Raw genomic sequence first — 121,418 nt, 5'->3', positions numbered from 1 at the left:
TTAATTAATTAAATAAATGGATTGAGTCATTAAGTCGAACACTTTATATACTACACCTGCTTCCTCAATCTCCTGCAAGAAATCCTGGAGGAAATTAATAATCCTCCTCTCACTTCTTTCCTTGTTTGTCCCCTTTTCACTGAACTGTGGCTCGCAGTTCATCATCATAAAATCAGCATCAGGCTATAAAAACATTAAATAAATATTTTCACAATGACAATGAAAAAAGACAATATTCTATTTATTAAAACATTAAAAATTGACTACATTTACTTACTTTGGTTATCTTTCCAGGAACAAACAGTGAGTGGCAAGCTTTAGGGTTTGCAACCATCTGACCAACCAAGCCATACAATTCCAAGCCCTTCTTAAGCTGCTGCAGTATTGGAATTAGCCGTGTTGTAGAATGTAGGACAATTGCTCTTTGAATAACACAAAAACATTGATAGGTTTGATAGATTGATTGGTTTTGAGATAGACATTTTTTTTTAATTTACTGTAAATGTTTTTTTTTAATGAAAAGTTTAATACCTAATGATGTTTTCTTTGCTGTCCAAGTTTATGTTGCTGGTGTATCCACAGCTCACAATCTCATCAGCATAGTCCAACAAGGTCTGATCTGTTGAACCTCTGACCTGTGTAATGCATTACTAAATTAGATATTGTGTATTCAATATTACATTTACAAACCTAGTTCAATACCTTTCTAATGAGAAGACGGGATTCAAGATCTGCCACATCCTGCTCAGACAGAGAATGGTAGTCTACTGCTCCTGTGCAGAGGGAGTTGTAGCACCATTCCTTCATAAAAGCAGGAGGTGGGCCACCTTGTGCCAGGCTGACAGCCATTATCTCACCAATAGTTCTGTGTGCAATGTACAATAAAAATCAAGTTAAAAAGGATATGCTTGGATTGAAAAAAATGGTTTAGTTTTGATCAAATAATAAACAACCAAGATGGCTCATCTGTAAAGTAATAACCACCAACCTGAAATTGTCATTATCAATGTCGGTCAAAGAGTATTTGGGATTTTTACCCTGGTTCCCGTCACCTTCAAAGAACCTCTTTTCAATACCTGAAATCATTTCTGTGGGAAATAGCAACATTGTTCCTGATCTATTGGGTTTGTTTTAAGTCAGAATAAAATGGTATGTACAACTAACCAGTCAAAAACTCTTTCCTAAGTGCTCCTGTATCAATGCCAGCCTCTCCAATAAAAACTACTTTCAGAGCACTTGTTGGAGATGCATTTTTTTTCCTTTTCCACTGGAGAATGCCCCTGTCAGGAAGTTCTTCTCTGTCGACACACAGTTGGAATTCTTTTATATTGTCCACCTGTTGTTCCAGGAAGTCCAATACATCTTCCACACTTAAACAAGAGGACAAACGGAGTACAAGATCAGCCAACACTGCCTTATGCAATTTGTAAAGTAAAAAAGAGTTAAATAAAATAAATAATAAAATATAGAATAAACTCATGAAAACAAACCTATTTGGCGTGGATACTGTAGTGTTGGCTTCTGTACTTGGACTTCTGAAATTTGGTACAGTGCTGTAGATAAAACAATATGAAGTTTTAAAAACATACATTACTAGATTATGCATACTATGAATTCACCTCTCTCCACACAGGCTAGCATGGACTGTGATGTCATCAATTGAGAATTATTTGGTGCAAATTGGGCAAAGCACCTGAAATTTTAAATGAACTGTAAATAAATGATTCAGTGTTGAAAAAATGTAAATCAATATGCTGCTTTCATTAATTTGCACCGCATTACTAAGCTTAGAGATAAAATAAATAAGGCCTGGACTCAAGATGGTTTTGACACTGAATAAACAGTGAACAGGTTGGAAGAAGGATGTTAGAAGTGGAAGCCTCCATTTGTTTATGTGCAATATTTACCTTTAACGTATTCTCCACAATACGCAAGTCATCAGAGGACTGCAAATATGAGAAACAGTAATGTTAGTAATGTATATGTTGAGCATCATTTTAATAAAGAAAATGTATATACTCTGTTCTCACATCATCAGTAGTCTCATCAGACTGTTTTCCTTTGCATCTTTTAATGTGCACTGCGAGCATCTGCAAAGGCATCACTTCATTGCACTGATGGCAGGTCTTCTTGGGCATTTTAGAAAAGTGCTTTGAGTCAGCAGGTAGAGGAGAGGTGTCCAATGATTCTTGTAGTGGAACTATATAAAACGTGGCTTTGCCACCAGCTGTGGCTCGCAACGCTCTGACATTATATCCCTCAGCTTCTGGTGGAATGACTGTGAGCTTTCGCCGTCCACTGCCACCTTATTTGTGTTACAAGAGAAAACAGCAAGTACTTTGAAATCAGGTTTTCTGGATTTTTCTATTCATATTCATGTTATACATATTTAGAGCATGACCAAAGACTAAACCAAAACAGTTGGAGACTAAAGAATGAAGTTAAAGTTGTATTAATCAAATAATCAATCAAACAAACCTGTAGCCTTGTGCAAGAGCCACCCTCCAGTCAAACCCTCCATTTTAAAAAACGTCTCTGTTAAAAGCACTGAAATCTTGACAGATGACAAAGAGAAGAGAGGGACAGCGACTGTGTCAGATGAAAAAGGCTTGAATTTGAATGGCAGTTAAAGCACTGTACCTCTGCATGGCCACCATTTTCAGGAAGCATCACTGTTTGTCTCCCCATTCCAGCCTGAAAAAGCTCAAGCTCCTCTGTTGGAAAAGGTGTGTGTGAAGTGTTTTTTGGTAGTAGAAAAAAATTGAAAGGGGTTTCCTTATTATTAATTTTTATCTGATGCTTGGTGGCAGTCAAACACCTTCTTTTGCCCCTGTTGGCACCGGATCTGAAATATCCAGGAAACGATCTATGAAAAGAAAAGAAGATGAGTGAAAAAAAATGTGCGCATTAAACTTTAAACTAGAGAAGAAGTATGTTTACCCACAACAAGATTGTCTGACAGTCATTCATCATATTGTCTTGAAAATACATGTGTGGCATATCTTACAAACCTTGCCATTTCTTGGGGCACTGTTACATTTCTGGGGGCCGGGTGCTCCGTCTCTGGGGGCCTTAAAGAGCTAGAAGCTAAAGTGCCCAGAAGAAAGGACACCAGGTTTCTGGCAGCTGTCTCAACTGCACCTTGACCCTAAATAAATTCAGAATGTAACATTTAAACTTCCTGTAATACAGGCTAGTATCCATGATTCAACTCAATAGAGCTTCATAACAGAATAATAACAAATGAGATGAAAGACATTGTGTGCAATGCAATCATTAGACCTTGTTTTTGTTAAACTTCTACTAAATAAATGTTTTGTTTTTGTTATCCTCGAAGTTAGGTGCCAAATGCTGGGTTCGCTACGTTAGCTTCTGTGATTCGCTGCTCCATCTTTTGTACGTAGAGCAAGTGCATTTTAGTAAGATAGTAATAGTTATTTGTAGGAGCGAAAAGTCTAATTTCAAATAAGCTAGTGTTAGCAACATACGTTATCGGCTAGCCACTGGTTAGCGTGGTAAATATAGTACTTAAACGTCAGGGATTATGAGGGGTTATTAAGTCCTTGACGCAGCATAAAGACCACATAAAAGTCATAAAACAACTTACCTGTGGCTCTGCCTGTTGTTCAGTCGACATTTTTAATTTTTTCGTCTTTTTCCGTCGGTCCGAAGTGAACTGTTAAATGTTCAGAAACACTTGAATGCAACACTTTTCCCGGCACCTCGCTGCCGTTGGTAACCAAACAGCCAATCAGAAACAAGCTTTCTCCGGTCTCTGTGATTGGTCGACTCATTGGCACAAATGAAACGCTGTGTAGAAGTTGAGCGATCGCAAAAAGAAAATCCGAGCGCCCGCAGGAAGATGAAGTTGAGCACTCGTAAAGCAGAAAAAGCGTGCGCAAAGTGAGATTTATTGCATGTAAAATAATTTTTTCTTTGCTCAAACCACTTTATTTTTCGCGCGAGTAAAAATAAAATGCAAACTATCACTTACATACGCGCAAAACATTTTCTAAGATGCTCAAAATGTCTTTCTGCACGCTCAACATAGAGGCACAAATGAAACGCCATAATAATAGCCATTTAAACGTAATGCTATTTTGCTCTGACTCTATTAAACAGATGATGAAACCTTGTTAAGCATACTAGAAATGAGCCCACCGCTCTACTATTTGACTCAGCCAATCAAAATAAGGCAATAAAACACTCGCCAGATTTTACAATATAGTAATCTAGTGTAAGGATCCCCGAGTCGCTATGTTTTATTTTGAAAAGTTAACAGAATATCTTCTCGCATCTGGGTCACGTGATGTTAGCGGTGTTATGGTGAGTAAAACATGCACTTTATACCCGTTTCATGGTGCGTCGGTATTTTACCTGTATCATTTTATTTTGAAGGTATGTTTACACGTTACCATAGGGACCAGAGAACATGCCATGATAAAGACGACAGAGGGGCCGGAGTGGATGTTACTTTCTGTTATGTTTTTGGCGTGATTTTACGAGTACGCTGTGAATGAAGTTGTAAAAGAGTTCACAGTGGGTTCAGGTGTATTGTTATTATATTGAACATACAATAAACAGATTTACGCTGGTCATATCGTTTCTGTATTTATCCGCCACACGCTGCTCCAGTCGCACCGACATTTTCCAGCTCACTATTTTGGTCCGGACATTTCCTACGTGGTGACGTCACACGTTGCAAACGTCAATGTCTTTAAAAAAAAAAAGCGTTTGATTAGTGAAAATAACTTCAATTGTGCGATTGAAGGACACTTTCTACAACATATTTAACATTTCGCCCGGACTGAAATGGTACCTGCACCGTTCCGCGAAATCCTATCTGACATGAAATACTAATAACTGTACTTCTTTAGTTAAGCCACTATGTGGCGTTTGAAGCTCAAGTCAGAGCATTGAGTGCAGTTATTAATCAAAATGTTCCACTTTTGAGAACAGCTCCAGCCCAGATATCAGAGCGACAAACTTTTAATCTGCTGACATGTTGACGGTCAATCTGTAGAGTTAGGTTTTCAATAACTTCTGAATCAGATGCGGTTCTAAAATGAAAACGGAAAGGGTATTGTTAAATGAAAGCATATACATTTAACAACAATAAACCCCACTGTGGTAGTGTGGAAATGTTCTACCTTGGCATTATTTTGAATATCAGTATTATAATCACAAATATCCATTTCTTCTTCATTCTAAATCATAAGTGAATACAACTCTGAATATTTTTAGATGAAAAAACACAATTTTCATAGTTAGTGTTTTCAAATTAATAATACTTTGAAACTGTTATTTGAGAAGTTACAATATCTATAACTCATAGTTTTCATTCATTTTCTGTTGTTCCTCCTCCCACAGTTTGCAAGATGGAAAGTAAGTTCTTATTTACGAACCTTAAAACACATGTGACATGTTAGTACATTTTAAATATGTATTTGAAGTGTATATTACTAACATAATGTTCAAGCTTTAATATATTCTATTGAACATAGAATGCACTAATCTTGTTTAAAAAAAATGAATCATGACAGTTGGGTGCCGTTTCTGACCACATACAATGTTATGGAGACAAATGAAAGAGTCCAGAAATCAATACACGTATGTTCATGAAATATAATGTTACTATCCTAATGTACAGTTTCCCATGCCTTTAACAGGAATGGTCATTTCAAAATTGTTGAATTGATGCGAATACTTTTCGGTCTTAAATGTCACTGTAATCAGGAAAAGAGCTTCACCTTAACTTTTTTTCCCCACTACATGGTTCTCTGGGTGAAATGTAGACAACTTGATATATATTTAATGTGTATTGTTCAAATGCAACCAATGTATAGCATGAAAGCATCTTGTACTTACCAGTGTTGTATGTAATTCTGAACTTCTGCTTGTGATGATGATCACATTTCACCCTGAAGAAGTCTCCACAACTGTGAAAATCTATCGATATCAGAACACACTTCTAAGTTAGAAATTCATCTTATATAGGCAAGTTCCAGAGTACAAAGATACAAAATATGCGTTGATACGCCTCCCCCACTGCTTCTTTACAATAAAGAGAATGGAAAGTTTGTGTCTGTAATATTTAGAATCTTTGGAACATCAGGTATGGCAGAAGGGGGGAGGGGGGTTTTTGATAGAGACCTACAATTCTGGCTGCACTGTACACTAATTTATAATCTAGCCCTTGCTTGTTTAAAAGAAAGAGGGAGTACTTTACTCTCACAGGTGTCAGGACACCATCTTTCATCTGCATGAGGTCGACTGAGATCTACGTGGAAACACAGAAGACTTATTGTTTAGTGTTAATCGTGTTCATCTTTGATGCTGTTTTATAGATGATTAAAACATTCATACATTTTTCCATTATTTTTACTGTACGTCCTTTATGTGGAAACCCCCGAAATCAAGATTACCAATGCATTAGTAAAACATGAGGTTTTTTTTCTAGTGTTTTCACGTTTGTATTGTCTTTAGGATTTGATTAAAACATAATTGAGTGAATGGTTTCCTGTTAAATAAGTTGTTTCTCTTTTCAAAACGGCTGTGAACACAGAGCACTGATGAAAGCAGTGATTTACTGTAAACGTTAGTGGGAGGGGTCGTAAAAAAAAGGTTCTTTCCCTGGATGAAGGAAATTCTTGTGGACGAAGTAGAAATGAGACTTGAGTCTTGAATCAGTGATATTAGTGTATTGAAGAAAAAGTAGATTACAAGAATCTCTGGTACAACAATCGCTGCAGAGAGATCTCTTTCGCCTCATGGGGGCACGTTATCTATAAGAGGAGACATTAAAAAGGAGTGTTCTGTCCTTCACTTATTCTTCCGAGGATAACTGTAACTCTATAGTTGCATATATATGAGAGTTTCCTTAAGGGATGCGTTTTGTTCCTCCTGTGAACCTTTAGCTTTGCACAAATTATTATTAGTAGAGTATCTTAAGAAAATATATAAAAAATATAAGATATTATAGGGTAACGATTTATGGTGGAAGTTCAGTCTAGTTTTTTGTGGTTCTTTTTTTTTACATTTTCAATACAGACAGACACTTTATTAATACCTGAAGGAGAAATTCTATTGTCCACCAGCAATGACACAAATCATATATACAAACCATAAATACATACAAAGCATACAAAACACATGCATACATAATTAAAAGGTCGCCAATATGAACATACAGAACATAGATACACAACTGTATATTCATGTTGTACTTCTCAAAACTGTAAACCTATTTCTTAATTTCCTTTCGTGAATAGACTGAACACATGGCCATTGAGCCGAAATGCAGTGACTTACTGTAAATGGGTGAGGGAGGGAGGGAGGGAGGGAGGGAGGCGCGTGCGTAATACTTTCACTTTCGACTGTGAGGTCCGCAAAACGGTGTGCTATATATATTGAGCAACTCGTCCTCCTCATCAAACTTCATAACCTTCTCAACGTGACAACATGGACCCTCTGAGCGGCAGACAGGAGATCGCACAGGAGCTGGGTGAGTCTGAACTTCATTACCAGCTTCAGATGTTCGACACACGTTTGGTTTTAACGGAGGAAGAGTGAGTTTTGACTTCGAAAAGCACAGTCAATTATTTTGGCCATTTCATTTTTTTTTTTATTCAAACTCAAACATCACCTCACTTTACTTCTGTTACAGGAATTACAGCGGAGCAGCTGAGGGCTCTGCAGGAACACGAGAACGACGGTAAATAATATTTTTTTAGTCGCACAAATCATCTACACAATAAAAAAAAATGTATAAACTGTTTTTTTCAGATTAGAAATGACTATATGTCTGACATCGAGCTGGGATACAATGATATTTAAAAACTCCAAACACACAAATTCAGTCATGAAACTGTTAAAAAAAAAAATCCTCTGCTGCCTGTTTAGAAAGATTGTTCAACGAGCTGTTTCTCATTTTTGCAATTCCTAATCTGACAGGAGAGGTGTCATATTTTACATATGGTAATACTTGTTATTATTCAATTTATAACGTTTTTGTGATATCTTATTATGTTAAAGTGATAGTTCACCCACAAAAAAAATTAACGAGTCTGTATTTTAAGCTTGTTTGTGGCAGAAGTTTAAAGATCAACCAGCTATATGGACCGGAAATACTCTGGTTAAATATCGTTTGTGCTAGACAGTAGACAATTCCTCTTTTGAAGGTTTTGTCAGGAGAGAGAGCAGATCAAGAGAGATTGAATCCAAGTTCAAATGGAGCTTGAGAGAATGGAATACACAGACGAGCAGTATATTTTTGATGTTTTTAAGTGTCTTTTTGGAGGAAGATAAAGATGAAGTGTCATTCATCTCATTCAAATAGATAGAATACATTTTTACAATTTTAACATGCGCGCACGCACGCACACACACACACATACACACTCTCTCTGGCCGCTTTCCTAGTCTAACATTTTCTCTCAGGCTCATGGAGCTTGTGATGGTCGACTGACTGTTCTTGTTGGTTCCACAGAGACTTTTGAGACCAACGAGCAGGTGACGAGGATCGTGCTGGTGGGGAAGACTGGCAACGGGAAGAGCACGACCGGAAATGTCATCTTGGGTGGGAACTACTTCCAGGCCAAGTTCAGCCCAATATCGTTGACCGTCAACTGCTCCAAGGCCAAAGCTGTGGTGGACGGACAAATGGTGGCCATCATCGACACCCCGGGGCTCTTTGACACCAGGTACGGTCTTGGCCAGACCACCCAGGACATCCGTCAGTGCATTGGCTACTCCTCTCCTGGACCGCACATCTTCCTCGTGGTCATCAGGCTGGGGAGGTTCACCGATGAAGAGCGTCAGTCAGTGCAGAAGATTCAAGAAATCTTCGGCCCAGCAGCCAACAAGTATAGCATGGTGCTGTTCACTCATGGTGACCAGCTTGAAGGAAGCTTCGAAGATTTCTTCAGGGAGAGCAAAGAGCTTCAGGACCTGGTGTCCAGGTGCAACGGGCAGTACCAGGTGTTCAACAACAAATCAAAAGATAGATCCCAAGTCACCGAGCTGCTCCAGAAGATCCGTACAATTGTGTTGAGAAACGGTGGGCACCACTACACCAACAGAATGTACCAGGAAGCAGAGAAAGCCATCGAAATGCAAAAGCAGAAGATCCTGGCAGCGAAGGCAGAGAAGATCCGCCAGGAGAGAGAGCAGATCAAGAGAGAGATTGAATCCCAGTTCAAAATGGAGCTTGAGAGAATGGATGCCCAGATGAAAGCAGAGCAGGAGCGTGAGAGGAAAAGGATGAATGATGAGATGAACAAGGAGAAGGCTATGGTGCAGGAGATGAGAGAGGAGCAGGATAGACAGAGAGCGCTGGACCTGAAGAAGATGGAGGAGGCTAGGAAGATGCTGGAGGAGCAGATGAACAAAGAAATGAGCGAGAAGATGCAGGAGCTTGCGAAGCAGTACGAGGAGCAAGCCAGGAACGAAGCGGAGAGCTGCAACTTCGTCTTTGTCAAACTTATTGAGGCGATCAAAAGGATTTTTCTGAGGTGAAATAATGTTTAAATTTTTAAACAACCATAGTGAAGGTCCAAATACTAAATGATCTTCCTGTTATCTGACCCACTTATACTTTTTAAATCTCTTACAATAAATATTCTTCTTCTGATGTTTGTGCGTTATTTCATCGTTCATGGCTGACGGTAAAGAATAGAGTACGTGGTTGTGGTAAACGGGTTTCTGGGGTCTTGACAAGGTGAACAGGAAGTGGATGTTTCCTGTCTACAGAAAAATCTTCAACTCTCTTGTTGAGATAAACAGAAAAATGTTCTTCATAGCCTCCCAGTTCTAATGTTGCAACCCTCGAGACATTTTCTATCGTATCCATAACTTTTGAGTATTTTAGACTTAAACCATGATAAATAAAACCCTTTTTTGATGTCTGTCTATCTAAATATATTTGTTTCTCACTCATTCAACCCCCCCCCTTGTTATTTTATTCCATTCATATTTCTCTCATCGTGACAAATAACAGCATGACTAGATGAAGGCCTGGTGGAGACTTGCTGTGATGCATTAATTAAAATACTCTCTATGTTGGCTCTCTCTCACTCCAAAGTGTCTTTGTGGGAACGTGATACCATCAAATGCAAAATTAAGACAATATATTATGTATACTGTGAAAAATATGTGAGTGCGTGTTTGTGAGTGTGGAGACAGTAGAGTTACTTTTACTTGTGATTATTTCGAACCATTAGTGATTATATTGCAGCGACCCCCACAGTTCACGAGTGGTTACCGCACTCAATATATAGTTTTTTAATTATCTACATTTTTAAAGTGTGAATTTAATATGGAAGAGTTGGGGTTTTTCTAGTTACAAATTCATTCTTGTTATTGTAATTGTAGTATGGTTGTAAATATCTAACTTTATTATTGCCTGTGTTGTGTCTAAAACGCTGGTAATAAAAGTTTCTGATTCTGAGTATAGCACAATTTTATTTACTTTAGACTAATGGATTTAGTTAAACAAAGAGTCCACTAGATGGGAGAATAAAAACAAGAAACAAGAACAAAATATGATTGTTGAGAAATCTTAATATTTTGTGCAACACTAAATGCTACTTTATTTGTATTTTGCGATTTCTAAAGACTTGTTTTTGTCATACAGTTAACCAAAGTCACTGTTTGGAGTCTACTATTCTCTGTTATAATTTGTTAAAAAAAAGAAGATCATAAGGTATTCACTTATTGTGAATTGTCTCGACATTGTCCTGCCACTGGGCCAAGGTGGTCTTCGACAAAGTGTGCAACTCCTCCACGCTATAATCCAAGTCTTTTTCGTGCAAGTCGCTTTGTCATCCATTTATTTGTTTGTATGTTGTCCCCTATTCAAGAACCTATGGCGATGGGCGAGCGCGAAGCGGCAGGTCTGGGTATCTGAGCAGCCCTTTTTAGGATAGCAGTCCAACAAAAAATACATAGCCACATTTCAAACACTCATATAACAACACAAAAGACAGATTATTCTAATAGCAGCCATCTTTGGAACAGACTTGTTTGCTTGTTGTGTTGTATTAAGAGACTTAAATCAATGAGCACAAGACCAAAAATATTTTACACTAAAATGTTTTTTTCTCAGACCTCAAACGTGAGCTGGACTTTGGTGACTAAATATTTTAAAGACCTTCAATTTTTGTCACGACAAAAATCACACTAAAGTATAAGACTGTGAAACCGCTGATTGTAGGTTGACATGTATTAAATATTTCCAAAACATATAACACAAGTTTGATTCAGTGGAAAGTGAATCTACATTGATCAATTGAGTTTCGTTCCCAGTAATAAATAATACAAATTTAAGTGGTACTTTTTCCAAGTAATCATAAAATGCTTTCTTCTTAAGTTAAGTTATAAAATCTATAGTAAAACACACAAATTTAACACCGAATTCTAAAAACTTAAAATACACCATAGTCTACACACACTAATGTCCATTGTCCTTTATCTTTTAAGTTTTGTTAAAATTTGTATAAAGGTAATTTCAAGATTCAAAGCGTTTATTGTCATAGATACTACATACCATGAAATTCTTCCTTTGTACTCCCAACAAAAGTGCACAGTATAAAAAGAGTTTTTCAGTCTCGTTCTTCTGCACTTCACACTCCTGTACCTGCGACCTGAGGGCAGGAGTGTGAACAGTCCGTGCAGGGGGTGGGTGAATCACCATCATGCAACGTGTTCTCCAAAGTTTACAAACGACAATACAAATGATGAACCAATACAAGTGTTTTTGTTCTTGTGGCATGTTCGAAAAGACTCAAAAATATACATTTCAACAAAACAAAAAGGTATTTATGATTGAAATTCTTAATTTGTAATTTGTGATTTTATTATTCAATTCAAATCAATTATCCCATTTTCTAAGTTCTTCTATGACCTCTTTTTCTTTTTTGTTCCAGTTCTTCTCGTAGTTACATACATTAGAATACGTGATTCCAAAAATACAAAAGTTAATTTTGGTTTTTTATATTATTTTTTGGTTTATTTATTTATTTCACCAAACCACACACTCTCGGTTTTGTTTTGGTTGAATTTAGCTTCAGAGGCTTTTCCGTAATTACATAGATGTTCATTTATAATGTCCAATTCTGTTTGGTTATTCACGACTACAACAATGTCATGTGCGTACGCCATTATTACTACTCTCTCTCCGTTAGTTGTGGTGGTTCCTTTTAACCTTAGGTCTTCTATAATTCGTCTCAAGAGAGGGTTAATAGCAAGGACGTACAATGCTGCAGAGGGGGCACCACTCTGATGGTGTGTTATCCTGACAGGTAGCCAAGACCCTGGAACAGGTCACTGTAGTTTTTCATCATCTCATCATAGTCGAGGTCATCATCAGTTTCCACCACTAGCACTCTCTTAACCAGGTTCAGTCTCTCACATGCCTTTAAACCTAGTATGGGCTGCACATTCTTTGACACTACGATGAATGTTCTTTGTCTTTGTGCATCACTTTAACCACGCATTTTCCTTTCCAAGTGTTTGTGCTCCTGAGTAGCCACTTTCACTTTAGTTTCATGTATTTTCGGTCTGGGTCTGATTTTCTTGAACTCTGCTTCTGAAATGATGTTCGGTGGGCACCAGTATCCAATTTAACCTCCACGTACGTGTCATTTACTTTGAGTTTCATCATTCAATCCTTTTTTTCCATTTTGTTTTCTGTCACAGCATCTACATAGAATTCCTCTGTGTCATCTTCATCCACTGTCTGGTCTTTGCTTTGTTTTGGGGTTGGATTTCTGCAACGCCGAGCATAATGTTTATTTTTGTTACAGTTGTTGCATGTTTTACCATAAGCTGGGCATTTTTTAGGAGGATATTGCATGCCACACCGACTACAGGTCCTTTCTTTACTGTATCCTCATGATTTCGATTTCTGTTTATTTTCTGAGACAGCACTTTTCCCTCTCTGTGTTTTTATTTACAGCATCTACTTTGCAGCCATCCCTTAACAGTGATTTTGCTTGAACTTTCACTACTTCTGCTGCTCTGCATAGTTTCATTGCTTTTTACAGGTCTTGATTTTCTTCTCTCAATGGACGTTCTCTTAAACCATTATCAGGAATCCCACACACCAGTCTGTCTTTTATCAAAGAGTCAGTCAATTCTCTGACTCACATGTTTTGCTTTCATTACATAGTTCTGTCACATACTGATCAATTGTCTCTCTGTGCGCATGTGAAGAATCTTTGCCTCTCAAATATCACATTTGTATGTAAACAAGCAGTCCCGCGTGTACAACTCGACTTGCTCTGGTCACGGTCTCTCGACGCCCCCTTGTGTCCGGAGTTATAAGAAAAAGAAAACATCAGTTACTTAAACCAGGCAAACCTATATATGCTGTTATCGTTACAGCTGGCTGAGTCGTTCGCTGACGCCGAGGGTTCAGTGAGTCTTAGAATCCCTCCCACCGGTGTAGGTACAAATTTAGTCCCCCCGACAAATGTAGTCCCCCCACTTCCTACCTGATGACGTCACACACGGCATATGCCAACGTCTCTTTAAAATATTTTTTATGGGTTAAAGAAACGTCAACAGAACGTTTACATTATACTTTTTACCACACATAAAACATTTATATTGACAAAAAGACGATCTTCGTCAACATAATCACTTTCCGTTCTTTCATTTCGAGTGCTGTGTCTCAAATCGCATACTAATCTTAGTATGCTAGAAGTTAGTATGCATCAGTTTAGTATGCATACTAACTAGTACGCAAATTCTCCGCAGATAGTATGTCTCAAATCAAACCCTGAAGCTAAACACTAACCGGAAATCACATGACAGCTTCTTCTTCTACTTCTATTTAACGATGTTTCAAGCAGCTGTTTGAACGCTTTCGCCGACACCTGCTGGCAGCACGTATTGCAACTTTGGAAAAAGAAATAAAGAAAAAATATGAAAATCTAAATAATCGTGAGATATTTAAGCTGGTATCAGCAGCGAAGACGTGTTTATCCTCCTACTGCTGCTGAAAATACACATTTAAGTATATGCATATATATGCATTTATATATGACGTAACTTCCGTTTAAAACGTCACTAAAATGGCGGCTGTTTAGTATGGTTAGTGTCCATCGAACCATGCTAGTTTTGTGGGCGTGTTAGTATGCCAATTTAGTATGCATGGCGCACTAAATTTCGCATACTAAGAATTGAGACGCACTAACGTACTAAAAATACTAACTTTTAGTACGCTAGTATGCGATTTGAGACACAGCACTGGTCTGACGACACACGTGACTTTGAGACCAACAGAAGGGTCCACGCTACATGTGACGAAGCCGCTGATTGGCTGAAGCTGTTTTACTAATAATAAAGCACAACTGTACAATGAAATAAAAATCATTCGAGTTCCGAAATAATTCGCTTTTCAAATAAAAAAAATGTTAGAATATTCCCCTTTCAATAACTTGTCTGTAGTTCGGATCATAAACACCTCAGTAATTATTTAGGTTTCGATTTTTTTAAAATCAATTAAATCAATTATTAAATGTACATATGCCCACTTTATTGAACGAGTCATTTTTTTTAATTGTCATATTTGTATAACGTATGCACTACAAAAAAAGAATCGCGTTTTTTTAACACTACCGGTAATAAACATTTTTCTAATTTTCATACCATTGAGATTTGTTCTCTAAACATAATACTGTTGGAATATACCCTCCTATATTGCTTTTTGTTCTCAATTGTAAACGGGCTTGTAGAACAATGGGGAAACATGTTTAGGCTGATTATTCCAGTTGCATAATACGTACAATTCTAACAGATAAGTCTGTTTATTTACACTGCAACACAAACAAATGACAGAAACAATGATAAAATGACAACAACATTTAATAATTACGTTTTTCAATAATATGACAACAAATCTCAATAGTATGGAAATTAGAAAATGTTTATTGCCAGTGGTGTTAAAAAAACACGATTCTTTTTTGTAGTGCATACATTATACAAATATGACAATTAAAAGAAATGACTCGTTTAATAAAGTGGGCATATGTACATTTAATAATTGATTTAATTGATTTTAAAAAAATCGAAACCTAAATAATTACTGAGGTGTTTATGATCCGAACTACAGACAAGTTATTGAAAGGGGAATATTCTAACATTTTTTTTATTTGAAAAGCGAATTATTTCGGAACTCGAATGATTTTTATTTCATTGTACAGTTGTGCTTTATTATTAGTAAAACAGCATCAGCCAATCAGCGGCTTCGTCACATGTAGCGCGGACCCTTCCGTTGGTCTCAAAGTCACGTGTGTCGTCAGACCAGGAAATGAAAGAACGGAAAGTGATTATGTTGACGAAGATCATCTTTTTGTCAATATAAATGTATTATGTGTGGTAAAAAGTATCATGTAAACGTTCTGTTGACGTTTCTTTAACCCATAAAAAATATTTTAAAGAGACGTTGGCATATGCCGTGTGTGACGTCATCACGTAGGAAGTGGGGGGACTAAATTTGTATGGGGGACTAAATTTGTACCTACACCGGCACCGGTCGCGGCTGAGCTCAACCGAACTGAGAAAGGAACGAATTAGTTCATGCAATGATTTGGTTCAGTACATTCAATCAAAAGATCGTCCACTCGATAAATAAATCGTTCGCGAGTGACAAAACAGGGTAATAAAAAAGCACTGACCGACGAATACAAAAGTAAATACAATAAACAACTGTAACTATAATGCGTTGATTTGCATGAGGAAGGAGATCCACTATTACCATAACTGATGTTTAAAATTATATTTAAAATAGATGAACCTAATCATGTGTTCACCTGCCCTTTTGGAAATTATTCCCCTTGTCCGGACATTTCCATATAAAAGCAGATCCAGTAAAAAGAGCGATAAAAATAAAAAACTCTTTTGTGTATTCATACACGCTCATGAAATATAAATAATAATTTGACCATGTTACATAAATTGAACCTAATTGGACCGTTAAGACATAAACTATACACAAAGCCCCTCTAACTATTGAGAAGCAAATCAGCCCACCACTTTTTGAAGCAGCCAATCAGGATAAGGAAACCACACACTCGCCGGTGCAGCAGCACGTATATAAGAATGTCCGCTGAGCTGAAGCCAGTCACTCGGTATCGACCCTCGTCATCATGCCTGATCCAGCCAAGCCCGCGCCCAAGAAGGGCTCCAAGAAAGCCGTCACCAAGACCGCCACCAAAAGCGGCAAAAAGAGGAGGAAGTCCAGGAAGGAGAGTTACGCCATCTACGTGTACAAGGTGTTGAAGCAGGTCCACCCCGACACCGGCATCTCCTCCAAGGCCATGGGCATCATGAACTCGTTCGTCAACGACATCTTTGAGCGCATCGCCGGAGAAGCGTCTCGCTTGGCTCACTACAACAAGCGCTCCACCATCTCTTCCCGGGAGATCCAGACCGCTGTGCGTCTGCTGCTGCCCGGTGAGCTGGCCAAGCACGCCGTGTCTGAAGGCACCAAAGCTGTCACCAAGCTACACCAGCTCCAAGTAAACCTCGCTCCTACAACCCAACGGCTCTTTTCAGAGCCACTCACTCCATCTCCTGAGCTTTCGTCGTTTGTGTTAACAATGTAGCCAACAATGTAATTAAGTGTAATTATGGTTGGTATAGGTTATGGATTATCTATAAATTTACCAGATTAATTTTCTCTTGAGTATGCCAGTAGAGCCTCATGGGCTGAAATGTTGTAAGTAGTGATGGGCACGGCAGTTCTTTTGAGTGTACTGAATCACTAGAATCAGTTCATTAAAATGATTCGTTCAAAAGATTTGTTCAGTTCGTTCATTCACCAAATCAATAACTGTGCTTATGGAGCCCTGACTGCAATTTCTTCTACTTCCTGAACGCAGCCAAACAATCCGTTACTAGTTTTAATGATTCAGACCCGAGGTTCACTGCACTTCAGGGACAATGCAACAACAACAAAAAAAAGACGCCCGGTGCGTTCACGGACAAGGACGAGTGACATTCGAATTAGCAAATAGAGAAGATCTTGAGGTGTGTTCACAGCCGAACTTGAATCCTCGTTCACTGACCGAATCCCTGACGCGCGAATCACCGGTAGAGAATCCTTTTCACTGAACGAATCTTTTGAGAATCCCCAGATGAGACACCTCGTTCACTCACTGACCGAATCTTTTGAGAATCCCCGGATGAGACACCTCGTTCACTCACTGACCGAATCTTTTGAGAATCCCCGGATGAGAAACCTCGTTCAGTCACACTGAATCTTTTGAGAATCCCCGGATGAGACCTCGTTCAGTCACTGACCGAATCTTTTGAGAATCCCCGGATGAGACACCTCGTTCAGTCACACTGAATCTTTTGAGAATCCCCGGATGAGACCTTGTTCAGTCACTGACCGAATCTTTTGAGAATCCCCGGATGAGAATCACCGGATGAGAATCCTCGTTCAGTCAAAATAAAACAAAAATAATAATAATAATTAAATGTAATATAAACTTAAATGCAATCAACAATAAATTAAAAAGTAAAAACAAATATTAAAATAAGAAATCCTTTAAAACTAAATGTTCTGTAGCGGAGTCCCTCTCTCCCTCCTCAGTCCCTCCCTCCCCGCACCCACGAGTAGCTGCGTCGTTCGCTGACGCCGAGGATTCAGCGAGTCATAGAATCATAGAATCATCATCATCATATGGTCTGAAGAAGCTGAGGAAGCTCTGAGGGTCTGCTTTGAGACCACGGACTGGAGCATCTTCAGTGAGTCCCACAAGGAGGATATTGACGGTCTAACCACATGTGTCACGGACTACATCAACTACTGGGTGGAGAGCATTGTGCCAACCAGAACTGTACGATGCTTCTCCAACAAAAAACCCTGGATTAATCCTGATATAAAGGCTCTCTTAAAGGAGAAGAAGAGAGTCTTTAGGTCAGGAAACAAAGAGGATCTGAGGGCAGTTCAGAAGGAGCTCAGAAGAAAGATCAGGGAGGGAAAGGAGAGGTACAGGAGGAAGATGGAAGAGAGTCTGGCCAATAACAACACCAGAGATGTCTGGAGAGGTTTGAAATCCATATCCGTACATCAGACCAGGCTCTCTGTAGCGGCGGGGGATCAAAATTGGGCTGACAACTTAAACAGTTTTACCTGCTCCTCCCCCCGAGCTTGTATTGTTTCAGCCCCCCCGCTGACTCCACAGGGGACAATGCCCCCCCACCCCAGCCTGTCCCTCACACCTCTCCAGGTGAGAAATCTGCTCAAGAGAACCAGGACAACAAAGGCCCCTGGACCAGACGGCATCGGTGGCAAAGTACTCAGGACGTGCTCTGACCAGTTATGGGAAATTGTTGGACTTCTGTTCAACATGAGCTTGACCCTGGGAAGAGTTCCACTACTGTGGAAGACGTCCTGTGTGGTACAGGTGGCGAAGACTCAGCACCCTAAGGATCCCAGCTGCTACAGACCTGTGGCCTTGACATCCCACCTTATGAAGGCTCTGGAGCGGCTGGTCCTTGGTTACCTGAGTCCTCTGGTGCGCTCCTCCATGGATCCGTTGCAGTTTGCCTACCAACCTGACATCGGCGTGGAGGCGCCATCATCTTCCTTCTCCACCGAGCACTTTCTCACCTGGAGTCGCCTTGAAGCACTGTGAGGATCCTTTTCCTGGATCTAAGCAGTGCTTTCAATACCATCAGGTCAGACATCCTGAGGGACAAGCTGGAGCTGTCTGGAGCGGACACTCACCTCACCAACCGTCCACAGTTCGTGAGGACCCGGGATGTTGTTTTGAAGACTCTACTGTGCAGTGTAGGGGTCCCCCAGGGAACAGTGTTGGCACCGGTCTCCCACCAGTCACCTGCAAAAGTTCTCGGACGACTCCGCCATCGTCGGCCTCATTAAGGACGGGGATGACGGGTCGTACCGGGGACTTGTCCAGGACTTTGCTGACTGGTGCCTGGAAAACCACCTCCAGATCAACTCCAGCAAAACTAAGGAGTTGATTGTGGATTTCCGGCGGTGTCCCTCCATCTCCCCCTCACCACTGAACATCCGGGGACAGGACATTGAGATTGTCACGTCTTACAAGTTCCTGGGTGTTCACCTCAACAACCGCCTGGACTGGGTGGATAACACTGCTGCTCTTTATAAAAAAGGGCGGAGTAGACTCTACCTGCTCCGGAGGTTGAGGTCGTTTGGTGTCCGGGGGCCACTCCTGAAGTCATTCTATGACTCAGTAGTGGCCTCTACCATCTTCAACGGTGTGGTCTGCTGGGGGAGCAGCATGACAGCAAAGGATAGGGCTAAACTGGACAGCCTTATTAAGAGGGCCGGTTACGTCCTAGGGCGCCCCCTGGATCCTGTGGAGGAAGTGTCTGGGAGGAGGATACAGTGCAAGCTGGCCTCCATGAGGAAGAACTTATCTCACCCTCTCCAGCACACACTGAGGGCATTGAGGAGCTCCATCAGTGATAGGATGCTCCATCCCCGGTGTGTGAGGGAGAGGTACCGCAGGTCCTTCCTCCCTGCTGCCATCAGACTCCACAACAAGAACACACGAAGACTGCACCTTTCTTGTTATTTTTGTAAATATGATTGTGTATATATAATATAGTGCAGATTTATTTTCTATTTTATTTGGATTTTCTTTTTCTTTTTATTATTTTATTTCTGGGTGTTTTATTTTTATTAATTTATTTTTATTAATTAATTAATTAATTAATTAATTTTTTTTTGGTATATTGCTCTTGCTGTTGTTAAACCGAATTTCCCCTCGCGGGACAAATAAAGGTTTCTGATTCTGATATCATGATAATCATCATCATAGAATCCTCCCACCGGCACGATCGCGGCTGAGTGACTTCAACTGAACTGAGAAAGGGACGAATCACTTCATGAAGTGATTCGGTTCAGTACGTTCACTCAAAAGATTCGTTCTTTCGAACGAATCGTTCGCGAACAACACAACACTAGTTGTAAGCGCTTTGTGACCCTGGTCTGGAAAAGCGCTTTATATATTACTTGGACAAAAGTAGTTTGATATGAAATAATTGATATGCAACTAGTTATGTCCCAAATTAAATGAGTGATCACGGCCTGTTGAACTTTCAACGGTCTCTATGACACTTATTTTAACATGATTAACCCTTCACAACAAACAAAATACAATTGCATTAGATTCAACTCAGCTTTCACTTTTCTAAAACACGTAGCCAATAATTTTTTTTTGAAAATCTCTAGTTATGCCATTTATTTTGGTTCATTAAGGTTTCAATTAAAAAGGTCAAATTAAAACTGAATGGATGGTAGTTCATAATAGGGTAATATCTAATGTTAATGGTGTTTTAAACTGATTATAATAACACTTATGGTAAGTGGTGTCCTTTTTACGTTCAAGAAGTTAATTTTTATATCATAGACGTATACTCTATAGTTGATAAGAATGTGAATTAAATGATTCCACTTCTACAAAAAAATGTGAGCCTGGCGTTGATAATGTAAAACCTTTTTAAAAACGGTCATCTTAACGGTTGAATTGATGCCCGAAACAAGTGACGTCATTACATTTTTCCTTCCTTTTTTTTTAACTACTCCCCCTGTCTTCGAAAACGTCCGCCCAGTTGAAATAAATAAAGCGGCTTCACTGTCGCAGATCATTCGCAGTTTGACCACTCGAACTACTACAATGTCTGGACGAGGGAAGGGCGGCAAAGGACTTGGGAAAGGAGGCGCCAAGCGCCATCGCAAGGTTCTCCGCGACAACATCCAGGGAATCACCAAACCCGCTATCCGCCGTCTGGCTCGCCGTGGTGGAGTGAAGCGTATCTCCGGCCTGATCTACGAAGAGACTCGTGGTGTGTTGAAGGTGTTCCTGGAGAATGTCATCCGTGACGCCGTCACCTACACTGAGCACGCCAAGAGGAAGACCGTGACCGCCATGGACGTGGTCTACGCTCTGAAGAGACAAGGACGCACACTGTACGGCTTTGGAGGTTAAATATGAACGACAACGAAATGACACAAAGGCTCTTTTAAGAGCCACACACTCCCTTTAAAGAGATGAATCCTTGTTCACTAGTTCCACTGCTTTCTCGATCTAATTTTAATGGATTAAATGCAAATGAAAACTTGGTAATTAGCGATAAGTCAAATGGGATGAGATGAACAAACTGTAAAAGGGTTTCATATTTATAAAACATGTTATTCAATCGCACGAACTCGGATCATGAGTTGTGACCATAACAGAAATGTTTCAAAAACTGAAACGGACTCCTGTTTGTAACCTGATCCAGACTTTATTTAATTTTGTAATTATTTATTCTGCTGCAAAAATGGAATACAGACTATATACAGTATACCCCCGTTACGTTCCATCTATAACAATGACATTTAATTATTTATCCAAGTTAATTGTAACAATACTGACAAAAACTAATTGAAGTTAAAAGAAAGTCTATTTTCCGTGTGTTAAATTCTTGTGTGTAAATATATTTGTTTTTTCAGTAATAAACTGGTAAATATAAAATATGTGTCTATGTTGTATTTACTGATATTGAAAATATCTTCAAACTAATGTAAAGAATTATTATTTCAAATCTGATTCCTCCAATCAGTAGCGACGTTATGTTCGTGTAGGCGGCAGGCGTGCACAAGTGACCAATCAGGCGGGGGAGAAGAACAATGCGTCTAGGTGACGCGCGTGCGCCTGACGGTTTAAAAGAGGAGCCAACGCTGCTCTCGCTCACACTTCTCTGTTGAAGACAACTCTACTACAATGGCAAGAACCAAACAGACCGCTCGTAAGTCCACCGGAGGAAAAGCTCCCAGGAAGCAGCTGGCCACCAAGGCAGCGCGTAAAAGCGCCCCGGCCACCGGCGGCGTCAAGAAACCTCACCGTTACAGGCCCGGCACCGTCGCCCTGAGAGAGATCCGTCGCTACCAGAAGTCCACCGAGCTACTGATCCGCAAGCTTCCTTTCCAGCGTCTGGTCCGTGAGATCGCTCAGGACTTCAAGACCGACCTGCGCTTCCAGAGCTCCGCCGTCATGGCTCTGCAGGAGTCCAGCGAGGCCTACCTGGTGGGTCTGTTCGAGGACACCAACCTGTGCGCCATCCACGCCAAGAGAGTCACCATCATGCCCAAAGACATCCAGCTGGCTCGTCGCATCCGCGGAGAGAGAGCTTGAAGCAGCCCCTCCATCACAACGGCTCTTTTCAGAGCCACACACCTCCAATAACGAGCTCATGGTTTAACACACATTTCTCAGTGTGTGTGTGAACAAAGGTTAGCACTGAAGGCTTCAAGAAATATCAAACATCTTGAATCAGACTTTCATTTCATGTGAGAAACACATTTTTATCTTTGTATTTTCTTGACTATAACAACTATAGTGACGTTAACATTTGTTTTCAGTGGACTGATCACATTGGAGTTTTTTTTGGGAACATTTAACTATCAAAATAAAAGTGACAAAACAACTTCAGGCACCATAGAATGGCTGCCTTGGTGCTTCTTGGTTCTGTATTTCTGTTTGTTTTATTTTGGCTGTTTTATTCTGTACTGACGAGAAAAACAATTCCTTATGTTTACAACACTGGAAATAAAAGTTCCTCTTTGAACTTTTGTTGGATTAATTGAAGTTCAAACCACAAGTCCTTCCAGTGATGACATTAAGTGTTTTTTGTGTTTTCTTGCGGGCACTATAGATAGATGAACCTTATAAATCTAGTCAAAAGAAGTTATAGGACAAAACGGGCGTATATTTTGAACAATCAATAGATCCTCAAAGAAGTCTGGATGATTACACAAAATGTGGAATATATTTGATGCTCCATTCCTGGTCAACAGAACAGTTAGATTTCACCTTCAGTTTCATATCAGAATCTATGTTTATTAACTTGAATATAAACTACAAGAAGTCGCCTGTGTTCATTGATCTTATATTTGAGGTATTTTATAGTCTGTTAAAATCAAACTTCCAGACTATCAGCATCAGAGTGGAAGTTAAGATTGTTAAATGTGCAAGAGAGAATATATACTGTATATGAAAATAAAAGCGGCATGAAACGATGTTGAATTATAGACAGTTCTCTTTCTATTTTATATTTAGAAAACATGTGTCGTGTAATCGAGCAGCAAGTAAGTCAAGTGACATCAAGCGGCGCCTGTAAGTGTGTGTTTGCTACTTGAATCAAACGTCAAAAAGTTTTCAACACACGTCAAGAAAAGTCACATTAAAGATATTTAGATGTGAGACAAGAAGAGGCTTCTACCTTAACAACATGGTTTGAAGATGTTTTTATTCATTTTACAACTTTTATAGGAGAAAAACGAGGAAGAAATCAGCGAGTACGAGCGCTGACGACAGCAAAGAGGTGAAGTTATGACGATTCACAGCAAATATTGCGAATCTAATTAAAGTGTTTGTTTGTTAAACGGGAAAATAAACATGTCCGCTTTCACACATGTTCAGTAAAATATAGATTTTTTTGACCCATGTTGTTGTTTTTCGGTGCAGTGAGACGCTGCTCGCTGGAGCTGCAGCCGCCTTCACTCTCCACGGTTCTCATGGTGAGTTTAAATCCATCCCACTCCCCGCGCATGTCAGTCTAGTCTGACCCGCGTTAGATTGAGAATCTGAGATCATGGCAGAAGTCGCTCCAGCTCCCGCCGCCGCTCCGGCCAAAGCCGCCAAGAAGAAGAAGACGACGAGCAAGGCCGCCAAGTCTGGCCCCAGCGTCAGCGAGCTGGTCGTCAATGCTGTGTCCGCCTCCCAGGAGCGCAGCGGAGTCTCTCTGGCCGCCATCAAGAAGGCTCTCGCCGCCGCTGGATACGATGTGGAGAAGAACAACGTTCGCGTCAAGACCGCTGTTAAGAAGCTGGTCGTCGCAGGAACTCTCGTCCAGACCAAGGGCACCGGAGCTTCCGGCTCCTTCAAGCTGAGCAAGAAAGAAGCTCCTAAGGTCAAGAAAGCTGCACCTAAAGCCAAGAAACCCGCAGCAGTCAAGAAACCAGCAGCGGCCAAGAAGGCCAAGACCGCCGTGAAGAAGACAGCAGCCGCCAAGAAGTCCCAGAAGAAGGCGGTAAAGAAGCCAGCAGCGAAGAAAGCAGCAGCCAAGAGTCCCAAGAAGGCCGCAAAGAAGGTGGTAGCCAAGAGCCCCAAGAAGGTGGCTGCGAAGAAGAAGCCAACAGTGAAGAAATCTCCTGCCAAGAAGGTCGTTAAACCCAAGGTCAAGAAAGCAGCTCCCAAGAAGAAGTAGATGCTGAAATCTCTCCTTCCATTAAAGGCTCTTTTCAGAGCCACCCAACTCCTCTACAGAGCAACTGTCACTGCAACATGTCACATGCTGTCAATAACACTCATTCAAGTACATGTGACATGACATTAGTTTAGACCCATGTTCACCTGTATAGTTTATTTTCACCTTATATTGAACTGTGTACAGGTCATTCAATATCAAATTCAACCATATATATATATATATATATATATATATATATATATATATATACAGGTATATATATATACATAACACTTATTGTATATACATACATAAAGGAAATGAACCATGTAACCATGTATTTTGTTTGCACATTGTTTCAATGTGTTTGTGTATATAGTAAAACAAACATGACAACAGTATAACTAAAACATATTTAAAAGTTAATAAAACAATAAGTGCATAAACTGCAACATCAAGTTAATTATAACAGGTTATTGTTTTCTGTATAGTTTGTTTTCACCTTTATTGACCTGAATACATTGATAATAAATATCAAATCATTAAAAAAAAAAGTTTTAATTCATAATTATGTATTTACATATACAGTACATCAGCTAAATGGTGGAATTATTTATTTAAAAAACATATTTAAAAGTAAAAAACAATAACATATAGTTAAGAAATCAAACCTATGTATATTGCTTAGGTTTAAACAAAATGTGTTCATTGTGATACTGGAGGAAAGTTTAGTCAAAGTTAACAACAGGAGATTCATTTATATAAAGTACAAAACTAAAACCTATATAAAAAAAACAAAAAAAAAACACTTTATGTATAGACTATCGCAACATCAAGTTAAATATAACATGTTAGTGTTTTGTGAATAGTTTGATCCATTTTAATGGATACATTTATCAGAATATCCTAAAGAAGTCTAAGACACGATCATTGATGTCAAGATCCGTCAAAATTGTTTCTCATCTTCCTATTAAGAACCGCATAACTTTTCCATTTAAGGCATCTCTTTGGATTTATCAGTTTATACAAGTATGTGATCAATAAAAACGGTGTTGTGTTTACCTTTTAAGGATATATTTTATTTACTATTGTTTTGATAGTTGAAGAGCTTTGTGATCCTTGTCTGGAAAAGCGCTCTACAAATATAAAGTGACTTACTTACGAACGTTCAGTTTAAGCTCATATGTGGCCACGCCTCTGAAGGCGACTCCTTCGCAAACTCTGCCTTTCATTGGAGGAAAGCTTTAAGCGCGAGCGCTTGCTGTGAGCAAGAAAGAACCGCCCTCTATTCACGGAACTATAAAGACACTGTCCGATAGACATGATCATCAACATTTTCTACAACCATGAGTGGCAGAGGCAAAACTGGAGGCAAGTCCCGCGCTAAGGCCAAGTCGCGTTCTTCCAGAGCTGGACTTCAGTTCCCAGTCGGTCGTGTCCACAGACTGCTGAGGAAGGGAAACTACGCTAAGCGTGTCGGCGCTGGTGCTCCCGTCTACATGGCAGCTGTGCTGGAGTATCTGACCGCTGAGATCCTGGAGTTGGCTGGAAACGCTGCCCGCGACAACAAGAAAAGCAGAATCATCCCGCGTCACCTGCAGCTGGCTGTCCGCAACGACGAGGAGCTCAACAAGCTGCTCGGAGGAGTGACCATCGCTCAGGGTGGAGTGTTGCCCAACATCCAGGCAGTCCTGCTGCCCAAGAAGACCGAGAAGGCGGCCAAGAAATAAGACGCACGAACAACATCCTTGAAACTCAACGGCTCTTTTCAGAGCCACACACATCAGCTATAGAACTCAGTCATTGTTCTCATGAATCCACTTGCGTGGATTGTGGAAAACCAACAATCACATGTGATTAGTTCTTCGTGATAACTTCATTATTTGCGCATTTATCTCAATGAAATCAGTTTTCTTAAAGATATATTTAAACATTATTACTGTATTGTTGACATCCTTCATCTTATGTCGGCAACATGAACATTGATCTACTTTTTTGAATTGAATTCTGTGCCACTAGCTACTATAGCACTAACTAGTTTGGATTGCACCATTTTTACAATCTTTCACTTGAGAGCCATATGGGTGGTGCCAATCTAAACGCGTTCATGAAAAATTATTTGACGGGCTTCATAAAATGACTGTGGGCCACATTTGAGTTGGACTCGATTGTACACAGAAGGAAGTTTAAAATGTAGCGTCACATCAGTTGTTGCCGCAGAACGGAAAATGACATTTACGTTCATCAATCGAGGCTGCAGCGGTGGTGGGAGCTCGGTTTACACAAGTAACGTGGACTTGTAAGTCTTTGTCGACAGTCAACGTCTGCCTCGTCACTCTTTCTAATAGACAATCAAAATGAAACAATTGTATTCATAATTGTCTGATAAATTCTGAGAATATAACAAACTAAATGTTTAAAAATATATATCTTAATTCGATATCAAAAAAAGTTATTCCCCTGCATGTACATGAATTATTCACATTGGCCTAAAGTTTCCTGATATAAGCATTTATATATAACCGGATGGTTATTTTATTAAAAAAGCGAGTAAACAAATCGGTACTTATTTACAAAGTATTGTACGATTTTTCATTGAACATACTAACAAAACTAACGTGCGCCGTTAAAACAACACATGAACTCAAACAATCAACCTCCATTGATAAACAAATAAGCCCGCCACTTTTTAAAACAGCCAATCAGAATAAGGAAACCACACACTCGCCAGAGCAGCAGCACGATTATAAGAATGTCCGCTGAGCTGAAGTTACTCATTCGGTATCGAGCCTCGTCATCATGCCTGATCCAGCCAAGCCTGCGCCCAAGAAGGGCTCCAAGAAAGCCGTCACCAAGACCGCCGCCAAAAGCGGCAAAAAGAGGAGGAAGTCCAGGAAGGAGAGTTACGCCATCTACGTGTACAAGGTGCTGAAGCAGGTCCACCCAGACACCGGCATCTCCTCCAAGGCCATGGGCATCATGAACTCGTTCGTCAACGACATCTTTGAGCGCATCGCCGGAGAAGCGTCTCGCTTGGCTCACTACAACAAGCGCTCCACCATCTCTTCCCGGGAGATCCAGACCGCTGTGCGTCTGTTGCTGCCCGGTGAGCTGGCCAAGCACGCCGTGTCTGAAGGCACCAAAGCCGTCACCAAGTACACCAGTTCCAAGTAAACCTCGCTCCTACAACCCAACGGCTCTTTTCAGAGCCACTCACTCCATCTCATGAGCTTTCGTCGTGTGTCCAAATATTAATTGTATGGTTTCAGATTGCCACGTTAATTCTAACAATCAGTATGGGATCATGACGGTACATCATAACATGCCTTCCCCCCTCTTCTCGTATCGATTATTTTGTTTGTCTGAGATGTGCGGCTTGTTTGAGGTGAGCTTTCGTGGGTGTTTGCTTGAAGCCGCTGATATCTATTCTCCGCAGTGATGTGTGACCGTATGAATCACACGTTTACAACACTGCCATTAAAAGTTTGGGATTCTGATTACGACATCCTTGCAAATACTTGATTAGCCCCACCTGCTGGGTCAAAAACGTATTTTAATCGGTATATGTTCTTTCCAGTGTTACAAATTAAACTCGTTTTATGCACTGATGATAAATAAATTAACAGCCATACACTAGTCATTGATTAAGTAGCTCTAATCTTGTGAGATACTGATAAAATGTGCTCCCAAGCAGGTCAAAAGTGCACCAAAGACACTGTTTTAGAATCTATCATATTGCGCTTTGTAATGCGTACACTGCAAATGCATTAAAAAAAAGTTGACATGAGTTTTAAAATCCAAATTAGGTTCATGATTGTGAATTATCTATTTAGATTCCACATTCTTTCTACATGGTGAATGTTTATTTTAAAACAAAATGATATATACATATACAATATTATAACATACACCTATAGACTTATAATAGGCTAAAATGTCAACATATTGAAACAATATTCAAGTATATTTCCTGACAGTGAGGTTTCCTCACTAATGTTCTCATCAGCTGGTGATATTTTGGACTGTGAGATCACTCCTGTTACTCAAATCTTTCTTATGTGCAAGATTAACGGACCTCCATAAAGTGAGTTTGATATGGAATATTTGCACCGCAACCTGTCCTCGTCTGTTATGTCCGAAACTAAATCAATGATCACGGCAAGTCTAATTTCCAAAATTCTCTTGAGCTACAGCGTTTTGTCTGTTGGGATCTGATGAGATCTTATTTTGATGTCTTGCTGAAATGAAAGTTATTTTAGGATGATTAACAACATCTGTCACTTCCCTACACCCTACTGTCCTGTCACAACCAAGAGAAGAAAATAAAATATATATTCAACTCAGCTCTCACTTTTGGAATTGATCAAATACACACGTGTATCAGATCCCATTGTTTCAGCTTCCTTCATTCATACAGAGTTGTTTTCTCTTGGCAGAGAGCTTTATGTGAAAATCTGTATGTATGCCTCATCAACATGTTCAGGGAACATTCCATCTGATAAACAAGAGAACCCATCATGTGATAACTCGTTAGAAAAAATTATTTTCTCAGATTTCAAAATTTAATTTCCAGTGCATGTCAAGGCCATATTAAAATCATTTAATTTAAAATAATACAAGTACATTACTATTGTTAATCATGTTCACAATCATTGAATCTTAACACAACTGGTTGATTAATGACACAAAAAGCACATTTCAACTTAACCTTGAACAGGTAGTTGATTGAAGTAAAACCGAAACTAAGCGGATCTAACTCAAGTATGTGAGCATGACCCGAACCTTTATTTAAAATGACCACTAAAAACCAATAACTAAAGTTATTCGGAACTCCCGCAAGAATAGAATAGAGACATGTTTTGTTTGTATATTTATATATTCAGATTCCATCCACCACAATGGCATTGCATTCTTTGATATATTTCTTACAATTACAAAACTTTGACAAAAAACAAAGTAGAATTATAGTATTTGAACCTTTTAGAAGTTGTCACTTGGTTTTTAGTGCGTTATAATCTTGTGTGTAAATATATCTGGCTTAATGGTGGTTTTTTTCAACTAATAAACTAGTAAATATGTTCAGTTTTGTGAATATGTTTCAATGTTCTTTTTTTTATTTTTTTTTTTTATAATTTCCCACAATTTCATTAAGAAAAAGTACATTCTGTTCTCGATTTGAATTAATACAAAAAAAATATGGAATTATGAATGTAATATCACAAAATCATGCTATTGGTCAAAAATCACCAAAACTCACAGGGAGTTGATTCCAATAAAAGTGAAACTAAGCGGATCTAACTGTCAAGTATGTGCTTGTAACCTGACCCAAACCTTTATTTAAAATGAACAATAACTAACACACACGTTATGTTGCAAAGATTGAAGATACAGTTTTCTTTGTTGTATCAGTGCATTCACATTCTATGACCTTAATTACCTATATTTTTAAAAAGTGGTATTAGATTAGATTACTAACAATGACTAACTTAGTTTTTTACAATTACCAAGCTTTGACAAAAACAAATGTAGAAATTCAAAGACCTGACATTTTTAAGAGTTTAATGTCTTCTGTTTTTTAACATCTTATCTGATATTAAATTCACTCGAAAATAATTAAAAAGAATAAATGCATTTCAAATCTGATTCCTCCAATCAGTAGCGACGTTATGTTCCTGTAGGTGGCAGGCGTGCACAAGTGACCAATCAGGCGGGGGAGAAGAACAAGGCGTCTCAGTGACGCGCGCGCGCCTGACGGTTTAAAAGAGGAGCCAACGCTGCTCTCGCTCACAATTCTCTGTTGAAGAAGACAACTCTACTACAATGGCAAGAACCAAACAGACCGCTCGTAAGTCCACCGGAGGAAAAGCTCCCAGGAAGCAGCTGGCCACCAAGGCAGCGCGTAAAAGCGCCCCGGCCACCGGCGGCGTCAAGAAACCTCACCGTTACAGGCCCGGCACCGTCGCCCTGAGAGAGATCCGTCGCTACCAGAAGTCCACCGAGCTACTGATCCGCAAGCTTCCTTTCCAGCGTCTGGTCCGTGAGATCGCTCAGGACTTCAAGACCGACCTGCGCTTCCAGAGCTCCGCCGTCATGGCTCTGCAGGAGTCCAGCGAGGCTTACCTGGTGGGTCTGTTCGAGGACACCAACCTGTGCGCCATCCACGCCAAGAGAGTCACCATCATGCCCAAAGACATCCAGCTGGCTCGTCGCATCCGCGGAGAGAGAGCTTGAAGCAGCCCCTCCATCACAACGGCTCTTTTCAGAGCCACACACATCCAATAACGAGCTCATGTTTCAACACGCGTTACTCAGGAAGTTCATTTAAAATCAAAACTTGATTCATCTTTGTAAAATATCTAATTGGTGTAGATCGTGGGATCTGAACACCAAAGCACAATCAATATTTGTGGTTAAATCTGTTCATTTCGAATAATGGTCTTAATTGACTGAACCTGCAGTAGGTGAATTCAAATTAATGACTTGAGCAGAATTCATGTCTCAACAGTTGTAGATGATGCTTCAAAATGCCAGTATAAAGTCAAATATTTAAAACTTTTCAAAGTTAGTGAAATGATCCAAGACAGAGCTTCAAACATCAACTTTTGTTTAGTCTTGTTTAAGGTAAAGTCTAACTCATGCAGCTCTGCATTGGCAAGGACCCGGCATGTGTCCTGCAACATTCTCACAAATGTTCTTTGTCTGTGTGAACAAAGGTCGGCACTGAAGGCTTCAAGAAATATCAAACGCCTTGAATCAAACTTCCATTTCATGTGAGAAACACATTTTTTATCTTATTTGTATTTTCTTGACTATCATAACTATAGTGAAGTTAAACCTTGCCTCAGTGGTCTAAGATCACATTGGAGGTTTTTTGAGAACATTTAACTATCAAAATAAGTGACAAAACGACCTCAGGCACCGTAGAATGGCTGCCTTGGTGCTTGGTTCTGTTTTTCTGTTTGTTAATTTTGTGTGTTTTCTTGTTTCAGTGTTTTATTCTGTACTGACGAGAAAAGCAATTCCTTATGTTCACAACACTGGAAATAAAAGTTCCTCTTTGTTGAACTATTATTGGATTAATTGAAGTTCAAACCACAAGTCCTTCCAGTGATGACATTAAGCATTTTTTGTGTTTTCTTGCTGTCACTATAGATAGATGAACCTTATAAAACTAGTCAAAAGAAGTTATAGGACAAAATAAGTGACATTTTAAACAATCAATAGATCCTCAAAGAAGGATGATTACACAAACTTATGTGGAATATATTTGATCCTCCATTCCTGGTCATCAGAACAAAGTTAGATTTCAATTTCATAACAGAATCTTTGGTTATTTAATAACCTACAAATTAATGTTCATTTACTTGAATATAAAATACAAGAAGTCGCCTGTGTTCAGTGATCTTATATCACATTTGAGGTTTTATTTTATTGCCTGTTAAAATCAATCTTCCAGACTATCAGCGAAAGAGTGGAAATTAAGATTGTTAAATGTCCAAGAGAGAATATATACTGTATATGGAAATAAAAGCGGCATGAAACAATGTTGAATTATTGACACAATTCTCTATTTGTATTTAGAAAACATGTGTCGTGTAGTCGAGCAGCAAGTAAATCAAGTGACATCAAGCGGTGCCTGTAAGTGTGTGTTTGCTACTTGAATCAAACGTCAAATGTCTCCACATAGGTGAAGAAAAGTCACATTAAAGATATTTAGATGTGAGACAAGAAGAGGCTTCTACCTTAACAACATGGTTTGAAGATGTTTTTATTCATTTTACAACTTTTATAGGAGAAAAACGAGGAAGAAATCTGCGAGTACGAGCGCTGACAACAGCAAAGAGGTGAAGTTATGACGATTCACAGCAAATATTGCGAATCTAGTTAAAGTGTTTGTTTGTTAAACGGGAAAATAAACATGTCCGCTTTCACACATGTTCAGTAAAATAATGATTTATTTGACCCATGTTGTTGTTTTTCGGTTTGAAAGACGAAGAGAAAACACGAGAGGAGCAGTGAGACGCTGCTCGCTGGAGCTGCAGCCGCCTTCACTCTCCACGGTTCTCATGGTAAGTTTAAATCCATCCCACTCCCCGCGCATGACAGTCTAGTCTGACCCGCGTTAGATTGAGAATCTGAAATCATGGCAGAAGTCGCTCCAGCTCCCGCCGCCGCTCCGGCCAAAGCCGCCAAGAAGAAGAAGACGACGAGCAAGGCCGCCAAGTCTGGCCCCAGCGTCAGCGAGCTGGTCGTCAATGCTGTGTCCGCCTCCCAGGAGCGCAGCGGAGTCTCTCTGGCCGCCATCAAGAAGGCTCTCGCCGCCGCTGGATACGATGTGGAGAAGAACAACGTTCGCGTCAAGACCGCTGTTAAGAAGCTGGTCGTCGCAGGAACTCTCGTCCAGACCAAGGGCACCGGAGCTTCCGGCTCCTTCAAGCTGAGCAAGAAAGAAGCTCCTAAGGTCAAGAAAGCTGCACCTAAAGCCAAGAAACCCGCAGCAGTCAAGAAACCAGCAGCGGCCAAGAAGGCCAAGACCGCCGTGAAGAAGACAGCAGCTGCCAAGAAGTCCCCGAAGAAGGCGGTAAAGAAGCCAGCAGCGAAGAAAGCAGCAGCCAAGAGTCCCAAGAAGGCTGCAAAGAAGGTGGTAGCCAAGAGCCCCAAGAAGGTGGCTACAAAGAAGAAGCCATCAGTGAAGAAATCTCCTGCCAAGAAGGTCGTTAAACCCAAGGTCAAGAAAGCAGCTCCTAAGAAGAAGTAGACGCTGAAATCTCTGCTTCCATTAAAGGCTCTTTTCAGAGCCACCCAACTCCTCTACAGAGCAACTGTCACTCAACATGTCACATGCTGTCAACACTCATTATTCAAGTACATGTGTGAAGACATGAGCCAAGTTCACCTGAAAAGTCGGTCTATTTTGACCTATAATGAAGATACAACTAAAAACACGGATCATTAAATATGAAATAAACAATTTATATGTTATAAAATAACATTTATACATATATAATGTTTTAAGAAATCAAACCTATGTATATTTGCACATTCATATGTTTCAAAAACTTGTTTGTTGAGATACAGTAGAAGGTTTGGTCAGTGTCAACATCAGGAGATTCATTTTTGGTAAAATAAACATGACATAAGTGTAACTAAAACCTATTAAAAAAGATAACAAACAACAATGCATAAACTGCCACAGTTAAATAAAGTAATTTTTATTGAATAGTTTAATCTTTTATTCTACTTTAATGGCTAGATTAATCATAATATCCTCATAAGACGATAATTGACTTCTAGATTTTATACAAGCAGCTGGTGCTTGAAAAAATGTTCATCTTACTTTTGTGAACCAAAAAACTTTTACATTCTGTGAAACTTTAACACTGCATGTGATCAATAAAAACATACTAACGTTCAGTTCCAGCTTATATGTGACCACGCCTCTGAAAGCGACCCCTCCACAAACTCAACTTTTCATTGGAGGAAACATTTAAGAGCGAGCGCTCGCTGTCATTGAGAAAGAACCTCCCTCTACTCACGGATATATAAAGACACTGTCCGTTAGGCGCTATTATTCATTGAACGTTCCTCGACATTTTCTACAACCATGAGTGGCAGAGGCAAAACCGGAGGCAAGTCCCGCGCTAAGGCCAAGTCCCGTTCTTCCAGAGCTGGACTCCAGTTCCCAGTCGGTCGTGTCCACAGACTGCTGAGGAAGGGAAACTACGCTCAGCGTGTCGGCGCTGGTGCTCCCGTCTACCTGGCAGCTGTGCTGGAGTATCTGACCGCTGAGATCCTGGAGTTGGCTGGAAACGCTGCCCGCGACAACAAGAAGACCAGAATCATCCCGCGTCACCTGCAGCTGGCTGTCCGCAACGACGAGGAGCTCAACAAGCTGCTCGGAGGAGTGACCATCGCTCAGGGTGGAGTGTTGCCCAACATCCAGGCAGTCCTGCTGCCCAAGAAGACCGAGAAGGCGGCCAAGAAATAAGAAAGTGAAACGACATCCTTGAAACTCAACGGCTCTTTTCAGAGCCACACACATCCAACTATAGAGATCAGTCATTGATTAAATTCGTAACCTATTGTTTTATTTGGTGTATTAACGCACTTCATGTTCAAAGAAAAATATTCCTATTTAATCCATTATTGATAAACCGCTAGACCAGTGTTGAGCAACAGTTGTGTTTAGGACACGAATAAAAACGCAGCAGCAAAATCTCGTCAACTAACGCAGTTAATGGGTGTTAATCAGAAACATCGTGTTCTCACTTATTCCCTATATATAAGTTTTATTTAAACTGTTCAAAAACAAAGTATATTTTGGGCACATTTTAAATGAGAAAAGCAGAGCTCGCTGTATCAATGAATTATTAATTAGTAAAATTGATAATTATGTTTGTCTTCATATAATTGCATTTTTCCTAATATGTTGAAACCAGGAAGTAGAATACTGATTATCTTGTTTGCGACTCAATTTATCTCAGTTTTCTCTGTCTTCCTTCACCAATCATTTATAAGTTATAAATAAAGCACTGACCGAAAAATACAAAATAAACAATAATAACTATGGTGCGTTGATTTGCATGATCTGAGGCTGTAAAGGAGATGAATTATTGCCATAAATTATATTTAAAAAATAGATGAATCTAACCTGCCCTTTGGTCAATTATTCCCATTGTCCGGACATTTCCTGATACAAGCAGATAATAGTGAGCCAACAAATAATAATTTATGTATTCATACACGCTTGTGAAATATAAAAAATAATTTGACCACGTTACTTAAATTCAACCTAATTCAACTGTTAAGACATAAAATGTACACAAACAATTGAGAAGCAAATCAGCCCGCCACTTTTTAAAACAGCCAATCAGAGTAGGGCAACCAGGCACTGGCCAGAGCAGCAGCACGACTATAAGAATGTCCGCTGAGCGGAAATCGGTCAATGCATCTTCTATGTTTTAACAGATAATTCTAATATACAAATAACGATGACCAATAAAACATACAATATGAAGACAATAACAAAAACTATGTATATAAAACAACACAGTGCACTAGACACACCTAACGGCCAGTAAAAAATACTTGAAGACATGGTTTAACTAACTTAAAAGTTAGGAGCTACTGAAGTGAACTATATAGATCAGGCCTGACTTGTTAGTTATGCTAACTTTATTATGCTGACTTGTTAGTTATGCTAACTAGTCAGTCCTGAATATATTGTTCTTTGAACAGCATAACAAATCCTTTGTTGTATTTACAAAACTGGCAATAAACGTCTCTCTCTGAGAATGAATCATCGCAAACTAATGTCACATGCAAAACACGATAAAACGACAGTGATTCAGTATCTGATCTTTTCACAGTATAAATATTTAAGATAAACATTTGTTAAGTTCTGGTTCGTAGCGTGTCTGGTCGTGTGAGTGGGGAACTGTGAACTATAACTAACAGTTATTAGTGGTGAATATTTATCGCTACCACGCAGTTTTTTGATCGATAAAATGAATATTTTGACTCGAACATCGAAACTTTGAAACTAATTAGTTGTCCAGCAAGAACTGATCAGAGCATCATCAGTCGTGAATCGTTCTAATCTGACCTCAAGCCAGCGAGCAAAAGCCGGTGACGAGCCTTGACCGTCCTTTCATCCGATAAGATTCTCTTTTTTTTTCTTTATCTCTACAGACAATTTTTTTCTTTCTTTGGCCCAGGTTCAGCCATAGCAGCGCAACGGCGGGTCTCTCGCTTGTTTCAATGCTTAGCCCTCGGTATAAGATAGGTGATAATGAGGTGATGTAAAGAAGTATGTTGTTTACATTTTTTGTGGAGCATGTTCCTATCATTCCCAAGAACTTTTAAAGTGAAAATAAAAAACACACAAAACACCTCAAGTCACGGTATATGAGTCATGAGTCAAGGTACCAAAAACTATCCATTGCTGCTTTAATATCAATGTGAGTAAAATGATTAATCTTGTGTAAGAAGACTTGAGCCTGAAGTTAATGTATAATGTAAAACCATCTTTAAAACGTCTACACATTTTTTTTTTTTTAAATCACTGCACCTGTCTTCGAAAACGTCCGCTCGGTTTAAATAAATAAAGTGGCTTAAATGTCACGCAACACTTGCAGTTTGAATACTCGAACTACGATGCCTAGCAGAGGAAAGGGCGGCAATTAAGTAGTATCTTTGGAAAGTGACAAACAAAGTAAATCAAGCATCATATCAACACGCTTTTCAAAAAAAAGTAAGTGCGGATCTTTACTTGTGAACGAACACTGTGCAAAGACAGTCGCCTGGGACATGGCGTCCTATGGCTCACGTTTCACCCAGAATTGGGTGAGGCTTAAATATACGGGAGAAGGAGGACCTCCGTCCTGTGAATATGTGTGAAAGGGGTCTTATTTAAATCTGGCTGGATAAATGCCAAGGATATTTATTCCTTCATACCACTTCCGAACAGGAGAGAGTTCGAGCTCTGTTTTTACCAAGAACCCGAATTGAGGAAATTCTTAGAAAAGTACACGAACAACATAAAAGACAGCAGATGGAAAGTGTGGCAGATCGACTCGTCTGTCACAATCGACATCATCAACATAGTTGTGAAATTTTGGACAGGCAGAGTTTCTGATCAGGACGTGGCTACTTTCCTGGGCAGATTCTGCACAATCCTCGAAGAGCCTTATAAACCTTTGGATGAGTTTGGAATCTGGTATGGCATCCGCAAATATAGGGTTAAATTAAACAACACCAACTCTGGAGCCGCACGGATTCCAATGGCCCTTACAGCGGAAGAATATTCTACCCCGGTCAAGCTACAAGGTGTTTTGTATGTGACAGCACGGAGCACCAGGTGAAAGACTGTGTTGAAATAAAGTGCTGGAAATGTGCGGGCCTTGGCCACAAAGCCAAGCTTGCATGTAGCCTGTGTGGGGGGTCGCATACCTTTTTCCAGTGCCCCAAAGCATACAATAACATCGATAAAAGCCAGAAACGATCTAATCCAGTTGCCTCTACTGGGACCACCAAGTCAAACCATCCAACAGAGGGCGCTAAAATACCATCTAATACCCCTCTGACTGTCGAGTCCCGGAGACAGGAGGCACAGAAGACCCTCAACGTTCCGGTAGGAAGAGGCAGAGGAAGAGGAAGAGGATTTTCCCATCGACTCTCCCAGGAAGCAACTCCAGGAAGCGCGGCGGAGGAACAAGTGGTCGACAGGAGAGGAGGACCAGCGGAGGCAGCGATTCCACGGCGCAGCCCACCAGTCCATGCAGCAGAGGTCCAGCTTCCTGTGACGAGTGAAGACAGCAGCAGCAGGAGCAGCAGCAGCGAGGGTCGTGGAGACGAGTCGGAAAGTGGTGATTCAGATTCCTTTCGAAGTGAGGAATCTGTCACTGACGAGGGATCTGGTGAAGACGAGGAGCAGCCAGACGCCGCGTCGAAAGTTCCCACGGGTCACGTGAGTTGTAAACGAAACCGAGTATCCCCGAGTGAGTGTGTTAATGTCTGTGAGAAAAAAGTTCGCAAATTGTAATTCATCGATATTAATATGGGCGTCATCTCCGTGGCAACATGCAACTTGCGAGGCATTAAATCTAAAGGAAACAGAGACGCAAAAATCAACACTCTTATCCACACACACTATGACATTATATGCGCACAAGAACTGAGACTCACGACGAGGAAAGATGTAGAACACGTGACTCAACTCTGGACAAAAGGATCATCCGCGATCTCCATAGGTTGTGATAAGGCTGACGGTGTTGCAATATTTTTTAAGAACAAAATTGATATTTTTAAAACAAGGGAAATAATCCCAGGACGAATTCTATTAGTTGATTGTTTTTATATGGGCACTAAATTAAGAGTCATAAATGTATACACTCCTCCAGACGCTGCCACCAAAGTAAGGATTTTTAAAAAAGTACAAGAATTGTTGACTGCCGGGTATAATACTGTATTGTGTGGTGATTTCAACGCATACACAGACGAAAAAGACCCCTGAAACTGCCGAGAGAGGGGAAAGCACTGAAGGAGTTGAGTGAAAGTTGTGACATGAGAGATGTTTTTAGAGTTTTGTACCCACACAAAATAGATTTTGATCAATTCCGATCATTTAACAGTTGAGACGGGATTACTTCTAGGAGACTGCGAACAAAGAGGTTATTGGAAGTTAAATATTGATGTACTACAAGAAAAAGACGTCATAGAGGAACTAATCGCTGAAATGCATCTAATCAAGAACCTAGAGGTATTTTTTCACTCTAAGCGTTAACTCTGGGAGTATATGAAGGAAAGATTAAAAATGTTCTTCAAATACAAATGTAAAGTTTTGAATAAACAAAAAAACCAAAGGTACAAAGAACTCATGATGGCGTACATAACTAAGAAAACAAAACTCAATATAACGATGGAAGAAGAAGAAGAGATGAAGAACATTCAATCGGAATTGACCAAAATGAATGATGTGTCACAACATTTACGAATACAGACCGGGATAAAAGATAAAGACGTGTGCAATATAAACCAATTAATTAAAAAGTACAGAACTAATCTAAGTAATAAATACATTTCAACAATAAATAATGAAAATGGTGAACAGGTCACAGAAGAAAAATTAAAAAGGGAAACGATCAAAGCACTTTGTGAAGAAATGTATAAAGAAATCGAAATATCAGAAGCACAAATGAAATATTTTATAAATGACAAAGAAATACCAAACCTTCAATACAACAACTCTGAAATCGCTATACATGAAGTAAAAGAAGCCATTTTGCAGTTAAATCGAGGGAAAGCTCCAGGTCCGGATGGACTTCCTTGTGAGTTTTATCAGTTTTGTGTTGAAGAAATTTCTCCGTTACTTACTGTAGTTTTTAATGAAGGAATAACATCAGGGATCCTCCACCCCTCCTTTTACAAAGGTGTGATGGCACTTGTTTTAAAAAAAGGAGACTGCAAAGACCTCAACAACTGGAGGCAAATAGCTATGACCAACATTGATTACAAAATATTAGCAAATATCATAATGAACCGACTGAACCCGATTTTGGGAAAAATTATTGCACAAGAGCAAACCTGTGCAATAAAGGGGAGGTTAATGTGGGACAATCTTGCAACTGTCAGAAATATAATGGAAAATAAACAAAACTTTTACATTCTAACACTAGATCAAAGGAAAGCTTTTGACTATGTATCCAGAGATTACTTGTGGCATGTTTTAAAGAGTTATGGTTTTAAACAAAGTTTTATTGATAAAATCCAACTGTTGTATGCTGATTCCACTGTGCAAGTTAATGTAAATGGAACTTTAACTGAACAGTTCTGCATAAAAAGAGGCGTCAAACAAGGCTGCCCTCTGTCTGCAGCATTGTACGTCCTCGCTATTAACCCTCTCTTGAGAAGGATTAAAGAAGACCTAAGGTTAAAAGGAACCGACACAACTGATGGAGAGAGGGTCGTAATAATGGCGTATGCAGATGACATTGTTGTAGTCGTAAATAATCAAACAGAGTTGGACATTATAAACGAACATCTATGTAATTATGGAAAAGCCTCTGGAGCTAAATTGAACCAAAACAAAACCGAGAGTGTGTGGTTTGGTGAAATAAATAACAAACCAAAGATTAATATAAAAGACCAAAATGAAGTTTGTATTCTTGGAATCATGTTTTCTAATGTATGTAGCTACGAGGAGAACTGGAAGAAAAAAGAAAAAGAGGTCATAGAAGAACTTGGAAAATGGGACAATAAAACCACAAATTACAAACTAAGAATTTCAATCATAAAGACCTTTGTGTTGTCGAAATTAATTTTCTTAGCAAATATCTTCCCTCCAAAAGCCCATACGATGAAGAACATAAATAAACAGGTAGTCAATTTTATTTGGGGAACCACCAGAGAAGTCACGACACGTAAACTACTCTATATAGACCGTATATACGGGGGACTCGGAGCAATGGATTTGCAAATAAAATTAAACATCGCTTTTTGTAGGAATATTACTTCAGCTATCAGTCGAAAAACAATTTGGATCGGTCTTAAATCAAGATGGGAAAAGAAGAAGGGAAGAGCAAGAAGTGGTTTCCCATATTACCATCTTATATATAGTGACTTTGTAACGAAATATGAACAATTGAAAATTAACTGGATCAATGACTCAAGTAAAAAGATTTACAAGTTAATTTCAGACATGTGCCACGGTGGTTTCCATGAATACAAGCAGCTGCAAACGTGCCACTTCAAAACGTGTGTTAAAAAGGTTTTCTCTAAGGATATATCTGAGAACACTGGGGACGTGATGTGGCAGGTTTCGGTCGGTAGACTCGCAGTCCGCGCAGTTGTCAAATGGAGTTGCTTCGTTAAAACTAAACAGTGTCCCGTCGATCAATGTCGGCAGGATGAGACCCTAGATCATCTTCTTTTGGATTGTCAAAGGACAAAAAGCATCTGGGCAAGATTAAAAAGTATTGGCCTGGACATTGAAATAAAAAGGAGCACAGTAATGTATGGAGTGTTGGAGAATATGCCACAAGAACAAAAAGAGTTATATTGGTTCATAATTTGTATTGTTGTTTGTAAACTCTGGAGGACACGGTGCATACTGCTTATTCACAATAAGGTCATATCAATTGAAGTCACTTTTAAAAATTTTTTAACAGAACTCAAAAGACAAAGGACAATGGACATGAATGGAAAAAAGTGTAGACAGTGGAGTATTTTAACCTTTTAGAATTAGATGTTAAATTTGTGTTTTAGAAATGTATTCACTGAAGTGTAAACATTTTTTTTTTTTTTGGCTCTTGTGTGTTTTGGACATGATGAATACGTACAGTTTTATGACCTTGTTATGTTTGTTATGACTATGTAATATTCAATAAAGTCATTTAAAAAGCGAAAGGGCTGCAAGGGAACCACCAGAGAAGTCACGACACGTAAACTACTCTATAAAGACCGTAGATACGGGGGACTCGGAGCAATGGATTTGCAAATAAAATTAAACATCGCTTTTTGTAGGAATATTGCTTCAGCTATCAGTCGAAAAACAATATGGATCGGTCTTAAATCAAGATGGGAAAAGAAGAAGGGAAGAGCAAGAAGTGGTTTCCCATATTACCATCTTATATATAGTGACTTTGTAACGAAATATGAACAATTGAAAATTAACTGGATCAATGACTCAAGTAAAAAGATTTACAAGTTAATTTCAGACATGTGCCACGGTGGTTTCCACGAATACAAGCAGCTGCAAACGTGCCACTTCAAAACGTGTGTTAAAAATGTTTTCTCTAAGGATATATCTGAGAACACTAGGGACGTGATGTGGCTGGTTTCGGTCGGTAGACTCGCAGTCCGCGCAGTTGTAAAATGGAGTTGCTTCGTCAAAACTAAACAGTGTCCCGTCGATCAATGTCGGCAGGATGAGACCCTAGATCATCTTCTTTTGGATTGTCAAAGGACAAAAAGCATCTGGGCAAGATTAAAAAGTATTGGCCTGGACATTGAATTAAAAAGGAGCACAGTAATGTATGGAGTCTTGGAGAATATGCCACAAGAACAAAAAGAGTTATATTGGTTCATAATTTGTATTGTTGTTTGTAAACTCTGGAGGACATGATGCATACTGGTTATTCACAATAAGGTCATATCAATTGAAGTCACTTTTAAACAAATTTTTAACAGAACTAAAAAGACAAAGGACAATGGACATGAATGATATAAAGTGTAGACAGTGGAGTATTTTAACTTTTTAGAATTGGATGTTAAATTAGTGTGTTTTAGAAATTTATTCACTGAAGTGTAAACATTTTTTTTGGCTCTTGTGTGTTTTGGACATGATGAATACGTACAGTTGTATGACCTTGTTATGTTTGTTATGACTATGTAATATTCAATAAAGTAATTTAAGAAGCAAGGGCTGCAATTAAGTTGTGTCTTTGGAAAGTGACAAACACAGTAAAACAAGCAAATATATCAACAAGCTTTTCAAAAAAAGGGAAGTGCAGATTTTTACTTGTGAACGAACACTGTACAAAAACAGTTAGTAGCCGGGGACATGGCGTCCAATGTCTCAGGTTCCACCCAGAATTGGGTGAGGCTTAAATATACGGGAGAAGGAGGACCTCTGTCCTGTGAATATGTGGAAAAAGAGCTCTTATTTAAATCTGGCTGGATAAGTGCCAAGGACATTTATTCTTTCATAGCACTTCCAAACAGGAGAGAGTTCGAGCTCTGTTTTCATCAAGAATCCAAATTGAGGAAATTCTTGGAAAAGTACACAAACAACATAAAAGACACCAGATGGAAAGTGTGCCAGATTGACTGCCTGTCCAACATATCACAACTATGTTGATGATGTCGATTGTGACAGACGAGAGTTTCTGATCAGGATGTGGCTACTTTCCTGGTCAGATTCTGTACAATCCTTGAAGAGCCTTACAAACCTTTGGATGAGTTTGGAATCTGGTATGACATCCGCAAATATAGAGTTAAATAAATAAAATAAAAAAACTCAGGAGACGTACTGATTCAAAATGCAGTCTCCCTTGGCCCTTACAGCGGAAGAATGTTCTATCACTGTGTTGAAATAAAGTAATGGAAATGTGCAGGCCTTGGCCACAAAGCCAAGGAGTGCACACAAGCATCTGCATGTAGCCTGTGTGGGGATCACATACCTTTTTCCAGTGTCCCAAATCATACAATAACGTCGTAAAAAGCCAGAAACTATCTAATCCAGTGGCCACTACTGGGATCACCAAGTCAATCCATCCAAAAGAGGGCGCTAATGCACCATCTAATGCCCCTCTGACTGGTGAGACCCAGAGAACGGAGACACAAAAGACCCTCAATGTTCCGGTAGGAAGAGGCAGAGGATTTTCCCCTCGACCCCCACCAGGAAGGAACACCCAGACAGCGCGTCGAAAGTTCCCATGGGTCACTTGAGTTGTAAACGAAACAGAGTATCCCCGAGTGAGTTTGTAAATGTCTGTGAGAAAAAAGTTCCCAAACTGTAATCCCCCGCTATTAATAAGGGCCTATGTGGTAACTTGTAACTTGCGGGGCATTACATCTAAAGGAAACAGAGACTCAAAAATAAACTTTCGTATCCGCAGAATTTAGAGGAAAATGAAAAAAAACAACTAATGAGTGTAGTAACTTAATATGAAGGTACTCCATAAGTGACATGGATTTGGTGACCATCAGAGTTGTAATTACAAAGCTATTGCAAAATGTATGTGAAATATTGCACAAAAATAGTGATATAAAAGAATATAGAGGAAAATTAAAAAAAACAACTAATGAATGTAGTAACTTGATATGAAGGTCCTCCATAAGTGACAAGAATGTGGTGACCATCAGAGTTGTAATTATAAAGTTATTACAAAAAACATGTGAAATATTGCACAGAAATAGTGATATAAAACAATTTAGAGGCCAATTTGAAAAACTAATGAGTGTAGTAACTTGATATGAAGGTCATATGTGAGGGAATGGTTTCCTGTTAAACAAGTTGTTTCTCTTTTCAAAACGACTGTGAACACAGAGCACTGATGATTTCCTGTAAACATTAGTGGGAGGGGTTGTAAACAAAAAAGGTTCTTTCTCTGAATGAAGGAATTTCTTGTGGACCAAGTAAAAATGAGACTTAAGTCTGGAATCAGCGATATTAGTGTATTGAAGAAAAAGTAGATTACAAGAATCTCTGCTACAATAATCGCTGCAGAGAGATCTCTTTCACCTCATGGGGGCACGTTATTTATAAGAGGAGACATTAAAAAGGAGTGTTCTGTCCTTCACTTATTCTTCCGAGGACAACTGTAACTCTATAGTTGCAAATATCTGATAGTTTCCATAAGGGATGCGTTTTGTCCCTCCTGTGAACCTTCAGCTTTGCACAAATTATTATTAGTAGAGTATCTTAAGAAAATATATATAAAAATATAAGATATTATAGGGTAACGATTTATGGTGGAAGTTCAGTCTAGTTTTTTGTGGTTATTTTTTTTACATTTACAATACAGACAGACACTTTATTAATACCTGAAGGAGAAATTCTATTGTCCAGCAGCAATGACACAAATCATATATACAAACCATAAATACATACAAAGCATACAAAACATATTACATACATAATTAAAAGGTTGCCAACATGAACATACAGAACATAGATACACAACTGTATATTCATGTTGTACTTCTCAAACCTGTAAACCTATTTCTTAATTTCCTTTCGTGAATAGACTGAACACATGGCCATTGAGCCGAAATGCAGTGACTTACTGTAAATGGGTGAGGGAGGGAGGCCCGTGCGTAATACTTTCACTTTCGACTGTAAAACGGATAAAACCGGAGTCCAGTATAGTGTAGAATAATTTCCAATCTAACAACTGTGAGGTCCGCAAAACGGTGTGCTATATATATTGAGCAACTCGTCCTCCTCATCGAACTTCATAACCTTCTCAACGTGACAACATGGACCCTCTGAGCAGCAGACAGGAGATCGCGCAGGAGCTGGGTGAGTCTGAACTTCATTACCAGCTTCAGATGTTCGACACACGTTTGGTTTTAACGGAGGAAGAGTGAGTTTTGACTTCGAAAAGTGGATTATTTTGGGCATTTCATTTAATTTTTTTTATTTTTATTTTTTAACTCAAACATCACCTCACTTTACTTCTGTTACAGGAATTACAGCGGAGCAGCTGAGGGCTCTGCAGGAACACGAGAACGACGGTAAATAATTATTTTTTAGTCGCACAAATCATGTACACAATAAAAAAAAGCACGCAGCGCACGCGCGCGCACACACACACGCGAAGCGGCAGGTGTGGGTGCACTGGAAGCCGTAGCAGACCTATACACGGTCGGCCCAGGCTGGATGGTTGCTTCTTGCAGAACAGCAGCAGATGTGGAATTTGGCAGCCGTCTGGGTATCTGAGCAGCCCTTTTTAGGATAGCAGTCCAACAAATAATACATAGCCACATTTCAAAGACTCATATAACAACACACAAGACAGATTATTATAATAGCAGCCATCTTTGGAGCCAGACTTGTTTGCTTGTTGTGTTATATTAAGAGACGGAAATCAATGAGCACAAGACCAAAAATATTTTACACTAAAATGTTTTTTTCTCAAACCTTAGACGTGAGCTGGACTTTGGTGACTAAATATTTTAAAGACCTTACATTTTTGTCATGACAAAAATCACACTAAAGTACAAGACTGTGAAACTGTGATTGTGGGTTGACATGTATTAAATATTAAATACTAAAACATATAACACAAGTTTGATTCAGTGGAACGTGAATCTACATTGATCAATTGAGTTTCGTGCCCAGTAATACATAATACAATTTTAAGTGGTACTTTTATGATTGAAATTCTTAATTTGTCGTTTTATTATCCCATTTTCTAAGTTCTTCTATGACTTCTTTTTCTTTTTTGTTCCAGTTCTTATCGTAGTTACATACATTAAAAAACGTGATTCCAAAAATACAAACTTCATTTTGGTCTTTTATACTATGTTTTGGTTTATTTATTTATTTCACCAAACCACACACTCTCGGTTTTGTTTTTGTTGAATTTAGCTTCAGAGGCTTTTCCGTAATTACATAGATTTTCATTTATAATGTCCAATTCTGTTTGGTTATTCACGACTACAACAATGTCATGTGCGTACGCCATCATTTCTACTCTCTCTCCGTTAGTTGTGGTGATTCCTTTTAAACTTAGGTCTTCTATAATTAGTCTCAAGAGAGGGTTAATAGCGAGGACGTACAATGCTGCAGAGGGGGCACCACTCTGATGGTGTGTTCTCCTGACAGGTAGCCAAGACCCTGGAACAGGTCACTGTAGTTTTTCATCATCTCATCATATTCGAGGTCATCCTCAGTTTCCACCACTAGCACTCTCTTAACCAGGTTCTTTAAACCTAGTATGGGCTGCACATTCTTCTGGCACTACGATAGATGTTCTTTGTCTTTGTGCGTCACTTTAACCACGCATTTTCCTTTCCAAGTGTTTGTGCTCCTGAGTAGCTACTAACTTTCACTTCAGTTTCATGTATTTTCGGTCTGGGTCTGATTTTCTTGAACTCTGCTTCTGAAATGATGTTCGGTGGGCACCAGTATCCAATTTAACCTCCACGTACGTGTCATTTACTTTGAGTTTCATCATCCAATCCTTGTGCAGTATATTTGTAAGTGTTCTATCATTATATCCAGCGTCATTTCGTATCCATTATCAAATATGAAGTTGTTATATACTTCCAAGGCATCCTCACCGACCACGTGTAGAAACAGGCAGTCCAGCCTGTACAATTCGACTTGCTCTGGTCCCGGTCTCTCAGTGCCCCCTTGTGTCCGGACTTATAAACAACATGAACATCAGTTACTTAAACCAGGCAAACGTATATATGCTGTTATCGTTACAGATGACTGAGTCGTTCGCTGACGCCGAGGGTTCAGTGAGTCAGAGAATCCCTCCCACAGCCACCGGTCGCGGCTGAGCTCAACATAACTGAGAAAGGAACGAATTAGCACTGACCGACTAATACAAAAATAAATAAAATAAACAATTGTAAGTATAATGCGTTGATTTGCACGAGGAAGGAGATCCACTATTACCTTAACTGATGTTGAAAATGATATTTAAAAAATAGATGAACTTAATCATGTGTTTACCAGCCCTTTTGGCAATTATTCCCATTGTCCGGACATTTGCAGATATAAGCAGATCCAGTAAAAATAGCGATAAAAAATTAGTAATTTGTGTATTCATACACTCTCGTGAAATATAAATAATAATTTGACCATGTTACATAAATTTAACCTAATTGGACCGTTAAGACATAAACTATACACAAAGCCCCTCAAACTATTGCGAAGCAAATCAGCCCGCCACTTTTTGAAGCAGCCAATCAGAATAAGGAAACCACACACTCGCCGGAGCAGCAGTACGAATATAAGAATGTCCAGTGAGCTGAATCCAGTCACTCGGTATCGACTCACGTCATCATGCCTGATCCAGCCAAGCCCGCGCCCAAGAAGGGCTCCAAGAAAGCCGTCACCAAGACCGCCGCCAAAAGCGGCAAAAAGAGGAGGAAGTCCAGGAAGGAGAGTTACGCCATCTACGTGTACAAGGTGCTGAAGCAGGTCCACCCCGACACCGGCATCTCCTCCAAGGCCATGGGCATCATGAACTCGTTCGTCAACGACATCTTTGAGCGCATCGCCGGAGAAGCGTCTCGCTTGGCTCACTACAACAAGCGCTCCACCATCTCTTCCCGGGAGATCCAGACCGCTGTGCGTCTGTTGCTGCCCGGCGAGCTGGCCAAACACGCCGTGTCTGAAGGCACCAAAGCCGTCACCAAGTACACCAGTTCCAAGTAAACCTCGCTCCTACAACCCAACGGCTCTTTTCAGAGCCACTCACTTAATCTCCTGAGCTTTCGTATTGGGTCCAAATATTATCAAACTATATGATTACAATTGTATTTTAATTTTTACCAGTAACAACCAGAGTAATTATTTAGAATTTAAAGTACAGTATATTACGAGGCTAAAATGTTGTCAAAAAGGCTTGTATCACTGACATCACTTATGCATTTTCTTTGCAATATTAACCGACATGAAGTTAGTTTGAAATGTTTGATCCACAACCAGTCAAGTCCTCGTCAGTTATGTCTCAAATTAAATTAATGTTCACGGCCAGTCAAACATCCAAAAATATCTTTAGCTACATCGTATGCCTGATACGACATTTATTTGAACACTAATGACCACAATGTCATGTATGACAAAGATGGTTATAGGAATAGAATGCATTATTTTTACCCTTCTGTAACGAACAGAATACAATTTTATATAAATTCTACTCGGCTCTCTTTTTTAAAACACGTAGTAGCAGAGACATTTATTTGAAAATCTGTAGATATGCCTCAACATCCAAACCATTTATTTTGGTTCATTATGGTTTCAATTAAAAGAAGATGCATGATGGTAATTCATAATAGGGTAATCTCTTATGTAATTTTTAAACGGATTATAACAGCACTTATAGTAAGTCATGTGTGTTCTTTTTACTTTTATGAAGTTAATTTTCATTTAGACGTATAATCTATAATTGATATGAATTTGAATTAAAATATTCCACTTCTACTAAAAAATGTGAGCCTGACGTTGATGTAAAACCATCTTAAAAACGAGCATTGTTACTGTTGAGCTGAGGCCTGAAACTGAGTGACGTCATTACAGCTTTGCTCATATTCTTTTAAACCACGCCCCCTGTTTTCGAAAACGTCCGCCCAGTTGGAATAAATAAAGCGGCTTCAGTGACGCTGATCACACGAAGTTTGACCACTCGAACTACTACAATGTCTGGACGAGGGAAGGGCGGCAAAGGACTTGGGAAAGGAGGCGCCAAGCGTCATCGCAAGGTTCTCCGCGACAACATCCAGGGAATCACCAAACCCGCTATCCGCCGTCTGGCTCGCCGTGGTGGAGTGAAGCGTATCTCCGGCCTGATCTACGAAGAGACTCGTGGTGTGTTGAAGGTGTTCCTGGAGAATGTCATCCGTGACGCCGTCACCTACACCGAGCACGCTAAGAGGAAGACCGTGACCGCCATGGACGTGGTCTACGCTCTGAAGAGACAAGGTCGCACACTGTACGGCTTTGGAGGTTAAACATGAACGACAACGAAATGACACAAAGGCTCTTTTAAGAGCCACACACTCCCTTTTAAAGAGATGAGTCCGTGTTCACTAGTTTCACTGCTTTACCGATCTTATTTCAAATGAACAAACTTGGATACTAATAATTAAGTCTCATTTCTGTTTAAATCCGTGACGGATATTCTATCTTTAACCGTCGGATGAAATTAACAAACTATAAAAGGGATGCATATTTATTGATGTTATTGAATCGCACTAACTGACAACGCTCATTTCAACTCAACCTCGAACAGTGAGTTGAATAAAACTGAACCAGACTCGTATGTTTGTAACCCTTAATTTTGTAATTGAATTATTTATTCTGCTGCAAAAACAGAATAAACTATAATATATATACATAAATACATACACCCCCCTTTACGTTCCATCAATGACATTGCATTATTTATCCGAGTTAATTGTTTAAAATAAAAGTGACAAAAACTAATTGAAGTTTAAAGAAAATGTATTTTTCGTGTTCAATTCTTGTGTGTAAATATATTTATTTTTTGAGTAATAAACTTGTATATATTTTATATATGTGTCTCTATGTTGTATTTACTGTTATTGAAAATATCTTCAAACTAATGTAAAGAATGAATATTGCTAATCTGATTCCTCCAATCAGTAGCGACGTTATGTTCCTGTAGGCAGCAGGCGTGCACAAGTGACCAATCAGGCGGGAGAGAAGAACAAGCCGTCTCGGTGACGCGCGTGCGCCTGACGGTTTAAAACAGGAGCCAACGCTGCTCTCGCTCACACTTCTCTGTTGAAGAAGACAACTCTACCACAATGGCAAGAACCAAACAGACCGCTCGTAAGTCCACCGGAGGAAAAGCTCCCAGGAAGCAGCTGGCCACCAAGGCAGCGCGTAAAAGCGCCCCGGCCACCGGCGGCGTCAAGAAGCCTCACCGTTACAGGCCCGGCACCGTCGCACTGAGAGAGATCCGTCGCTACCAGAAGTCCACCGAGCTGCTGATCCGCAAGCTTCCTTTCCAGCGTCTGGTCCGTGAGATCGCTCAGGACTTCAAGACCGACCTGCGCTTCCAGAGCTCCGCCGTCATGGCTCTGCAGGAGTCCAGCGAGGCTTACCTGGTGGGTCTGTTCGAGGACACCAACCTGTGCGCCATCCACGCCAAGAGAGTCACCATCATGCCCAAAGACATCCAACTGGCTCGTCGCATCCGCGGAGAGAGAGCTTGAAGCAGCCCCTCCATCACAACGGCTCTTTTCAGAGCCACACACATCCAATAACGAGCTCATGGTTTAACACATTTCTCAGGAAGTTCATTTAAAATCAAAACTTGATTCATATTTGTAGTTATGTAGATCGAGGGGTCTCAAAGCACAATCAATATTTGTAGTTAAATCTGTTCCTTTCAAGTAAAAGTATTCATTTGACTGAGCCTGCAGTGTGGATTCAAATTACTGACTTGAGCAGAATTTATGTCGCATCAGTAGAACATGAACATTTAATCACACTTGTAGATGACGCTTCAAAACGCCAGTATAAAGTCAAATATTTAAAACTTTCCAAAGGTTTGTTAAATGATCCAAGACCAAGCTTCAAACATAGACTTTTGTTTATTCTTGTTCAAGGTAAAGTCTATAGCTCTGCATTGGCAAGCACCTAGCATGTGTCCTGCAACATTCTTACAAAATATGTTCTGTCTTTGAACAAAGTTCAGCACTGAAGGCTTCAAGGAATGTCAAACATCTTGAATCATACTTTCATTTCATGTGAGAAACACATTTTTTTTATCTTTTTATTTTCTTGACTATAACATGTGAAGTTAACATTTGTTTTCAGTGGTCTAAGATCACAACGGTGGTTTTTGAGAACAATTAACTATCAAAATAAAAGTGAGAAAACAACTTCAGGCACCATAGAATAGCTGCCTTGGTGCTTGGCTCTGTTTATTTTGTGTTTTCTTGTTTCATTGTTTTATTCTGTACTGACGTGAAAAACAATTGTTATTTTTACAACACTGGAAATAAAAGTTACTCTTTGTTTAACTTTTGTTGGATTAATTGAAGTTTAAACCACAAGTCCTTCCAGTGATGACATTTAGTATTTTTTGTGTCTTTTTGTGTTTTCTTGCTGTCACTATAGATAGACCAACATTGTAAATCTAGTCAAAAGAATTAATAGGACAAAACGAGCGTACATTTTAAACAATCAATACATGCTCAAAGAAGTCAGGATGATTACAAAAATGTGGAATATATTTGATGATTCATTCCTAGTGAACAGAACAAAGTTAGATTTCACCCTCAGTTTCATATCAGAATCTTTGGTTATTGAATAATTTACAAATTAATGTTTATTTACTTGAATATTTAATACAAAAAGTCGCCTGTGTTCATTGATCTTATCACATTTGAAGTTTTATTTTATTGTCTGTTAAAATCAAACTTCCAGACTATCAGCGTCAGAGTGGAAGTTAAGATTGTTAAATGTCATAGAGAGAATATAAACTGTACATGAAAATAAAAGCGGCATGAAACGATGTTGAATTATTGACACGGTTCTCTATTTCTATTTTATATTTAGAAAACATGTGTCGTGTAATCGAGAAGCAAGTAAGTCAAGTGACATCAAGCGGCGCCTGTAAGTGTGTGTTTGCTACTTGAACCAAACGTCAAATGTTTTTAACAAACGTCGAGAAAAGTCACATTAAAGACATTAAGATGTGAGACAAGAAGACGCTTCTACCTTAACAACGTGGTTTGAAGATGTTTTTATTTATTTTACAATGTTTATAGGAGAAAAGCGAGGAAGAAATCTGCGAGTACGAGCGCTGAGGACAGCAAAGAGGTGAAGTTATGACGATTCACAGCAAATATTGCGAATCTAGTTTAAGTGTTTGTGTTTTAAACGGGCAAATAAACATGTCCGCTTTCACAAATTGTCAGTAAAATAATCTTTTATTTGACCCATGTGGTTGTTTTTCAGCTTGAAAGACGAAGAGAAAACACAAGAGAGGAGCAGTGAGACGCTGCTCGCTGGAGCTGCAGCCGCCTTCACTCTCCACGGTTCTCATGGTGAGTTTAAATCCATCCCACTCCCCGCGCATTACAGTCTAGTCTGACCCGCGTTAGATTGAGAATCTGAGATCATGGCAGAAGTCGCTCCAGCTCCCGCCGCCTCTCCGGCCAAAGCCGCCAAGAAGAAGAAGACGACGAGCAAGGCCGCCAAGTCTGGCCCCAGCGTCAGCGAGCTGGTCGTCAATGCTGTGTCCGCCTCCCAGGAGCGCAGCGGAGTCTCTCTGGCCGCCATCAAGAAGGCTCTCGCCGCCACTGGATACGATGTGGAGAAGAACAACGTTCGCGTCAAGACCGCTGTTAAGAAGCTGGTCGTCGCAGGAACTCTCGTCCAGACCAAGGGCACCGGAGCTTCCGGCTCCTTCAAGCTGAGCAAGAAAGAAGCTCCTAAGGTCAAGAAAGCTGCACCTAAAGCCAAGAAACCCGCAGCAGCCAAGAAACCCGCAGCGGCCAAGAAGGTCAAGACTGCCGTGAAGAAGACAGCAGCCGCCAAGAAGTCCCCGAAGAAGGCGGCAAAGAAGCCAGCAGCGAAGAAAGCAGCAGCCAAGAGTCCCAAGAAGGTTGCAAAGAAGGTGGTAGCCAAGAGCCCCAAGAAGGTGGCGGCGAAGAAGAAGCCAGCAGTGAAGAAATCTCCTGCCAAGAAGGTCGTTAAACCCAAGGTCAAGAAAGCAGCTCCTAAGAAGAAGTAGACGCTGAAATCTCTGCTTCCATTAAAGGCTCTTTTCAGAGCCACCCAACTCCTCTACAGAGCAACTGTCACTCAACATGTCACATGCTGTCAATAACACTCATTATTCAAGTACATGTGACATGACATTAGTTCAGACCCATGTTCACCTGTATAGTATATTTTCACCTTATATTGAACTGTTTACATTGGTCATTCAATATCAAATTCAACCAAAAAATACATGTTTAAATAATATATATATATATATATGTATATATATATACATAACACATATTGTATATGTACATAGATAAAGGAAATGAACCATGTAACCATGTATTTTGTTTGCACATTGTTTTAATGTGTTTATGTGTAGATAGTAAAACAAACATGACAACAGTTTAACTAAAACATATTTAAAAGATAATAAAAAAAGCACTAAGTGCATAAACTGCAACATTGAGTTAATTACAATAGGTTTTTGTTTTCTGTATAGTTTATTTTCACCTTTTCTGATCTGAATACATTGATAATAAATATCAAATCATAAAAAATCAAATCATAATTATGTATTTACATATACAGTATATCAGCTAAATGGTGGATTAGAACATATTTAAAAGTTAAAAAATGAATAACATATAGTTAAGAAATCAAACCTCTGTATATTGCTTAGGTTTAAACAAAATGTGTTTATTGTGATACTGGAGGAAAGTTTAGTCAAAGTTAACGACAGGAGATTCATTTATATCAGGTGGTAAAATAAACATCACAAAAGTACAAAACTAAAACATATAGTGTATAAAGAAACACTTTATGTATAAACTATCGGAACATCAAGTTAAATATAACATGTTAGTGTTTTGTGAATAGTTTGATCCATTTTAATGGATACATTTATCAGAATATTCTAAAGAAGTCTAAAACACGATCATTGATGTCAAGATCCGTCAAAATTGTTTCTCATCTTCCTATTAAGAACCGCATAACTTTTCCATTTAAGGCATCTCTTTGGATTTATCAGTTTTTACAAGTATGTGATCAATAAAAATGGTGCTGTGTTTACCTTTTAAGCATATATTTTATTTACTATTGTTTTGATAGTTGAAGAGCTTTGTGATCCTTGTCTGGAAAAGCGCTCTACAAATATAAAGTGACTCACTTACAAACGTTCAGTTGCAGCTGATATGTGACCACGCCTCTGATAGCGACCCCACCACAAACTCTGCCTTTCATTGGAGGAAAGCTTTAAGAGCGAGAAAGAACCGCCCACTACTCACGGATATATAAAGACACTGTCCGATAGTCACGATCATCAACACTTTCTACAACCATGAGCGGCAGAGGCAAAACCGGAGGCAAGTCCCGCGCTAAGGCCAAGTCCCGTTCTTCCAGAGCTGGACTCCAGTTCCCAGTCGGTCGTGTCCACAGACTGCTGAGGAAGGGAAACTACGCTAAACGTGTCGGCGCTGGTGCTCCAGTCTACATGGCAGCTGTGCTGGAGTATCTGACCGCTGAGATCCTGGAGTTGGCTGGAAACGCCGCCCGCGACAACAAGAAGAGCAGAATCATCCCGCGTCACCTGCAGCTGGCTGTCCGCAACGACGAGGAGCTCAACAAGCTGCTCGGAGGAGTGACCATCGCTCAGGGTGGAGTGTTGCCCAACATCCAGGCAGTCCTGCTGCCCAAGAAGACCGAGAAGGCGGCGAAATCCAAGTAAACGACTTATCATAACAAACTCAACGGTTCTTTTAAGAGCCACCCACCTCAATCCAGAGAGCAAGATCCTGTAACAATTTAAATTATTGAATTATATTCAATTAGAGCTAAGAACCAAACGTGTCCGCTTTTCTCGTTTAATATAGTCCAACTTAAGCATTAGAGTTTATTTTAAGGCGAAGCGCTTTCACGAAAAATTGATTGAATCTGAATTGTTTGACGGGCTTCATGTGTTTGCGGGCCACATTTGAGTTGGACTCGTGTACACGGAAGCAAGTTTAAAGTGTAGCATCACATCAGTTGTTGCTGTGGCTCGCAGAACGGAAAATGACATTTACGTTCATCAATCGAGGCTGCAGCAGGGCTGGGAGCTCGGTGATCAAAATGGAACAATTGTATTCATAATTGTCTGATACATTCTGAGAATATAACTGAAACTAGACTACGTGTTTAAAAATGTATATCTTAATTCGATATAAAAACAATGGTTCCCCTGCATGTACATTCCCCTGAATTATTCACATTGGCCTAAAGTTTCCTGTTATATACATGTATAATTAAAGAGTAAACAAATATTTATTTACAAACTATATTACGATTTTTCATTGAACATACAGTACTAACAAAACTAACGTGCGCCGTTAAAACAACACATGAACTCAAACAATCAACTAGATTGATGAACAAATCAGCCCGCCACTTTTTAAAACAGCCAATCAGAATAAGGAAACCACACACTGGCCAGAGCAGCAGCACGACTATAAGAATGTCTGCTGAGCTGAAGCCAGTCACTCGGTATTGACTCTCGTCATCATGCCTGATCAAGCCAAGCCTGCGCCCAAGAAAGGCTCCAAGAAAGCCGTCACCAAGACCGCCGCCAAAAGCGGCAAAAAGAGGAGGAAGTCCAGAAAGGAGAGTTACGCCATCTACGTGTACAAGGTGCTGAAGCAGGTCCACCCAGACACCGGTATCTCCTCCAAGGCCATGGGCATCATGAACTCGTTCGTCAACGACATATTTGAGCGCATCGCCGGAGAAGCGTCTCGCTTGGCTCACTACAACAAGCGCTCCACCATCTCTTCCCGGGAGATCCAGACCGCTGTGCGTCTGCTGCTGCCCGGTGAGCTGGCCAAGCACGCAGTGTCTGAAGGCACCAAAGCCGTCACCAAGTACACCAGCTCCAAGTAAACCTCGCTCCTATAACGGCTCTTTTCAGAGCCACTCACTTAATCTCATGACCTTTCGTCGTGTGTCCAAATATTAATTGTATGGTTTCAGATTGCTAGGTTAATTCTAACCGTCCGTGTGGGATCATGGCAGTACATCATAACACCCCCCACCCCTCTCTTTTCGTATCTCGATTATTTTGTTTGTCTGAGATGTGGTGCGGCTTGTTTGAGGTGAGCTTTCGTGGGTGTTTGCTTGAAGCCGCTGATATCTATTCTTCCGCAGTGATGTGTGACCGTATGAATCACACGTTTACAACACTGCCATTAAAAGTTTGGGATTCTGATAAACGACATCCTTGCAAATATTTGATTAGCCCCACCTGCTGGGTCAAAAACGTATTTTAATCGGTATATGTCCTTTCCAGTGTTATAAATTAAACTTGTTTTATGCACTGATAATAAATAAATAAAAATTAACAGCCATACACTAGTTATTGATCAATGATTAAGTAGCTCTAATCTTGTGTGAGACACTGATAAAATTTGCTCCCAAGCATGTTCGTGTCGGGTCAAAAGTGCACCAAAGACTGTTTTAAAATCTATCATATTGCGCTTTGTAATGCGTACACTGCAAATGCATTTAAAAAAAAGCGTAATTGGACATAAAAAATAGTTGACATTATCAGTTTTAAAATCCAAATTAGGTTCATGATTGTGAATTATCTATTTATATTCCACATTCTTTCTACATGGTGAATGTTTATTTTAAAACATTATATATACAATATTATAACATACGCCTATAGACTTATAATTTCATTCAGGAAAAAAAACATTCTCCATTTTTAAATAATGCATGTACATCACCATTGTGACTCATGTTCAGAATCATCATAGAATCTAAACACATTAACTGGTTAACGACACAAAAAACTTAACCTTGAAAAGGGAGTTGGTTGAAACAAAACTTCTAATCTAATCAGATATAACTCTCAAGCATGTGCTTGTAACATGACCCAGATCTTTATTTAAAATAGACTAACACTAAAAACCAATAACTAAAGTTATTCAGAACTCCCGCAAGAATAGAATACAGACATGTTATGTTTGTATATTTATATATTCAGATTCCATCCACCACAATGGCATTGGATTGTTTTTGATATATATTTTTTATTGACAAACTTACCTTCTTACAATTATAAAACTTTGACAAAAAACAAAGAAGAATTGTAGTACTTGAACCTTTTAGAAGTTAATGTCACTTGGTTTTTAGTGCGTTATAATCTTGTATGTAAATATATCTGGCTTTTTTTCCCTCTAATAAACTAGTAAATATGTTCAGTTTTGTGAATATGTTTCAATGTTCTTGTTTTTTTTAAAAACATTTCCCACAATTTCATTAAGAAAAAGTACATTCTGTTCTCGTTTTGAATTAATACAAAAGAAATGTGAAATTCTGAATGTGATTCACAAATATCACGAAATCTACTATTGGTCAAAAATCACCGAAAACTCACACAGTTGAAATAAAAGTGAAACTGAGCGGATCTAACTGTCAAGTATGTGCTTGTAATATGATCCAAAAATGTATTTAATATGAACAATAACTAACACATCTGCTATTTTTTCAACCAATATCTTAAAATATTATAAGTTACAAACAAAGACTAATTGAACTTTATACACACAGCAAGTACCTTTAATGGTAGATGAACGAACACAGTGACAAGTGACAATTCTCTTCCCTCTTCAACAGCATAAGCGTAATAAACCTGCAAATGTTCTCAATGTGAATAGCATCTGGAAGGAAAAGCAATTTATCACAGATTAAAAAAAACAAAAAAACAAATCGCTTCAAGATCAAACAAACCAAAAAATAATCATCAACAAAAAAGTGCAGTTATGTTCATTGCAGATGAGGCCTCTGGAGTCAGATTTACAATTGTAAGAAGTGAAAAGAGATTCTTATTTAAATATTTATCCAACAAAATGCTATCGGTTATGCTTAATGTTCCAATTCACTTCAGTATTCCTCTTTTGATGACACTTAGACCAACACAAAACATAGAAAATAAACATTTGTCCTATAAAGAATGTTTATTTTATGTGAATGGATAGACCACCTTTCTTTTTTCCAATCCATATTTGCTGTAAACAAATTAAATAAAAGAGATGTTCTTCATCCTCACTTTAACTCTGACTGCCTTTGGACATCCAACATTACAACAAGCAGGGGCGTTGTTAGGATCATGAGACATCGGGGGCTTAGCCCAGGGGCGAACATTGATTAAGGGAGGTCCGGGGGGGTTGTCCCCTCCGGAGAAAATTTTGCACGTCAGTTAGTTAAATGCATCAATCTGGTGCAGTAGAACAGTTAAAATTAAAATGTCAGTCCTCAAATGCCTGCTGATTGGATGCAGACCATTGGGTGTGGGTGAGTACATATACAGGGTACAGGCTGTGCCAACTATTCTCCCCTTATTGTGATAAACTGTGTTTAAAAATATATATATATATATATATATATTGGCAGCTTTATCGAACAGTTTGTCTTTAATAAACATCCAAGAGACAAAAGGTACATTGAAATAGAACGTTAAATGCAGTCTACATATTTGTGTTATCTCGTATATGCCTATGAAAAACAATGATTCAATTAACTGATTGATTCTCAAAGTCCTGCCTGACACTCAACATCAGTAAAACAACATGCATGTACTTTTAAAATAGAACAAATGGAAATCAGCCTGATATCAGTCCTAGCTTATCTTGCCTTACCTGGCTTGGTTTGTTATAGCATCAGATACAGTATGGTATTTCACCGAAAATTAGCATACAACTTTCACAGCTTTCCTCACTTAGAGATGGTTGCTATGCCAACGCAATGTGGATATGCTGCCCGTTCTATGGCCAGGGGAGAAACTGGAGCAATTCATCTAAATTTTCTAAAACATACATGACTGCTTTGGAAAAACGTTTGCTTTATAATCAGTGAATGTTATCGCGGGGCTATAATTTTTTAACAAAAAAAATAAATACAATTTTTTTTTTTTTTTAAATCCGAAATTGATCCGGGGCTATTCCTAAAACCCCCGGACGCCCAGGGCTAATGACGCCACTGACAACCAGCCTCAGAGGGCCCCGTATAAAATAACTAATTGAAAACAACATCAACATCTTATTAACATTTTAAACTAATGTAAGTAAGTAAGTAATTTGAATTTATATAGTGCTTTTCTATACCAGGGTCACAAAGCGCTTAAACAATCAAAACAATACTCAATAAAATATATACTTTAAAGGTCAACATAATACTGAGAAAAACACAGGAGTTCCAGAAAATCAACAAATAAAAATGTCTTAAGATGTTTCTTGAAGTAGTCAATAGATCCATCAAATACAGAGGGAGAGGAAGATCATTCCAAAGCTTAGGGGCAACAGCCTGAAAAGATTTCTCTCCTCTGGTCCTGAACCGTGTTCAGGAACCATCAGTAGATTCTGATCCACAGACCTCAGAGCCCGAGCTGGGGTGTAAAGCTGGATCAGATGAGTGATGTAAGGAGGAGCTTGACCATGAATAGATCTGAAAGTAAGGACTTGAATTTTAAGTAAGATACTCCAATTTAAATTTTTAAAGTCAACACTATCTCTAATCATAATTTCTTGTTCTTGTAATTTCTATATTTTACTATTTCACCAGAGTAAGACTAAGTCCACAGAGTAGCTTTGGTGCTTATTGTCTTGAATTCACAAAAAGGTCAAATTGTATTCATCATGTCTGTCCGTAGGTGAATTTATAATCTGCTAGTGAAGTTTCTTTTGGCTTTACACATGTTGGCTCACGTTTCTTGTTCACCTTCTAACAAGGAGATTATATGATATCTGCAGTGGACAGTGGCTTCTTATTTCTCCCTCTCTGGAGGGCTTCTCAACCCCACCTAACAGGATGAGAATGATCAGAAGTTCTGAGAAGGTCAGTTATGAATCTATTCAGGTAGTGATGAGGAGGTTGTGTGTGTGTCATGAGTTGTGTACTTCAAACTTTGTATGTCTGTTAATGTTTTTCCTGTGTTTTATTTAAATAAATCTTAACAGAGTGCTCAAATTATTAGTTTGTTTTAACTTCATGCAGCAGAGCAAGGCACAGGTGGGATTTGGGGAATATTTCACTTTCACACATACAAGGCTGGGGGGACGTGGGGGAGCTTCTGCTGAACTCAGAAATTGTAGCAATTACACTTTTCATATCATTCAATTTTAAATTTATGACATCATGTGTTTGTTTGTTTGTTGCTAAGCTCTGTGTTTTGTTGGTAAAATCTGTGTGGATGTCTGAGAGTGTCTTTCAACAGTATGGTGTTCAAATGTGTTTTCTGAATGTAATTGTTGATTTGATCAGGTGTCGGTCAGACTTCGACGCAATAGGTCGTCACCTCTGCCACTTTGTAAGGTCCATCCACCTGAGAGTACTCCAGTATTTTATGTTTATGTTTGTTTTCTCGAGAGTTGATCAACCTGTGCACATGTCTAAGGTACCAGTTGGAAGTTTCCAATAATATTTCTGTTAATTTGACATTTAAGATGACTTTAAACCATTTGTTTCATTTATCCACCCACAACAGAAATATCCCTCTTATTTTACCTTTTGGTATTTCAGATGCTGCAGTTGTGGGTTTTTTTTAGGTTCAGGTGGGGGTGACTCAGAGTCTTTTTAATCTTTTCCTGGATTCGCTTCGTTTTATCTAATTTGTTAACATTTTTTGCTTGGACCATCTTACAGTATTTAAATCTTAATTTTGACCATGTTTTAAACCTCTATTTTCACAATATTACTTTTATCCCACAACAACACGACTACAATTTTACTTTCTCTTCTAATGAACATTTTATATTAAATCTAATTATATATTTTTCTATTTTCAAATTATTCCATTTTCAAAACACCTTCTAAAAGAGAGCTGTTAAAAATGATTAAAATGCTGAGCTCAACTGTGTTAAAACATTCTTTAAAAATTTAGTGGGAATAAAATCAAGAGCACATGAGGTAGTTTTTACACATTTCTTTGGATACATGTAGACTTTTTCCAGTTTCTTTCATTTATATGACATTCTTTGAGTAGTTGATTTGTAATTTCATTTAGCCAGGGTTGTGGGGGCCAGATATGTTTTTTTTTAATTTGAAGGGTACAAAAGATTAAAAGCAGTTAAAGGAGGATGTAGAGTTGTAGACTGAGGGTTCAAAGACGTCAAGAAATAAATCATTAAATTTGTTTAAATACGAATTTAGGATTCTAAAATCTATATGACAAAAATAGTCAAAAATAGTAATTGACATTAATACACTCAGCAGGGTAGGCTACAATCTTGGACACATGTGCAATGGTCCCTCCTGATTTGCCGTTGTAAGTAGCATTTTGGTCCGGGTACTTCCAACATGAGGACGTCACACGAGTGATCAGAAATCAAACTTAGCGATTTACGGCCATTTTGTTGTTTCGAAACATTAAACATTTATGTTAACAAATAGACCATCATTGTCAATCGTATCATTTTTCCAAGCATGTGTCCGTCTGTCACTTCCTGGTCTGACAATGCAAGTGACTTTCACCCTAGTGCAATGTGTCTGGGCTACATGTGAGGACGCTGTCGATTTGCAGAACCACATTTCCTCTCACTGTCTTCCTCCATCCTCATCTCAGCAACTTCCACCATCATTTACCACACCATCCACAAGGAGGGAAACAAGCAAGAGGTTAGATGTGCTCTGAACTGTTTTTTTTTTCAGTGATGTTCCTGCTTAATAAATCTTTGTGTGTTTTTTCCTCTTTATTTATTTTTGTAGAAAGCTGTAAATATTAAAAAAAAAAAAGTTCTTCATTTTTGAAAAGTCCTTGAAATGCGAGTTGTGAATGTAAGTATACAAGTAAAAGAATGTAACAGAATATGCCCCAGTAATAATGTCATTTTAATTATTTATTCTGGTCATTATTTTAGGGTAATAGGAAGAAGCAAAAATCCAGTGGGCCAGGTGGTAAGTTCTTGTGATCTATTTTGACGAGGAGCTTCATGAACAGTTCACTTGTCCACTTTACAATACCAACTTTCCTCGATTATATTGTGAAATTATTTGATGTTATTATCATATAATGGATTTAGAACATACATTCACTAACCTCTCAGGGTCAAGGTGATCCAGTGCCCAATAACAAATGTTTGTAGTATCCCTTGTGTTGTCTCTGGATTAAGGTAAACGACATCCACCACTGCATATGCATTTCTGGAAGCCAGGGAGGACGTTGACTTGATCTAGGGCAGGGGTGGGCAACCTGGTCCTCAAAGAGCTGCAGTAGGTGCAGGTTTTTGTTCCAACTAGTGGTTAACAGGGACTGCAAATTGAACTCAAGTAAGCTTGAGTAAATAAAACGTTGTATAATTATGATTGGTAAACGAGATGACGCATCAGGTGATCAGACTGAATGTAAAGCTGAACAAATTCACTTATTGCTCAAAATTCCGGTAATCTTATATCTGAAAATGATACAAGTGATATTAAAGTTATATGAAAGTTTTATCATTGTAGTGAACAATTTGTTTATTCACATTCCATCCCACATTTAAAACCAATAAACGCAGAGAGAAACGAGGAAACATGGACTCATCTCTTTTTAAAGCTAGTGTGTGGCTCTTAAAAGAGCCTTTGTGTTTTTTCTGCCTTTGTGTTTTTCGGTGTAGGTCAGGCTTGTCCAGAGTCCGGCCCGGGGGCCAATCACGGCTCGCGGTAAGATTTCATACGGCCCGCAACTTCGGTCTTATAATATATTATTTATGGCCCGCTAGCACTATCTAACAGAATAAATAGATCACAAATCTTTAAAAGGTAATTCCTCCTTTCACCACATGGTGGCAGCGCCACTAATTAATGCTATCTTGCTTGTTTCTGTTGAAGGTCTGAAACTACCATGGAGTAAAGTTTCTGGGATCATTACCGATGGTGCGCCTGCCATGGCTGGTGAGCGAAGTGGATTGTTCACACTGATCTGCAATAAAGTCAGCGAAGAAGATGGTAACACTATCAAACTTCACTGTATAATTCACCAGCAGGCTCTCTGCGCCAAACATCTAAAATTTGATCATAGTATGAAACCAGTGGTAAAGACAATTAATTATGTTCACTCTAAAGCTCTACATCACCGACAGTTTCAGCAGTTCTTGCTTGACATTCAGGCTGAATATGGAGACGTAATATATCACAACGATGTGAGGTGGCTAAGTCGGGGGTCCGCAATGCAGCGATTTTTCACTCTCAGAGAGGAAATTTGGACGTTTTTTACGTGAAAAGAGGCAACCAATGGGAGAACTGTCCGATCTAGTATGGCTGGCAGATTTGGCTTTTTTGGTTGACATAACGAAGCATCTGAATGCGCTGAATGTTAATCTGCAAGGACAAGATGCAGTGGTGAGCCAGCTTTACGCTCACATCAAGCCATTTAGAACCAAGCTGCAACTTTTCCAAACACAAATGTCCCAAACAGAACCCTGCACTGCGCACTTCCCAGCTTTGAAAGCTGTCATCGACAGTTTCCCACAGGACAACATCGGTGCGCAAATGCCGAGTTATGCAACAGCTATCTCTTTTTATGGAATTTAACAAATGCTTTCAGGATTTTGCAGTTATTGAAAAGGAAATGTTGTTTTTCTCTTCTCCCTTCTCCTTGGACCCTGACGATGCTCCTCCACAGCTGCAGCTGGAGCTCATTGAGCTGCAGTGTGATGATGAGCAGCGCGGTAAACACCAGAAGCTTTCTCTTGTTGACTTTTATAGGCAGATGGATAAAGGCAGGTTTCCAGAAATGTTGCTTAGAAAATGCTGAGCTTATTCGGCTCCACATATTTGTGTGAGCAGACATTCTCTGTCATGAACTTAAACAAGAACCGACTGAGGTCAAGACTAAGTAACCCCTACTTGCGTGACATTTTACACATTTCAACCACTTCCCTCAAACCAGACCTGGCCTTGTTACTGAAATCCAGATCTTAGTATCACCCTTCTCATTGGTGACAGCAAGTTATTGGTTTCTTGATCAATCTGAAATTGAATGTTTTGAATCTGTCACTATTAACAGTGAAAAGGAAAAAGTATACTTATGCACTTGGATTTATGGCACTTTTTAATTTTATTAAACATCTTGAATAAGATCTGGTTATAACTGTTGATGTTGTGTACCTGTAGATTTGTACTCTCTGAAAGATCTTGTAAAAGACGAGCAAAATTAACCTGTTTTTAAACTTTTTCATTACATATAAGTAAAATACAGTTCAATGTTCATTTAAAAAATAAAGTTGTTTTATAATAGTGAACATTTGCACGTGACTTTTGTTGTTAAAAAAAACATCAGAAGGAACTACTGGCCCCCGGGCATCTTTACTTAATCAAATCTGGCCCTCTTTGCAAAAAGTTTGGACACCCATGGTGTAGGTGATGGCGTCACGGATGACATTCTCCAGGAACACCTTCAACACACTAAGAGTCTCTTCGTAGATCAGGCCGGAGATACGCTTCACTCCACCACGGCGAGCCAGACGGCGGATAGCGGGTTTGGTGATTCCCTGGATGTTGTCGCGGAGAACCTTGCAATGAAGCCTGGCGCCTCCTTTTCCGAGTCCTTTGCCACCCTTGCCTCTCAACACTCGCAGTTTGAATACTCAGAAACACTCTGATCCGACGCACGTTTATTTGATAGATTCCAAAAGTGAGAGCTGAGCTGAATATATATTATTATTTTCTTCTGTTGGTTGTGACAGGACAGTAAAGTATATCCATAGAGAATTTTGGAAGTTGACTTGCCGCGATCATTGGTTTAATTTGGGACATAACGGATGGACTGGTTGCGTTGCAAATATTCCATATCAAACTCACTTCATTGTCCTTTAATCATGCAAAAAAGAAAGACTTCAGTCACAAGAGGAGTGATTTCAAAGTACAAAATATCACCTTCTGATGAGAACATTGAGAAAACCTCTCAACGCCGGAACGTCAGATTATGTAAATATGTATTTCCTGACAATTAACAGTAGATAGTAGGGGTCGGGAACCTATGGCTCGCGAGCCGGCTGGGGTTATTTTGATGATTGCATCTGGCTCGCAGATTTCGGCTTTTCAGATAAAAAATAAAATGTTATCACTTGTTTTAATCCATCCATCGATTTTCCAATGCTCATGTCTACTTTTGCTGGATCTTTAGCAATAGTGAGGAACGGAAAACCATTCACAGATGGTGAGTATGGTAAAACGTTCATGCTTGATAAGATAATCAAACGGATACAAGACATGCCTCTGTCGGCAAGAACTGTACATGATCGTACCATCATGATGTCAAACCAAGTGGAAGAAACTCAAGTGAAGGACACAAATGCAGCGCCGTTCTTTTCCCTGGCTTTGGACGAGTCAACAGACGAAGGCCACTTGTCGCAGTTCAGTGCATCATATCATTGCAAGATATGCTGCTTGTGACACACTGTGTGAAACAAGTCTTGCTGTTCTGCCAATAAAAGGGTCCACAAGAGGTGAAGACTTATCCAAGTCTTGCATGGAGTTCACTCATGAAAACAATCTGCCTATGGATAAACTTCTCAGAGTGTACTGATGGTGCTCCATGTATGGTGGGGATTTGTGGCGCTTCTCCATGAACACGAAAATAGACCCAGCCTTAGTTTCCATTGCATTCTACACCAGTAGGCACTTTGTGCTCAGATGTGTGACGGGCAGCTTGGCGAAGTGATGTCGCTGGTCATTCATGTGATCAACTTTATTGTTGCCCGAGCCTTAAATGATCGCCAGTTTAAAACACTGCTGGATGAAGTTGGAAATAACTATCATGGTCTGGTTTTGCACAGCAATGTGCATTGGTTGTCAAGAGGGAAGGTTCTCAGCCATTTTGCGGCTTGCCTTAAAGAAATCCGGACTTTCCTTGAAATGAAAGGCATCGAGCATCCTGAGCTAGCCGAAACTGAGTGGCTCCTCGAGTTTTACTATCTCGTGGATATGACTAAACATCTGAACCAGCTCAAGGTGAAAATGCAATGGTCGAAATACAGTGTTATCCCTTCAAAATGCCCTGTTTGCTTTTGAAAACAAGCTGGAGCTCTTTATCATGGATCTTGAAACAGGTCGTTTACTACATTTAAAAAAAAAACTGAGTCAATTTAAAGATGCATGCACAGCAAGTGAGCCCACTCAAAACTTTGGATGTGAAACCAGCTTGCTGGTGGAGATCAGTCTCCTACAGTCGGTCAAAGCACGCTTTGGAGAATTTTGTGAGCACACTCGTCTTTTTAAGTTCATCACCCATCCAAATGAGTGTTCACTGAACACAGCCAACCTGAGTTACATTCCTGATGTCTCCTTCAGAGTGAGCAGTCATTTTCACATCTCAAAAACATCAAGTCCAAGCTACGATCACATTTAACGGATGAAAGCCTCAACGCCTGCATGAAGCTTAACCTCACCAAGAACCAACCAGACTTTTTGACCCTGGTCTGGAAAAGCGCTATATAAATACAAATTAGTTACTTACTTACTTACTATAAAGCCATCAGCAAATCCAAGTAGCATTAATGGTGAGTATTAAAAAGCATTATTTAAAAGAATAAATTCAGAGGCTTATTATACTCACATTTAGTTGAATTCAGTCTTAAAATATATTATATGGCTCTCACTGAAATAAAATTTCCAAATAATTTGCTTTCATGGCTCTGGGTCAGAATGTTTATTGCCTAAGAGGAGCAGTACGTCAGCTGTGTGGAGTTTTTTGGCTTTAAAAAAGATTTTGAGCAAAGAAAAGTTTTTTGCAGAACTTGCTACGCTCCCATTGCCACCTCACGGGGTAAGCATTGTTTAAAAGCTGTAAAGGAAAAAAGCCAAGTGCCTCAATGTCGTCATAGCCAATTACGAGCCGCCAAAAGTAATTAAATGAACTATTTTGAAGCGTTGCCCCTTACGACACAAAGTCAAAACAACACACGGAATAACCACAGCAATAGCGGAGTTTATAGCAAAAGACATGTTGCCAATTAATGTAGTTACAAAACCTGGGTTTTTGGCTTTAATTTATACTCAGGATAAGTGGTACAGAGTGCCGTCCCACACACACTTTAGCCATGTTGCCATACCTGATTTGTATAAAAAAAGCAGACAGAAAATTGCAGCAGAGCTTAAAACAGTGGGGTTTTTTTGCAACCACAATGGATCTTTGGTCAAGCTGCAACTTTGAGCCATACATGAGCCTCACAATGCATTACATTGAGGACGACAAATCTCAAAGCCGGACAACCCTGCAAACATGGTGATGGCTGCACAGCTTAATGAATGGACCAGGCTTCAGTGTTTTGGGCACCTCTTACATCTTGTAATCGGTATGTAAATTAGTAATAGTGTATGTGTATGTAATGCAAAGTTTATTAAGTTGAACCTTCACGCAAGTCAGATTGTATGAATAAACTATATTATTTTATGTTACAGGACATTCACTGAAGGATGATAGAGTGGCAAGGGCAATAGGTCTTTGCAAAAAGGTTGTGGGACACTCCCACAGCTGGAAAAAGAAGGCTGCCATGCTTGATGCACAGAGAGAGCTTAACCTTCATAACCTTATCACTGAATGTCCAACAAGATGGGGACCATAGAACTGAAGATTTCCCGGCTGCTAGAGCATCTGAAAGCTGTAACAGAGACTTGTATACTAATACTAATACTTGCTTTGTTTATCATCTTTTACAGGAACTCTGGGTAGTTTTGGTACCTTAATATTCTCATAAAACTTGTGATGATCAACTTAAAACTAGTCTGATGTAGTCCGCCTGCGTCCCTCGAAAATAATGCCCGGGAACACAAAGAGACTTTCGGCAAAAGTGTACGTTCTGCGCATGTGCAAGGCATAATTCCACCCCATAACAGCGGGTGGCACTACAGCGGCGCTCATTTGTGTTGACGCCACAAAAAAGTGAAAACCGGAAATGCTTTGAGACTAGGGCAGTGTTTTCACCAATTGAACGAAAGATAAAATAAAAATACGATAGACACAACACCAATATGAAGCAAATGGCATTGTCAGCCCTTGGTCTTCTTGTTGTGGAAGAAGGGAAAAGGGCTTTTCCGTATTTGTGTTAAGCAAGATATAGGGAAATCATTTTGATTTTCTAGAATGATAATTAAAGTCATGTCAACAATATTGTACTTCTGTATCATTACCAAAAAATGACCATGAATCAGACAAGGTGATAATGTACAAATGTTGAGATTAAGGTGACTCACATGAAAGTTTGCATGTGAATAGGACAACAATTCAAGACATAAACGTAAATTTGTTCCAATGTTATGATAGTCGTCCGACTAGGACGCCAACTCCAGACTGAGGGAACCACACCACAGGGACTCAGAATCAACTTTCACACAACTCTGCAACATTGCACACAAATATCTGTGTCCCCCCGCCACAACTGCTCCCTCAGAGTGTCTTTTTAGTACAAATGGGAATATAGTGACTTGCACCTGCTCTTCACTAAAACCAGCAGAAGTTAACATGTTATTCCTTTCCAAATAAAATGTACAAGTTAAAATGAGGATGGAACTGCAAGGCAGAATCATTCTTCTGTACAGTTTAGCAGCTTTTGTGTGCACTTTAGCATTTCTGGTTTTATTGACTGAAAAGCAGATATATTTTTTATATTTATATTTTATTTTTTTATTTATAGACTGTCAATTTAAGTGTAGACCTTGTTTAATAAGTTCAGTCTGTATGTTTATATAGTTTCTGTTTTTTTCAATGTTTGTTTGCACATTTGTCTGCACTACTCAGGTTTGCATCATTGTTGTTATTGTGTGATTTTTAAACTTTTGTACACCCTTTTTGAAGGATTAAAAAAAAAAAAAGAGTCTTTACTGTCCCTCATCCCTAAAACAGAGTATCCCCCGCTATTAATATGGGCCTCATCTCTGTGGCAACCTGTAACTTGCGAGGAATTAAATCTAAAGCAAACACACTCAAAAATAAGCACCCTTATTCATGTATACTATGATATCATATGTGCACAAGAATTGAGACTCACTACGAGGGAAGATTTGGAACAAGTCACTGAACTTTGGATAAAAAGATCATCCACAATCTCCATAGGTTGTGATAAGGCAGACAGTGTTGCAATATTTAAGAATGAAATTTATATTTTAAAGACAAGGGAAATAATCCCAGGACAAATTTTATTAGTTGTTTTTTATATGGGCACAAAATTACGAGTCATAAATGTATACACTTTTCCCCAGACGCTGTCACCAAAGTAAGGATTTTGTGGGGTGATTTTTACGCGTATACAGATGAAAAAGAGTATCTGTGAAACCCCTGAATTTGATTTGTCAAGAGAGGGGAAAGCACTGAAAGTGTTGACTGAAAATTGTGACATGAGAGATGTTTTTAGAGTTTTGTACCCGCAAAAAATAGATTTGACCCGCTTCGACGTGGATATTAAGAGGTACACACCGAGTTGACCATCGGCGCAAGGCTTTGGCTGTTCTGACAAGAGATTATCGCTGCATTGTAATTCAGTTCCAGAAGTGTCAGAGCTGCAGAAAGATGTACCAACAGCAGATCGTGCTAAGATACGTGGATATGCCAAACTCATGACATCTCACCATTTTGTCCTCATACATGGATCTGGTGGAAGATTTGGCAGAGCTATTCACGTCACTCCAGGATGAACAACTTCAACATTGGCACGAACTGCTGAAATTGGAAGTTGCACAGGCCAGCCTCATTTCAATGAAGGATCGCCCAGGGGTCAAACTGCTAAAAGCCTTGTGTGAAACCAGAGCAGATGATGACGACGTGGTGAAGTATCAAGGGATTGAGTTGGTTAGTTCTGAGTGCGAAATCACATCTTTCATTCAAATAAAAAAAATCCAAACCAGCCGGAAGCTCTAGCCACTTCTTAGCTGTCTCTCAAATCGAATACTTCTTAGTATACTGGAAGTTAGTATGCATCAGGAGAGTGTATTTACTAACTAGTAACAAATCCTCAACAGATAGTACGTCTCAAATCAAACACTGCTGCTATGCACTAAACGTAAATGACGTGACAGCTTCTTCTTCTACTACTATTTAACGATGATTGCAACCAGCTGTTTGACCGCTATCACCGACACCTGCTGGCAGCACGTTTTGCAAGTTTGGAAGAAGAAATAAAGAAAAAATGAGAAACGAAATAGTCGCGAGATATTTACGCCGGTATCATCTTTCTACTGCTGGCTAAAAAACACGTAACTTGTGTTTAAAACGTCACTTAGATGGTGGCCGTTAAGGGTAGATAGTCTCCATCGAACCATACTCAGTTTTGTATGCGAAATTTAGTGCGCCATGCATAAAGATTTGAGACGCACTTATGCACTGAAAATACTAACTTTGAGTACGCAAGAATGCAATTTGAGACAAAGCTATGGTGTTCATGAAATCAATGTGCTCATTCAACATTTAGATACCCTTTTAGCACAGAAGGGGTGCAACACGTATGAGATTGAACTTGAGTGGTCGAATGTGAAATACGACATTTCACGGAATTATAACACATGACATTTATAAGCGTTTCACAAAATTAACATAGTTCATATTCAGTGATTAACTATCATTACTTATTTTACTTTAACATATAATCCAGTCATTTATTATCGTGTTCTTGTAATATTTGTTGTAGGTCAAATAAATGAAAGTAAAATGACAACTTAAGTATACATTTTCATTATCGATTCCACAGTGCAAGTTAATGTAAATGGAATTTGAACTAAACAGAGTTGGACATTATAAATGAACATCTATATAAATACGGGAAAGCCTCTGGAGTGAAATTGAACCAAAACAAAGTGCTGGTACGGTGAAATAAATAGTAAAACAAAAATGTATTAAATTAGTTAAATTCAAGACCAAATTGAAGTTTGTATTCTTGGAATCTTTTTTTTCTAACGTATGTTGCTACAAGGACAACTGTAACAAAGAAGAGGTCATAGAAGAACTAAGAAAGTGCGATAAAAAAAAATGAAAAAAATAACCCGACAACCTATAGATTAAGAATTTCAATCATCAAGACCTTTGTCTTTTTGACAAATATTTCCCCTCCCAAAAAATTAACTAGTAGTCTATTTTATTTGGGGAACCATCAGAAAAGTCACAAAACGCAGACTACTGTTTAAAGACCATAAATATGGGGGGCTCGCAGCAATGGATTTACAATTTAAATTAAACATCGCTCTTTGTAGAAGCATTGCTTCAGCCCTCAGTCGGAATACAAAATGGGTCGTTCTTAAATCAAGATGGAAAAATAAGAAGGGAAGGGCAAGGAGTAGTCTCCCATATATATATATATATATATATATATATATATATATGACGTAACAAAATGTGAACAGTAAAAAATTAACTGGATCAGTAATTTTTAGAAATTTACAAGTGCTATGCTGGTTTTCATAAATACAAAGCGCTACAGTCATGCCACTACAAAACATGTGTTGAAAATGCATTCTCTAAAAATGTATCAGAGCACTAGAGATAGATACACTTTATTGATGTGGCTAGAATCAGTCAGTAGACTCGCGGTCCGTAATGTCGTAAAATTGAGTCGTTGTGTCAAAACTGTGTCCTGTTGATCAGGCAGGACGAGACCATAGATTATCTTCTTTTGGAGCAGGGGTGTCAAACTGGTTCAGAGAAGGGCCGAGACAGTGCAGGTTTTTGTTACAACCAGTGAAGTGCATATTCATTAATGAGTCAGGTGTTGGCTTAAACAAGCAGCACCTGACTGACAATTAACTGATTAATGTCTTCAGACACCTGAGTGGTTGGATCCAGAACATCAGCATCTCAACCCTTCTCTGGACCAGTTTGAGACCTGTGTTTTAGAGTGATTAAGAGGAATTGGACTGAAATTTGACCTGAAGAGAAGCACCATAACGTATTGAATCTTTGAAGGTATACCACAACAAAACAATTTATTTTGGTTCATCATCTGTATGTATGTCTTAGTCTGAAGAGACTTTGTCAAAAGACTGAGCGTCTCTGGAAGTCCACTAAATTTGAGGTGCACAGAATTCACCTTAGAGATCTGATGTCGTCTTAAAATAAGATGGCGGAAACTGCTAGATCTAATTACATCAAAAAACTGGTAGCAGCAAATAAGGAAAAACCCCAAAGTGTTGTTTGACACGATTAATTCTCTTGTGTCTCCTGCTCCTCAAATCACGCCTGTCTTCTGTGAAGCTGACAGCAATGCATTGTTAAGATTTTTCATTGACAAAAATTAAATTGATCAAAGAGAAAATCTCTCCCCCTTTGTTTGGAGCCCCTACGGTCTCTGAGCCCCTCTCCTCCTCTTGGTCATTTTTCAGTGCTGTATCTCTGGGTGATATTTCGGCACTAGTGAACAAGATGAAACCCTCCTCTTGCTCAGATGACGTCCTTCTTTGTAGGCTTTTTATCAAAGTATTTGATGTAATTGGGCCCTGGGTTACCAATATGGTGAACCTCTCCCTTTCCACAGGGGTTTTTCCCAATTAATTTAAACATGCGCTTGTGGAGCCTTTGCTCAAAAAGCCAGGCTTAGACTCAACTGACCTCAGTAATTTCAGGCCTATTTCTAAGCTCCCTTTCTTGTCCAAGATCTTGGAGAAGGTGGTGTCTGAGCAGCTGTCTTTGTTCCTGGATCAGAGCGACATTCATGAGAAGTTTCAGTCTGGCTTCCGTAAACATCACTCTACGGAGACAGCCTTACTGAGAGTGTCCAGTGACATCATGATGTCAGCTGACTCAGGTCAATTCACTGTCCTGGTTCTCTTGGATCTAAAACGGTTGGAACTGGAGTTTGTTTCCGTCGCTCCAACACGACGTCACGTCTGGGTCTTAATACTTTGCTTTATGGAGAAAAATGTAAATTCAGAGTGTAACGGGTCATTTATTCGCCGCTTCAAGTCAAACAAAGACACAAGCTTTTACGATTGATCGATCGCGCTCTTTGCCGGCAGTTCTACAGGTCAATAGCTTCGGGATAGACAGTCCAGAACTGTAGAGCATCGCTATATTTAAGGGAAAGTTTTCTGTCCAGGGGGTCGTCTCTTCTGGGGCAGATGGTTCTTTCAAGTTTGTCCATGTCTCGATAACCTGGAGAGAAACTTCCTTGCTTCCCTGTTGCGTGGGTGGTTGCCTTTGTCTTCCAGCCCCCCTTTCCTGGGTGTGTTCCGCTTCGCTCTTTGTTTCACGCCCCCAGGTGTGAAAAAGGGCAGATGTCTAAGTAACCGCTGTCATGACTCTACGTCTGTTCCAAGCTTTCCTTGGGACAGTGTGTCAGTCTGAGTGAAATGTTGATTGTGAATGTGTATTCAAACGAGTAAGCTCTTAGATGAAGCTAGTAATTTATACTTTATATTTTGAATATCTTTTATCACTAATTTAAGTATGGCGTATAGTGTATAATCATTTTTAATCTAACAGATCTGTCCTCAGCCTTTGACACAGTTGATCAACAGATCCTGCTGAGAAGACTGCGGGATGAAGTGGGGCTGTCTGGGTCTATGTTACAGTGGTTCTCATCATACCTTTCTGGGCGCAGTTTTAGTGTATCTGCAGATCAAATGAGGCCTGAATTGGAAGATCTATTGTGTGGAGTCCCTCAAGGTTCTGTTCTGGGTCCTTTATTGTTTTTGCTGTACTTGTTTTTGATTCCCCTGGGTAAAATCATTCAGAGATTTCTTGATGTTTCTTATCACATTTTTGCTAATGACATCCAGCTCTACTGCTCTTTTGATCCAACTGAGCCTCAGAGGCTGAACAGCTTAGTCAATTGTTTGCTAGAAATCAAACAATGGCTGAGTGAAAACACTTTACAGCTAAATGTGGACAAAACTGAAACTCTGGTGATTGCTCCTGATGATAAGGTTCCAGGGTTGAGTTAGTACTTGGGTGACTTGGGTCAGTCTGTCAAACTGAGCCTGAGACACCTGGGTGTTGTATTTGATAAAGACCTGTCTCTTGTTCAACACTGCAGAAAACTGACCAAAAATCTCTAAACTTAGGAAAATGTTGTCACAACATGATCTGGAGCTTGTAATCCATGCATTTGTGTCTTCTCGCCTGGACTATTGCAACAGTTTGTTTTCATTTCTTAACAAGAAGGAGCTGTCTCGCCTGCAGTTGATTCAGAACTCTGCAGCGAGAATTCTGACCCGCTCAAGTAGAAGAACTCACATTTCTCCGATCCTTAAAACTCTTCACTGGCTTCCAGTTTCTTTCAGGATCGACTTTAAAATTCTGTTTTTTACTTTCAGAGCTATTCATGGTCAAGCTCCTCCTTACATAACTGATCTGATCCAGCCTTACACCCCAGCTCGCGCTCTGGGGTCGGTGGATCAGAATCTACTGATGGTTCCAAGCACACGGTTCAGGACTAGAGGAGAGAAATCCTTCCAGGCGGTTGCTCCTAAGCTTTGTAACGATCTTTCTCTCTCTTTGCGCTTGATGGAGTCTTCTGACTCTTTCAAGAAACATCCTAAGACGTTTTTATTTGTTCAGGCTTTTTCTTTGATTTTCTGGAACTCCTGTGTTGTTCTCAGTGTTATCTTGACCTTTAAAGTATATACTTTATTGAATATTGTTTTGATTGTTTATATAGCCCTTCTCCAGACCAGGGTCACAAAGTACTTAAATACAAATTACTTACTTAGTTTTGAGAAGAACAGAACTTATAATACAAAGGACAATAGATATAAACAGAAACAAGTGTAGACAGTGGCTTGATTCATCATTTATAATTGGGTGCTACGTAAGTTTAAGAAATATATTCACTGATTTGTAAATGGTTCTGGACATGTGTACATTTGTAATTTTATGACTCAATGTTATCTAAAATGAAATAAAGTAAGTTAAAAAAGTGAGCGCCGTTGTGTTAGTGTGGTTAACTTGGTGACGGCTTTGGTGCCTTCAGACAGGGTGTGCTTGGCCAGCTCACCGGGCAGCAGCAGACGCACAGCGGTCTGGATCTCCCGGGAAGAGATGGTGGAGCGCTTGTTGTAGTGAGCCAAGCGAGACGCTTCTCCGGCGATGCGCTCAAAGATGTCGTTGACGAACGAGTTCATGATGCCCATGGCCTTGGAGGAGATGTTGGTGTCGGGGTGGACCTGCTTCAGCACCTTGTACACGTAGATGGCGTAACTCTCCTTCCTCTACCTCTTACCCTCTTCGCCGTTTGGAAGGCGGTCGATGGTCGATACTTATTGACTGACTTTAGCTCAGCGGACATTCTTATAGTCGTGCTGCTGCTCTGGCAAGTGTGTGGTTTCCTTATTATGATTGGCTGCTTTAAAAAGTGGCGGGCTTATCTTTTTTTTATCAATGTAGGTTGATTGTTTAACACGTTGTGTTGTCTTAACAATGCACGTTGGTTTTGTTTAAACGAGGGACGTTCGATGTGTGATCGTGACTATCGGACAGTGTCTTTATATATCCGTGAGTAGAGGTTCTTCCTCGCTCTTAAAGCTTTCCTCCAATGAAAGGCAGAGTTTACGGAGGGGTCGCTTTCAGAGGCGTGGTCACATATGAGCTGGAACTGAACGTTTGTATGTTTTTATTGATCACACACTTGTATAAACAGATCAATCCGAAGATATGCCCTAAATGTAAATGACAACATGTTTAGAGTTGAAGTTTCACGGAATCTAAAAGTTTTGGTGTTTCACAAGAGGAAGATGAGGAACATTTTTTCGAGCACCGGCTGCTTGTATACAATCTAGATGTCAATTATCGTGCTACGAGGATATTATGATTAATCTAGCAATTAAAATAGAATAAAAGATTAAACAAAAATAACTTGTAGTATTTAACTATTGCAGTTTATGCACAGTGTAGTTTTTCGTTATCTTTTCAAATAGGTTTTAGTTAAACTTATGTCATGTTTATTTTACCAAATATAAATTAATATCCCGATGTTAACATTGATCAAACTTTCTACTGTATCTCAACAAACACGTTTTTGAAACATATGAATGTGCGAACAATATACATGATTTGATTTCCTAACACATTATATATATATATAGAGATAGATAGATAGATATACAGTATATATAGATATATATATATAGATATGTGTTGTATTATAACATGTATATTGCTTATGATTTCATTATTAATGATCCGTGTTTTTAGTTGTATCTTCATTATAGGTCAAAATACTTGACTCATGTCTTCACACATGTAGTCCAGTGACAGTTGCTCTGTAGAGAAGTTGTGTGGCTCTGAAAAGAGCCTTTAATGGAAGCAGAGATTTCAGCGTCTACTTCTTCTTGGGAGCTGCTTTCTTGACCTTGGGTTTAACGACCTTCTTGGCAGGAGATTTCTTCACTGCTGGCTTCTTCTTCGCCGCCACCTTCTTGGGGCTCTTGGCTACCACCTTCTTTGCGGCCTTCTTGGGACTCTTGGCTGCTGCTTTCTTTACCGCCTTCTTCGGTGACTTCTTGGTGGCTGCAGTCTTCTTCACGGCGGTTTTGGCCTTCTTGGCTGCTGCTGGTTTCTTGGCTTTAGGTGCAGCTTTCTTGACCTTAGGAGCTTCTTTTTTTGCTAATCTTGAAGGAGCCGGAAGCTCTGGTGCCCTTGGTCTGGACAAGAGTTCATGCGACGACCAGCTTCTTAACAGCAGTCGTTGTTCTTCTCCACATCATATGGACATTCAATTGAATGTCCTTCATCTCTTCTTCTTCTTCCATCGTTATATTGAGTTTTGTTTTCTTAGTTATATACGCCATCATGAGTTCTTTGTACCTTTGGTTTTTCTGTTTATTCAAAACTTTACTTTTGTATTTGAAGAACCTTTTTATTCTTTCCTTCATATACTACCAGAGCTTAGATTGAAAAAATACCTCTAGGTTCTTGTTGTATTAGATGTATTTCAGCGATTAGTTCCTCAATGACATCTTTTTCTTGTAGTACATCAATTTTTAACTTCCAATATCCTCTTGCTTCGCAGTCAAAAGTAATCCCGTCTCAACTGTTTAATGATCGGAATTGATCAAAAGTTTTGTTTTATAATACACCGGTTTTATACTCTTTAGATACATTTACTCGGTCTATCCTTGTCTTAACATTCATGTCAAAGTGGGTAAAATCTATTTTGTGCAGGTATAAAACTCTAAAAACATCTCATGTCACAACTTTCACTCAACTCCTTCAGTGCTTTCGCTTTTTAAATTACTTTATTGAATTTAATATTACATAGTCATAACAAACAGAGCAAGGTCATAAAACTGTACATATTCAACATGTCCAAAACACACCAAAGAGCCAAAAAGCGTTTACAATTCAGTGAATACATTTCTAAAAACACACAAATGTAACACCCAATTCTAAAAAGTTAAAATACTCCACTGTCTACACTTGTTTCCACTCATGTCCATTGTCCTTTGTCTTTTGAGTTCTCTTAAAATTTGTTTAAAGTGATGTCAATTGATACTACCTTATTGTGAATCACCATCATGCAACGTGTTCTCCAAAGTTTGCACACAACAATACAAATTATGAACTAATACAAATATTTTTGTTCTTGTGGCATGTTCTGAAAGACTCCGTACATTACAGTGTTCCTTTTTATGTCAATTTCCAGGCCAATACTTTTTAATCTTGTCCAGATGCATTTGCCCTTTGACACTCCAAAAGGAGATGATCTATGGTATCATCCTGCCGACATTGATTGACAGGACACTGTTTAGTTTTGACGAAGCAACTCCATCTGACAACTGCGCCGACTGCGAGTCTACCGACCGAAACCAGCCACATCACGTCTCTAGTGTTCTCAGATAGATCCTTAGAGAAAACATTTTTAACATGTTTTGAAGTGGCACGTTTGCAGCTGCTTGTATTCGTGGAAACCACCGTGGCACATGTCTGAAATTAACTTGTAAATCTTTTTACTTGAGTCATTGATCCAGTTAATTTTCAATTTTTCATATTTCGTTACATAGTCACTATATATAAGATGGTAATATGGGAAACCACTTCTTGCTCTTCCCTTCTTCTTTTCCAATCTTGATTTAAGACCGATCCATATTGTTTTTCGACTGATAGCTGAAGCAATAGTCCTACAACCGTATCTACGGTCTTTACAGAGTAGTTTACGTGTCGTGACTTCTCTGGTGGTTCCCTAAATAAAATTGACTACCTGTTTATTTATGTTCTTCATCGTATGGGCTTTTGGAGGGAAGATATTTGCTAAGAATATTAATTTCGACAACACAAAGGCCTTTATGATTGAAATTCTTAGTTTGTAATTTGTGGTTTTATTGTCCCATTTTCCAAGTTCTTCTATGACCTCTTTTTCTTTTTTCTTCCAGTTCTCCTCGTAGCTACATACATTAGAAAACATGATTCCAAGAATACAAACTTCATTTTGGTCTTTTATATTAATCTTTGGTTTGTTATTTATTTCACCAAACCACAGACTCTCGGTTTTGTTTTGGTTCAATTTAGCTTCAGAGGCTTTTCCGTAATTATATAGATGTTTGTTTATAATTTCCAACTCTGTTTGATTATTTACGACTACAGCAATGTCATCTGCATACGCCATTATTACCACCCTCTCTCCATCAGTTGTGTCGGTTCCTTTTAACCTTAGGTCTTCTTTAATTCGTCTCAAGAGAGGGTTAATAGCGAGGACGTACAATGCCGCAGACAGAGGGCAGCCCTGTTTGACGCCTTTTTTTTATTCAGAACTGTTCAGTTAAAGTGCCATTTACATTAACTTGCACGGTGGAATCAGCATACAACAGTTTGATTTTATCAATAAAAGTTTGTTTAAAACTATAGCTCTTTAAAACGTGCCACAAGTAATCTCTGGATACATAGTCAAAAGCTTTCTAGTGTTAGAATCTAAATTTTTTGTTTGTTTTCTGTTATATTTCTGAGAGTTCCAAGATTTTCTCACATTAACCTCCCCTTTATTGCACAGGTTTGTTCTTGTGCAATAATCCTCCCAAAATCGGGTTCAGTCGGTTCATTATGATATTTGCTAATATTTTGTAATCAATGTTATAGTTATTTGCCTCCAGTTGTTGAGGTCTTTGCAGTCTCCTTTTTAAAAAACAAGTGACATCACACCTTTATAAAAAGAGGGGTGAAGGATCCCTGATGTTATTCCTTCATAAAAAACTACAGTAAGTAACGGAGAAATTTCTTCAACACAAAACTGATAAAACTCACAAGGAAGTCCATCCGGACCTGGAGCTTTCCCTCGATTTAACTGCAAAATGGCTTCTTTTACTTCATGTATAGCGATTTTAGAGTTGTTGTATTGAAGGTTTGGTATTCCTTTGTCATTTATAAAATATTTAATTTGTGCTTCTGATATTTCGATTTCTTTATACATTTCTTCACAAAGTGCTTTGATCGCTTCCCTTTTTAATTTTTCTTCTGTGATCAGTTCACCATTTTCATTATTTATTGTTGAAATGTATTTATTACTTTCTGTACTTTTTAATTAATTGGTTTGTATTGCACACATCTTTATCTTTTATCCCGGCCTGTATTCGTAAATGGTGTGACACATCATTCTTTTGGTCAATTCCGATTTAATGTCCTTCATCTCTTCTTCTTCTACTATCGTTATATTGAGTTTTGTTTTCTTAGTTATATACGCCATCATGAGTTCTTTGTACCTTTGGTTTTTTTGTTTATTCAAAACTTTACATTTGTATTTAAAGAACCCTTTTAATCTTTCCTTCATATACTCCCAGAGTTAACGCTTAGAGTGAAAAAATACCTCTAGGTTCTTGATTAGATGTATTTCAGCGATTAGTTCCCGATGACGTCTTTTTCTTGTAGTACATCAATATTTAACTTCCAATAACCTCTTTGTTCGCAGTCTCCTAAAAGTAATCCTGTCTCAACTGTTAAATGATCGGAATTGATCAAAAGTTTTGTTTCAAAATACACCGGTTTTATACTCTTTGATACATATACTCGGTCTATCCGTATCTTAACATTCACGACAAAGCGGGTAAAATCTATTTTTTGCGGGTATAAAACTCTAAAAACATCTCTCATGTCACAACTATCACTCAACTCCTTCAGTGCTTTCCCCTCTCTCGGCAGTTTCAGGGGTTTCATAGGTACTCTGTCTTTTTCGTCTGTGTACGCGTTGAAATCACCACACAATACAGTATTATACCCGGCAGTCAACAATTCTTGTACTTTTTTAAAAATCCTTACTTTAGTGGCAGCATCTGGGGGAGTGTATACATGAATGACTCTTAATTTAGTGCCCATATAGAAACAATCAACTAATAAAATTCGTCCTGGGATTATTTTCCTTGTTTTAAAAATATCAATTTTGTTCTTAAAACATATTGAAACACCGTCAGCCTTATCACAACCTATGGAGATCGCGAATGATCCTTTTGTCCAAAGTTGAGTCATGTGTTCCACATCTTCCCTCGTAGTGAGTCTCAGTTCTTGTGCACATATGATGTCATAGTGTGTGTGGATAAGAGTGTTTATTTTTGAGTCTCTGATTCCTTTAGATTTAATGCCTCGCAAGTTACATGTTGCCACAGAAATGAGGCCCATATTAATATAGATGGATTACTATTTGCAAACTTTTTTCTCACAGACATTTACACACTCACTCGGGGATACTCTGTTTCGTTTACAACTGTAAGGAAATGACAACTTAACTGTAGTCAATCATCTAGATTTAACACACATTCAAATAGTCACTTGATTAACTGATACTCTTTCATATTTAATTCATATTAAATAATCATTGTCTTGCATTGCATTCATTTAAACTAAACTCAAACTACTCAGGTTCACAACTCACAGGCTCAGGTCACAAAGCCCTGCACACACACAGAAAGATTAAACAATCCCAGATTCCCAGCAAGTCTCTGGACACCTGTTAGAGAACTCACACTGAAAGACACAACAGGCCAGCAAGTCGCTGGGAACAGATCCTCTCGAGAAAACAACAACCTTTGGTAAGTTTCCACTACGATCACGTGTGACGGCCATCTTTGAATCAAGTGTTTACAGTTACTGACCAATCCTACATGTACATTTGACTAGAGGTGTTAACCTGAATATTCTAGTATAAAAGATCCGCCATTTTGTGAGATCTTTGCGTTTTGGCATTTGAAGACATCTGCGATAGATCTCTCTGCTTGCTAGCGCCTGTTCACGTAAGTTTGTCTCTGACTTTTGCATAATTCACTAAATGAGAATTTTTCTTAAACTCATCCATGTGTCTGTCCTTCATTCCATCACCACGTACGAGACTGGGGAGGGGTCGGTTCATCGGAACACAAAATCCCCACACAACTCACGTGACCCGTGGTAACTTTCGACGCGGTGTCTGGCTGCTCCTCATCTTCACCAGATCCCTCGTCAGTGACAGATTCCTCACTTCGAAGGGAATCTGAATCACCACTTTCCGACTCGTCTCCATGATCCTCGCTGCTACTGCTGTCTTCCCTCGTCACAGGAAGTTGAACCTCCGCTGCCTGGACAGGTGGGCTGCGCCGTGGAATCACTGCCTCCACTTTTCCTCCTCTACTGTCGACCACTTGTTCCTCCGCAGTGCTTCCTGGTGTTGCTTCCTGGGAGAGTTGAGGGGAAAATCCTCTTCTTCTTCCTCTGCCTCTTCCTACCGGAACGCTGAGGGTCTTCTGTGCCTCCGGTCTCTGGGACTCAACAGTCAGAGGAGCATTTGATGGTGCATTAGCGCCCTCTGTTAGATGGATTGGCTTGGTGATCCCAGCAGTGGCCACTGGATTAGATAGTTTCTGGCTTTTTACGATGTTATTGTATGATTTGGGGCACTGGAAAAAGGTATGCGACCCCCGACACAGGCTACATGCAGCTGCTTGTGTGCACTCCTTGGCTTTGTGGCCAAGGCCCGTACATTTCCAGCACTTTATTTCAACACAGTCTTTCACCTGGTGCTCTGTGCTGTCACATACAAGACACCTTGTAGCTTGGCCGGGATAGAAAATTCTTCCGCTGTAAGGGCCAAGAGAGACTGCATTTGGAATCAGTACAGCGTTGGTGTTGTTTAATTGAACCCTATATTTACGGATGCGATACCAGATTCCAAACTCATCCAAAGGTTTATAAGGCTCTTTCGAGGATTGTGCAGAATCTGCCCAGGAAAGTAGCCACATCCTGATCAGAAACTCTGACTGTCCAGAATTTCACTACTATTTTGATGATGTCGATTGTGACAGATGAGTCGACCGAGTCCTCCTTCTCCCGTATATTTAAGTCTCACTCAATTCTGGGTGGAACCTGAGCCATAGGACGCCATGTCCCAGGCAACTGGCCATCTTTGCACAGTGTTCGTTCACAAGTAAAGATCTGCACTTACTTTTTTTTAAAAGCTTGTTGATATGTTTGCTTGATTTACTTTGTTTGTCACTTTCCAGACACTACTTAATTGCCGCCCTTTCCTCGTCCAGACAGTCTAGTAGTTTGAGAGTTCAAACTGACGCCTTTTCTTTTTTTTTTAAATTACTTTATTGAATTTAATATTACATAATCATAACACATTTAACAAGGTCATAAAACTGTACATATTCAACATGTCCAAAACACACCAAAGAGCCAAAAAAAACGTTTACACTTCAGTGAATACATTTCTAAAACACACAAATTTAACACCCAATTCTAAAAAGTTAAAATACTCCACTGTCTACACTTGTTTCCACTCATGTCCATTGTCCATTGTCCTTTGTCTTTTGAGTTCTGTTAAAATTTGTTTAAAGTGACTTCAATTGATACGACCTTATTGTGAATAACCATCATGCAGCGTGTCCTCCAGAGTTTACACAAAACAATAAAAATTATGAACCAATATAACTCTTTTTGTTCTTGTGGTATATTCTCCAAGACTCCGTACATTACTGTCCTCTTTTTTATTTCAATGTCCAGGCCAATACTTTTTAATCTTGCCCAGATGCTTTTTGTCCTTTGACAATCCAAAAGAAGATGATCTAGGGTCTCATCCTGCCAACATTGATCGACAGGACACAGTTTAGTTTTGACGAAGCAACTCCATCTGACAACTGCGCAGACTGCGAGTCTACCGACCGAAACCAGCCACATCACGTATCTAGTGTTCTCAGATAGATCCTTAGAGAAAACATTTTTAACACACGTTTTGAAGTGGCACGTTTGCAGCTGCATGTATTCGTGGAAACCACCGTGGCACATGTCTGAAATTAACTTGTAAATCTTTTTACTTGAGTTTTTCATCCAGTTAATTTTCAATTGTTCATATTTCGTTACATAGTCACTATATATAAGATGGTAATATGGGAAACCATCTTGCTCTTCCCTTCTTCTTTTCCCATCTTGATTTAAGACCGATCCATATTGTTTTTGACTGATAGCTGAAGCAATATTCCTACAAAAAGCAATGTTTAATTTTATTTGCAAATCCATTGCTCCGAGTCCCCCGTATCTACAGTCTTGAAGATATTTGCTAAGAATATTAATTTCGACAACACAAAGGCCTTTATGATTGAAATTCTTAGTTTGTTATTTGTGGTTTTATTGTCCCATTTTCCAAGTTCTTCTATGACCCCTTTTTCTTTTTTCTTCCAGTTCTCCTCGTAGCTACATACATTAGAAAACATGATTCCAAGAATACAAACTTCATTTTGGTCGTTTATATTAATCTTTGGTTTGTTATTTATTTCACCAAACCACACACTCTCGGTTTTGTTTAAGTTCAATTTAGCTCCAGAGGCTTTTCCGTAATTACATAGATGTTTGTTTATAATGTTCAACTCTGTTTGATTATTTACGACTACAACAATGTCATCTGCATATGCCATTATTACCACCCTCTCTCCATCAGTTGTGTCGGTTCACCTCTAACCTTAGGTCTCCTTTAATTCGTCTTAAGAGAGGGTTAATAGCGAAGACGAATCAGCATACAACAGTTTCTCTTCCGGACATCTTGAGCTATAGTCAGGACAAAGTCGAAACTTGCCTCTGCCAGATATCGTTGTAGTTCGGGTATTCAAATTGCGAGTGTTGAGCGACAGTGAAGCCGCTGCAGTTATTTAAACCGAGTGGACGTTTTTGAGGACATGGGCAGATTTGATGTTTTTTTGGGGTTTTTTTTAAGCGGTGACGTCACTATTTAAAGCCGTCCGGTCAAAAACAAACATTTGACCGTTTTACATTACAAATCAACTTATTTGTAATGCAACTTATTTTCTTCTCTTGGTTGTGACAGGAGAGTAAGTTGTTTATACTACTGCAGCATACATGCAAGACATCTGACCTTAAAAAGCTGGTTAATTATAGCCATTCTATTCTTGACATAAGGTTTTGGTGAATGGTTTCATATTACATGATTTTTTTATTTTATTCAAATGAGTGGTATTTTTTGCTTGCCCAAACATATCCTATTAGTAATTTCCCTGATTATATAACCTCATACCTTCTTCAAGGCTTCTCTCATCTGCAGGTCTGCAACATCCTCAGTTGTAACCTTCACATTAAGGATGTTTCTCCTCAGGAGATAGTCCGCAGTTAAAGGATGAAGGAGTAAAGGAGATTCTCTTCCCTCCACAATAATGGTGGCCATCATCCGTCCTATGGTGACATACACTTGATTGTGTACAAGTGCTATGTTGAGTTTTGGAAGGAAGCCGTTTGTGTTTCTGGAAGTAATGGATATCTGTAGTAATACAATGAAGAACAAATGGGTGTTAAACAATTAAAATAGAAGCCTTCAAATGCTCCACTCTCTGTAAATATGGACATAACAAGTAGACAAAATAATTCTTGTCTAGGTCCTCCAAGGTTGTCTGCATCCTTATCAGTGCCTCGTTCATCACTAGAAACGTGACGTACAGCAGACTGTGGTTCTGTGTGAAACTGGGACAACAGAACTGGCAGAGGGCTGTTTTTCCAGACATTTGTTCTGCCTGGCATGACAACTCTGTCACTATGAGCTATTCCTTGTTGCTCAATGTCTGCTCAACCCTTCAAAAATAAAGAAATGTACATTCAACATACTGTATTTTCCGCACTATAAGGGGCACTTAAAAGCCTTTAATTTTCTCAAAAAACGACAGTGTGCCTTATAATCCGAAGCGCCTTTTAAGTGGATCAATTTGTTCATACTGGTTGTACACGGCGATTATCGGCAGCTGGCGCCGTCGGGCAGTCCCGTGTGGTCGGCGCCTCCGAGTCCCTGTGGTGTGTCAACGTGTCGCAGTCTAGAAATGGTAATCTGGTCCTTTCACATGCATCCATCGTACATTATCATAACATTGGAACAATCACCTCCTGCTCCATGTACTGTAATGTAATGGTCAGGACAGCCTCAGAGGAAAATGGTAAACGTCCTTTGTTTACGTTTTCACATTCCTATGTCCTGACCCAAGGCCCCGCGGAAAGGATGAAGTATTAACCTTTTGAAGACATAAATTGAAGAAAGACACCAATGTAAATCCATGTTTATTACCAGCGTTACAACTTCCATATTGTCACTTTAATCTAAACTTATGAAGGGAATACATTGTTAAAATTTATGGAAGTATTTTATCTGGCATTAGATTTGCTTGGATGGTAAAGACGTTGGCACGACTTGTGTTTGACAAAATATACATATAAATTAAAACATGATGTTGTGATCATTCCATCAGAATGAAGGTTGTGAAAAACATTATCTATTTTATGGAGTTAGGTTTGTTTCTTTATTGTTCAATAAAATAAAATAAAAATACTTCAATCAAAAATTAAGTTACTTCAACCAATTGAAATCTTGTGTTTTTAATCAAAGTGAAAAAAGTATTGATATTTTTTTGATTCAAGTGAAAAAAGTTTTTAAGTCGTTTTTCTAATTGAAGTGGTAATACTCAGTTGCCCACGGTGGCGCAGTGGTTAGCATAGGTTAGCAGAAGGTTGCTGGTTCGCTTCCAGGTCAAGCCAACCTGTCTGTGTGGAGTTTGTATGTTCTGAATGATGATGAATGAATGAAATGAAAAAAACTAATTTAGTCACACGTCATGTGTGGGAAGCTGCTTTATGGTGTCACAACCTGGACAATTGTTTGAGAACGCGCACACAGTGAACTTGTGACGTAGAAACACAAACAGAGAGCACAAAAACACATTGTTGTGGCGGCTAAATATGATCAACGTGCGTGCACGTTGCGATGACTCGCTTGCCCCCTGGGACTTAGGCACCCCTCTCGTCTGAGATCTGAGCGCTCTCGACTTTTTCCTCTCCGAGCGCTCAGCACTAGTTCTAAAGCTCTAGTGACGTCACCATAACAGACTTGATCTTTAATAATTGATAGTACATGCTACTACTGCTTCAAATTAGAATAAATATTTGCCAAAGCATTGTTTTTGGGTTTCAGTGTTGGGTGTGGAAAATGTTTTTTAAAGTAACTTTTTTTTTTTTATCGAAAATATTTTTTTTGATTGAAGTAATTTTGGGGGGATTTAAGTGATTTTTTTTTTTGATTTAACAACACAGAAACAAATCTAAATCCATACTATTTTATCAAAAATAAAATACACTAAGTTATTAAAGTTCTGGCAGGATCATTGAAAAACAATGATATATACATCACTGCAAGCAACTTAATAAATGGCTGCAAATAACTTACATTCAGCATGCAATGCTCTCAAATTGTGTATTTATTAGCGCTAGCTAACATTGGCTAGCATTATGTACACTGTGAAAAGTACAAAATAAAACACAAATATGACTTGCAGTATATGATGCAGTTAGTGTAGTAAATGTGAGAAATATTGGCTAAATCTGGGAAATTATAGCTAAATGGTGCTGCTAAATCAGCAAAAAAAAAAACCCATTTCATTTGACATTCAACGCCCCATAATGACCAACTGCCATTAACCCAAACCAAATGTGCGAGTTTACTTAGCAAACGGAAAGCCATGAGAAACAGAACATACAATTACAAAAGCCCGTCGTGCACGAGTTGACAAGAGTGTTCATTGTTCATCATACGTTATACAGTAACATTTGGACACACACGACGAAAGCTCAGGAGATGGAGTGAGTGGCTCTGAAAAGAGCCGTTGGGTTGTAGGAGCGTGGTTTACTTGGAGCTGGTGTACTTGGTGACGGTTTTGGTGCCTTCAGACAGGCGTGCTTGGCCAGCTCACCGGGCAGCAGCAGACGCACAGCGGTCTGGATCTCCCGGGAAGAGATGGTGGAGCGCTTGTTGTAGTGAGCCAAGCGAGACGCTTCTCCGGCGATGCGCTCAAAGATGTCGTTGACGAACGAGTTCATGATGCCCATGGCCTTGGAGGAGATGCCGGTGTCGGGGTGGACCTGCTTCAACACCTTGTACACGTAGATGGCGTAACTCTCCTTCCTGGACTTCCTCTTTTTGCCGCTTTTGGCGGCGGTCTTGGTGACGGCTTTCTTGGAGCCCTTCTTGGGCGCAGGCTTGGTTGGTTCAGGCATGATGTTGATGGTCGATACCGAGTGACAGGCTTCAGCTCAGCGGACATTCTTATATTCGTGCTGCTGTTCTGGCGAGCGTGTGGTTTCTTTATTCTGATTGGATGCTTTAAGGTGGCGGGCTGATTTGGTCCTCAATTGAGGTCGATTGTTTGAGTTCATGTGTCGTCTTAACAATGGATGTTACTTGCGTTTAAAACATGGTTTAATAAAAATGTGTATGTTTCATGAAAAATCGAGTTTGTAAATAAAGTATTTGTTTAATCACTTTTGTAATTATATATGCGTATATCGGGAAACTTCAGGCCAATGTGAATAATTAAAATGCAGGGGAACCATTGTTTTTATATAGAATTAAAACATGTTGTCAAATCGCTAGTTTCGGTTATACCCTCAGAATGTATCAGAAAATAATGAATACAATCGTTTCATTTTGATCCTCTTTTAGAAAGACTGACGAGGCAGACGTTGACTGTGACAAAGACCTACAAGTTGGCCTTAGTCGTTTAAACCGAGCGCCCAACATCACTGAACACAAATGTGATTTTTGTTGTGCTCAAAATTCCGCAAGCCACAACAATTGTTGACGTGGGGTGCTACACTTTCCTTGCTTCTGTGTGAAATCGTGTCAAACTCAAATCCGGCCTGCCAACTTATTTTGTGAAGCCCGTCGAATAGATTGCTGGTCATGTTGGTGACAGAAGATGAAGGGTGTAGTGTTGTGTCGTTCGCAAACGATTCGTTCTAAAGAACGAATCTTTTGAGTAAACGTACTGAACGAACTGAGAAAGGACTGAGAACTGAGAAAGGAACAAGTGATTCGTTCCTTTCTCAGTTCAGTTGAACTCACTCTGCTGCGATCGTGCCGGTGGGAGGATTCATCATGATATGATGATGATTCTATGATTCTATGACTCGCTGAATCCTCGGCGTCAGCGAATGGCGCAGCTACTCATGGGGGCGTAGAGAGGGACTGAGGAGAGACTTCTCTACAGAACATTTATTTTTATTTTTTTAGGATTTCTTATTTTAATATTTGTTTTTACTTAAACGAGGCCTTTTTAATTTATTGTTGATTGCATTTAAGTTTATATTACATTTTATTATTATTATTATTTTAGTTTTATTTTGACTGAACGAGGATTCTCATCCGGTGATTCGCAAAAGATTCGGTCAGTGACTGAACCTCCATTTCTCCTCACTGTAAAAAAAAACAAAAACTGGTTACTGTTCGGGAGAACATAAGGGTCATGTGACAAACACACACATATACAACTAATTCAACATTTTAATATACAAATTATTAAAATACATTATTTAACAACAACAAATTCAACCTTTTAATATCTATTTTTTTATTTAAATAAATGATTAAATAAAAACAAATTCAACATTTTAATGTACAACATTTTTTAAATAAATTGCTGAATAAAAACAAATTCAACATTTTAATCTACAACATTTTTAAAATTAATAACTGAATATAAACAAATTCAAATTTTAATATACAACATTTTTAAAATAAATGATTAAATAAAAACAAATTCAACATTTTAATATACAACATTTTGAAAAAATAAATTACTGAATAAAAACAAATTCAACATTTTAATATACAACATTTTTTAAATAAATTATTAATTAAAAACAAATTCAACATTATAATATACAACATTTTTTAAATAAATGATTGAACAAAAACCAATTCAATATTTTAATATACAACATTTTTTAAATTAAATATTGAATAAAAACAATTTCAACATTTTAATATACAACATTTTTAAATAAATTATTTAATAAAAACAAAGTCAAAGTTTTAATATAATTTTTTTTTATATATATTATTTAATAACAACTAATTCAACCTTTTTATTATACAAACTATTAAGATACAGGGACTGTATCTTAATAATTAAGACTGGGAGTTAAATAATATATATATATTAACATATATATCCTGTGTTATTCTCTGTGTTATACTGATCTTTTAAGTATATATTTTATTGAGTGACCCTGGTCTCGAAAAACGCTCTATAAATATAAATTACTTACTTATATACTGAAACAACATCAATAAATAAGTAAATAAGCTACATTTCTAAATTAAAACATCATATAGGACGACCCTGACTTTTGATAGGAGAACTAGTTAAAAACACACAAGAAACTTGTTTTCAATACGTTCAACACGTATTTAGTTTATTTATAATTAGAAACAACACGACTAGTTAGTAAACAGCGCGTTAAATACTTCTGGCAGATAATGGATGATCTAATGATACCTGCTACGTAATGTGACTTAAATAAAAAATAACATTTTTTGAAAACTATACTGCGCATGACAGGCACGTATACAGGTGTGACACGTTCCATTTTTGTTTGTTTTTGTTGTTTATGTCCTCAGCAAGGGTTACCATAAACAAGTACTTATTGTATTTATATGAACTATTTACTCACTTGTTTATTTTTACCATTATAGAGAATCTCTCAATGTTTTAAGATAAAAGCTTTTGCATATTGTTTCAAAATCAAAAATAAATGAGTGTTTATTTGTATAAAATCCTGAACAGTTTACCAAACAGACACTGGAACACTGTACAAAATGTCTTATCAGTGTCATTCTTCGTATCTGAATAAAATCAATATAAGGTTTAAATATGAGACACTTTCAACAGTAGTTCTCATCTGATGTATTATTTTTTGCATTGCTGTGAAGATTCATTTATATGTTAACAACACATATACAGTATATTAATGACATTACTGAAAGACACAGTGGCACTGTTCATAAAACTTTATTAACATAAAACATCCACACAACAAAAATAAACAAACAAACCACATAATCCAAACTATAAAATAAAATAAAAGAATGCTTTAACAAAAGTTGGTCAACGCTGGCTCTCTCTGTCATGGTTTTCTGTCCTACTATGAATTGGTTAGACATGGGTTCTTCACACGGTAATTCAATGTTGTAGGAGTTGCCTTTCATGGAAGTCCCCAAAGTTCTCCATCAAAACCAGGGTCCACCATTTCCTTATTTGTGGAAGGTCAGACTGGAAGAAAAATATGTATTGAAAGAACTCAATGTTTGTTTTAAAAAAAAAACAGAGGTTAATATTTTGCAAATACTGCTGTGAAGTTGTAGGGTGCCGCAAAAAAAAACGATAAAAAAGATTAATTGGAACAAGTTAAATGATAAACGTGTTAAGTAGAACCCGAATTTAATATAGTTACAACCATATCTCACCATCAACCTGTAGACTCCACAGTCAACCCCACAAATTTGTTGTGGAGTGTGCTATATAAATCTATATTAAAAAATATATAAATTGAAAAAAGAAAGATAAATGATAATGTGAGCTTTACCACACTTTTTTTTGCCAAACATTGTTTCGCACCAGCTTCCAGCTGCCAGGACTTACTTTTGATGTAATCTTACTGCAAAGATAACAGATGAGTTTGTAAGCATTGTATAAAAAGGCACTTTGGATTTTTAGTACTGAACACACTCCAAAGAGTATTAATATTGAATACATTTTTCTGTTATTCAACATGTTTTAAAGACACACACATCCATGCAACATGCAACCATGTGACATGCAACCTCCAATGTGCATCCCAACATGCAAAACAAACCTTGAACTTCGAACTTTGAACAGGTTCACTCAAATGATTAAATGTGTAATAAGCAAACTGAACAGGTCTACATAATTTGGACAACCAAATCTATGGAGATTGGTAGAGTCCAGAAAGTGCATGAGCCTCTCTTTTGGCTTCATGATCTGCATGAAAATGTAAAACAATTTTGGCAACTTCACAATAGCCATAGTGCCTAAAGTAATGGTTTTGTTTCGTCATTTTTCATCAATTTAACACCAGAAACAACCCTTGATTTCTTATTTGTGGAAATCAAGCTCAATTAATGTTATTTGTTACATAAAATGCAGCCAGAAAAAAAGAATTACTTACACACAACATCCAGTGCCCTGGCTTCCAACAAGGGAAGACAATACAGTCTTTCCCAGCAAAGTCATCCTTAGGACAAAGTTAATCACAAATTGATATATCAGAAATCAGAATCAGAAATCCTTTATTTGTCCCGCGAGGGGAAATTCGGTTTAAACAACAGCAAGAGCAATATACCACAAATAAAACACCCAGAAATAAAATAATAAAATGAAAAAAATCTAACATTTATTATATATTTATATGTTATACATAATATATGGACAAGACAGACAGATCCAATTTCATGTTCTTACGGGAAATGCGAAGGATGGGTCAGCATAATTTGGAGGCAACCAGGTCACTACCACATATGCATTGGCAGTCCACATGTCCAGTCCCTAAAAAAACAAAATTGGAAGCCAACATGTATGCACTGCAACAAGAAGCTATTTTGTGTGTTGTTATTTTACATGTTGCTTGACCACCAAAGATATCACATGAAGACAGCAGTTTGCCACCTGTGTGTTTAAAAGAGTAGGAATGACTGAAAATCCATATGTCTGTTGATGTATTTGTCAATGCCAATGGAGCTCGTTACAAAACTTACCGTTGCCTCCAACTCCTCATTCAGACCCAAGATCCAGAGGTCTTCTCTTCTCAAAATGATGTTGCCAACTTCAGCCACTTGCTCGTGTTGACGCTCATTCCCCAATGTCCATTCAAGCTTTAAATTAAGTAGAAAAGAAAGAGAGGATCATTTAACATGGTTATGTGTCATGCAATTATTACAATTGAATAAAAACCCTTTTCTTACCATGTCTAGCTGCCGCTGACTTGGGTCACAGTCCTAACAACTCGTTCGGCAGACAGTTGTTTTATGTTGCACACCATCTCCTTATCTACATCAAAATAAATAAATTAGAAGACTACTAAAAACACAAGGGTATTACCCAATTATTGACAGGATGTATAATATATATGTATATACAGTATATATATATATATATATTCACACACACACACACTTACTCGTGGTTGGCAACAAAGTTGGTGCTACAGCTGCATCTTTCAGCAAATGGTCAGGGTTCACACACTCAACTATGTCTTGGTCCTCGGTCATCTTAAGATCACTTGAGAAGCCTGTAGTTGATGTAAAATGAATTAAATTAATTGAATTTTTGTATAACAACATGTTAATTGTATTGATTTCAAAATACCTAGTACAGCTTTTCCATGTACGTCGATTGCCACATTTGAGCTGAAAGTCTTCATAAGTCTGTTTTTTAGTTTGTTGTTCTTCTTGACATTGTAAAAATGAAGGATTGCCCTCATTTGAAAAAGATGGGTGGAGGGGTGTGACATGTTCAAAAAATAATTGTTTTTGTACATTTTGGAAAAAAGTTGCTCGGCAACCTGGCTGTTTATTTTGCCAGCAAGTTGAGGGACTAGGCCTATTTTGCGGAGAACATCTCTCTTGTCCTTGCTATTTCGCTCATGAAACCGATCTGACTGCACATAATGATCAGAAGACCCTGTAAAAGGATGTCCAATTGGATCACTGATAGGCTTTTTTACCTCAAGCCAAGGAAGGGTCACTTCGAGCTTTCCTTGTTTGGCAAGTAGGATGTTGGTCTCAGAGGGTTCTGCCAGACGCCCTTCATGAGGGTGTATGGGCACCCATTCTGGTGCACGAAGATTGGCATGAGTTGCAAGACCCTGTGCAAAGTCATAAATAATAATGTTTGGCAGATGTTTCCAGGGGAAAAAAACATCAACAAAGTCGCGGGGGCTTTCCGCTCTAAGGTCATTACGGGAGCCTGTTGGGTCAAGGCCACACTCTCTGCACAGTTCCCGTATAACATTAACCTTGAAAACAATATTGTATATTTGGAAGATTTAGTTACACATCATACAATAAAGTAGTTATCCACAAATGTGACTGACCCTTTGTTTTTGTAATTCCTCCTTTAGACGCTCCTCAGTCACAGAGATTTCTGCAGTCTCAGAGCCAGGTTTCGAAGGTTTAACTTTCAGATATTCAGTGTTTATAACACTGTCCGACCGGCGTGTCTTTTTCCCAATCCAAGGGGCCCAAAAGTGATAAGTGGGTTTTACTCCAAACTGATTTTGTCCAGTGCCTTTAATAAAAGCAATACACTTTAAAGTCACTGGATTTAATATTTGACATATGAAATAGCAAAAAGGACTGTACTTACTTGCAACAAATCCTCTGCATATCATCTCTTTGGACAATGCCTCCCAGAAGGTTTCTACATTTACCTCTCCAACAAAGTTCTCTGGAGGTTCATGCAGGTCACTGACTGCAGAAAATAAAATAAATGCCAAATATATATTAGTATAGTTTTAAGCAATAACATAATTTCAAAATAAAAGATGAGAACATGATTTTAATGAACATACTGGATAAGTTGAAAACACCCTTCTTATGCAGATCCAAAATCACGACTGGTGGGTAATCACCCCACTTAAGACATGAATATGTGTATTCATGGTCTGTGAGTGCTTCAAAGTGCAAATAGGCATGTAGCACTGTATCAGATGGTGGATATTTCAAACCTGTCAAGTCTTCGAAACACTAAACTGCCCTGCTCACTGAAGTATGCACCTTGAAAAAAAATAAACATTTTTACATGATACATTCATTTTTTGCAATATAAATATTTATGAACAATGTACCTGGAAAAGACTCCTCAAGGTTAAACACAATGAAATGTCAAGAAGTATATGATCATATGTGAGTATATATATATATATATATATATATATATATATATACAGTATATATATATAAACGTTGCTTGAACCTCAATTGCTTAAAAATAATAATTACTCACTTACTTACTAATGATTTAAATAAACAGAAACAATGTTGTAAGCCTACATTGTGCTTACGTTATACATCTGGAAAAACAAGTTAACAGAAGCGTTGCTGAAACTATGTGAAAACATTATGACATAAAATGACAGTTAACATTTAAAAAGGCGTAAAAATTGTCATTTAACTTCGTGAAAACGTTATGAAATGACAGTTAACAATTAAAAAAGCGTAAAAAAGAAATGTAAAAAATGTCATTTGTTTATTTGACCGTGCTGTCCGCCATTTAACTACGTGAAAACGTTATTACATGAAATGACAGTAAACATTTAAAAAAGCGAAAAAGATTTAATATAACTACGTTCAAACTTTATGAAATTAAATGACAGTTAACATTTAAAAAAGCGTAAAAAAGAAAGGAAAAAATGTAATTTGTTTATTTTACCGTGTTGTCCGCCATGGTTCTCACAGTTTTAATTGTTTTTGCGTCTTGTCCGAATTCCTCCATCTTCCTCTCTTCGTCTTCGACAAGTCTTTCACGAAATAAAAAAGAAGGCGTGGTTAGTCTGAGGCCACTTCCTGAATTGACCACACCCCCAACGGTCGTCTAAACCCACTTCCGGTCTAAATCTACGGTCGGTCTGAATCCTCTGCCTCTGCAGCTGGATATACTTGTCCCAGCGTCTGTCATTTTAAAACACAGGACACATAAAAACGGAAAACCACCTTCAAAATAAAACAAAAGAACATAATCATGACAGTAGGAGGAACAACAGAAAATGAAAGAAAACTATGAGTTATAGATATTGTAACTTCTCAAATAACAGTTTCAAAGTATTATTAATTTAAAAACACTGACTTTGAAAATTGTGTTTTTTCATCTAAAAATACTCTACTATATACTGTATACTGTATTCACTTTTGATTGAGAATGAAGAAGAAATATACATTTGTGATTATAATACTGATATTCCAAAGAATGCCAAGGAAGAAAATGTCCACACAACCACAGTGGGGTTTATTGTTGTTAAATGTATATGCTTTCATTTAACAATACCCTTTCCGTTTTCATTGTAGAACCGCATCTGATTCAGAAGTTATTGAAAACCTGACTGTACAGATTGACCGTCAACATGTCAGCAGATTAAAAGTATGTCGCTCTGATATCTGAGATGGAGCTGTTCTCGAAAGAGGAACATTTTGATGAATAACTGCACTCTCTGACTTGAGCTTCAAACACTACCTAGTGGCTTAACTAAAGAAGTACAGTTATTAGTATTTCATGTCAGACAGGATTTCGCGGAACGGTGAAGGTACCATTTCAGTCCGGGCGAAATGTGAAATATGTTGTAGAAAGTGTCCTTCAATCGCACAATTGAACTTATTTTCACTAATCAAAACTTCTTTTTTTTTTAAACATTGGCGTTTGCAACGTGTGACGTCACCACGTAGGAAGTGTCCGGACCAAAATAGTGAGCTGGAAAATGTCGGTGCGACTGGAGCAGCGTGTGTCGGATAAATACAGAAACGATATGACCAGCGTAAAGCTGTTTATTGTATGTTCAATATAATAACAATACACCTGAACCCACTGTGAACTCTTTTGCAACTTTATTCACAGCGTACTCGTAAAATCACGGCAAAAACATAACAGAAAGTAACATCCACTCCGGCCCCTCTGTCGTCTTTATCATCGCATGTTCTCTGGTCCCTATGGTAACGTGTAAACATACCTTCAAAATAAAATGATACAGGTAATACCGACGCACCATGAAACGGGTATAAAGTCCATGTTTTACTCACCATAACACCGCTAACATATCACGTGACCCAGATGCGAGAAGATAACGTGTTAACTTTTCAAAATAAAACTTAGCGACTCGGATAATTCATAACTAACTATTGACCCACGGACCGGTACCGAGCCGCGGCCCAGTGGTTGGGGACCCCTACACTAGATGACTATATTGTAATATCTTGCGAGTGTTTTATTGCCTTATTTTGATTGGCTGAGTCAAATAGTAGAGCGATGGGCTCATTTCTATTATGATAAACAAGGTCTTAACATCAGTTTAATGGAGTCTGAGCAAAATAGCATTAAGTTTAAATGGCTATATAGTTTGTTGTATAAACATATTACATTTAGTCTTTTGTCATTTATTTATATATATATATATACTATACTGTTGACGTTGGAGAATGGAATCCAGGAGAGTCTGGAACTCTCCTAGGAGAGATTGGAATTCCAAGCGATGGGATTATTTTTTGAATAATCTGTTCTTTTTAGAGTTATAGACAAAAATGTTTTTTCAATTTTATGTAGCGACTGGAGCTCAGTTGTCTTCGTCTTCATCTTCATCCAAAAAGACACTTAACAACATCCAAATACCTTCAAACTGCCTGACTGTCTAACATAAGAGATTAAGCCTAACAAACAAGTATCATCCACTCAAAACAATCGTAAAACATAGAATTCCTATCTCAACTAGTAGAATCCCGAACTCTCCTAGATTCCAGTCTCCACTGTGACGAGAGGGACTCATCCTTCGTATTTTGCTAGTGTGAAAAAAACAGTATACAGTTCATAGATTCTTCTTTTGGGTTTATTTGCTTTAATTGGTGTTTCATATATATATATATATATATATATATATATATATATATATATATATATATATATATATATATATATATACATTAATCACATATGCAACTCACAAGGGTGATTCAGAAGTCAGTTATTTATCATCCACAATAAAATGTTTGCACTCCAGTTCAGAGATTTAAAAAAATGATGGAATTGTTTTTACATATGTCGGCAGCCGACTTTGCCAGCTACACTTAAGATTCGATCTTGTTCTCTTTAAAAAAGCCATGGCCGAGATTTTCAAATGGCATGGCAACAATTTAATTTAGTCATTTAATATTTGCACTATATGAGATTGTAGTGATTTAAAAAACAAATCTAACTAGACATAAAGTGATTGCTATATAAATAGAGATTATTATTATTATAATTATTATTAATATAAACATGAAGTTGTTATCAACTGTAACAAATCCAGGTGCGCGTCCACATCCATACACAAACCGCAGCTACAGCCATCTGCACACGAACAGGCTGTACTGAGATTCTGTTTTCAATTATCTTCAATTTGTTTATTTTGCAAACAAATGAATTGTTGTGGAAATTCAATATGCAATGTGTTGGTACAATAAAAAAAACGATTCTATCCTCATTGGTAAATACAATATATGTCTAGGTATTTGGGGATTTACTCTTTATGTTAGAAACATGTAACTGATGTGATATTAACAATTTTTCTATTAGTGATAATTATTAAACTTAATTGCTTTAGTTTCATGAAATGTAATAAAACTACAGTTGTGTTCACACTTTATTATTAATTATTATTTACAAAGTAATTAGTAAGTTTTAAATGGGTGGTGCCCGATTTTCTTTAAGTCAATTCCTTTAAAATGTCAAAATAACATTGTTTGTTTGGTGGCTGTTACTCATGGTCTGCTGTCAACTGTAAACCCAATTTCCCGAAGAGGGAATAATAAAGTCTGTTTATGTATCTACTGAAGTTCACAAGTAGAGATACACTGACTTAAAAATAAAGGCATGCCCAATATGTTGCTAGGTTAGTTAATCCTAAATGAAAATGTATAAACTAGCTTTATTTAAATGCATATCAAAACATGTTAGAGATTCAGACAAACGTATGAAAATTAAAAATATGTTTCTTAAACTGCTGATGTACATGCCAGAATGTATTACATACGTTAACACAGGTAACATGTTAAAGTACTTGCATACAGCATACATCTTATTTATCGTTAGGTTAATAACCTAGCTAGACAGTTTGTAATAAAGTGTATTGAGCATAGATTGATAGTGAGTGATATACTGTATAGTCAATGTTATATACCCGGTTGGCATGATTGTATGCATAAATGTACAAATACTAAACCTGGTCTTAATCTAGACGTTGATTAAACATCTAAATAAAGACTAAATCTAAACTTTAATGTATATTGAGCAATGGCCATTCAAGTCACTTAAGTCCAATATTTGGACACCAGTTTTAAAAAGTTTTGTGCAATTATTTTTAGGGTCAATGCTCGTTATTTAAACTATTTAATTAAATTGTCTAGTTTTGGTTTAAAAAAAAAGACGTTGATTCGATATGTCTGGATTTAGACGTCTAAATATAAAATACACTTTCAATTGATAAATGACTTGGACTTGTATACATGATAAGTAAATGATGAATTAAAACGACCTATTTTAAATTTTTATGTAATATTTTTCCAAAAAATATATATCGTCTATACTTTGGTCAAAAATAGAGCACGATTATAAACAGGACTTAAAGGCTCGGTGGGTGTAGATAGACAGACAGATATTTTTGCACATGGCGTACATCAGAAGTTGTAATGTGACCAAAGTACCTGCAGAGGGCAGAGTAGATGTGACAAACGGGGAGTCAGACAAAGAAGGGAGGACATGAAAACAATCGCATGGACTTGCTCAGAGGTAACTATGCGAGTTTCAAACCACGTTGGAGGAAACGAGATGCTCACACAGGAAACCACAAGTGTGTCACACGTTGGTTATTGTTTTTTTGTCTTCTCTGAACTTTAAAACTCGCACTTGGTCAGATCTTTCCTGCTTGCATCTTGCCATTGTCGTGGAGTTGTCTTCTTCAACAGAGAAGCGTGAGCGAGAGCAGCGTTGGCTTCTATTTTAAACCGTTAGGCGCACGCGCGTCACTGAGAAGCCTTGTTCTTCTCCCCCGTCTGATTGGTCACTTGTGCACGCCTGCCGCCTACAGGAACATAACGTCGCTACTGAAGGAGGAGATACTTGGAGGAATCCGATTTGAAATTCATATATTCTTTTTAATTATTTTCGAGTGAATTTAATATCAGATAAGATGTTAAAAAACAGAAGACATTAAACTTTCAGGACTTTTACTTTCTACGTTTGTTTTTGTCAAAGCTTTGTAATTGTAAGAAACTAAGATAGTCATTGTTAGTAATCTAATCTAATACCACTTTTAAAAATAAAGGTAATTAAGGTCATAGAATGTGAATGCACTGATACAAAGAAAACTGTATCTTCTATCTTTGCAAAATAATGTGTGTGTTAGTTATTGTTCATTTTAAATAAAGGTTTGGGTCATGTTACAAGCACATACTTGACAGTTAGATCTTAGTTTCAGTTTTATTGGAATAGACTCCCTGTGAGTTTTGGTGATTTTTGACCAATAGCTTGATTTTGTGATATTACATTCATAATTCCACATTTTTTTGTATTAATTCAAATCGAGAACAGAATGTACTTTTTCTTAATTAAATTTGGGAAATTATTTAAAAAATATATATATAGAACGTTGAAACATATTAAAAAAGCTGAACATATTTACTTGTTTATTAGTGGGAAAAAATCACCATTAAGCCAGATATATTTACGCACAAGATTATAACGCACTAAAAACCAATTGACAACTTCTAAAAGGTTCAAATACTATAATTCTGCTTTGTTTTTTGTCAAAGTTTTGTAATTGTAAGAAATAAATCATAAAGAATGCAATGCCATTGTGGTGGATGGATTCTGAATATATAAATATACAAACAAAACATGTCTCTATTCTATTCTTGCGGGAGTTCCGAATAACCTCCAATGAGCCAGAGCTTTAGTTATTGGTTTTTAGTGTTAGTAAGTAAGTAAGTAAGTCATTTTTATTTGTATAGCTCTTTTCCAGACCAGGGTCACAAAGCGCTTAAACAATCAAAACAATATTCAATAAAGTATGTATTTTAAAGATCAAGATAAAACTGATAACACCACAGGAGTTCCAGAAAATCAAGGAAAAGCCTGAACAAATAGAAACGTCTTAAGATGTTTCTTAAAGGAGTCAGTAGACTCCAATCAAACACAGAGAGAGAGGAAGATCGTTCCAAAGCTTAGGAGCAACAGCCTGAAAAGATTTCTCTCCTCTGGTCCTGAAACGTGTGCGAGGAACCATAAGTAGATTCTGATCCACAGACCTCAGAGCCCGAGCTGGGGTGTAAGGCTGGATAAGATCAGTGATGTAAGGAGGAGCCTGACCATGAATAGATCTGAAAGTAAGAACCAGAATTTTAAAGTCGACCCTGAAAGAAAGAAAAATGAAAAGTTAGGTCATTTTAAATAAAGTTTCGGGTCATGCTCACATAATCGAGTTAGATCCGCTTAGTTTCGGTTTTACTTCAATCGACTACCTATTCAGGGTTAAGTTGAAATGTGCTTTTCGTGTCGTTAATCAACCAGTTGTGTTACGATTTGATGATTTTGAACATGATCAACAATAGTAATGTTTCAGAAAATTTACATTTCAAATAATACATGTACATCAAGAAATTATTTTAATGTGGCCATGACATGCACTGGAAATTAAACTTTGAAATCTGTTTGAGGAAGTAAAACGTTCTAATGAGTTATCACATGATGGGTTATCTTGTTTATCAGATGGAATGTGAGGCTGAACAGTTACAAATATTCCCTGAAACATTGATCTGAAAATATGAAATTTGTATAAAACTGTTTAAACATTGTAGTGAACAGTTTGTTCATTCAATTCCACATTTTGAATAAGATCGATAAACAGAAACATGATTCATCTCTTTAAAGGGAGTGTGTGGCTCTTAAAAGAGCCTTTGTCTCATTTCGTTGACGTTGATGTTTAACCTCCAAAGCCGTACAGTGTGCGACCTTGTCTCTTCAGAGCGTAGACCGCGTCCATGGCGGTCACGGTCTTCCTCTTAGCGTGCTCGGTGTAGGTGACGGCGTCACGGATGACATTCTCCAGGAACACCTTCAACACACCACGAGTCTCTTCGTAGATCAGGCCGGAGATACGCTTCACTCCACCACGGCGAGCCAGACGGCGGATGGCGGGTTTGGTGATTCCCTGGATGTTGTCGCGGAGAACCTTGCCATGACGCTTGGCGCCTCCTTTTCCGAGTCCTTTGCCGCCCTTCCCTCGTCCAGACATTGTAGTAGTTCGAGTGGTCAAACTGCGAGTGTTGCAATGCCAAAAATGCGTCACTTGTTAAAGACATCCAGTCAATACAAACGTTACAATGACCGTTTTAAAGATGGTTTTACATTACATATGAACTTCAGGTTCACATTTATTTATAATAGATTAATCTTTTAATTCATATTAATCATGGATTATACGTCTTCTTATTCTTTTGCTTTCGGCTACTCCCTTCAGAGGTCGCCACAGCGAATCAACCTCTTGGATTATATGTCTAAGAGGTGAAAATTAACTTTCTGAATGTAAAAAAGAACACGCATCTCTTCATCATTAGATATTACCTTATTATGAATTATCATCATGCATCTTGTTGTAATTAAAAACTAATTAATTATTAATGAACTAAAATGAAAAGTTTTGTTGATGAGGCATACATACAGATTTTCACATAAAGCTCTCCGCCAAGAGAAAACCACTCTGTATGGATGAAGGAAGCTGAAACACTAGGATCTGATACACGTGTGTATTTGGTAAATTCCAAAAGTGAGAGCTGAGTTGAATATATAATTTATTTTCTTCTCTTGGTTGTGACAGGACAGTAGGGTGTAGGGAAGTGACAGATGTTGTTAATCTTCCTAAAATAACTTTCATTTCAGCAAGACATCAAAATAAGATCTCATCAAATCCCAACAGACAAAACGCTGTAGCTCAAGAGAATTTTGGAAGTTAGACCGGCCGTGATCATTGATTTAGTTTCGGACATAACAGACGAGGACAGGTTGCGGTGCAAATATTCCATATCAAACTCACTTTATGGAGGTCCGTTAATCTTGCACATAAGAAAGACTTGAGTAACAGGAGTGATCACACAGTCCAAAATATCACCAGCTGATGAGAACATTATTGAGGAAACCTCACTGTCAGGAAATATACTTGAAGATTGTTTCAATATGTTGACATTTTAGCCTATTATAAGTCTATAGGCGTATGTTATAATATTGTATATGTATATATAATTTTGTTTTAAAATAAACATTCACCACTTGGAAAGAATGTGGAATCTAAATATATAATTCACAATCATGAACCTAATCTGGATTTTAGAACTGATAATGTCAACTATTTTTTATGTCCAATTGCGCTTTTAAAAAAAAAGCATTTTCAGTGTGCGCATTACTAAGCGTAATATGCTAGATTATAAAAGTGTCTTTGCTGCACTTTTGACCTGACACGAATTTAACATGCTTGGGAGCAAATTGTATCAGTATCTAACACAAGATTATTGATCAATGACTGTAGTGTATGGCTGTTCATTTAAAACATTTTTTATTATCAATGCATAACAAAAAACAAAGTTTAATTTGTAACACTGGAAAGAACATATACTGTTTAAAATACGTTTTTGACCCAGCAGATGGGGCTAATCAAATATTTGCAAGGATGTCGTTTATCAGAATCCGAAACTTTTATTGTCAGTGTTGTAAACATGGGAATCATACGGTCACACATCACTGCGGAAGAATGGATATCAAGCGAACACCCAGGAAAGCTCACCTCAAACAAGCCGCACCACATCTCAGACTGTCGACAAAGACTTACAAGTCCACGTTACTCGTGTAAACCGAGCTCCCAGCACCGCTGCAGCCTCGATTGATGAACGTAAATGTCATTTTCCGTTCTGCGAGCCACAGCAACAACTGATGTGATGCTACATTTTAAACTTGCTTCTGTGTACAATCGAGTCCAACTTAAATGTGGCCCGCAAACACATTATGAAGCCCGTCAAACAATTCAGATTAATTCAATCAATAATTTTTCGTGAAAGCGCTTCGACTTAAAATAAACTCTAATGCTTAAGTTGGACTATATTAAACGAGAAAAGCGGACACGTTTGGTTCTTAGCTCTAATTGAATACAATTCAATAATTTAAATTGTTACAGGATCTTGCTCTCTGGATTGAGGTGGGTGGCTCTTAAAAGAACCGTTGAGTTTGTTATGATAAGTCGTTTACTTGGATTTCGCCGCTTTCTCGGTCTTCTTGGGCAGCAGGACTGCCTGGATGTTGGGCAACACTCCACCCTGAGCGATGGTCACTCCTCCGAGCAGCTTGTTGAGCTCCTCGTCGTTGCGGACAGCCAGCTGCAGGTGACGCGGGATGATTCTGCTCTTCTTGTTGTCGCGGGCGGCGTTTCCAGCCAACTCCAGGATCTCAGCGGTCAGATACTCCAGCACAGCTGCCATGTAGACGGGAGCACCAGCGCCGACACGCTTAGCGTAGTTTCCCTTCCTCAGCAGTCTGTGGACACGACCGACTGGGAACTGGAGTCCAGCTCTGGAAGAACGGGACTTGGCCTTAGCACGGGACTTGCCTCCAGTTTTGCCTCTGCCGCTCATGGTTGTAGACGTTGTTGATGATCGTGACTATCGGACAGTGTCTTTATATATCCTTGAGTAGAGGGCGGTTCTTTCTTGCTCACAGCAAAGCTCTTAAAGCTTTCCTCCAATGAAAGGCCGAGTTTGTGGAGGGGTCGCCTTCAGAGGCGTGGTCACATATGAGCTGGAACTGAACGTTTGTAAGTAAGTCACTTTATATTTGTAGAGCGCTTTTCCAGAACAGGACCACAAAGCTCTTAAACTATCAAAACAATAGTAAATAAAATATATGCTTTAAAGGTAAACACAGCACCGTTTTTATTCATCACATACTTGTAAAAACTGATAAATCCAAAGAGATGCCTTAAATGGAAAAGTTATGCGGTTCTTAATAGGAAGATGAGAAACAATTTTGACGGATCTTGACATCAATGATCGTGTTTTAGACTTCTTTAGAATATTCTGATAAATGTATCCATTAAAATGGATCAAACTATTCACAAAACACTAACATGTTATATTTAACTTCATGTTGCGATAGTCTATACATAAAGTTTTTTTTGTTTGTTTTTTTTATATATGTTTTAGTTTCCTACTTTTGTGATGTTTATTTTACCACCTGATATAAATGAATCTCCTGTTGTTAACTTTGACTAAACTTTCCTCCAGTATCACAAGTGTGAATGGCTGTCAAAAGCACTACCGAATTTCCCCTCGCGGGACTAATAAGGGATTCTAAAAAAAACAAATAAAATAGAATAAAATAAACATATTTTGTTCAAACCTAAGCAATATACATAGGTTTGATTTCTTAACTATATGTGCTTAACTATTATGTAAATACATAATTATGATTTAAAACTTTTTTTTTTATGATTTGATATTTATGATCAATGTATTCAGATCAATAAAGGTTACTATATACACATAAACACATTGAAACAATGTGCAAACAAATACATGGTTACATGGTTAATTTCCTTTATGTATGTACATATACAATATGTGTTATGTATATATATAAATATAAAAAATACATGTTATATATATATATATATATATATATATATATCATGTATTTTTTTTGTTGAATTTGATATTGAATGACCAATGTAAACAGTTCAATATAAGGTGAAAATAAACTATACAGGTGAACATGGGTCTAAACTAATGTCATGTCACATGTACTTGAATGAGTGTTATTGACAGCATGTGACATGTTGAGTGACAGTTGCTCTGTAGAGGAGTTGGGTGGCTCTGAAAAGAGCCTTTAATGGAAGCAGAGATTTCAGCGTCTACTTCTTCTTGGGAGCTGCTTTCTTGACCTTGGGTTTAACGACCTTCTTGGCAGGAGATTTCTTCACTGCTAGCTTCTTCTTCGCCGCCACCTTCTTGGGGCTCTTGGCTACCACCTTCTTTGCGGCCTTCTTGGGACTCTTGGCTGCTGCTCTCTTCGCTGCTGGCTTCTTTGCCGCCTTCTTCGGGGACTTCTTGGCGGCTGCTGTCTTCTTCACGGCGGTCTTGGCCTTCTTGGCCGCTGCTGGTTTCTTGGCTTTAGGTGCAGCTTTCTTGACTTTAGGAGCTTCTTTCTTGCTCAGCTTGAAGGAGCCAGAAGCTCCGGTGCCCTTGGTCTGGACGAGAGTTCCTGCGACGACCAGCTTCTTAACAGCGGTCTTGACGCGAACGTTGTTCTTCTCCACATCGTATCCAGTGGCGGCGAGAGCCTTCTTGATGGCGGCCAGAGAGACTCCGCTGCGCTCCTGGGAGGCGGACACAGCATTGGCGGCCTTGCTCGTCGTCTTCTTCTTCTTGACGGCTTTGGCCGGAGCGGCGGCGGGAGCTGGAGCGACTTCTGCCATGATCTCAGATTCTCAATCTAACGCGGGTCAGACTAGACTGACATGCGCGGGGAGTGGGATGGATTTAAACTCACCATGAGAACCGTGGAGAGTGAAGGCGGCTGCAGCTCCAGCGAGCAGCGTCTCACTGCTCTTCTCTTGTGTTTTCTCTTCGTCTTTCAAGCTAAAAAACAACAACATGGGTCAAATAAATCATTATTTTACTGAACATGTGTGAAAGCTGTAAGGAAATGACAACTTTACTGTAATCAATCATCTAGATTTAACACACATTTCAAATAGTCACTTGATTAACTGATAATCTTACATATTTAATTCATATTAAATAATCCTATTCTTGCATTGCATTCACTGACTGCAACACAAGGCCGAGGTCACAAACCCTCACACACACAGAAACACTAAACAATCCCAGATTCCAAGAAGTCAGTGTGAACCTGTTTGAGAACTCACACTGAAGGGCACAAGTCGCTGGGAAGAGACAGATTCTAGAAAACAACAAACCTTTGGTAAGTTTCCACTACGATCACGTGCGACGGCCATCTTAGAATCAAGTGTTTACAGTCACTGACCAATCCTACATTCACATTTGACTAGAGGCGTTAACCTGAATATTGTACTATAAAGATCCACCGTTTTGTCTGATCTTTGCGTTCTGGCATTCGAAGACGTCTGCGATAGATCTCTCTGCTTGCTAGCGCCCGTGTTCACGTAAGTTTGTCTCTGACTTTTGCATAATTCACTAAACAAGCATTTTTCTTAAACTCATCCATGTGTCTGTCCTTCATTCCATCACCACGTACGAGGCTGGGGAGGGGTCGGTTCATCGGAACACAGAAACCCCTAACAAAGCGGACATGTTTATTTTCCCGTTTAACACACGGACACATCAACTAGATTCGCAATATTGGCTGTGAATATGAATATATATATATAATATATGAATATCGTCATAACTTCACCTCTTTGCTGTCGTCAGCGCTCGTACTCGCAGATATCTTCCTCGTTTTTCTTCTATAAAACTTGTAAAATAAATAAAAACACCTTCAAACCACGTTGTTAAGGTAGAAGCGTCTTAATGTCTCACATATTGATGTCTTTAATGTGACTTTTCTCGACGTATGTTGAAACATTTGACGTTTGATTCAAGTAGCAAACACACACTTACAGGCGCCGCTTGATGTCACTTGACTTACTTGCTGCTCGATTACACGACACGTGTTTTCTAAATACAAAATAGAAATAGAGTTTCATGCCGCTTTTATTTTCATATACAGTATATATTCTCTCTTGGAAATGTAACAATCTTAACTTCCACTCTGACGCTGAGAGTCTGGAAGATTGATTTTAACAGACAAAGAAAACCTCAAATGTGATATAAGACCACTGAACACAGGCGACTTCTTGTATTTTATATTCAAGTAAATAAACATTAATTTGTACATTTTTAAATAACCAAATATTCTGATATGAAATTGAAGGTGAAATCTAGCTTTGTTCTGTTGACCAGGAATGGAGCATCAAATATATTCCACATAATAGTTTTTGTATTCACCCAGACTTCTTTGAGGATCTATCGATTGTTCAAATTGTACGCTTATTTTGTCCTATAACTTCTTTTGACTAGATTTATAAGGTTCATCTATCTATAGTGACAGCAAGAAAACACAAAAAATACTAAATGTCATCACTGGAAGGACTTGTGGTTTAAACTTCAATTAATCCAACAAAAGTTCAACAAAGAGGAACTTTTATTTCCAGTGTTGTAAAAATAACAAGGAATTGTTTTTCAGGTCAGTACAGAATAAAACAATGAAACAAGAAAACACACAAAATAAACAAAGAAAAACAGAACTAAGCACCAAGCACTATTCTACGGTGCCTGAAGTTGTTTTGTCACTTTTATTTTGATAGTTAATTGTTCTCAAAAATCACCAATGTGATCTTAGACCACTGAAAACAAACGTTAACTTCACAGGTTAGTCGAGAAAATACAAATAAGATAACAAATGTGTTTCTCACATGAAATAAAAGTTTGATTCAAGATGTTTGACATTTCTTGAAGCCTTCAGTGCTGACCTTGGTTCACAGACAAAGAACATGTGTTGTGAGAATGTTGCAGGACAAATGCCGGGTGCTTGCCAATGCAGAGCAGTAGACTTTACCTTAAACAAGACTAAACAAAAGTTGATGTTTGAAGAAGCTTTTTTTTTTTTCACAAACTTTTGAAAAATATTTGACAGTGGCGTTTTGAAGCGTCATCTACAAGTGTGATGTAGCTAAAGATAGTTTTGTTAGTTTGACTGGCCGTGAACATTGATTTAATTTGGGACATAACTGATGAGAACTTGACTGGTTGCGGATCAAACATTTCAAACTAACTTCATGTCGGTTAATATTGCACCAAATAAAACACAAGAGATGTCAGTGTTACAAGCCTTGTTGACATCATTTTAGCCTCTTAGTATATACTGGTGTACTTATTATTCTAAATAATTACTCTGGTAGAATTTAAATACAATTCATAATCATATTGTTTGATAATATTTGGACCTAATGACGAAAGCTCAGGCGATGGAGTGAGTGGCTCTTAAAAGAGCCGTTGGGTTGTAGGAGCGAGGTTTACTTGGAGCTGGTGTACTTGGTGACGGCTTTGGTGCCTTCAGACACTGCGTGCTTGGCCAGCTCACCGGGCAGCAGCAGACGCACAGCGGTCTGGATCTCCCGGGAAGAGATGGTGGAGCGCTTGTTGTAGTGAGCCAAGCGAGACGCTTCTCCGGCGATGCGCTCAAATATGTCGTTGACGAACGAGTTCATGATGCCCATGGCCTTGGAGGAGATACCGGTGTCGGGGTGGACCTGCTTCAGCACCTTGTACACGTAGATGGCGTAACTCTCCTTCCTGGACTTCCTCCTCTTTTTGCCGCTTTTGGCGGCGGTTTTGGTGACGGCTTTCTTGGAGCCCTTCTTTGGCGCAGGCTTGGCTGGCTCAGGCATGATGACGAGGGTCGAGTGACTGGCTGCAGCTCAACGGACATTCTTATACTCGTGCTGCTGCTCCGGCGAGTGTGTGGTCTCCTTATTCTGATTGGCTGTTTCAAAAAGTGGCGGGCTGATTTGCTTCTCAATAGTTAGAGGGGCTTTGTGTATAGTGTATGTCTTAACGGTCCAATTAGGTCCAATTTATGTAACATGGTCAAATTATTATTTATATTTCATGAGCGTGTATGAATACACAAATGAGTTTGTTTTTTTTAATCGCTATTTTCACTGGATCTGCCTTTATTTGGAAATGTCCGGACAATGGGAATAATTGCCAAAAGGGCTGGTGAACACATGATTAGGTTCATCTATTTTTTAAATATAATTTTAAACATCGGTTAAGGTAATAGTGGATCTCCTTCCTCATGCAAATCAACGCATTATAGTTACAATTGTTTATTGTATTTATTTTTGTATTCGTCGGTCAGCGCTTTATTTATTAGCCTGTTTTGTCGCTCGCGAACGATTTGTTCGAGCGGACGAATCTTTTGATTGAACGTACTGAACCGAATCATTGCATGAACTAATTCGTTCCTTTCTCAGTTCGGTTGAGCTCAGCCGCGACCGGTGCCGGTGGGAGGGATTCTATGTCAGCGAACGACTCAGACAGCTGTAACGATAACAGTATATATAGGTTTGCCTGGTTTAAGTAACTGATGTTTTTTTTCTTCTTATAACTCCGGACACAAGGAGGCATCGAGAGATTGTGACCAGAGCAAGTCGAGTTGTACAAGCGGGACTGCTTGTTTACATACAAATGTGATATTTGAGAGGCAAAGATTCTTCACATTCGCACAGAGAGACAATTGATCAGTATGTGACAGAACTACGAAATGAAAGCAAAACATGTGAGACAGAGAATTGACTGACTCTTTGATAAAAGACAGACTGGTGTGTGGGATTCCTGATAATGGTCTTAGAGAACGTCAATTGAGAGAAGAAAATCTAGACCTGTAAAAAGCAATGAAACTATGCAGAGCAGCAGAAGTAGTGAAAGTTCAAGCAAAATAACTGTTAAGTGATGGCTGCAAAGTAGATGCTGTAAATGTAAAAAACACAGAGAGGGAAAAGTGCTGTTTCAGAAAATAAACAAATCGAAATCACCAGGATACAGTAAAGAAAGGACCTGTGGTCAATGTGGAATGCAACATCCTCCTAAAAAATGCCCAGCTTATGGTAAATCATGCAACAACTGTAACAAAAATAAAAAATTATGCTCGGAGCTGCAGAAATCCAACCCCAAAACAAAGCAAAGACCAGACAGTGGATGAAGATGACACAGAGGAATTCTATGTAGATGCTGTGACAGAAAACAAAATGGAAAAAAAGGATTGGATGATGAAACTCAAAGTAAATGACACGTACGTGGAGGTTAAATTGGATACTGGTGCCCACCGAATATCATTTCAGAAGCAGAGTTCAAGAAAATCAGACCCAGACCGAAAATACATGAAACTAAAGTGAAAGTGGCTACTCAGGAGCACAAACACTTGGAAAGGAAAATGCGTGGTTAAAGTGACGCACAAAGACAAAGAACATTCATCGTAGTGCCAAAGAATGTGCAGCCCATACTAGGTTTAATGGCATGTGAGAGACTGAACCTGGTTAAGAGAGTGCTAGTGGTGGAAACTGAGGATGACCTCGACTATGATGAAATGATGAAAAACTACAGTGACCTGTTCCAGGGTCTTGGCTACCTGTCAGGAGAACACACCATCAGAGTGGTGCCCCCTCTGCAGTATTGTACGTCCTCACTATTAACCCTCTCTTGAGACGAATTATAGAAGACCTAAGGTTAAAAGGAATCACCACAACTAATGGAGAGAGAGTAGTAATAATGGCGTACGCACATGACATTGTTGTAGTCGTGAATAACCAAACAGAATTGGACATTATAAATGAACATCTATGTAATTACGGAAAAGCCTCTGAAGCTAAATTCAACCAAAACAAAACCGAGAGTGTGTGGTTTGGTGAAATAAATAAATAAACCAAAAAATAATATAAAAGACCAAAATGAAGTTTGTATTTTTGGAATCACGTTTTCTAATGTATGTAACTACAAGAAGAACTGGAACAAAAAAGAAAAAGAGGTCATAGAAGAACTTAGAAAATGGGATAATAAAACGACAAATTACAAATTAAGAATTTCAATCATAAATACCTTTTGTTTTGTTGAAATTTATATTTTTGAGTCTTTTCGAACATGCCACAAGAACAAAAACACTTGTATTGGTTCATCATTTGTATTGTCGTTTGTAAACTTTGGAGAACACGTTGCATGATGGTGATTCACCCACCCCCTGCACGGACTGTTAACACTCCTGCCCTCAGGCGGCAGGTACAGTGTGAAGTTCAGAACAACAAGACTGTAAAACTCTTTCTTTCCAACCGCCATCAGACTCCTCAACAGTTAAACCACCATCTACCTCATGCACTACTTGTTGCTGTGTTTTTAGATTTTAGTTCTTTCAAATGTGTATATATATTTATTTATATATATATGTGTGTATATATATATTTTTATACTGTGCACTTTTGTTGGGGGTACAAAGGAAGAATTTCATGGTATGTAGTACCTATGACAATAAACGCTTTGAATCTTGAAATGACGTCACTTTTATACAAATTTTAACAAAACTTAAAAGACAAAGGACAATGGACATGAATGTGTGTAGACTATGGTGTATTTTAAGTTTTTAGAATTCGGTGTTAAATTTGTGTGTTTTACTATAGATTTTATAACTTAACTTCAGAAGAAAGCATTTTATGATTACATGGAAAAAGTACCACTTAAAATTGTGTTATTTATTACTGGGCACGAAACCCAATTGATCAATGTAGATTTACTTTCCACTGAATCAAACTTGTGTTATATGTTTTGGAAATATTTAATACATGTCAACCCACAATCAGCGGTTTCACAGTCTTGTACTTTTGTGTGATTTTTGTCATGACAAAAATTGAAGGTCTTTAAAATATTTAGTCACCCAAGTCCAGCTCACTGAGAAAAAAAAAAAAGCTTCTGAGAAAAAACATTTTAGTGTAAAATATTTTTGGTGTCGTGCTCATTGATTTTCGTCTCTTAATATAACACAACAAGCAACCAAGTCTGGCTCCAAAGATGGCTGCTATTATAATAATCTGTCTTGTGTGTTGTTATATGAGTGTTTGAAATGTGGCTATGTATTTTTTGTAGACTGCTATCCTAAAAAGGGCTGCTCAGATACCCAGACGGCTGCCGAATTCCACATCTGCTGCTGTTCTGCAAGAAGCAACCATCCAGCCTGGGCCGACCGTGTGTAGGTCTGCTGCTACGGCTTCCAGTGCACCCACACCTGCCGCTTCGCGCTCGCCCATCGCCATAGGTTCTTGAATAGGGGACAACATACAAACAAATAAATGGATGACAAAGTGACTTGCACGAAAAAGACTTGGATTATAGCGTGGAGGAGTTGCACACTTTGTCGAAGACAACCTTGGCCCAGTGGCAGGACAATGTTGAGCAGTTTAACAATAAGGGAATACCTCATGATCTTTTTAAACAAATTATAACAGAGAATAGTAGACTCCGAACAGTGACTTTGGTTAACTGTATGACAAAAACAAGTCTTTAGAAATCGCAAAATACTAATAAAGTAGCATTTAGTTATGCACAAAATATTAAGATTTCTCAACAATCTTATTTTATTCTTGTTTCTTTTTTTAATTCTCCCATCTAGTGGACTCTTTGTTTAACTAAATCCATTATTGTAAACTAAATAAAATTGTGCTATACTCAGAATCAGAAACTTGTATTACCAGTGTTTTAGACACAACACAGGCAATAATAAAGTTAGATCTTTACAACCATACTACAATTACACTAACGATAATTCATTAAAACCCCAACTCTTCCATATTAAATTTGTTCACACTTTAAAAATGAAGATAATAAAAAAACTATATATTGAGTGCGGTAACCAGTCGTGAACTGTGGGGGTCGCTGCAATATAATCACTGATGGTTCGAAATAATCGCAAGTAAAAGTAACTCTACTGTCTCCACACACACATTAACATGAACTCACATATTTTTCACAGTATACATAATATATTGTCTTCATTTTGCATTTGATGGTATCACGTTCCCACAAAGGAGAGAGAGAGAGCCAACATAGAGAGTATTTTAATTAATGCATCACAGCAAGTCTCCACCAGGCATTCATTGCTGTAATTTGTCACGATGAGAGAAATATGAATGGAAGGGGGGGGGGGGGTTGAATGAGTGAGAAACAAATATATTTAGAGAGACAGACATCAAAAAAGGGTTTTATTATCATGGTTTAAGTCTAAAATACTCAACAGTTATGGATACGGTAGAAAATGTATTAACTCTCGAGGGTTACAACATTAGAACTGGGAGGCTATGAAGAACATTTTTGTGTTTATCTCAACAAGAGAGTTGAAGATTGTTCTGTCGACAGAAAACATCCACTTCCTGTTCACCTTGTCAAGACCCCAGAAACCCGATTACCACAACCGCGTACGTTCTTTACCGTCAGCCACATTCACATTCAGAAAAATCCTGTGTGTGTGTGCATGCGTGCGTGTGCACGCATAGATTTGAATGGGATGAATGACACTTCATCTTTATCTTCCTCCAAAAAGACACTTAAAAACATCAAAATATACTGCTCGTCTGTAACGTCCCTCTTGTATTGAAACCTTGACAAGAGGAATTGTCTTCACAAAATCCTGCATCATCTCGCTCACTTCTTTGTTCATCTGCTCCTCCATCATCTTCCTATCTTCCTCCATTTTCTTCATGTCTATCCTGCTCCTCTCCCATCTCCTGCACCATAGCCTTCTCCTTGTTCATCTCATCAGCCATCCTTTTCCTCTCACGCTCCTGGTCTTCTTTCATTTGGGAATCCATTCTCTCAAGCTCCATTTTGAACTTGGATTCAATCTCCCTTGATCTGCTCTCTCTCCTGACGAAACCCTGACAAGAGGAATTGTCTACTGTCTAGCACAAACGATATTTAACCAGAGTATTTCCGGTCCATATAGCTGGTTGATCTTTAAACTTCTGCCACAAACAAGCTTAAAATACAGTACAATTTTTTTTGTGGGTGAACTATCACTTTAACAGACTAAGATATCACAAAAACGTTATAAATTTGATAATAACAAGTATTACCATATGTAAAATACGACTCTTGTGTCAGATTAAGAATTGCAAAAATTAGAAACAGCTCGTTGAACAATCTTTCTAAACAGGCAGCAGAGGATTTTTTTTTTTAACAGTTTCATGACTGAATTTGTGTGTTTGGTGTTTTTAAATATCATTGTATCCCAGCTCGATGTCAGACATATAGTCATTTCTAATCTGAAAACAAACAGTTTATACATTTTTTTATTGTGTAGATTATTTATGCGACTACAATTTTTTTTTTATTTACCGTCGTTCTCGTGTTCCTGCAGAGCCCTCAGCTGCTCCACTGTAATTCCTGTAACAGAATAAAAGTAAGGTGATGTTTGAGTTAAAAAAAAAAAAAATGAAATCGCCAAAATAATCGAGTGTGCTTTTCAAAGTCAAAACTCACTCTTCCTCCGTTAAACCCAAACGTGTGTCGAACATCTGAAGCTGGTAATGAAGTTCACACTCACCCAGCTCCTGCGCGATCTCCTGTCTGCCGCTCAGAGGGTCCATGTTGTCACGTTGAGAAGGTTATGAAGTTTGATGAGGAGGACGTTTTGCTCAACATATATAGCACAGAACTCCACCCCGTTTTGTGTAAGTAAAGTTAAAGTATTACGCACGCGCCTCCCTCCCTTCCTCCCTCACCCATTTACAGTAAGGCCCGATTCCAATTCTCAGTTTGAGCCCTACCACTACCACTACCACTACCCCTAGCACTACCACTTCTCCAACCCGGTAGGCCCTTCGCGTCACCCTTCAGATTTGGGCCCGGTCTACCCTACGTTACGTCATCAATCGTTGCCGCTGACGTCAGCAGAAGCGACTCAGAACCTGCTGCAACAACAACACTGGCTTTGCTCCTTGCGTTATATCGTTTTATATATAATTTTTCTACAACAAGTCGCCGACCTATCCGAAGAAGAAGATATCATCGAAACATCCAAGTGCTGTTAGACAATTTCACGGTAAGTTTTTGCTTGAAAATAAGTTTTATACGCGCTAACGCTACCAGCGATTGATGTGTTTCTTTGTTTTGTTTTAAAAGTATGCAAACAGTATTGAAGTACATTTGGAGCTTATTGTGGTTGTTTTGTTCGATGTATTTTGAGGTTTATGAACTTTTTACGACCACAATTGTAAGCGGAATGCTAAACGTGCTAGCAATGGTCAATACAAGCGATCTATTTTAACGTGTTTCTTTGTTGTTGTTGTTTCCGAAAAAATGCAAACGTTAGTGACCTAAAGTTTGGAGTTTATTGTGATTGTGTTAATCGATGTATTTTGAGGTTTATGCACTTTTTACGACCACAATTGTAAACGGAATGCTAAACGTGCTAGCAATGGTCGATATAAGCGATCTATTTACATGTTTCTTTGTTGTTGTTTTCTACAACGATGCAAACGGTAGGGAAAGTTTGGAGCTTATTGTGATGTAAATTAATGTGTATGCATTTTTAAGACCGCATTTACAAGATAACAATGGTCAATATAAGCCTCCATTTACCTGTTTGTTTTGCTTTTCTAAAAGAATGAAAACAGTTGTAAACTATGTTTAGAGTGTATTGTAGCTGTGTTTATCAATCGTTAATATGTTTACCATCTCGCTTACATAAACCTGAAGTAATTTGAACTTATTTTGACTAGCTTTTACTCAAACTATTCTTTTTGATGTTCATTTCTAATAGTGTGTGAATTTTCCTCCTCAGACTTGTTCTCTCTCAGTGAACTGCAGAAACAACTTCAACTTGAACTTACTACTGTTATGGTTCAACGTGGAGACTGAGCTACAGCAGGATTTTCACCAAGTGTTTGTTTTATTAAAATGTTTATAATTTAACATTTGTATTTGTATTTATTGTATCAGTATGAATGTAAATGTGTATTTAGGAATGACAACACTAGAACTTGTAAAAACAAATCTTGTATTTGACCAAACAATCTGACACATTTAAAATGCAGAACCAAAATAAAGTGCAACAACCAAACAACAATAGTGCGTAAACTAAATAATGCTTAAACAAACACTCAAAAAAGAAAGTCCATCTACATTTTGTATTTATTTTCCCAAGACAGATCTTTTTGTTGCTCTTTATGCCTCCTTTGCTCCCTCCTCCAAGTACCGGTGTTGCAGGCCTTGAAGCTGGGAGACCGGTGACAGAATCCAGACCTGCTGGACCTGAGGCGAGTGGTGGGTGTCGGAGCTCCCGACGTGCTGGACCCGGTTCGGGGCATTCTGCATCATCCTGGAGAACATGGCAACAATAACATTATAATCCAGACATTCAAATAATCTGGAAATTATCAATTGTGTTGCTTTTATGAATGACGTGTGGTAAAATGTTAAAACAAGTGTTGTCTTCACAAATACATATGATTTACATAAAATACTTTGCTTTAAAGAAATACACAAACAATAGCATCTTCACTGTTTCTCTTAAAAGTGCATTATGAAATATATGATATGAAATATCGTTGAAAACAATGCTTAATTAGAGTCGAATTAAACATCATTTTTAAGTGCAAGAAATAATACTTTTCACATTAAATACACAAACAATAGCATCTTTACTGTTACTCTTAAACGTTTTTTAACATGAAATGTCGTTGTAAACAATGCTTAAGTAGCGTTGAATTAAACATCGTTTTTTATATGCAAGAAATAATACTTTTCACAGTAAATACACAAACAATAGCATCTTAACTGTTACTCTTAAAAGTGTATTAGCATGAAATGTCGTTGAAAACAATGCTTAATTAGCGTCAAATTAAACATCGTTTTTTATATGCATGAAATAATACTTTTCACAGTAAATACACAAACAATAGCAATCTTAACTGTTACTCTTAAAAGTGTATTAGCATGAAATGTCATTGAAAACAATGCTTAATTAGCGTCAAATTAAACATCGTTTTTTATATGCAAGAAATAATACTTTTCACATTAAATACACAAACAATAGCATCTTTACTGTTACTCTTAATAACATGAAATATCGTTGAAAACAATGCTTAATTAGTGTCGAATTAAACATTGTTTTTTATATGCAATAAATAATACTTTTCACATGAAATACAAAACAACTAACGTCTTCACTGTTAAAAGTTATCAACTTAAAAGTTTATTAGCATGAAATATCGTCGAAATGATGCATACTCAAGAGTTTATGAACAAACAATTGCTAACGTTAGCATCTTCACCGTGTGTTTTTATTTTATCAACATGGACTATCAGCAAAAACAATGCTTTCACATGAATTTTATGAAGAAACACTAGCAAGAATACGCACATTTATGTACTGTGTTGCTCACAATTCTTCCGTCTCCGTCAGCACTCGGTTGCGAAGTGTGCCTCCGACATCACTACCTCTTGTAGGGAGACCTGGCACTACCTTGAACACTATCACTACGCCGAAAGCAGAATTGGGACTCCACTACACTTCGCGGGCACGCGCAAACGTAGTGGTAGGGCGTAGTTGTAGTGGTCAAACTGAGAATTGGAATCGAGCCTAAGTCACTGCATTTCGGAGGAAGGAAATGAAGAAATAGGTTTACAGGTTTGAGAAGTACAACATGAATATACAGTTGTGTATCTATGTTCTGTATGTTCATATTGGCGACCTTTTAATTATGTATGTATGTGTTTTGTATGCATTTATGGTTTGTATATATGATTTGTGTCATTGCTTCTGGACAATAGAATTTCTCCTTCGGGGATTAATAAAGTGTCTATCTGTATTGTAAATGTAAAAAAAAGAACCACAAAAAACTAGACTGAACTTCCACCATAAATCGTTACCCTATAATATCTTATATTTTTTATATATTTTCTTAAGATACTCTAATAATAATTTGTGCAAAGCTGAAGGTTCACAGGAGGGACAAAACGCATCCCTTAAGGATCTCAGATATTTGCAACTATAGAGTTACAGTTGTCCTCGGAAGAATAAGTGAAGGACAGAACACTCCTTTTTAATGTCTGCTCTTATAGATAACGTGCCCCCATGAGGTGAAAGAGATATCTCTGCAGCGATCGTTATACCAGAGATTCTTGTAATCTACTTTTTCTTCAATACACTAATATCGCTGATTCCAGACTCAAGTCTCATTTCTATTTCGTCTACAAGAAATTCCTTCATTCAGAGAAAGATTATTTTTTTCACAACCCCTCCCACTAACGTTTACAGTAAATCACTGCGGTCATCAGTGCTCTGTGTTCACAGCCGTTTTTAAAGAAAAACAACTTGTTTAACAGGAAACCATTCACTCAATTGTGTTTTAATCAAATCCTAAAGACAATACAAACATGAAAAAGCTCAAAAAAACAACATATGTTTTACTAATGCATTGGTAATTTTGATTTTGGGGTTTCCACATAAAGGAAGTACAGTAAAAATAATGGAAAAATGCATGAATGTTTTAATCATCTATAAAACAGCCTCAAAGATGAACTGGAGAGTCAACAGGCATCGATTAACACTTAACAATAAGTCTTCTGTGTTTCCATGTAGATCTCAGTCGACCTCATGCAGATGAAAGATGGTGTCCTGACACCTGTGAGAGGAAAGTATTCCCTCTTTCTTTTAAACCAGGGCTAGATTACAAGTTATTGTACAGTGCAGCCAGAATTGTAGGTCTCTATCAAAATGCCCCCTCTCCCTTCTGCCATACCTGATGTTACAAAGATTCTAAATATTACAGACACACACTTTCCATTCTCTTTATTTTAAAGAAGCAGTGGGGGAGGCGTATCAACGCATACTGTGTATCTTTGTACTGTGGAACTTGCATGTACAAGATGAATTTCTAACTTAGAAGTGTGTTCTGATATCGATAGATTTTCACAATTGTGGAGATTTCTTCAGGGTGAAATGTGATCATCATCACAAGCAGAAGTTCAGAATTACATACAACACTGGTACAAGTACAAGATGCTTTCATGCTATACATTGGTTGCATTTGAAAAATATACATTAAATATATATCAAGTTGTCTTCATTTCACCCAGAGAACCATGTAGTGGGGAAAAAAAAAGTTAAGGTGAAGCTCTTTTCCTGATTACAGTGACATTTAAGACCGAAAAGTATTTGCATCAATTCAACAATTTTGAAATGACCATTCCTGTCAAAGGCATGGGCTACTGTACATTAGGATAGTAACATTATATTTCATGGACATACGTGTATTGATTTCTGGACTCTTTCATTTGTCTCCATAACATTGTATGTGGTCAGAAACGGCACCCAACTGTCATGATTCATTTTTTTTAAACAAGATTAGTGCATTCTATAGCCTGAAAATTATGTTAGTAATAAACACTTCAAATACATATTTAAAATGTATTCACATGTCACATGTGTTTTAAGGTTCGTAAATAAGAACTTACTTTCCATCTTACAAACTGGGGGAGGTGTCACGAAAAAAAGTCTTCAATAAATCCAGAGCGGTCCGTAACAGGGCCGGGTCTAGACAGGCATGTATTAGGGGGCAGCCACAAATCTTGAGGGGGCATTGTGCCAGGCCCCCTCTTGCCCCTGCCTAGACCCGGCCCTGGTTTGAGGGGGCACAACATTTATTTGAGGGGGCCAGGCCCCCTCTTGCCCCTGCCTAGACCCGGCCCTGGTCCGTAATAGGAACAAAAAACAAAACAGGCACTCGGGACGAAGGCAGGGCACGGCTGGAGATCGGAGTCCCAACAGCAACTAAAACAAAAAGACAAAAAGACTCACGTGAGTAAATAAAAGTGCTGACAACGTCAGGAGTATCCAAAGGATTATCTAGTTCTGATTCAAAGGCGAGGAGTGAGATCGAAAGGATAGCCAACCTGGTCTGGAAACGCAATACTCTGGCGAGTTCTTCCGGGTAGAGACGCTCCTTATCAATGGGAAGAACCCGCCACTCAATCATCCCCAGCCACGCACCTGCAAGTATATCCAGCTGCAGAGGCAGAGGATTCAGACCGACCGTAGATTTAGACAGGAAGTGGGTTTAGACGAGCGTTGGGGGAGTGGTCAATTCAGGAAGTGGCCTCAGTCTAACCACGCCTTCTTTTTATTTCGTGAAAGACTTGTCGAAGACGAAGAGAGGAAGATGGAGGAATTCGGACAAGACGCAAAAACAATTAAAACTGTGAAAACCATGGCGGACAACACGGTAAAATAAAGAAATTACAATTTTAACCTTTCCCTTAAATAATTTTTACGTTTCTTTTAAACGTTAACTGTCATTAAATTTCATAACGTTTTCACATAGTTAAATTACCTTTTTTTTTTGTTTTTTAAATGTTTACTGTCCTTTCATTTCATAACGTTTTCGCGTAGTTAAATGACAAGTTTTACGCTTTTTTAAATGTTTACTGTCATTTCATGTAATAACGTTTACGTAGTTAAATGGAGGACAACACGGTAAAATAAACAAATGACATTTTTTACATTTCTTTTTTACGCTTTTTTAATTGTTAACTGTCATTTCATAACGTTTTCACGAAGTTAAATGACAATTTTTACGCCTTTTTAAATGTTATAAACTGTCATTTTATGTCATAATGTTTTCACATAGTTTCAGCAATGCTTCTGTTTACTTGTTTTTCCAGATGTATAACGTAAGCACAATGTAGGCTTACAACATTGTTTCTGTTTATTTAAATCATTAGTAAGTAAGTGAGTAATTATTATTTTTAAGCAATTGAGGTTCAAGCAACGTTTATATATATATATATATATATACACTCACATTTATATACCATTATATATACACACACCAAATGAGTATTGATGAAACGTTAGTAATTATTATTATAACTATACTGTTGTATGTTTTTTTAATTTTTCTAAATTGAAACATTGTCTGTGTTTGCTATCTTTAAATCCCTTTAGTTACACATCTCAATACAGATGGAAAACAGTCAAATAACAATTGAGAAATGCAAGTGTTGCTCCTTCTATCACTGCCCTCTTTGTGAGGTCACAAAATTTAAACCAGCGAGGATGGACAAAACTGAACAACACATTCAAAGCCACTACAAAAAGGCAATCATCCATGGAGGTGTGTACAGTATATCTTTAGTTAGTTCCTCATATGTTGCATCATAAACGTCTAACCATTTACAGTTTTATGTTTTACAGATTATACGATACACAGATGCGGGCTGGGCTGCAGACCAGAACCTCACTTCCATTGTCCCTATTGTGGTGATACAGCTGCTAGAAAAGATTATTTTATTAGGCACATCAAGAAACATCAATTGCGTAGTACAGCTCCAACAACAGAAGCCACTTCAATAGAAGAAACCAAGCCTAAAGAAGCAAGTAGACATAACTCACCCATGGCCAGCGAACCAACTACACCGACTTCAGAATTTCCTCCTGCAGCCACTGACATGCTGACAACCCCATCAGTGAGAGGCCGAGTTCGTGTGCAGCCTGTAGTCCGACAACGGTGCAAGGTTTGCAACATTCTTATGAATGTGAAGAACCTCAAAAAACATTTTGAGCGATGGCACACCAAAAAAGGGACGCATCTCATTGATGCCACATTCCACCATAGAAGTCAGGTCATCGACTTGAAGAATGGTATATATGCTGTCCTTAAAGTTATCAAAGGACACAGTGTTCCTCTTCATGTCCAAATGAAGATGTGAGGTGAAAAGCACAAGATCGCTTGTGATTCTGCAGAATGGCAGGTGGACATGGATGTTGCACGGCGGAGTGGCGAGACATATTCGGTCTGTTGCTTACTGCACATCCACAGCAGAGCAAGTATCGTTAAAAGAAGATGTTTTAGCTGAGATGGTCAAGTTAAAGTGGTTTACTAGTGGAAGAAAGAGGTCATGCATTGCTTTGCTGCAGCTTGCCAATGCTAACCATGTACCACTTTCTGTCCGGACCTTGTCTTCCACCTCTGAAACAAAAATCTTTGTTTCAGTGTTTGAGCCTGTGGTGTCTTACTACAGCCAGTTGGGCCGTGTCATGGTTGTGTACAACAAGAAAATGAACACATGGCATTGTCCCTGTTCAAAGATCCGAAGGTCTTGCATGCACAGATACATTGCTA

At 38.4% G+C, this 121,418-nt stretch overlaps 16 protein-coding genes, 4 long non-coding RNA genes and 8 pseudogenes across 23 annotated transcripts; 19 read left to right on the top strand and 9 right to left on the bottom strand.

Annotated features, from left to right (window-relative positions):
• Positions 1-2,110: 2,110 nt before the first annotated feature.
• On the bottom strand, positions 2,111-3,044 carry LOC148088844 (uncharacterized). Its single transcript, XR_015712904.1, has 4 exons — positions 3,012-3,044; positions 2,641-2,866; positions 2,479-2,554; positions 2,111-2,305 (listed from the first exon to the last, which is right to left on the bottom strand). It is a non-coding gene; the product is annotated as an uncharacterized LOC148088844 (long non-coding RNA).
• Positions 3,045-7,376: 4,332 nt separating this feature from the next.
• Positions 7,377-9,631, top strand: LOC148088843 (GTPase IMAP family member 9-like). The gene is made up of 3 exons (XM_087800354.1): positions 7,377-7,504; positions 7,667-7,714; positions 8,489-9,631. Exons 1-3 carry the CDS (start codon positions 7,462-7,464, stop codon positions 9,514-9,516), a joined length of 1,119 nt encoding a protein of 372 aa, XP_087656480.1. The 5' UTR covers positions 7,377-7,461; the 3' UTR covers positions 9,517-9,631.
• Positions 9,632-16,151: 6,520 nt separating this feature from the next.
• LOC148088842 (histone H2B-like) lies at positions 16,152-16,527 on the top strand (annotated as a pseudogene).
• A 4,154-nt stretch (positions 16,528-20,681) lies between these two features.
• LOC148088841 (histone H4) lies at positions 20,682-20,993 on the top strand. Its single transcript, XM_087782248.1, has one exon. The coding sequence runs from the start codon at positions 20,682-20,684 to the stop codon at positions 20,991-20,993; it is 312 nt and encodes a 103-aa protein (XP_087638374.1).
• Positions 20,994-21,770: 777 nt separating this feature from the next.
• Positions 21,771-22,207, top strand: LOC148088840 (histone H3). The gene has a single exon (XM_087782130.1). The coding sequence runs from the start codon at positions 21,771-21,773 to the stop codon at positions 22,179-22,181; it is 411 nt and encodes a 136-aa protein (XP_087638256.1). The 3' UTR covers positions 22,182-22,207.
• A 1,431-nt stretch (positions 22,208-23,638) lies between these two features.
• LOC148088839 (histone H1 pseudogene) lies at positions 23,639-24,255 on the top strand (annotated as a pseudogene).
• Positions 24,256-25,583: 1,328 nt separating this feature from the next.
• LOC148088838 (histone H2A-like) lies at positions 25,584-25,967 on the top strand. The gene has a single exon (XM_087781781.1). The coding sequence runs from the start codon at positions 25,584-25,586 to the stop codon at positions 25,965-25,967; it is 384 nt and encodes a 127-aa protein (XP_087637907.1).
• A 1,069-nt stretch (positions 25,968-27,036) lies between these two features.
• Positions 27,037-27,433, top strand: LOC148088837 (histone H2B-like). The gene has a single exon (XM_087781895.1). It carries the CDS (start codon positions 27,037-27,039, stop codon positions 27,409-27,411), a length of 375 nt encoding a protein of 124 aa, XP_087638021.1. The 3' UTR covers positions 27,412-27,433.
• Positions 27,434-30,057: 2,624 nt separating this feature from the next.
• LOC148088836 (histone H3) lies at positions 30,058-30,504 on the top strand. Its single transcript, XM_087781668.1, has one exon. It carries the CDS (start codon positions 30,058-30,060, stop codon positions 30,466-30,468), a length of 411 nt encoding a protein of 136 aa, XP_087637794.1. The 3' UTR covers positions 30,469-30,504.
• A 1,876-nt stretch (positions 30,505-32,380) lies between these two features.
• On the top strand, positions 32,381-32,995 carry LOC148088835 (histone H1 pseudogene; annotated as a pseudogene).
• An 846-nt stretch (positions 32,996-33,841) lies between these two features.
• Positions 33,842-34,243, top strand: LOC148088834 (histone H2A-like). The gene has a single exon (XM_087800418.1). It carries the CDS (start codon positions 33,842-33,844, stop codon positions 34,223-34,225), a length of 384 nt encoding a protein of 127 aa, XP_087656544.1. The 3' UTR covers positions 34,226-34,243.
• Positions 34,244-39,709: 5,466 nt separating this feature from the next.
• On the top strand, positions 39,710-41,860 carry LOC148088833 (uncharacterized). The gene is made up of 2 exons (XM_087785949.1): positions 39,710-40,816; positions 41,126-41,860. The coding sequence occupies exons 1-2, from the start codon at positions 39,710-39,712 to the stop codon at positions 41,858-41,860; spliced, it is 1,842 nt and encodes a 613-aa protein (XP_087642075.1).
• Positions 41,861-44,570: 2,710 nt separating this feature from the next.
• On the top strand, positions 44,571-46,794 carry LOC148088832 (uncharacterized). Its single transcript, XR_015709392.1, has 3 exons — positions 44,571-44,761; positions 44,929-44,976; positions 46,678-46,794. It is a non-coding gene; the product is annotated as an uncharacterized LOC148088832 (long non-coding RNA).
• Positions 46,795-46,964: 170 nt separating this feature from the next.
• Positions 46,965-47,635, top strand: LOC148088831 (histone H2B-like). Its single transcript, XM_087781383.1, has one exon. It carries the CDS (start codon positions 47,261-47,263, stop codon positions 47,633-47,635), a length of 375 nt encoding a protein of 124 aa, XP_087637509.1. The 5' UTR covers positions 46,965-47,260.
• Positions 47,636-48,493: 858 nt separating this feature from the next.
• LOC148088830 (histone H4) lies at positions 48,494-49,352 on the top strand. Its single transcript, XM_087781267.1, has one exon. The coding sequence runs from the start codon at positions 48,619-48,621 to the stop codon at positions 48,928-48,930; it is 312 nt and encodes a 103-aa protein (XP_087637393.1). The 5' UTR covers positions 48,494-48,618; the 3' UTR covers positions 48,931-49,352.
• A 397-nt stretch (positions 49,353-49,749) lies between these two features.
• On the top strand, positions 49,750-50,160 carry LOC148088829 (histone H3). Its single transcript, XM_087781155.1, has one exon. It carries the CDS (start codon positions 49,750-49,752, stop codon positions 50,158-50,160), a length of 411 nt encoding a protein of 136 aa, XP_087637281.1.
• Positions 50,161-51,926: 1,766 nt separating this feature from the next.
• On the top strand, positions 51,927-52,703 carry LOC148088828 (histone H1 pseudogene; annotated as a pseudogene).
• A 1,302-nt stretch (positions 52,704-54,005) lies between these two features.
• Positions 54,006-54,393, top strand: LOC148088827 (histone H2A-like). The gene has a single exon (XM_087800405.1). It carries the CDS (start codon positions 54,006-54,008, stop codon positions 54,390-54,392), a length of 387 nt encoding a protein of 128 aa, XP_087656531.1. The 3' UTR covers position 54,393.
• Positions 54,394-55,175: 782 nt separating this feature from the next.
• Positions 55,176-56,115, top strand: LOC148088826 (histone H2B-like). Its single transcript, XM_087800430.1, has one exon. The coding sequence runs from the start codon at positions 55,205-55,207 to the stop codon at positions 55,577-55,579; it is 375 nt and encodes a 124-aa protein (XP_087656556.1). The 5' UTR covers positions 55,176-55,204; the 3' UTR covers positions 55,580-56,115.
• A 6,450-nt stretch (positions 56,116-62,565) lies between these two features.
• On the top strand, positions 62,566-71,346 carry LOC148088825 (uncharacterized; annotated as a pseudogene).
• Positions 71,347-74,509: 3,163 nt separating this feature from the next.
• On the bottom strand, positions 74,510-76,348 carry LOC148088824 (histone H2B 1/2-like). The gene is made up of 3 exons (XM_087785930.1): positions 76,299-76,348; positions 75,988-76,240; positions 74,510-74,809 (listed from the first exon to the last, which is right to left on the bottom strand). The coding sequence occupies exons 1-3, from the start codon at positions 76,346-76,348 to the stop codon at positions 74,510-74,512; spliced, it is 603 nt and encodes a 200-aa protein (XP_087642056.1).
• A 4,107-nt stretch (positions 76,349-80,455) lies between these two features.
• LOC148088823 (uncharacterized) lies at positions 80,456-83,464 on the bottom strand (annotated as a pseudogene).
• Positions 83,465-86,718: 3,254 nt separating this feature from the next.
• Positions 86,719-87,094, bottom strand: LOC148088822 (histone H2B-like; annotated as a pseudogene).
• A 2,758-nt stretch (positions 87,095-89,852) lies between these two features.
• On the bottom strand, positions 89,853-92,554 carry LOC148088821 (uncharacterized). Of its 2 annotated transcripts, XR_015709349.1 has the most exons (6): positions 92,258-92,554; positions 92,070-92,180; positions 91,855-91,939; positions 91,648-91,764; positions 91,355-91,558; positions 89,853-91,127 (listed from the first exon to the last, which is right to left on the bottom strand). It is a non-coding gene; the product is annotated as an uncharacterized LOC148088821 (long non-coding RNA). The 2 variants fall into 2 exon arrangements; XR_015709345.1 differs by having other exon boundaries at positions 89,853-91,558.
• Positions 92,555-92,648: 94 nt separating this feature from the next.
• Positions 92,649-94,376, bottom strand: LOC148088820 (uncharacterized). 3 transcript variants are annotated; one of them, XR_015709358.1, is made up of 5 exons: positions 94,322-94,376; positions 93,462-93,666; positions 93,257-93,361; positions 92,985-93,178; positions 92,649-92,906 (listed from the first exon to the last, which is right to left on the bottom strand). It is a non-coding gene; the product is annotated as an uncharacterized LOC148088820 (long non-coding RNA). The 3 variants fall into 3 exon arrangements; XR_015709362.1 differs by having other exon boundaries at positions 92,649-92,756; XR_015709353.1 differs by having other exon boundaries at positions 92,649-93,178.
• Positions 94,377-102,800: 8,424 nt separating this feature from the next.
• LOC148088819 (histone H2A-like) lies at positions 102,801-103,305 on the bottom strand. Its single transcript, XM_087800330.1, has one exon. The coding sequence runs from the start codon at positions 103,303-103,305 to the stop codon at positions 102,919-102,921; it is 387 nt and encodes a 128-aa protein (XP_087656456.1). The 3' UTR covers positions 102,801-102,918.
• Positions 103,306-104,579: 1,274 nt separating this feature from the next.
• Positions 104,580-105,145, bottom strand: LOC148088818 (histone H1 pseudogene; annotated as a pseudogene).
• Positions 105,146-107,765: 2,620 nt separating this feature from the next.
• On the bottom strand, positions 107,766-108,140 carry LOC148088817 (histone H2B-like). Its single transcript, XM_087780463.1, has one exon. It carries the CDS (start codon positions 108,138-108,140, stop codon positions 107,766-107,768), a length of 375 nt encoding a protein of 124 aa, XP_087636589.1.
• Between the last annotated feature and the right edge of the window lie 13,278 nt (positions 108,141-121,418).

This window comes from Callionymus lyra, chromosome 1, assembly GCF_982586985.1.
Source record: "Callionymus lyra chromosome 1, fCalLyr1.hap1.1, whole genome shotgun sequence".
Classification (NCBI taxonomy): Eukaryota; Metazoa; Chordata; class Actinopteri; order Syngnathiformes; family Callionymidae; genus Callionymus; species Callionymus lyra.
The sequence above is the reverse complement of the archived record's forward strand: the minus strand, read 5'-3'. Positions and strand labels throughout refer to the sequence as shown.

Excerpts from the sequence above, each read along its gene's own strand:
- LOC148088843 (XM_087800354.1), top strand. The coding sequence starts at position 7,462 with ATGGACCCTCTGAGCGGCAGACAGGAGATCGCACAGGAGCTGG. Across the intron at positions 7,505-7,666 it reads GGAGATCGCACAGGAGCTGG|GAATTACAGCGGAGCAGCTG; the intron begins GTGAGTCTGAAC and ends CTTCTGTTACAG. Across the intron at positions 7,715-8,488 it reads GCAGGAACACGAGAACGACG|AGACTTTTGAGACCAACGAG; the intron begins GTAAATAATATT and ends TTGGTTCCACAG.
- LOC148088841 (XM_087782248.1), top strand. The coding sequence starts at position 20,682 with ATGTCTGGACGAGGGAAGGGCGGCAAAGGACTTGGGAAAGGAGGCGCC.
- LOC148088840 (XM_087782130.1), top strand. The coding sequence starts at position 21,771 with ATGGCAAGAACCAAACAGACCGCTCGTAAGTCCACCGGAGGAAAAGCT.
- LOC148088838 (XM_087781781.1), top strand. The coding sequence starts at position 25,584 with ATGAGTGGCAGAGGCAAAACTGGAGGCAAGTCCCGCGCTAAGGCCAAG.
- LOC148088837 (XM_087781895.1), top strand. The coding sequence starts at position 27,037 with ATGCCTGATCCAGCCAAGCCTGCGCCCAAGAAGGGCTCCAAGAAAGCC.
- LOC148088836 (XM_087781668.1), top strand. The coding sequence starts at position 30,058 with ATGGCAAGAACCAAACAGACCGCTCGTAAGTCCACCGGAGGAAAAGCT.
- LOC148088834 (XM_087800418.1), top strand. The coding sequence starts at position 33,842 with ATGAGTGGCAGAGGCAAAACCGGAGGCAAGTCCCGCGCTAAGGCCAAG.
- LOC148088833 (XM_087785949.1), top strand. The coding sequence starts at position 39,710 with ATGGCGTATGCAGATGACATTGTTGTAGTCGTAAATAATCAAACAGAG. Across the intron at positions 40,817-41,125 it reads GGTTCATAATTTGTATTGTT|TCATTTAAAAAGCGAAAGGG; the intron begins GTTTGTAAACTC and ends TATTCAATAAAG.
- LOC148088831 (XM_087781383.1), top strand. The coding sequence starts at position 47,261 with ATGCCTGATCCAGCCAAGCCCGCGCCCAAGAAGGGCTCCAAGAAAGCC.
- LOC148088830 (XM_087781267.1), top strand. The coding sequence starts at position 48,619 with ATGTCTGGACGAGGGAAGGGCGGCAAAGGACTTGGGAAAGGAGGCGCC.
- LOC148088829 (XM_087781155.1), top strand. The coding sequence starts at position 49,750 with ATGGCAAGAACCAAACAGACCGCTCGTAAGTCCACCGGAGGAAAAGCT.
- LOC148088827 (XM_087800405.1), top strand. The coding sequence starts at position 54,006 with ATGAGCGGCAGAGGCAAAACCGGAGGCAAGTCCCGCGCTAAGGCCAAG.
- LOC148088826 (XM_087800430.1), top strand. The coding sequence starts at position 55,205 with ATGCCTGATCAAGCCAAGCCTGCGCCCAAGAAAGGCTCCAAGAAAGCC.
- LOC148088824 (XM_087785930.1), bottom strand. The coding sequence starts at position 76,348 with ATGGAAGAAGAAGAAGAGATGAAGGACATTCAATTGAATGTCCATATG. Across the intron at positions 76,241-76,298 it reads CAATTGAATGTCCATATGAT|ACCAAGGGCACCAGAGCTTC; the intron begins GTGGAGAAGAAC and ends ACTCTTGTCCAG. Across the intron at positions 74,810-75,987 it reads CGGCGAAGAAGAAGCCAGCA|AGGAAGGAGAGTTACGCCAT; the intron begins GTGAAGAAATCT and ends GGTAAGAGGTAG.
- LOC148088819 (XM_087800330.1), bottom strand. The coding sequence starts at position 103,305 with ATGAGCGGCAGAGGCAAAACTGGAGGCAAGTCCCGTGCTAAGGCCAAG.
- LOC148088817 (XM_087780463.1), bottom strand. The coding sequence starts at position 108,140 with ATGCCTGAGCCAGCCAAGCCTGCGCCAAAGAAGGGCTCCAAGAAAGCC.